At 37.0% G+C, this 106531-nt stretch overlaps 1 protein-coding gene and 1 long non-coding RNA gene across 6 annotated transcripts; one reads left to right on the forward strand and one right to left on the reverse strand.

Moving 5' to 3' along the window:
* Positions 1 to 1835: 1835 nt before the first annotated feature.
* On the reverse strand, positions 1836 to 55933 carry CASD1 (CAS1 domain containing 1). Of its 5 annotated transcripts, XM_027540148.1 has the most exons (19): positions 55269 to 55932; positions 47458 to 47554; positions 46808 to 46928; positions 35714 to 35758; positions 34441 to 34503; positions 29653 to 29697; positions 29081 to 29204; positions 27691 to 27905; positions 25494 to 25916; positions 24348 to 24437; positions 19116 to 19235; positions 17582 to 17738; positions 16085 to 16164; positions 14177 to 14257; positions 13505 to 13606; positions 12425 to 12565; positions 11638 to 11715; positions 9464 to 9556; positions 1836 to 3325 (listed from the first exon to the last, which is right to left on the reverse strand). In XM_027540148.1, the coding sequence occupies exons 1-19, from the start codon at positions 55828 to 55830 to the stop codon at positions 3059 to 3061; spliced, it is 2904 nt and encodes a 967-aa protein (XP_027395949.1). In that variant the 5' UTR covers positions 55831 to 55932; the 3' UTR covers positions 1836 to 3058. The 5 variants fall into 5 exon arrangements, with proteins under 5 accessions (XP_027395949.1, XP_027395951.1, XP_027395950.1 ...); XM_027540150.1 differs by lacking the exon at positions 9464 to 9556 and having other exon boundaries at positions 55269 to 55933; XM_027540149.1 differs by lacking the exon at positions 14177 to 14257 and having other exon boundaries at positions 55269 to 55929.
* A 42-nt stretch (positions 55934 to 55975) lies between these two features.
* On the forward strand, positions 55976 to 64102 carry LOC113891725. Its single transcript, XR_003510867.1, has 3 exons — positions 55976 to 56421; positions 59005 to 59083; positions 63954 to 64102. It is a non-coding gene; the product is annotated as an uncharacterized LOC113891725 (long non-coding RNA).
* The last annotated feature ends 42429 nt before the right edge of the window (positions 64103 to 106531 follow it).

The raw sequence follows: 106531 nt of genomic DNA on the forward strand, positions 1-106531 counted from the left end.
AGTCTGATAGGCATCACATTGAATCTGCAGATTGCATTTGGTAGTATAATCATTTTCACAATATTGATTCTTACTACCCAGGAACATGGGTTATCTCTCCATCTGTTTATGTTGTCTTTGATTTCTTTCATTCATGTCTTATAATTTTCTGTGTACAGTTTTTTCTCCTTAGGTAAGTTTATCCCTAGATATTTCTTTTTGTTGCAATGGTGAATGGGATTGATTCCTTAATTTCTCTGATTTTTCATTGTTAGTATATAGAAATGCAAGTGATTTCTGTGTATTGATTTTGTATCCTGAAACTTTTCTAAATTCACTGATTAGCTCTAGTAATTTTCTGATACTGTCTTTCAGGCTTTCTATGTACAGAATCATGTCATCTGTAAACAGTGAGAGCTGTACTTCTTTTCCAATCTGGATTCCTCTTTTCTTCCCTGACTGCTTTAACTAGGACTTTCAGAACGATGTTGAATAATAGTGGGGAAGGTGGACACCCTTGTCTTGTTCCTGATCTTAGGGAAAATGCTTTCAGTTTTTCACCATTGAGAATAATGTTTGCTGTAGGCTTATCACATATGGTCTTTACTATGTTGAGGTAGGGTCCTTCTATGCCCATGTTTTGAAGAGCTTTAATCATAAATGGGTGCTGAATTTTGTCAAAGGCTTTTTCTGCATATATTGAGATTATCACATGGTTTTTATCTTTCAATTTGTTAATATGGTGTATCACAAGGCTCTGAATTTACAAATGGGAAGGTTTGACAAAGGCAACAGGGGAAGACTTGGGTAGACTGAGTAAGACAAGTGCCTTCTGAGGCCAGAGGACAGATTTTTCAATGTGATGTAATTTATAGAAACTCTGAGTTTCAGAGAACCTGTGATTTTCTTTAAATTTTAGCATATCTAAATATTCTGTTAAACATCTTTCTCTGAAGAATGGTATGAATGAGTAATGCAGATAATCATTATGTGAGTCAATGCAGAAAAAAATATTAAAACATACCATACATAGATGCTAACATTGTGGCAACTTAGAGCACAACAACCTCTTATCTGTAAAGACTCATTAAAAAAATCAAATACAAATAGAATATTTTAATTACAAATGTAATATTATTTTAATTTTTATCTGTCACTGTGTTATTTTATATCTACATTAAATGAAAACTTGTGAAGAAGAAATACGGCTCACCAGTTAAGTTTTAGGCTTGAGTTCAAATAGGGAAGAAAACTTATATTCACTTGGGTATCACTATTAGAAGATATAAATGCTTCTAAAAAACAAATACTGGTCATCTTTTTTTTTCAGTTGTTTCATCAGGAAGAATCTTTCTCAGGTGATAAAACTTACAAGCTAAATTAAAATGCACTCTACTCATTGGCAAGCCACACTAGCAAGAATAATGTGATCAGAGTACTTGGAAGTTTTTGATTTATAACTATACTATTCTCTACTTATAAGCCTAAGCAGAGCAATGAATCATTACAATTGTCTATCTGGGAAATGTCAAAAGACTAAGTAAGGGCAGAAGAAGAGAGAAAAAGAAAGAGCACACATCTGTTTGAAAGGCACTCCTCAATTAATGGAAATATATCACTAGCACATAAATCCAGTGCTAAAGAAATACTCCAATTTTTTAAATCTTCAAGTAACATTACTAATAAAACAATGTTTTAACTCATGAGCAGAAAGGACAGATTATCCTCTAAAGCACTGATAACTAAATTATTCTTTAACTATTACTGTGACTTACCCATATATGCTGAGGTTAAAAAAGTAAATTTAAACTGAGGAAATGAATTAGACATTTGAACCAATCATTAATGGATCCAGCTTTTAAAAAAAACCACATAGTTTAATTGATACTTTACAATACAAAAATAAGCATCCACAGAATGTTTATTTACTGTTTAAATTATTCCATATTTTCATATACCATGAACAAAAAATATTTTACCCCATACACAGTAACAGCAAACAAGTGCAATTTTTAAAACATTAAAATCTGTAATCAAATCTGTACAACAGATAAATAAATTTATACCTCTACCAGTTAAGCCTATAACAGAACCAAAAACAAACACTGCCCAAGGTGACCAGTTTACTTAAAATTCTACTTATACATCTCAAACATACCTTGAATCTTTACTACACTGCACACATTTAGATTGATAAATATATATATTTTTTTAAAATAGGAGGGAGTAATAGGAAATACCAAAATGGTTATAAAGAGCTTCCAAACATTGGAAATAATATACAAAAACTAATTAGATCGGGGAAAGCGTATGTGATGAATCCACAGGGTAACTGGTATTACACTGGTGTAGCTCAAGGAAAGGAAACAGGTAAATGTTTGGACTGGAAAGAAAATTTGGCCTTTTTATAAAAAGCTACAATAGCATCAATGACAAAACCCTGTCATGGAGCATAGAACAACTCTGGGACAAAGTATACAAAGATTTTAGGCTTATATACCTGAAAACCACCGTTAGGAAGAAAAATCATATCAGGGAACATAATATCAGAACATGAACAATAAAAGACATACCGTTTGTCATTCCACATCATTGCACATATAAGGAAACAACACTGCAATCTTTCTTGAGTAAGAAAGTTTTTGATGAAGTAGGAAGTTCCATGATGAATACAGGTGCATACAATTTTTATTACCATAAATTTAGTAAATATCAAAACACTCAGTGGTGTTACTAAGCTAATTAAATTATCTGTATTTTTTACTGGAAAGGTAATTATTTCCCTGCCTTCATATGTTAACTTAAAATCACTTATAAATGGAAATGTAGATCCAGTAGAAAAGACTTTTCACATGCAATCCTATATGATGCACTCTGCTTCAATTTTTTTCAGTAATTCACATTGTATATGTACATTTCCAAAATATACAACCACACATGTTCAACAGATGTCACTGAGCTATCTTCTTGCCACACACATTTTTATTTACATATACATTTACAATACATCTCCAGATAGATGCTGTTCTCCTTTAGGTAGGTTCAAAGTTAACCTGAAGAGTTTTAAGTTTTTAGAATCCTAATGTCTTGATTTATCTTGAATGGATGATAAGATGAGGAGTCCACAAAAAAATGCAGCTATACATGCCAATCTTTTCAACAGAGATGAGTTATCTTTAGGAATAATAATCTGTGCAAGATCATTAGTGATCTGAGAAATTTCATGTGCCACACAAACAAATATGAAAGTGCTGACAATAATGTTGAGCATAGGATTTCCAGGTATGAGGACCAAGATACCCCTTGTGTCTGCTGCCAGCCATATGTGATACTGGCAAATAAACAGCTGGAAGGAAAAATATTTCAAGTTAGGTATTTTCAGAAAGTCCATAAATGTATTATAGGTTTTCCTAATTAAAACATATGATAGCATAATTGTTTCACTACTGGCCTTGAAAAGTCTATTGTCAAAATGCCTACACCACAAAGTGAACTACAGATTCAATGCAATACCTGTCAAGTTACCAATGCCATTTTTTTTGCAGATCTAGAACAACAACAACAAAAAATCTGAAAAATTATATGGAAACACAAAAAACCCCAAACAGACACAGTAATCTTAAGAAAAATGGAACTGGGGAATCAGGCTCCCTGATTCCAGACTATACTACAAAGATACAATAATCAAAACAGCATGACACTGGCACAAAAATAAAATGGCAGTGGCACAAAAATAAAATGGCAGTGGCACAAAAACAGAAGTATGCATCCGTGGGACAAGACAGAAAGCCCAGAGGTAAACCCACACCCACCGTCACCTAACCTATGACAGAGGAGGCAAGAACTCATGATGGGGAGAAGAAAGCCTCTTCAGTAAGTGGTGCTAGGAGATCTGGACAGCTCCATGTAAAAGGATGAAATTAGAACACAAAAATGAACTCAAAATGGATTAAAGGCCTCAATGTAAGACCAGACACTGTAAAGTTCTTGTAGGAAAACACCACAAAAACACTTTGACATAAACCACAGCAAGATCTTTTTCAATCCACCTCCTATAGTAATGAAAATAGAAACAAAAATAAACAAATATGACCTAATTAAACTTAAAAGCTGTTGCACAGCAAAGGAAACCATAAACAAAATGAAAAGACAACCTACAGAACTGGAGAAAATATTTGCAAATGAAGCAACTGACGAGGGATTAATCTCCAAAATATACAAACAGCTCATGCAGCTCAGTATCAAAAAGCAACCCAATCAAAACATAGGCAGAAGATCTAAACAGACATTTCTCCAAAAAAGATATACAGCTGGCTAAAAAACACATGAAAAGATGTTCAACATCACTAATTATTAGAGAAATGCAAATCAAAACTACCATGAGGTATCACCTCATAACAGTCAGAATGGCCATCATCAAAAAAATCTATAAACAGTAAGTGCTGGAGAGAGTATGGAGAAAAGTGAGCTCCCCTACACTTGGTGGAAATGTGAACTGGGTACAGCCACTATGGAGGAAGCATGAAGGTTTCTTAAAAACTAAAATCAGAGCTGCCATATGATCCAGCAATCCCACTCCTGAGCATACATTCAGAGAAAACCACAATTTGAAAAGAGACATGCACGCCAATATTCAGCAGTATTTACAATAGCCAGGACATGGAAGCAACCGAAACGTCCAACAGAGGAATGGATACAGAAGATGTGGTACATATTTATAATGGAACATTACTCAGCCATATAAAAGAATGAAATAACACCATTTGCTGCAACATGGACGGACACAAGATGGATTGATACTGAGTGAAGGAAAAGGTCAAAGAACTTCATTATGTATAATGAACGTATATATAAAACGGAAACAGAGTTACAGATGTAGAAAACAAACTTGTGGTTACCAGCGGGTAAAGAGGGTGTAGGGATAAACTGGAAGACTGCGACTGACATATATACGCTACTCTATATAAAACAGAAAACAAATAACTACTATACCATGGAACTCTACTCAGCACTCTATCTGACCTATGTGGGAAAAGAATCTGCTCTAGAAGAGTGTATACCTGATTCATTTTGCTGTATACCTGAAACGAACACAACATGCTGTATACCTGAAACGAACACAACTGTATTCCAATACAATTAAAAAAAAATCCCACAAACAACTCAGTCAAAAATGGCAGAAGTTCTAATAGATGTTTCTCCAAAGAGGACATACAGAGGGCCAAAATGTACATGAGAAGATGTTGAACATCACTAATTACCAGAAAAATGCAAATCAAAACTACTCTAAGGCAGACCTGGGGAAAAGACTGGTGCTGAACGCATGGAGACAGCCTGAAGAGCTGGAGTGTGGTGTGGCTGCAACGGTTGGCGTCTGCAGAAGCGTGGGCTTGCCATAGACACGAAGGGCCATTGTTGAGTGGTGTGTGAAGGGTGGGCCTCCACAGCAGCCTCTTGCTCCATGTGCAGGCCCATGCCTTGCCTCCTCCGCCTCCAGGAGAGTGCGCCCCAGCTGCCACTGCTTCAGGAGACTCTGGTGTCAACCACCACCTCGGCAGGCCCCAGGAGCAGATGCCAGTGGGTTGCCCATATGCAGAAGCGGGGCTGAAACCACAGCTGAGCCCCAGGGGCCAAGCAACTTAGGAAGCAGGACTGAATTCTCTCCCCATGGCTGTGTGAGCCATGGAACACCTCCACTGGCAGCTTTGTAATTCAGCACCTGTGGGACATACAAATAGACAACAGGTGCTTCTGCCGCTGGGAGGGCTCTGACCTCAGCAGCTGTGGGCTCTGTGGGTACACGCGCATGAGGGCTGGGCTAGGCCAGGGTATGAGATGTCTCCACAGCTCCCCCTGGATTCAGAGGCGTGAGTACTGCGGTCCTGGGACCTGACTGGACCCAGATCCTGCACTGGTGGCCTTGTGAAGACAACACCCCAGGGACACCAGGGCCATGGCTGGCATTCCCATTACTGAGGCAGAGCCAAGGACAGTGCCAACAACAACGCATTCTGTGAACCCTGACAAGTGAAAGGTGACACGACAGAGCACACTCACTGGTGAACAGCTCCTGCAAGGAAAACTCAGTGGCTCCTCTCCCAGCGGGAGAGCTCCAATCCCACCTGCCTCACACTGTAGCTCTGAAATGCAGCTCAGAAAAGCATCTGGGCGCCTCTACACCAACAACTAGGGAGCAGACCCTGCCCCTGATAGGGCAGTGACAACTACAGAGCCAGGAGGAGGCCCAGGTCAATATCCAGTGCAGGCTCTGGCCATCACGAGTCACACCTCCTATCAGAAGGATAACGACCAGTATAACTGAGCAAAGAGGTGGCAGGCTCCATACTAAAAAGAGCACTTGCACCAAAAAATACTAAACCCACGCAGACTACACAGGGACGCACCTACAGAAAAATAGACCTCTAAGACCATAGAGGATGACTGTTCCTCCTAAACTTAGACAGCAAGAGAAATATGCAAAATGAAGAAGCAGAGGAACCACTCCCAATTAAAAGTATGAAAAGAATTCCCCTGAAAGAACAAGCAATAAAAGAGCCCTCTTCAGTCTAACAGAAACTGAGTTTAAAAAGGAGACAGTGAAAATACTGAAGGAATGAAGAGAGGTTATGGACAGAAATGCAAATTATTGTAAAAAGCGACTAGAAACTATGAGGAGGAGCCAAGAAAAATTAGAAAACTCATTTGCATAACTGCTGCAATGAAGAGCAGAATGGATAATGCAGAAGAAAGAATAAGTGATCTAGAAGATAGAATAATGGAAATCACCCAATTAGAATAGTGGAGAGAAAGCCAAATGAAAAAAAAAAATGAAAGCAATGTAACAGACTTATAGGATAAGATAAAGCATGCTGATCCACAAGTAGGGATCCCAGAAGGAGCAGAGAGAGAAAAGGGGATTGAAAATGTATTTGAAGAAATTATTGCTGAAAATTGCCCAAACCTAAAGAAGGAAGCAGAGATATCTCAGGTACAGGAAGTACACAGGGTCCCAAACAAGATGAACCCAAACAGACCTGTTTCAAGACATAATTAAAATGGCAAAAGTTAAAGAGAAGATTCTAAAGGCTTGTAACAGAAAAGCAGAGAGTTAATGACAAGGGAACCCCTATAAGGTTATCGGGTAATTTCTCTACAGAAATGCTGCAGGTTAGAAGGGAGTGGCAAGGTATATTAAAAGTCTTGTAAGGCAAAATCCTGTAATGTAGGATACTTTACCCAGCAAGATTATAATTTAGAATAAAAGGAGAGAGAAATAATTTCTCAGATAAGCAAAAACTAAAAAAATACAGCAACATTAAACCTATCCTAAAGGAAATATTGAAAGGTCGTCTCTAAATAGAAAAGAGGAATCTATAGGGAAGAAAAATATCACAATTGAAAAGTACATCTCTTAAATAAGCCAGTAGAAAGATTAAAAAAAATTTAAAAATTCTGTGAAAGCAATGATGACCACAATGGACAGCAACAGGCTGAACATGAAAATGTAAATAAGGACATCATAAAATGTGGGGGAGGAGAGTAAGAAAATATAGACTTTTTTTTTAGCAAGTGTGTGAGCCTATATGACTACCAGTCTAAACCAAATAGATATAGAAAGAAGTTAACATACTTGAAAACAGAGCAATAGCAAATCAAAACACAACAGATCATGAAAACCAAGAAGAGAACATAAGTATAATACAAAAGAAAACCATCAAACCACAAAAGGAAAAACAAAGAGAGACAAGAAATATAAAACCAACAAGAAGACAAGGTTTAAAATGGCAATAAATAACATATCTATCAATAATTACTTTAAATGTTAGTGGACTAAATGCTCCAATCAAAAGACACACAGTGGCAGACTGGATTAAAAAAACAAAAGCCTAAAATATGCTGCCTTCAGAAGACCCACTTTAGGGCAAAGGACACTTAAAGATTAAAAGGGAGGGGATGTAAAAAGATATTTCATGCAAACAGAAATGACTAGAGTCACAATACTCATATGAGAGAAGACAGACTTTAAAACAAAGGATATACAGAAAGATAAAGGAGGATACTGTATAATGATAAAAGGACCACTGCAAAGAGATGCTAACAAACATGAAGGGAGAAACTGACAGGAATACAATAATTAGAAGCCTTTAACACCCCAGGCACATCAATGGACAGATCTTTGAGAGAGAAAATCAATAAGGCAACAGAAATGCTAAATGATACAACAGAATAGTCCGACTTAAATGATACCTTCAGGACATTACACTCAAAAAAAACAAAACAAAACAGAATACACATTCAAGTGTCCATATGATTCAATAATTCCACTTTGGCATATAGCTGGAGAAAATGATAATTCAAAAATATCTAGTCTTCTTTGCAGTACTATTTACAATCACCAAGACACAGAAGCAACCTAAATGTCCATGGGCGGGTGAAAGGATAAAGATGGGGGGGGTGTGTGTGTGTATATGGAACATCAGGCATAAAAAAGAATGAAATAATGCCATTTGCAGCAACATAGACAGACCTAGAAAATACTAAGTGAAGTAAGCCAGACAAAGACAAGTATCATATGATACCACTTATATGTAGAATCTTACAAACAAAACAAAACGAATGAACTTAATTCCAAGAACTTAATTCACAGATATAGAAAACAAACTTATGGTTAGTTACCAATGGGAAAATGGGGAGGTGATAAATTAGCAGGTTGGGATTAACACACTATTATATGTAAAATAGATAGCCAACAAGAACCTAATAAATAGCACTGGAACTATACTCAATATCTTGTAATAACTTATAAGGGAAGAGAATCTGAAAAAGAATGTGTAATTGAATCACACAGAAGTCTTTCCCATTTTAAAGACAACTTAATACATATTATAACTCTAAAATGTATCTTTTATGATTAAATGAATTCTACTATTTTAAAATGTTCTATTTCAATTATAAAACTCAGAATACACTGAATGTATTTCATACCTACTTTAAACTGATTTTGAGGATAAATTCATATTAGTTACTGCACACAAAATAATGAGTTTAAAAATTTTCCCCAAACTTTCAGTAAGAGTGAATTTTATTATGATAAGCATCAATAAACTAAATTCCAACAATATAATATTTAATTATGAATGAACAACAAATCAAAATCCTCTCAGCTTGATTTCATTTATGTCTATTTACAAATTTCATTTGCATCTATTTCATTTTTTTTCTCTTCCTATTTCTGCATCTTGGCTGTACTTGAAAGTTTAAGACAAAATAAATATGTGAAAGTCATCTGTATCTAGCCATTTAAATAAGACTTTAAAAGCATTCTACAATACTGCTGTTGAAGTTCAAAGTTTCTTGCCTATAATTTCATAAACATAGCTTTGGTTTAAAAAAAAATCAGTTACACACCTATATATACATTTATATACACAGCTCCATAAAACCCTGGGTAGTGTAAGACAGATCAAAATATTAATGCACCAACCTCTAATGAAATTTTTCCAAACCAAGCAAAAAATGAACTGTAAACTGAACGAGCATACCCAGGGATATTCCTTATTAGGATGAAGGCTAAAATCTAAAGAAAAAACACACAGGAAATATTAATAATCTGCTTATTAAAAGAACTTTGCTTTCTTTCAAGTGATAATTTTATTCTTCATGTTACTGAACTTAATACATACTGTTTTTTTTTTCCTCAATAGATGAAGTATCTGCAAGTTATCTTTGATCTAGAGTCTACTCAAACTGGATTTCTGAGCAGGTGGTCTATATAGTGCAAACAAGGGCAGGTTTTATATGGCTGGACGGTTTTATTTTTTATGTATATGTTTTTATTTTATTTTATATTTTATAGAAAAAATATAAACTCATCTTGAGGACCTTTGTGTAGAAAAAAATGCTATATTTATGTATCAAAATTAATAAAATTCCATGACATGATTTTGCTTCTTCTAAAAAGTATTCACTCTGTTGGGAGCTACCCACCCCCATCTTTTCGCTCTCTTCAAGGCTCCTTCTACTGACAGCAATGTAAATGTGGGAAAAAGTAACTAAGGAAAGATGAATATGTGGCATATAGTGGCCAGGAGTAAAAGTGATGTGGCTCAGCAGGGTTTATGTTAGCCTTATTCTATGTCCAGTCACTTTCTCCCTTAGCTACTCTTACATTGTTCTGTATTGGTGTCATGTTAGTGGAACAGCCCCCTTCCTTTCATGTTGCTATAGAAATGACATCAGATACAAAATACAAAGTGTTACTTGTAACCGTGACTTCTGCAGAAGTCCTGAAAATGCTATATTAATATAGTACAATTTTTAAAATGTCACTGTCAACTGTGTTTGGAGAGTTGCTCATATGCTTAGTTCTACTGACTGTACAGAGGTTTAAGATGGATGAAATAGTTTCTTCATTGAAGAGAACTTAAAACCTAAAAGAAGATCCTCCAGAAACCCTCCCTGTTCCTTTCTGTTGAACCACACAGTTTTTAGGCTTTGGCTTAGACATAACTTTGTCCAAGAACCCTGCTCTGATATCAAGATGGATTAGGAAGAAACCCCAAATGTTCTAAAGTACCCTGTAGTTAACCATCACCACACTAATCACAACGCCCTATGATTACCTGCAACCACAGGTATCTCTGTAAAATGCAAATGTGATTTGGGCTGCTGAGCAGCCTCTGCCCACCTCCCAGTCACTACACATACTTCTTTAGACTCTGGCTCTCTGAGTTCCAGCCCCAATGGCTTTCTTCAAGTTCCCTGAATGGGAATATACTCTTTTCTACCCACATGGCCTAAGTTCTCACTGCCTGCCTTCATTCCTCCAATCTTAGCTTAATTTTTCCACCCCTCTTTGGCTGTACCTTATGGCATTCAGAACTTCCCAGACCGGGGATCAAACTTGCACCCCCTGCAGTGGAATCACAGAGTCTTAACTGCTGGACCACCAGGGAAGCTCCTCTCAGCTTAATTTTATCAGGGAAACCGTCTCTGAACCCTATCCACCTTCACTCCAACTCCAACTAGGTCATATACCTTTATTGTATTCCCTTGTAGCATCATGAACTTCTGTTCATGATTACTTGGTGATTATACGATTACTATCTGTAACCGAAGAATACAGGCTCTGTGAGGGTAGGGACCACATCTGCTTTGGTCATCACTACATCCCTCAGCATAATATCTAGCACATAGAAAGAAGTATCAAAGACTTGTTAAATGAATTAAAAAAAAAAACTGTTTAATGAATAAATGTTCAACCATATTTCTGTTGGACTGTAAGTTCTGAGGGCAGGAACTACATGCACTTCTGACCTGTAGCATGGTTCTTAACACACGGAAGGCCATTAATAAGTAAGGCCAAAAACAAGTAAATGAAGAAATCTGAATAAATAAATGATGAAAAAGCAAACAGGAGAAATGAATTAACATTTTCTAAGTGCTTATCAAGTGCTAAACACCGATCATTTTTATACATTTAATAATAACCTTTAATAATCACCCTTTAAAAGAGATTTTAGTATCTCTATTACAGTAGAGGAAGGTAGGGCTTAGAAAGATATACTACATTTAATAGATTCCGATTTAAAAGTTGTCTCTAAAGACTCCTGTTCTAATCAAAAACTTAGAAAACTTTCTCTAAATAAAGATAATTACCTGCACCACAGAGACGGATGGGTGGAGTTCATTGCACTGTGCTTTGTTTTTACAACTGCTAGCCCAGATGGAATAGGTCTAAAACAAAACATTTATGGGTCACTTCACAAACATAGCTATGCCTTAAAAAGGCAGCACTCAATTTTAAGAAGTTTCTTTATAACATACTTCATAATTTTTTTTAAAGATTTCTTTTTTTTTTTGGATGTGGACCATTTTAAAAGCCTTTATTGAATTTGTTACAATATTGCTTTTGTTTCATGTTTTGACTTTTTTGGCCAGGAGCCATGTGGTATCTTAGCTGCCTGACCAAGGATCAAACCCACACCTCCTGCATTGGAAGGCAAAGTTCTAACCACTGGACTGCCAGGGAAGTCCGACATGATACTTCATTATGCTATTAAAGTTCAGTAAAAACTGTACACAGGTTTGCTCCTCTCTCATTTTGGCAAGCTCAAATATAACAAAGTAGAGAGAAAGGAGCATAAGTCTGTTTTTCCAGAAATAGTGATCATAATGCAGTGATGGCTCTTTCTGTTAAATATCTTATATTTTTTCCCAAACTTACTACAACTTTTAAAATTCCTATATCATTGAGATCTCAAGTTATTCTTCATATTTAACACATATATGTTTATATTCTCTTTAGAATTTATGTTCAATTTAAAATGAGAAAAAGATATTTCAAAAGTAAAAGATTTTATTCATTAAAAATAAATGATTAAATTCTTAATTTTCTGCACCATTTGGGATTTTGGAAATTTAGAAGATTACATGTGAAACTTACCAAGAAAGAAACTACTGAAATAAATAATAGAAAATTTGAAATTTTGCTTGAAAAAAGAGGTTCACCCTTTCCTTCAGAAAGTATTTGGCGCTTCTGTAAAGCCAGATAAATGAAAGCAAACAACATTCCATGAAAGACTACCTGAAAAATAAGGGGGGAAAACCTGTTTTAAATAGCTACTTTTCAATAAATAGCAAATATACTTGGTAAAGGAGCACAATATGTATAGAAGTATATAGGTTAAAAGCTTAAAGATCCAAAGTTTCTGTGAAGAACCTAAAATCAAGAAATGAGGTCAAGTCAATGATCATTGGAAACAATCTGCAATGGACAAGCAAACATCTCTTGCAATGACAAGATAAGCTGGTTTACTTCAAGTAGTCTCAGCAGCAAGTAAAGAAATAAAGACATTTTATATATCTAGATAAAACCATAATTTGAAAAGATACATGCACCCCAATGTTCACTGAAGCACTATTTACAACAGCCAGGACGTGGAAGCAACCTAAATATCCATCAGTGGGTGAATGGACAAAGATGTGGTACATATATACAATGGAACATTACTCAGCCATAAAAAAGAATGAAAAAATGCCACTTGCAGTAATAGTAATTCTTGCCTGGGAAATCCCATGGACAGAGGAGCCTGGTGGGCTACAGTCCATGGGATCTCAAAAGAGTCAGACATGACTTAGAGACTAAACAACCACAAGCCCTGGGCACATGTTGCCAAACTGCTATGATACTCCTGACTTTAAACCCTTCCCAACATTTAAGAATTTTCATTTAAAAACTGACACATTGTAAATCAAGTATATTTCAGTTAAAAAATAATAATCTTTAAAAGACCAGATTAATCAAAACAATAACAATAAATGTTAAGATAAACTGTTTAGAAATAAAAAGTATTTTGCCCACTGCAAAAAAGAAAAGAAAACCAAGGGGTGGGCTGGACTGCTTTGATTTACCAAATCAACATGTTTCCTTATTCCAAAACCAAATAAAAACAAATTACATTTTTCCAAATAAGTTTTAAAAGTATAATTTGAAATGGCAAAAGAGCAGAAGGTAAATACATACATAACGGTCTAACCTCCATCTGAACCACCATTCATATACATTTCCTTTCAGTTCAAAACACTTGGACAATGGCCAAAGAGAAAAGATCTTCTCAAATGCACCCTGAGAAGAGGAATTCAGAAAATTAAGATGGTATAAGTCAATACTGGCTTTTGCAATTCTATTATAAACTGTAATTTTCTAAAGTTAAGATTATATTAAGGTCATTTGTAATTTTAAAATTCTATTTATTTCATATCAAAATGTCATTTCATTTGAAAAGAAACTTATTTTACTAATGGGTAGTAAAGATAACAAAACATTTTTGTTAACTTACTTTCATAGCACATGAGACTGCAAAATCAAAAAAAAAAAAAACAGAACAAAACAAACCCCAAGTTGGTAATTGGAAAGTTATTCCATTTAATCTAGTGTACAAAAGAGCTACTATTTAATGATCAAAACACAAAACTACAAATTACTTCAGCCAATATGGTATCAATAACCTAAAGGATGATGGTTAAAGTTATAGTTTTTCTTTATGTAATGTCCTTAATAATCAATCTATAATGAACCATATAAATTAAAAGAATCCTCTGAATTAGTCACCTTACGCAATCAAGTATACCCAAATGCCATTATTAGACTTTGAAACAAAGCTTACAACTTTACTCTGGTCATTAGTGAATGTACCTTCTTATTGATCTGACAGTCTGGAAAATCTGGGAATGAAGGGGCAGAAGTCTTGGGTACATTTCTGAACATTAATGAAGTCTTTCAAAAAAGAGAACAAAACACTCAATTTCCAGACTAAAGAATGACAACAAACTCTATTATGGAAACTCCATTATTACACATGATGCCATGGCATTAAAAAAAAATGTGTAACTTCAGTTTTTTAAAAGGCTAATAAAAAATCAAAGTAAAACATGAAAATAGTATTATGTTTTAGGTAATACCAAATCTTTAGGTCAGAAGAACTTTATTATTTTAATAAAATGCAATATTCTCCATTTAGTCACAGAATTTAAAATGCTAGTCACTTATAAAAATAGGTTCTATCAAGGTCTATGCCTCAGGATGATTATTACCAAGACCTGCAATATGAAGTGTATACATATTATATCACATTTCTCTATTACACCAACATGTATTAGAGATACAGGATTCCACAGATCATGTATCAAGTTTATTTCTCATCAAAATTTATTTTTTATGTAATCAATAAGCAAGTATTTAATGAGCACCCATTTGCACAAGGCACTGGGCTGTACTGGGCTATTTCTGGTTTTTTTTTTCTTAGCCAGTAGTCAATACTGATTCAAAGTTAAATCTTAATTCTTTTTATGAACTCCTGGTCTGTCTTCGTCTCCCTCCCTCAGATGAACCAGGGAGTCTTGGGAATTTTAATGACTAATTGTCAAGTGGCACTGGCACCCCACTCCAGTACTCTTGCCTGGAAAATCCCATGGACGGAGGAGCCTGGTGGGCTGCAGTCCATGGGGTCGCTAAAGAGTCGGACACGACTGCGCGACTTCACTTTCACTCTTCACTTTCATGCACTGGAGAAGGAAATGGCAACCCACTCCAGTGTTCTTGCCTGGAGAATCCCAGGGACGGCGGAGCCTGGTGGGCTGCTGTCTATGGGGTCGCACAGAGTTGAACACAACTGAAGCGACTTAGCAGTGGCAGCAGCAGTGTGACACTCAACTGGCTATTTCTTTAACATTTGCCTATTGTTTCCTTATTACTTTACATATTTCCTGCAAAAAACCTTAGAAGTCAGGAAGATATAAGATACTTTATTTCTAAGAATGAAAATAAACAGGAAAGCCTATAGAAAAAAAAAAAAAAAAGAAAAGCCCTCTATAGGAGTTTACAGACACACACACACACACACAATGCTCATATGGCATTTTCATCTGGTAGAGTCGGATACAAGACAGTGTTGGAGATGGCAGTAAACTACAGAATATGTCACAACTAAATGCATTTAAATTAAAATATTGTTATAAATATCATGCTGCCCAAATAATAAGTCTGTTTGATGGACTGACCAGCAGGTAGCAGTTTGCCACCTTGAGAAAATAGTTAAGAAAATCTCAACCATCAAAATAGGGGGATAAAAGGTTAGAGATACATACTACATATAAACAAGTCCCTCTGCCCCTAAGTTGGCTTTATTAACAGCCAAATTTTTGCTCTATGAATTTATGGGAAAAGTCAAGTAACACTTTGATGCCATGAATAATGCACAAACCAAGTTGCAAATTCTGTCAAGAGAATTTTGATCTTCACTTAGAGTAGTGTCTTATAAGAGGCGTTCAATAAAAGTTTGATTGATCAAAGTCAAGTAAAATGGATTCTGAACAATTGCCAGAGGAACAGCTTTAAATTGCTCTTACAACAAAAACAGAGGTAACAAAAGTAGATAGGTCTCAAAAGAACTCCACTGAGTAGTCAACTACAGAATGACACTTTTATTATAGTCATTAAAAAATGAAGCTTCAAAAAAAGCTCTGATTCTTCTCTCATACTTTAACAGATTTTAACTTTAGAATAAAATACAACAAAATGTAAACCAAAAAGGACAATACAAACCTGAGAATATGCCAAAAAACATATACATAACAGCAAGAAGGCTAGTTTCAACAGTAAGCCAAAATGCCACAAACAATTTCCTAAGAGAGAAAATATTTAATTTACTAAGAAATGTAAACTTACATTAGAAAACATGTTAAATACTCTCTATTTAACATATTAATACCCTGCATAGTTCTTTATAATAATTTAAGGCTGCCTACAGGATACACAAAATATATCTAAGTAGAATAAATTACAAGTGGGACACAAAGGAAGAAAAGGTGGAGCATCCTTACTAGGAATGAGGCTACAACATTAATCTGATACCCCATATACTTGATATTTAGCCACTCTAAATGCATTTGAAAATACATCCCAGATTAAATTATACTATTCATTATTGAAAGTTACAACAAAACTTGGAACAGGTTCAATGTAATTCTAACAAACACTCATGTTTAATAACTTAGGTAATACTGCTGAAGCATTACAGTTTTAAGGAGGGAGCTTAAGAACTTCCCAGTGGACTAGTTTAATCATAAGATGTATTTCAACATATGCATATTTTAAAGTTATGTGTTCACAGTTTATACATATTGATTATCATTTTATAAATATGCAGGGTTTGTGTTGAGGAATTGAACCACAGACTCTCCAAGACACAAATGGACTTTACTGAAGGCTGGAGCTTAACTCTTTCCTGAAAAATTGTTTTGTATTATAATAGAAGTCAACAGAAAATATTTTTTTGATATATAATATTTGATTGAAAGACCTAAAAGACATTATTAAAGATTAAAAAAAAATTCTTTTTCCAAAAAAAAAAAAACAAAAAAAAACAAGCTTTAATTTTAATGACATGATCTTGATGGAGAAAAGCATTAGGATCAATGACTGTGACCTTACTTTGAACATTCATCAGACCTAGCTGTGTAAAATTTGAAGATGACACCTTGTGGGCACTTACGTTTCCTTAAACATAAAACAGGTTGATAGTAACTGCTTAAAGGGTTGTTTAGAAGATAAGCTATACTAGTGCTTTTTAAGCTTGTTTGACACAAAAAGCCTTTTTGCAAATGAATGTCCACTCAAAATCTACACACGCACACACACGCGCGCGCACACACACACACACACAGACACAGGGTCAAGTAAACCAGAGCTGCCGAGACTGAAGCAGGATGTGTGGCCCTCTGGCACGCTCCATGCTGGCTCCACACAACAGAGTTTGAAAACGGCTGCACTAGCCGATACGTAAAATGGCTTTGAAAGTTTAACTTTAAAAAGAGAAAACATAATATAAATGCAAACTATTGTTCCTCACTGTTAATACTACTTGAACCATGTAACTAACATTCTAGAAACATAATTTAAGAACAAATTTTCAAAATATCAATGCTACATATAAATTTAAACTGTCAATACATCTCAATAAAAATAATAGCCTTTAGCAACTAAAAAGAAACTTGCACTGGAAGAATATATTTATTAACATTAGTAAGAAAATATATTTACCGTTTGCTTTTTTTTGGGTTATTTGTGGCCATAGTGCTAAAGTAACATATATGACCATGAACCATACAGTGACCAAGGGGACAAAGTAATAGAATTGATAAGGCCGATCCATTACTATGCATAACACCACTACCAGGAAATTGAGACGAAATAAGACCTATTAAAAAGGAGAAGAAAACGGTTTTCACTTTGAAAAGTAGACAGATTCTCTCTGACAGAGTATAAACGTTTAAGACTAAAATAATAACTGTACAAGTACCATTTACTAATCCCTAAAAAATCATATTTGTTCTAAAATCATTGTAAAGAGTTGAACATAAAATATTTATGCATCATTTTATTAACTGGATCCCAGAAAAACACCAACCTCTGGCTACAAGTGTCATCTTGTTAAATGCAGGAAAAGAATCATAAACTTCCTTCCTAGAGCTACAGTTTATAAACAAAAGATTAGATTATCTCAATGAAAGAATGTCCATTTGATCTCCGTTTGATGTTGATTCATCCCATGTGGTATTAAGTTGAAAGTTTTAATAGATACAAAATAATATTACTCAAATTAAAAAGGGTCTTTGAAAAACAAAAGTATCTTTGGGACTTCTGTAACAGTCATTTCAGATGGTGTGATGTCAAAGAACACAGAATTTGAGCAGATTAATATTAGAGCTTTATCACTTACTATGTGACTAAGTGAAAGTCGCTCAGTCATGTCTGACTCTTTGAGACACCAGGGACTGTACAGTGCATGGAGTTCTCCAGGCTAGAGTACTGGATTGGGTAGTCATTCCCTTCTCCAGGGGATCTTTTGAATCAGGGATCGAACCTAGGGATCCCACATTGCAGGCAGATTCTTTACCAGCTGAACCACAAGAGAGGCCAAGAATACTGGAGTAGGTCGCCTATCCCTTCTCCAGCGGATCTTCCTGACCCAGGAGCTGAACCAGGGTCTCCTGCATTGCAGGAGGATTCTTTACCAACTGAGCCATCAGGGAAGCTTAGGCAAATTATTTAACCTCTCTGAGCCTCAGTGTCCTTGTCTGTAAACATAAAGATCATAACTCAGGGTTGTAATGAAGGGTAAATAGAATAATGTTTACAAACTGCCTAGCACAATGTAGAAACTTAATAAATCTTAATCCTCTTCTTAGAGACAGAAAACATAGCATATTATAACAATCCCAGGTAACTGCACATTTCTACAAAACTAAACAGGGAGGCCTGGCATGCTGCGATTCATGGGGTCACAAAGAGCCAAACACGACTGAGCGACGGAACTGAACTGAAAGTGATTCAGCAGTGTTTTCCCTTGTGTGCATCTATTATACATTCATCTAAATTCTGTTTTTCCATCCCTCAGTAATAAATTACTTATTTTGAATTATTAACCATAGAACATGGAAATAATACAACTTTAAAGTGCCATTTCACAAATTCAAATTACTTCAAATTATTCATGGCCATATTTATATTTTCTCAACAGTCAGGCACAAAAGCACGTTGAAATGAAAGAAAAAGAAAAACAATGCATTCCTACCTGACATACTCTATGGATTCCAAAGTCTCCTTTGACCCAAAAGTATGAGAAATGCCCATACCCTGTCTGAAATAGATACGCGGCAACCAGAACCCGAATGTGCATGTACACAGGCAAAAACTGTGGACAAAAATAAACAGGTCAAATACCTAACTAATCAGAACCAGTACATTTAACCAAGACAATGGAGCATTATCATCATTCGGTGTTAGCTCAATGAATAGATTTATTCTCAAAAATTAGGCATTATAGCAGGGGTTAAAATTAAAAAAGTAGACTCTGGAATCTGATGGACCTAGATTCAAATTCTGGCTCTAACACTTAGTTATGTGACTTTAGAGTTTTCTAAACTGCAAAATGGAAGTATCTTCTCCTTTCTCAAAGGGTTTTGTGAGAAATGAATGATTTGATAAATGTGAAGCACTTTATACACTTCATTCAACTTGAATTAAATCTATGATATCCATAATTATTAATCATCATATATGCTGAACATGAGGTCACTCTGGAGTTCACATTTTCTCAATAAGAAGATTAAAAAAATGAACAAAATCCTACATTTTTGGCCCCCTTAAACATACAGAATTTAGACTTGTAAATAAAATTGTCACAATTACTTATTACTTAGCAAAAATTACACATTTAAAAAATATGCAAGCATAATTCAGAAATATTATTTCCCTCCTAATCTTTTATAAAACAATTTTATTTTTCCCTCCTTCTTCGATGTTTCATCTTTACCATGATTTTTCAAAGCATCACATCTTCACTTCTGTCTAAGCTGAAATACATTTCTCATCTATATCTTATGGGAGTCACTGGAAACATTATTTCCTTTACAAGTCCTAATTCTCTTAACCTTAAACCACTGTCATTGCACCTCTCCACCACGTATTAGTCCCTTGGTTGTCTATTCACTATTTCACAACACAGGTAGTGTGCTGCCTTTTAAAATGATCTTTAAAAGACTTGTTCAGTGACATCCAACATTTGTAATAAAAGGCTATCTTTTATGAATAATTACTAAATCTATGTAAACATTTTTTTTTTTTGCTTCTATTTGATTGACTCATCTGATCATCTCTAATTATCCAGCATTAACACTGGTTATGGCCACTTTAGCTAAGTGTTTCTTCCCCAAGTGATACTTTGCAGGATAAAATAACTGAGCAGATGCCTTAAACAGATTTAATAAGGCCTTGAACATATGCATCTTTTGTATGTATCCTTGAACATTTCTTCTATCTTTTCTGAGGGATAACTTTTTTCTGGAAGGAAACCCCCGATTATAATAAATTATAAGTTCTTCAATATAGCCTCCACTTTAGCCAAACTGTTAGATTCTCTGTCTCCTAAACTGGCCCTTCTTGTGTTTTCCTGCTGCCTCTCCTTTGTTTACCTGCTCATTCTACCCTGGAATGTTCTCCTAATCACATGTCATTTATACATATCCTATTCTTCTCGAGAGCCCTGGTGACATTTTCCAGTCTTTTACTCTCAGATGAAAGTCATTTCTTCTTCCTTTGACGTCTTTTAGTACAAACATCTACATATCAGATTTTTTATTTATTGCTCTTCATCATTAGTTCTTTCTAAATGTCTTACCATTAGATGGGAAATTTTCAGTGCAGGTATAACATATTAGAATCAAGGGGATGAAGGTGGGAACACAGGATTGAAAGAGACTTGAAACTGTTCTAATCCAAACCTGTATCTTTACTTTATTCTTGATTGCACTTTAAAATATTTCCTTCAAGTATTTGAGCACCTTTTAATAGTGGAAAACATACAAATTCTCAAGGCAATCCATTCCATTTTCAGATGGTCATTAATTGCTATAAAGTTCCTTGTCATGAAAAACTGAAATCAAACTATGTAAAAGCTACCAATTTAAGCTCCCTAGGGCAGTGTTCTGCAATGAAATAAAATGCGAGCTGTGTGGCAAATCTTTCATGTGGCTGCCAGACATTTAAACAGTTAAAAGAAATAAGTGAAATTAATTTTAATGAACAAATTTTATTTAACTCAATATACCCAAAATATTATACCATCCCAACATATATGAGACATTTCATATTTTTTCATACTAGGTTTGTGAACTTTGTATACATTTATCAAAATGAATCATACTTAATCTTATACATATTTCACATTTCAGAACATCTCAATTCTGACTGCACTTCAAGTGCTCAGTGGCCACCAAAATGGACAGCTTAGCTCTAGACCCATATGCATGCCCTTTATCACTTTTACATCTGAGTGTTCTGTAAGCATTTATAAACAGAGGTCAAACAGGCTAATCATTCCCAAGTACGTAAACCATTCTCCATGAAACATGCTTTTGAGCCCCTTCAAGAATGGGTCTGGGCCTACAATGTTGAGACTTAAGTCATATTTAAACAGGAAATGCAACCATTTAAATGGAATTAAACACTATCACAATTTGCCAAGTTTCTACCAATGCTGCATTATTGCAAATGTTGTAAGAAACTTTTGACTTTTTAAAGATAAAGCCAACAGAAGAGTTGCAAGAACAGTGCAACACACGCCTGTTTACTGTGCTGAACTACTTAAAAAGTGTGTTGCTGCCACATGACACCATCTCTAGAAATTTCAGCAACTACCAGTATCACCGAACAGTTTCTTACATGACTGTAATACCATTATAACACCCAATAAATTTAATATGAATATAACAGCATCCACTGTACAATCCATATACAAATTTCTTTGATTGTCCCAGTGATATCCTTTATTATTAATTTTTTTTTAAAATTTAGGAACCTTAAGAATCATACACTGCATTTATTTTTTATTCCTCTTTAGCCTCCTTTAATCTGAACTGTTTTCCTTTTTTGTCTTTCAGGAGTCAAATAGTACAACAAAATGTTAGTATTAAAAATGTATTTAGTATCCAACTTCATCAGAATTAATAACGAGGCTGACTTCTGGTTCTGTTCTTTTTCTAGCCTCACAAATTTTCCCTTAAGACCTTCAGGGAAGTTATTTACAAACTCTCAAAGAAGAAAAAGCCACAGTGGAACACAAAGTCATCTACTGTATATACCTAACTTGCTGTACACTCTATATCTGATATAAGCTATGTTTTAAAGGAATTTTTACACCAACAATTGCAATCTGCCAGTCCACCTAGATTATTTTAATAATTCTCTGTAATTTTTTACATAGTTTCTATTTTACTATAAAAACACGGCACAACTAATGCTTGACATATTTTACTCAAAATATAAAACATTAATAAGGTAATTAAGATAATCATGACAATTAAAAAGTTTTTAATGAGGGTAATTCCATAAATATCCAAGAATCAAGTCCCAAATATGTTATAACCCATGCTGATAATGCTTTGCCAAATGTAGATACAGGTAATTTTTAACCACAAAATTCTATATAAAAGAACAGGGATATGTGAATCATCACAAATGATCTTTATATCTTTCCAGAATATAGACATTATAAAATTGTAATTTAGAATGAGTTGGGATGTAGTTTAAGACGTATTAGAATGTTAACTTGGCAAATGATTATAATAGAATGCCAAGCTGCTTTCATCCCTTTACGATCCAAATGCTTTCTGCAATCACTGAATTTGTTTTTTTTTTTAACAGTACTATTACTCTTTAATATGTCAGCAATTAATTATGTCTTTAAGTGGCATTTTCTTAAAACAAAACCCTTTCCACATCCTCTCAAATCTTTCCCCATCCCCACCCCAAATTAATCTAATCTTTCTTCACGTGTCAGAGCTATTTCCATGACTCAATATTCATCTTTACTTACTTTCTAGAGAACTTGCTAAATTTATCCTACAAATTCTGAATCGGGCTTATAAACTAACCCTTACTATCTTCATGTCTTCTTGCTTTGGATCTCTTTTACGGTCTTGGCTCTTCCACAATTGCTTGAACTTACTAGGTCCCCTCCAGCTGCAGTGCCACAGGAATTTCACTGCTGTCACAAATATACATATTATAGCTGTGCAACTTCAGTTTTAAAAGTTATACTTCTCCCTCTGCCTTTTACCCTTTTAACAAGTCATTCATAAAATTACCAGCAATTTTTGAAAATAAACAGACTTAATGAAGAATAACATTAGTACTAATTGTTAAGAGATATCTGATGAACCCCAGTATTATTTAACTGTTGCTATGGAAATTTCAAAACACTCCTTTCTGGCAAATCTCCCCTGTTATCTCAATATGATATTGATTCTATGTTAAATTACTGTTTATAGATATGTGCTTTATATAAGCAAATAAAATAAAAACCAGTTCATGTTCAATAGTTCCCAAATTATGAAACAATCTGTTAAATTTTTAAAACATATTTTTTAGAAATAAAATAAAATTTTATTTCTTTAAAAACAAATTTTATAGAAATCAATTTGTACCTTCACTTAAAAAGTGTGAAAAGCGGTTATTAGATACCTAGGTTCACTCTTAAAATCTTGTTTTAACTGTAGCTCTAATGTTACAATTCTGAATACATTTTTTTCTACCCCTACCAAATCTGGTGTCCCCAGTTAATGAGAACCCTAAGTCTAAAAGACTTAAAAAGACACCTACTTGAGGGAAAAATGATTTTGGCCAGGTACAGAGGGCACCAGGTGAGCTAAGGAAGAGTCCTCCATCTCATGGAAGTGGTAATACTTAGGAGGTATGGAACATAATACATGGTCAACAACAGAAGACCATCAGTATCTGAGGATTCTGAATACTGAGGCAAGAGAGTTCTACATTTTTAAACTTTAGAAGTATAAAAATGGTTGGTCAAACTTGCTAAAATACAATGAAGGGTAGAATATAAAATATAATCATCTAATCTGATTTCTTTTAATAGTAACTTGCCTATTCTAAGTCCTTTGCAACTAAGTATCATCTAGAAAGTCTCTTAATAACTTAAATTAGTTTTCTAACAGTATGACATGAAACAATACCCTTGGATGATTGTTCCTACTACATCAAAATTAATGTCAGGTAAATACAAACAAATTATTGCCTTATCTTTTAAAAAATAATTATTTTGCTTTTAAGTGTATACATTCTCAGATCAGGTGGTAGAAGAGAAATGGGAAGACAGAAAGATTGGGTGGGAAATAAGATGGGTCTCTAAATGGTAGAGAATATTAAACACAAAGAGTTGGTGTCCTAAAGGAAACATTAAGGTGACATTATTTTCTATATTTTCTGAACTTAAATTTTAAATACTTACTGTACTTGCTCCAGAGATATGATAAATCAAAATCACAAGTTGCATCCAGCCTTTCCATTCATCTGTTTGTTCTCTATTTAATACTTTAGTCTGTGCAAAATAATTAATATTTGTTTTAAAAATCATCAAAAAGCTATTATTTAGACAGAATATATTAAATATGTTAAAATTTTTCTTATAGGATATAAATTAATCCTTCTTTCAAAAGAACCTTGGGGGGAAAACAGTTAAAGACTGTCATTTAGTTTCTTGATAAAAGAGATAATAAACTATTTAAGTATAATATGAATTAAAAAATGAACATAAAAGAGATTTTAAATATTTAAGTTGAATCATATGGTTTAATATTATTTTTTAAACTGTGACAGATGTATTTATAAATCTAAAAAGTGGTATTTTATAATTTTCTTTAATAAAATCTTAAATTTCAGTTAGAAAATATTAAAATTTCAGTTAGAAAAAAATCTCATAGTTCTCTTACACTGTACTGTGAAGAAAAAAGCTCCATTATCATACTTTATTTTCTCTAGAATATTCCCACTGGGGATGAAGAACTGATTAATCATCCTCATATGAAAGTTATTTCTTACAAAAGAATTTATTAATTCAAATAAATCATGACTTATAAAGGAGTTACATTTATATTCTGAGCAATTACAGCAAAGCTAAAATAGGCATTCAGAACACTTTTAACAGTGCCCACATTATTATGTAAGTTCTAATATGTGTGTGCATGCCTGAGCGTATAAATATATAAATAGAAAAAGTGCTTATTAGTGTAATTATATACTTTTAACTTCTAAAAGATAATGGTATCTCATGTTTGTGGACCATCAGAAAGTGGGGAGCATCTCTACTTTCTCCATCCTCAGGCAGCCAAAATAACACCAAGTCACGATATCTTTTTCACAGTCATTATTTTCCAACTTTTCAACAATCTTTATGAAACTGAGCTTTCTCCAAACTGTTTCACAAAAGCAACAGTTAAGAGTCCACCAAGTGACATACAACTGCAATATTCCTTCATCCTCTTCTATATATGTAAATGTTTGTATATGATGGCATGATAAATGGTATTAATTCTTTAATCCAGACTTTATAATGAGATGACAAGGATAACATGAACTAAAAAGAAATGATTCTTACCTCCTTGGTATTTTCATTGTAAAATACTCCCAAAACCAAGATGTAGATAATAGGAATAAAGAAAGTTGAATGTGTATAAAATTTGTTTTCCTTCATAAATAGATTTGCCCGGTCACACATATAGAAATAAGCCATAATCAGGCCAAGTTTGCAGAAAGACTGTAAAAATATTTCTAATGGAGACACAGGGGGATTGATAATATTTTTCTTTTCTTCTCCACTTTCCAAGTCAGTACAAGGCTTATTCTTCCGATGAGCATTACGATGAATTATATAAAAAATTAAATATCCAACAATAGATAAAGTGAAAAAGCAAGCAGCTAGCTTCTGTATGAGAGTAAGAGGAGGCCGAGGTTGACAACAGGAACCATCTACAGGCTTCAAAATCTTATTGCAATACACGTTCATAAGAATCATTGCACTCTGTGAACAAATCAAGTGATTTCGTTATTATCTTGTCAGTAATGTATTTCCCATTAGATTTTCTCCTGTGAATACAACTGACTTTTTAGCACTGAAACCAAAATGCTTTTGTACTTTTTACTATCATTTCCCAAACAATCATGTAAATAATGATAGTCCTTCAATCTGTAAGTAACTAGTTCAGGGTTTTTCAAACTTCTTGGGTTATGATCCATAGTGAAAAGTTCATTTTATAATGTGACTCAGAATATATATACATACATATAAGAAACAATACCCATCCTTACTACTTGGAATGCATCTGAGTTTTTTCCATTCTATTCTTTAAAAAAAGAAAAAAATACGGATTTCATGACTGTTAATGTGCCGTGACTTTTGGTTACAAAAACACTGACAGATGTCAAGGACCAAAGTATTGTAATTAACAGATATTCAATACAGAAGATACCAAGATACTTAAAGATACACTTCCAGTCTTTACATATGAAAAAAGAATGTAGAGTAATTGCCACCAAAAATGATTAACTCTTAGCTAACAATATTTATGTCTTTCATTTGGTTTACAAGTTTATGGACCACTTGGGACTCAATACTTTTAGTGTTTCTAACTTCAAGTGGAATCTTCAACATAGTTTTATCATAATAAAATATTCTAGGCAAGCTATCAGGAGCCTTTCTAGATGAAGGTTCAGTCAAATTTAGTTTTATTAAAATTTCATGGTTCTAAAAACCTTTAGAACTGTAAAGCATTCAAAGTATTCAGCCATTTAGAAAATCTCATTCTCTCAGCTTTAAGACTTTAGAAGATTCTGAGCCTGGAACTCTTGCAGACACTAGTCTACAAAGTTCATTCCAAGGTTCATAACCAGTTCTAGGGAGTCCACAAAGCCCTTGAAAAAATATGGAGAAGTGTTGTGTGTGTGTGTGTGCAAATATGCATTTTTCTACAGGAGAGGAATGGAACAATTACTTTTTATCAGATACAAGGGTTATGTGATACTCAAAAAGATTCAGGACCACTACTTTATCTGTTGCACTGTGTGTGAAAATTTATAATTATCCAGTTCTCTCTTGTATTTAAACTAAAATCCCTTTCCACCCATCAATCTGGAGTTGTTCAGTATCTACTCTGTACCATGACTAATGCTTAGGGTATCAGAATTAGAAGGAAAAAAAAAAAAGTGTTCTCCATATTAAAATATTCCCTTCGTGGAAGCTTAATTTTATTTTAAGGTTTAAGGCAAAGAGAACATGGAGCAGTAGTTTTCAAACATGAATGTAATGAGGACTTAAAAGCTTTTTAAGAGTATCTAGCACTGACTAAATGAAGTTGCATTTCCTTCCTTCCATAACCTTCTTCCTTAGAGTATATGAAAACTCTTACATATTCAGCTAGGTGATGAAAGTCAACTTATTTCTAGATCTATGTCTAGACAGAAAAACTGAAAATAACTGACTGCAATTCAGTTCAGTTCGGTTCAGTCGCTCAGTAGTGTCCGACTCTTTGCGACCCCATGAACTGCAGCACACCAGGCCTCCCTGTCCATCACCAACTCCCAGAGTTCACCCAAACCCACGTCCATCGAGTCAGTGATGCCATCCAGCCATCTCATCCTCTGTCGTCCCCTTTTCATCCTGCCCCTAATCCCTCCCAGCATCAGAGTCTTTTCCAATGAGTCAGCTCTTCACATGAGGTGGCCAAAGTACTGGAACAGTGATATATAGCTATCAGTTAGATATTACGGTCCCTACTGACAGATACAAGAATTCTTACAGTTTCTCTGCTTGATTCAGGAAGATGTAAGCCATCCAAAGATTCCATGATAGTTTCTTGAGCAATCAATTTGGAAACACTGAACACCTTAACATGTGATTTAGAATTTCTGGTGCTGCTATTCAAAATACTGACTGCAGCTTCATTGTAGGCATCTATCTTCTCATTAGTGATCATTTTCCTATTTTCACTTAATAGATCTTCATAAACAGGATCTGCACATGAAACATATTTTTTAAAATACACTTAGAAGTCCCTACTGGTAGAAATTATAATCATGCAAGTAAGTTAACTGCATTTCATATTTTGTTGTTAAAGCTGAGAATTCCAAGCACCTAATAATTCATTTTTTTAAAAATAGTTGACCAAGATTTTGTAATAGATTTCCTAGCTTATAGTCAAATTTTGAATCTATACCTCTCTTCAAATTAAAAGAATTTTATACCTCGTCTCTCTTAAGTACACAACTTTTAGGAAACATTTTTATGTTCTAGCACGTCTTAAGAGTTTGAAAATTTTGGATGCTGGATTATATCAGGTAACGGGAATTCAAAACTGGATTATGGAAGATCACCTAATTAAGAATAGCAATCAATCTTTTCTTTTTCCTCCTGTTGCTGCTTAATTTTTGCAAACTTTATTCCCACAATTAGGAGGTAATATTACTAATGATCAAAGCTTTTTACCACTTAGCATAATCATTTAAATGTAACTTTTTCTCACTTTAGAAAGAGAAAGGTTAATGAGTCTGTAAATGAAATAGTGATTTTGGAAGAGATTATTACTATCCTTGTTATTTCTCTCAGTTTGACATTAAACTTGGAAATAATTATAATAGTTTCTGACAAACAACTTAAATTGCTAAAATACCCAAGGCATTTCATATTGTGCAGGGCATTAAATAATGGACATTCAATAAACTGAAGTGAGTTGATCTAATGTTAACTTTTTCTTAAAGAATTTCATTGCCAAGTATAAACTAGATGGTTTGAATTTAAATATATTCTGTCAATTCCAAAGAATGTTTACTTCCAATGAGTCTAATATTATGAACCAGATAACTTTTTCTATATTTCCCAATCACAATAAAAACTTGTTAAGAAATAAAATCAAAGGCAAGCATCTAATTTGCCCTTAGGACTTACTCTCTTTGTTATGTTCTATTCTAACTGCTGAGACTCTTGGAGCATTTATTTATTATTAATTTTTGACTTATTCTATTTATTAGTCTGTCTGTTCCTTAAGTTCAAAACAGGAAACCAAATAGCTCAAGTTTACTCTAATTTTGCAAACATTTATTCTCATAAAGTAGTAATTTTGCTTCTTGAAATAGATAATAGAAACCCAAGCCTCAAAACACATAAAAATGACATTTTTTCATTACTTTTACCTTGTAAGACCCAATAAACATCACTAGTCTTTGCCAGTTTTTCTAAAAGTGGTGCTATGGAGGTAATATTCATTTTATATTGGGAAAGCGCTTCATTGCTGCCATTGTGAATCTTGATAGACCACTGAGAGGAAGTAAAAATTAAGCATTAATTCAGTATTTATCACAGGAAAATGAAAGTATAGCATTTCCTCTATTGTAAAAAAGGTTCTCATTTTAAGAGAATTCCCATTTTTATTTAATATTAGAATAAAATATGGTCAATTATTTCATGAAATACATGAAGGCAGTTACAAAGAGCTGATAAAAAATTAGACTTTCAATGTATAACATTCAAGAAAAAATAATGTAATTTTAGATATAAAAATAATATTGACATTTACCATCAAATTTCCTAAGTTCATTCAGAACTTTTTAATTAAAATTATCAGTCTAATTAATTGTAAGAGAAATAAGAATTAAAATATAAGTATAATCAAGAATTCTATTTAGCATAAGTTAATTCTTTCTTAGCATGTTCTTAAGTATATGAAACAAAAATCATTTATGTAAGAATACAGATAATAACTTACTGTGGCAGCTCCTGCTACAATCACATGGGGCTTTGCAACAGAATCCTGAAGAAAGAAAAATCTTTATAATAATGTTATAGTTAGTTCAGGAGATTAATACAAGTAATATTACTTAACTTTTTCCCCTTAAGTTCTTCTTCCATTTTAATTTTCTAGGGTTCCTATTCAGATTCTTGTTACAACAAGATGGATCTCCTTTGCTTAAAACCTTACATGGTTGTATGACTACACAGGATGGCATGAAGTTTGTATGGCTAATTCTTTGGTGTTCTTTAAGATAAAACTCAACATTCAGAAAACTTAAGATCATGGCATCTGGTCCCATCACTTTATGGCAAATAGATGGGGAAACAGTGAGAGATTTTATTTTTGGGGGCTCCAAAATCAGTGCAGATGGTGACTGCAGCCGTGAAATTAAAAGACACATACTCCTTGAAAGAAAAGTTATGACCAATCTAGACACCATATTAAAAAGCAGAGACATTACTTTGCCAATAAAGGTCTGTCTAGTCAAAGCTTTGGCTTTTCCAGTAGTCATGTATGGATGTGAGAGTTGGACTATAAAGAAAGCTGGGCACTGAAGAATTGATGCTTTTGAACTGTGGTGTTGGAGAAGACTCTTGAGAGTCCCTTGGACTGCAAGGAGATCCAACCAGTCCATCTTAAAGGAATTCAGTCATGAATATTCATTGGAAAGACTTATGCTGAAGCTGAAACTCCAATACTTTGGCCACTTAATGCGAAGAACTGACCCACTGGAAAAAGACCCTGATGCTGGGAAAGGTTGAAGGTGGGAAGAGAAGGGGACAACAGAGGATGAGATGATTGGATGGCATCACCAACTCAATGGACATGAGTCTGAGTAGGCTCTGGGAGTTGGTGATGGACAGAGAGGCCTGGCGTGCGGCAGTCCGTGGTATTGCAAAGAGTCGGACATGACTGTGTGACTGAACTGAAGATGAAACCCAAACCATAAAAAACACTACCAAAATCTAATATGGCCTAATATTATTCTGAATTCTGAGTAAATCGTGTAAAGCTCTAGTATATTATGTCAGCCAATTAAAAAGTATCTTTGGAAGCCTACAGTGGACACAGTTACAGTGTTAAATAAAAGTAGGGCTCTAAGGAGACAAGATCTTTTGGGTCTGGTATGTATTAACCATAGACCATAATGTGGGAAAAAAACAAGGAGAAAATTTGGTAGAAATCCTCACCTAATGCAAATTATATTACTTATAATACTACCAATTATATAGAGGCTTCCCAGTTGGTTCAGTGGTAAAGAATCCATCTGCCAAAGGAGATCCCTGGATTAGGAAGATCCTCTGAAGGAGGAAATGACAATACAGTCCAGCATTCTTGCTAAGAAAATCCCATGGACAGAGAAGCCTGGCGGGCTATGGTCCTAGGGTTGCAAAGACAAAACTGAGCGCACACACACCAATTGCATACTACTTGGTAATTTACTAACTATTTCTCTTAAATTAGCTCATTTTAATATAGATTCTTGCCACTTGTGAGATAGGCAGGGAGATTACATATGTATACATACACATATGTATATATTGTTTTTTAAAAAAGGCTATAGACTCAGGTTTATAGGTATTGCTGAGGCCTGGCAGAGATAGAACCAGAAATTAAGTCTCTGACTACTGAGTTCAATGCACTTTTCACAACACAGAAGACCTGATATTACGATCATGTGTACAAGAAACGATTAAAATTAAGAAATCAGAAAACGTCCAAGCCATATTCAAAAAGAGAAGTGACAGTTACTGTCTCATTATGAAGGTAAAACATGCTAAGTGTAGAGAAGTATGAAAGCAGAGAAATGTAATAACAAAATTAGTCTATTTCCAGGCTAGCATGCCCCATTTTATATTGCTATTTTACTGAAACTTTTTCCTGATCTGTAGGTGGCTCCCTTCCTCACTCTTCACAGCAGCTATCCCAAATCATACTAAATATTTTTCTTACACAGGTCCCACCTGCCCTCCTCCTCACTTTTGGCATAAAGCCTAATCCTCAAACTTAGAGAAAAATAGAACTCATGTGGTCTGTGTGCTCTTGCCTTCCTTGCTCCATTCTCACAACTTTATCCATACACCCAGTCTATCATCTTCTGATAGATGAAGAGTAAACCAAATATGTCCCTATTCTACTTAATGGCTAACCTGTTACTCTTGAGTCTGTATCTCTTCCCTTTTTAGATCTGGAGCTATGTCTGTAAGTTATCTTCTCAAACTCTGGAATTATCCCTTTCATCCTCTTCTCTTCATCCTTCTCTCAATCCACAAAATGTCAAATCATCTTTATCCTCAAAAAATGTTCCTTCAATTCTGTCTCACCCTCAAATGTTTCTCATTCACTCTTGACCAACGGATTACTCAGAAGGGCATTCGGCTTTCACTGTGCTAATTTTAATTTCTGTCTCATTTATGCCTCAATTTATCATGCTTTGATTTTGAGTTAATAATCCATTAAAACCTCCCTCAGAGCCCATTAATGAATTCTGAATTGCAGGTCCTGTAGTTTCAGTCTGTCCTATCTAGTTCCTAAAGTGACACTATCCACTTTTAAAACTCCTTCCTTCCCTGTGTGTTATATTACCGTTATTCTTCTGCTTTTGTTGCCTTACCTCTTTTACTGCCTTCTCTCAGAATCTTTTCTGTTTCATTCCTACATTCTCTTCTTTAATCTACACTTGCTGTCTATTGAATTATTTCCATTCAAGTCACTTCAAATATCACCTCACTTCATACCAAGACTCCCCAAACTGGTCTAAGTAACTCAGACCTAATGCTTACCATTCATCTGTAGAAATAAATCTAAATTGCTGGTTTCCCTAATTACCCATATCTGCCAGTCATCTAGAAGCTCTCTGAGGAGAGGAACTCTGTTATGTTAATCAAAGTATCAGCAGTGTTTAGCCTGAGGCCTAAAATATGACATGATTTATAAATATCTGTTGGATAACAGTGGAGTTATTTAAATTCAACTTTGCTTATATGCCTATAGGTATCTGTAAGGTTATTTCAGTCATATCTTTCTAATCCAGTGTTCTTCTCATCTCCTCTGTAAAGCTTTCTTAGATCTTCACCTATACTCTAAACAACTCTCATCCTAGGTGCCTCTGACATGGTGCTTTCACAGTTCTCTGTGGCCAAGTCTACTGTTACCCTTCGTATTATCATGTCATCATTCATAAGAAAGTCTAGTCTACCTTCTAGATTGCTTACTCCTTGAGGGCTGAGACTGGGGCTAATTTCCAGCCACATTCCTAATACCGAGAACAAAGCTAGTTATAGTACAGACATAATAAAAATATGTATTCTCAGGATTCAGCAGCTTACTATGGAAACCGTAAAAAAAAATACATGAATATATGCATACAAACATACTCCTTGAATAATTAAAACAAGTCAACTAATCAATCTCAGGTAATTACATGACCATTTATTCAATAAGAAGAATATTTCCTCTCCCCCAAGAATCAAAAGGAGTTTTACAATAGAACCTAAAGCTCCAAAATCAAGTTTTAGTAAATTATAAGAACAGAAGATCTGAATATGCAATATATCTTCAGCTTAGTCATAACAAAGGTTTTTGTGATCTTGCCTGAATTCTAAATTACATCACACTAATGTTGCTTAACTGTGAATTTCTACAACTTTGATGGATATACTTTCAGGTTCAGCATAAATATAAATCACATGTTTAAATCATCTGAAATACACACATAACATTATTCTTATTTCTGGACATTTAAAAACATATTAATAAAAACAAAACAAAACTATATGAGATCCAAATTTTCCAGAAAGTTGAATTCTAAAAGTTGTCTGTATGTTTGTTTTTTGAAAACTTTAATATTTTCTCAAAGAAACAAAGTTAAAAATGTTGACTAGGTTCTCACTGGATCCTATAAAATTCTATTTAATGTGTTACAGTTGCTGTATTAAAATACTTATTGTGAAAAGAAGCAAAGAAAAATACCATTGCAACCCAAGTAATTAAGCAAAACAAGGCCAACAAAGTCGAGTATTGTTTTATCCATCCCTAATGCAAATACCTCTGGGAAAGGATACAGGTTTAATTAAAGGACTGACAAGGAGATGTATGGAGACTTTGTGGGAATTCTAAAGTGGACTTGTGAGAAGTTAGGGGTTTTCTGAGGTTAACAGCACTCTTGTCTTCTATCTAATTTATCTCCAAACATTATGAGCCAAAACACACTAGGCTTGACTTTTAGGTCACAAGTGTAATAATAAAAGGGTATAAGGATATTAAAAATAAATTTTTTTTCAGAAGTATCAGGACATAAGTTTGAAGAACAAAGTAGAAAAATGCTCAAGAAAATGTGTATTGTGATAGAAAGATTATCTGAGTTTGAATTAACTGAGCTATGGCAACCTACTCCAGTATTTTTTCCCTGGAAAATTCCACAGATAGCGGAACTGAGCAGGCTACGGTCCATAGGGTTGCAAAGACTTGACCATGACTGAGCATGCAAACATGCATAACAGTAACAGAAAGCTTTAAATCAAGAAAGCTTTAAATCAGTAAAGTGTGGTATAAGCCTAATCACCACAGGGTTAGAATGGTAATGCCCAGAGACACTGGATCAAAACTCTGCTTTCTCTGTAGAGTGACAATCAATCCAGCATGGTCAAAATTAAGAAGGCTGGTATAAAGTAGAGGCGAGTAGGATAGGCGAGTGTAGGAGAATGGACTTCCAAAATCTGACTGCTCAAAACCAGCAAGGCCATATTTTCAAATACAGACCTCAGTCCACACTTTGATACACTGTTTCATAGAACCATTAACCTCTGGATGCCACAGAAAATCCTAAGAGAGAAATGTAAGAAAAGAAGTCAAAGAAAATACTATGTCCACCATTCAAAACAAACTTGAACACATCTCTTACAGAGTAGTTAAAAGTAAAACACTACCTCATCTACAATATCTTCATCTCTCATCCCAATTTGGCAAGTCTCACAATAGTTCTCTGTATGTCCACTTTTGCTATTTTCTAGAATATTTCCGCATATTTTCAACAGAGTAATGTTTTAAAATTTAAAATCTGATCTTGCCACATCCCCGCTTAAGTATTTAAGAATTTTCAATCAATTGCCCTGAGGATAAGTTTCAAAGTCCTTAAAATTCCAAGAAGTTGCAGTCTGGCCTCTGCCCAGATAGTCTGCCTTTTTTCTGCTACTTTCCCGCTTGTTCTAAGTATACTTTTGGTTCTCCTTCGGATCTTGGAATGCTCTACATGTTCCTTTTTCTCCAGGGCTTTGTTCCTGTTCCTTCCACCTATAATGCTCATAAGCTCTCTCCCTCAGTCTACCTAGCTCCTACTTACCCTTGAGGCCTCCGGTAAAGCATCACTTCCTCAAGGAGGAAAATGCTTTTTAATGCTACTTTTAATTCCCCGTTCTACACATTTATAATGTCCTACTTTTTCCTTTTTGTCATCCTTAGCTTCCCTGGTGGCTCAGACAGTAAAGAATCTGCCGGCAATGCAGGAGACCCGGGTTCGATCCCTGGGTTGGGAAGATCCCCTGGAGAAGGGAATGGCAACCCACTCCAGCATTCTTTCCTTGAGAATTCCATGGACAGAGGAGCCTGGTGAGCTGAACAGTCCATGGGGTCACAAAGAGTCAGACACAACTGAGCGACTAACACTTTAACACTTAATCCCATGATTAAATGCACACAGAAAACCATAATGACTTGCAAGCTCCATTAGATAGATCTAGGACACTGCTGTCTTGATCTCCATCTGTATTCTCAGGACCTAGAAGGCACTGGGAATTCAGAAAATTCATATAATGTTCTCTTATGAAGAGTAATCCTGAATACACACTGGTTTCAAATTGACATACTTTTTCCTGGATAAAAATCTAAGAGACCAAATTTTCTATTACACAAAACAGTGTATGTATTACATGATCTTACTCTACCTGTCTTCTCTCAATACACTACATGTACATGTAAATTAACCAACGAACAGTTTCAACATCATAACACTGAGCTTACTATTATATGAACTTACCACTTTAACTGATGCAATCTTGTCTTCAAAAGGAATGTTTTCATGCTACCATAATGAGGGAGAGATGACAGAAAAATATTAATGTATAGATTAATTTTATGTAAATAATTCCTCCTTCAGCCGCTTTTGTTGATTCATTTATACACCATATCCCAATTATCTACCTTCAACCCCAAGGGGAAAAGACCTGCATAGACTACCCCAAAATAAGTGATACTATTAAAAAAAAAAACTTTTTATTTGTGATTTTCAACATCTTAGAGGTGGGTTAAAGATGATAAAACTCCCACTATGAATAAGCAGATAGGAGAACATGCCTACATAAATTATCTTTTTGTCAAGCTTCCCATGGTTCCAATTTAGTCCTAGTATTACCATCTATGGCAGAGACCAGTTGCTGCCCTGTGTCTCCCAGATCCCTTCCAGTTAGACAGGACCACATGACTAGTTCTGGCCAATATACCATGACTAGATGTAATGCGGGTCACTCCCAGGCTGAAGTTCCCAGGGCGATTCTGCTCATCTGGTTTAACCTGATACAGAGACTGAGGAGGTTGAATGTCCCAAATGGAACAACTAGAAAACAGTAAAAATTCCAACAGCAAAGATCCCTGAATGACTGTAGGGAACAAAGCCCTTTGTCCCAGGTGGTTAGGACAAGAAGTGCTAAGTAGTAAGACTGTGATATGGGTTTATTGCTGTAGCAACAGCTGGTCCGTCCTCACCACTATACTAATGAAGGCCCTGCCTAAACATGAATGGACACACAGGACTCTAGGTTATTAAAGATTTCACTCTGAAGATGGTACATAGTCTAGTTGTAGAAAAAAACTAAAATCCAAAGACTATAACTTCTTGTAACTGTTTCATAAAAAGAAAAAAAATCATTTCATAATTAAATATTCAGGATGGAACAGGGGTGGTTAATAAGCTAATTGTCTTCCTAAAATCAAGGTTAAAACATTTTCATTAACTAAACAGATAGTATTTCTATTAAGAAATAAAGTTTGTTTCTATCAACAGGCTAAATTTTAAAATTCTTGTTAGTCCTGTTTAAGCATCTTTTCCCAAAAGGGCTTAAAAAAAAAAAATCGAGTTGACTTACAGTGTTATTAGTTTCAGGTGTATGGCAAAGTGAGTCAGTTATACATATACATTCATCCACTCTTTTTTTAGTTAATATTTTGTATATATAGTAGTATGTATATGCTAATCCCCCCCCACTCCAGTACTCCTGCCTGGAAAATCCCAGGGACGGGGAGCCTGGTGGGCTGCCGTTTATGGGGTCGCACAGAGTTGGACACGACTGAAGTGACTTAGCATATGCTAATCCCAATATTCCAATTTATCCCTTCTCCCTCTTATTCCCTGGTAACCATAAGTTTGTTTTCTACATCTGTGACTCTACTTCTGTTTTTTAAATAAGTTCATTTGTATTCTTTTTTCCCAAAAGGACTCTTGAGACCATTAATTCAATAGTACTTGTGGTGATTGAGTCCCTAAGTCATGGACAGCAGCCCACCAGGCTCCTCTGTCCGTGGGATTTTTCCAGGCAAGAATACTGGACTGGGCTGCCATTTCCTTTTCCAGTACTTCAAGGTATGTTATATGAAAAGAGTTTCCTTGGTCAAATAAGTCTGGGACATAGGGTCAGAGAAAATCACACAGGTGTTCTCTTCCTATCCCTTTAAAAAATTCTCCCTCCAAGATACAGTGTGTCATGAAATATTTCTCCTTTTTGCATGGCACAGTTAATTCAGTCAACTCAATCTCTTCATTTTAATATAACATCTGCTGTATACAAAATAACATATCACATATATGTAAGTCACAAGTCATAGTAAAAATAAATAAGCACTCATGAATCCATGGCACAAATCAGTGTTACCAACACACGACATGAGCTATGTTGGCTTCTAAATTCCTTCTCTAAATTCCTTTCTTCACCCAAAAAGAACAATCATCTTAAATTTTATTTTCGTTTCTATTTTACTATACAGCTTGTCACACATATATGCATCTGTAAATGACACGCTGTTCAATGTTGTTGGCTTTCACGCCATTTTAACTTTGAAAAATCTCAGACTCACAGCAAAATCGACATCCTTTACCAATTGTTAGTATTTTCTACACTAATTCCATGTGTCTCTATGCACCACATATACATAGTTTTTCTTCTTTGCTGAGCCATGTAAAAGTAAACTGCAGACATAATAACATTTCACCCTTAAATATTTCAACACGTATCTTTGAAGAATATGGACATTCTCTTGCATATCTGTAATACTATAGTCCCAAAGAATCTGACATTGATAAAATATTATCAAATCTAATAATACAGTGCATGTTCAACTGTCCCTAATAAAGTCTTTGCTACAGTTCTTATATTTTAACCTAGAATTCAATAAAAGCCAGGTATTATGTATGTGACTGAAGACAAGATGGTGGAGGAAACAGACCTTGAGCCCATCTCCTCTCACAAGAACACCAAAATCACAACTAATTGCTAAACAACCATGGATAATAAGATTGGAACCTTTCAAAAAAGATATTCTATACCCAAAGACAAAAAGAAGGCCAACAAAATGGTAGGAGAGTCACACTTGTGATATAATCAAATTACATATCCTGACCCACAAACTGGAGAATAATTTTATCACAGAAGTTCTCACACAGGAGAGAGTGTTCCGAGCCCCATACCAGGCTCCCCAGTGTAGAGGTCTGGTATTGAGAGGAGGAGCCTCCAGAGCATTTGGCTTTCCCAGCAAAGGGGATGATTATAGGAGATCCATAGGACTGGGGGACAGACTCCACACATCGAGGGGTGCACACAAGGTCCTATGAGAACAGTGACCCAGAGCAAAAGCAAGGACTTCAAAGGGGACTGGGCTGGACCTACCTGCTGGTCTTGGAGGGTGTCCTGTGGAGGCATGGGGCAGCTATGAGTCTCTCTAGTGTCCTAAAAGCTGGCAGTGGTAATATTGGGGAGTGTTCCTCTACTTGAACTCTTGTTAGAGGCAGACATCTTACATGGGTAATTAGCAGCAAGACCATGCCCTGCCCAACAGTCTGTAGGCTCCAAAGTTGGAGCGCCTCAGGCCAAACAATCCACAGGGCAGGAACACAGCCCCACTCATTAGCAGTCCCAGTTCAGTTCAGTTGCTCAGTCGTGTCCGACTCTTTGCAACCCCATGGACTGCAACATGCCAGGCTTCCCTGTCCATCACCAACTCCCAGAGCTTACTCAAACTCATGTCCATCAAGTTGGTGATGCCATCCAACCATCTCCTCCTCTGTCGTCCCCTTCTCCCACCTTCAGTCTTTCCCAGCATCAGGGTCTTTTCCAATGAGTCAGTTCTTCACATAAGGTGGCCAAAGTATTGGCCACTCATTAGCAGACGGGCTGCCTAAAGACTTTCTGAGCCCATGGTCACCTATAGACATGGCCCTTGACACAGCCCTGCCCACCAGAGAACCAAGAGCCAGCTCCATTCACCAGTGGGCAAGCAACAGCCTCTCCTACCAGGAAGCCTTCACAAGCCTCTAGAACAGGCTCACCCACCAGGGGGCAGACACTGGCCTCTCACCAGAAAGCCTGTACAAGACTCTAGACCAGATTCACCCACCAGAGGGCAGACACCAGAAGCAAGAAAACAACCATACAGCACCCTACGGAACTGAATCTGCAAACTCAGGTCAGAACCGACCCTGGGACCAGCTGGTCACCGGACCTTGGGTAAAAGAGGGAAACGCACTGCTTGGACACCTAGGGCATCCCCTATTGGAGGAAACTTCTCCAAAACTTCCACATACATAAAAATACAAATGGAAATTTAGACAAAATGTGGTGGCAGAGGAATATGTTCCAGAGGAAGGAAAAAGAAAGACACCCAAAATGACAACTAACGGCATGAAGACAGGCAATCTATCCGAGGAAAGAATTAAGAGTAATGGATGCACAGAGCAGGAAGGTACAAGAAGTTTATACAAGAGTCAGAAAATACCAAGAACAACCAAAGAGATGAAGAATACAACAACTGAGCTGAAAATACACGAGAAAAACTCAACAGCAAAATAAATGAGGCAGATGAATGGGTAAGTAAGCTTGAAGACAGTGCTGGAAACTACTGCTATAGAAGAGAATAAGAAAACAGAATGAAAAGAAAAAAGGACAATTTAAGAGACTTCTGGGGCTCTGTCAAATACACCAACACTAACATAATAAGGGTCCCAGAAGGAGGAGACAAGGGGCCTAAAAATATTTGAAGAGACAATAGCTGAAAACGTGCCTAACATGGGAAAAGAAACAGTCAACAAAGTCCAGGGAGCACAAAGTCCCATATAGGATTAACCAACCCAAGGAGGTACAGGCCCAGAAAGACAGTAATAAAACCGATAAAAATTAAAGACCAAAGCGAAAACATTAAAAGCAATGAAGGAAAAGCAACAAATAACCAACAAGGGAATCCCTATAAGACTATCAGCTGATTTTTCAGGAGAAATTGTACTGGCCAGAATTGAGTGGCATGATATATTTAAAGTGATGAAAGGGAAGAAACTACAATGAAAAAATACCCTACCCAGCAAAGGCCTTGTTCAGATTGGTTTGAGAAATCAAAACTTTACAGATAAGCAAAAACCAAAAGAATTCAGCACCACCAAATCAAATGCTAAACAAACTGCTCTACATGAAAAAGAGAAGCCAACAATTAGAAACACTAAAATTACAAAATGGGAAAGCTCACTGGATAAAGCAAACATATAGTAAAGGAAACTACCCTCACACAAATATAATACATAAACCAGTAACTGTGAGAGGTGGAAAGTACAAATTCAGGATATTTGAAATGCATTTGAAATTAAGAGATCAGCAACTTAATCGTATATATATATATGTGTGTGTGCGTGTGTGTGTGTGTACAGAGAGAGACTGCTATATCAAAACCTCATGATAACCACGAGCCAAAAAACTATAAAAAACCCAAGTACAGCACTAAACATAGTCATTAAATCAGAAGAGAACAAAAGAAGGAAGAAGAAAATGACCCTACAAAACCAAATCCAAAAAACGGCAGCTTCAGCTGCATGCAACAAATTCTGGTACAGTCTTTTTTCATTTTTCTTCTGTTACAAATATTTTCTAATTTTCCTTGTTACAGCTTCTTAGATACACCCATCATTTAAAAGGGGTCACTTAATTTCCAAATACATGGGCTTTTTAAAAGTATCTTTGATATTAATTTCTTATTTTGATATTAATTTCTCATTTAAATCCTTTCTTCTCTGCAATCACCCTCTGTGTTTTTTGTCTTGACTTTATTGAGGCTTTCAATGACTAAGCCAAAGATCTCTCTTGGTGAATGTCACAATGCACTTGAAAATATGTGGGTTATTTTCAAATATTTTTTTTGATATTGATTTCTAACATAATTTCACAGTGGTAAGAGAACAGTCTGTATGATCTCAATACCTTTAGACCATGAAATTTTTTTCATCACAGTTCTTAGTATTTGTATTTTTCTTTCTGACTTACTTCACTTAATATAATAAACTCTAGTTACATCCATGTTGCTTCAAATGGCATTATTTTGTTCCTTTCTCTAGCTAAGTACTATGCCATTGTATCTATATGCCACATCTTTATGCAGTGCATTCCTCTGTCGATGGACACTTAGGTTGTTTCCATGTTTTGGTTATTGTGAACAGTGCGGCTTGACAGATGCATGTATCTTTTTGAATTACATTTTTGTCTGATAGAACATGCCCTCACACCTTGCACAAAAATAAACTCAAAATGGCTTAAAGACTTAAACATAATGATACCATAAAACTCCTAGAAAAGAACATAGGCAAAATGTTCTCTGATACAAATCTTATCAATATTTCCTTAGCTCAGTCTCCCAAGGAAATGGAAATAAAAACAAAAATATATAAATGGGACCTAATCAAACTTGGGGCTTCCCAGGTAGCTCAGCTGGTAATGAATCCACCTGCAATGCAAGAGACCCTGGTTCAATTCCTGGGTCGGGAACTTCCTCTGGAGAAAGGTTAGTTACCCACTCCAGTATTCTTGGGCTTTTGCTGGTGACTCAGCTGGTAAAGAATCCACCTGCAATGCAGGAGCCCTGGGTTTGATCCCTGGGTTGGGAAGAGCCCCTGGAGGAGGGCATGGCAACCCATTTCAGTATTCTTGCCTGGAGAATCCCAATGGACAGTGAAACCTAATGAGATATAGTCCATGGGGTTGCAAAGAGTTGGACAGGACTGAGCCACTAAGCACAGCACAGCACAATCAAACTTAGAAGCTTTTGCACAGTAAAGGAAACCATAAAAACATGAAAAGACAGTGCTACAGAATGGGAGGAAATGATGCTACAGACAAGGGCTTAAGCTCCAAAATACACACATAACTCATACAACTCAGCAACAACAACAAAACACCAAATAATCCAATCAAAAAATGGGCAGAAGACCTTAACAGACATCTCTCCAAAGAAGACAAACAGATGGCCAGTAGGCACATGAAAAGATGCTCAGTGTCATTAATTATCAGAGACATGCAAATCAAAACTACAATGAGGTCCCAGCCTACAGATAGTCATCATTAAAAAGTCTACAAATAACAAATGCTGGAGAGGATGTGGAGAAAAGGGAACCCGCCTACATTGTTTATGGGAATGTAAGTTGGTACAGCCACTATGGAGAACAGTATGGAGGTTCCTCAGAAAACTAAATTGTCTTTTAATAAAATTTTGTGAGCTTTCTGCATACAGATGTAGGCTTATTTACTAGGTTTATTCCTATGTACTGTGTTTTTTAAATTATTATTATTATTGCACAGAGTATATTTTAAATAACATTTTTGAACTCTCTATTCCTGACAAGTAGATATGCAATTAATTTTTAACAGCTTTATTGAGTCAGTGCAATTTTCATATATTTATCTTATAATTAGCTATATTGTTAAAAATTTTATTGTATCTAGTAAATCTTCTATAGGTTCTTTGGGATTTTCTATGTAGACAACTGTATTATAAAATATCAAGTTATTTCTTTACAATCCTTACATTTTCAAAGTACCACCTTTCTTTGGCTGAGAGAGAAAGAGTTAGTTGCTCAGTCATATCTGACTCTTTGCTATCCCATGGACTGTAGCCCACCAGGCTCCTCTATCTATGGGATTCTCCAGGCAAGAATACTGGCATGGGTTGCCATTTCCTCTTCCAGGGGATCTTCCCAACCCAGGGATTGAACCTGGGTCTCCCTAAGGATCTCTAATACAATACTAAGTAGAAGCAGCAATAATGAACATCCTGAGTTTAATGGAAATATGTCTACCATCTTATCACTGGAACATTTATTGTAGGCTTTTAGAATTTTTATCAGAATAAGAATATAAAGGAACTTACTTAAAAGAGAGAGATGATACCAATTCCCTGATACTGTTAGGACTTGTTTAATGGACCAAAATGTGATCAAAATAAGGATTCCATGTGTGCTTTGAAAGATATTCTCTGATATCTTGGCGTATTAAGTACTGAGTTATAAGTTTATAAAATCAGCATACTAACAGCCCATATTTACTTATTTGCTTAAACTATCATTAATTACATGAGCAGTGAGTAATTCTCCCACTATGGTAGACAGTCAGTCTGAAATCAGTCTGAAAAATCTGTGTTTAGCTGACAAGTTTAGACAACTTATATTTATTTTGATAATAAATGTTTCCATCTTAATTTTTGATTTCTAGCTCCCTCACACTTTTATATAAACATAAAATTAAACAGATTTTTAACACGTAATATGTTTATATATGTATGTATGTATTCACATGTGTGTATCAGAGTACACACATACATGTGTGCTTATGTATGTATGTTTATATATTATATTTGATATTAGATGAATTTGGTTTCATTTATTTTTTTCTTCTTCTGGTTTGGAACTACCCACCCTAATTCTATCCTTCCAGTCCTTGCCCTTGGAATAAAGGGCATCTTAAGTTCTAAGTTAAGATGACAACTTAAAGTGTAAAGAGGACATCAGAACACTTTAATTGTGGTCATCTCTCTCCGGAGAAGGCAATGGCACCCCACTCCAGTTCTCTTGCCTGGAAAATCCCATGGACGGAGGAGCCTGGTGGGCTGCAGTCCACGGGGTCGCTAGGAGTTGGACACGACTGAGCAACTTCACTTTCACTTTTCACTTTCATGCACTGGAGAAGGAAATGGCGACCCACTCCAATGTTCTTGCCTGGAGAATCCCAGGGACGGGGGAGCCTGGTGGGCCGCCGTCTATGGGGTTGGACATGACTGAAGCGACTTAGCAGCAGCTCTCTGACTTATATGCTATGTCAGTTCTTTAGTACTGTGTTTTCGTAAAGTGTAAAAAGACGTTATTTGACATAGTTTGTTTAGATTCATACACATGTTTCCTATTTTCTTTAACCATTAATTCAGATCATTTTTTTTCTGAATCATTTCCCTCCTTCTCGAAGTTTATTCTTTGGAAAACTCTTTAGTATAAGTTTATATGGCAGTAAGCCCTCGTAGTTGTTGTTTATTTAAAAATGTCCTATAATTCAAGAATAGAGGAATTTGTATGTTAGGGATACAATTCTAGGTTAAAGCCTACTTTCTATCAGAACATTAAAGCTATTAGTCTACTGTCCTCTGGCTATCAATATTACTGTTGAGAAATATGCTGGCTCAGAGCTTTGTTTGCTACATACAGGGCATTGTAGCTACAGGCATCCATCTTAAGGGCAACCCAAATCTCTATTGCATACCGACTGTTATTGTTCCCATTACTGGACTGGCCTCACAGTTTGTTCCTTTTTTGTGGGGGATGTGTCCCCTATTTCAAAGTCTAGAAATACATCAACAAGTATTTTTTAATCTAGGATCTAGTTGGTTTGAGGTGGAAGGGGCCCCCAGAGTATCTAGCTTGCCCTCTGGCTGGAAGTAACACAAACAGCTTTCTTCATTGCAAGACTTCTCCAGTTTTTAATATCCTAGCCTAAACTAAAACTATCTAAGAGGAGGATATGATATCCACCTCTGCCCAAACTTATTTGACCAGAGCTTCTTACAGAACTAGTCTTCCACAAAATATAATTTGAAAAAAATAAATCCTGCTCTAAAGCTTCTTTTTAAAAATTTTTCCTCAGTACAGAAAAGAAATTAAAAAAAATTATCTTCAACACTCCTATTCTACTTAAAGAATCCCATTACCAAGGCTAAAATAAAATTAATCAACTTTCACAACATGCCAGGCTATGTTGTGAAATATGTAAGAAATATATTTAAAAAATAATGATAATCCATAATCTCTGTCCTCAAGGTGTTCAGAGAGAAGAGAATAAGTAAAATACAACTTAGCAAATGCTCCACCAGTAGTTTAAACTAGTTTCACAATAACTGTCTCTTTAAAACTATAAAAAACTTTCTTTGCAAAATGTATATAAAATAAAATGCATCTTGTTTGACTATTGTGGGATAACTAGGAACCTCTAGAAAATAAAAATTGGAAACCTAGTGCCCAGGAACACCATACCATATTGTAGCTACTTCTGGCCATGGACTAAAACCATTATAGATTTTTTTCAACTAACTGTTGCCAAATGCATTATTCCAATTTTCAAATCCTCTAGTCTAAGCCTAGAAATAGTAAAACTATTTTTTTTTAAATTCAGACATCTATTTTTTAAATGTTTACTGAGGTTTTTTTACTTTAAGCTGTAAGAATCTCAAGTCATTAAATAGTTTTAAATCTTCTGTATAGTTTTGTATTTATAAATACAAATGCAAAATACATTTATAGATATCAAATAAAATGAAAAGTTGACTTTGTTATCTTCTATTATTCAGCTTTAAAATCTATACTGGCTTTTCCTAGTAGACAAAATTGCTACTGGACTCTTCTTAGAAGAGTTCCTAAGGACTCAGTATCCATTACCATCATCATGATGAGACTAGTTAGTTAGCTGTGAAGTCCCCAATTTTTCAGTTTCCTACCACTGGACAAGGTGATGTGTACAGGCAGATTTTTATCATAAATTAACGAGCTACTTACCCCTACAATTCTGAACTTTCTTGTACTTTACTTTTTTCTTATTATTCCCCACTCTCAACCATATGCAATTAAAGACAGAAATGAGAACTTCAGATCACTTAAAAATGTATTAAACAAATAGATATGATGAAATAGTTCACAAAAATTAACTAATGAACAAATTAACATTTAGAAAGATGTTCACCCTTGTTAGTTTTTTTTTAAAGATACATTTTTAAAATTAGAAATTAAAAAGAGCAGAAATTTGTCACACTGTCATTTTAATTATATAGCATGAATGTCCAGTGCCAGAAAGGTTACAGAAAATTAGGTTCCAATGTACATTGCTAATTACAGTATAGATTGAAAGAATTCAATAATATAATCAATAATTTTTAAAGTACTATATTCTTTAACCTAATATTTGCACTGTAAAGATTCTATCCTAAGGAAATAATTTAAAAAGCAAAGTTTTCACACAAAAATGTAATAAAAATGTCCTTATTAAAAATTAGAAAACTACAAAAAGTTAAGAAAAGGGACGATTATATAAGATCACATTATATCCACTCACTAGTATGTTGCCATTATGAAGATACTTACATTGATTTATAATAATATGGTAAATTATGATAAGTGGTGGCAAAGAAGATATCAAATTGTACATGCTAATCTATTACAATTTTGTCTTTTAAAAAAGAGACTGAAAAGAAATATAGCAAAATATTAAAAGGAGGATAAGGGATATTTCTTCTTTATTCTTTCTAAAAAAATTTTTTTTTAAGTTTTTCCATGGAAAGAATTTTAATATTTCTGAAAACAAAAAGTTTAAGTCAATAAAAGGTTTGCCAATACTTTACCCACCACTTCTTTTTCTTATGGCTCCGTAATGGCAAATTATCCCCTGTTATCTTCCCCAAAACCAAACTAAAAATTTTATAGTTTCTTTTGTTCATGTGAAAGGGCACACTCCTCCTGTAACTATTCAGTTGCCTAACTTCTAAAACAACACCCTAATGAAACGAATAGACAGGATTTTACCTTATTTCCTTCTTCTTTGAATTGAGGATTAATTATTTTCACAAAAGAATAAAATAACTGACGAATTCTGGAATCTCCAATAAATGCAATATGTTTATCTACGAGGCAGTTCTTTGCTTCACTGAAATCAACAAGGAAACATCAATTAGAATACAGAAAATTAGCCCAGGCATCTTCAAAGCACATGATTTGTGAAGAAGTAGTAAGGATTATTATATAGTTATGTTGTCATTTTAGAAACAGGTGGCCAGGTTTGTTTAACCTACCAGTTTGTGTATGATTGATTAATTCGATTAAGTGTTTCATATGTACTCGAACCACAGTAAGTGCTTAATACCCACTCTCTCAGAAAAACTGCACGAGGTAGCTATCCAAGTCCCAAAGCAAAAGTCCTTCATTCACAGGCTATTGCCCTTGGCCCCTGGTTGTCTCTCACCTGAGATAAGGCAGATTGGTCCAAAGCTCTCCCTAATGCTTTAGAGAATACTCCCTTGGACTCACCCCCACTCCTGCCCTGTCAGCACTTCTCTACCGTCACACGGAGAAGTACCATCTGCCACTTTCTTTGCTCTATTAACACTTCTCTACCAGATACTAAGACCCATCTTAGACAAGAAGAAAAAATAAATAAATAGATGAAGAAACTTTACCTGATTTTGTACTTATGCATCATACAGCTGTGAGGCTGCCAAACTTTCTCTCCAAGAAATCTGCCACTTGAGAGAAGGTATTCACATGAGTCATTGCCTGTAATAATTAAACACAATAATGTTGCTAACAATAGTTATATTTTTATACGTTGGTTGTCTATCCCATTTTACCTTTGGAGATGAGAGACTACAGAGTTTTCCACACTTCACTGTACCTTCTAGGTACATACGACTCATCCATGAGAAGCACAGCAACTATTAATATATTAATATTGAAGACAATGAGAGACACTAGGACAGATAATTCACCTAGAGTATTCTTCATCCCCAGTGCTACGTTAATGCTTTGGCAGTTCCTTCTACTGCAAGTTTCCCCTCCAGGGACATCTTGCCTCAAAATAGCCTTTATATCTGTTTATAACCAACCTAGATAGCATGTTCAAAAGCAGAGACATTACTTTGCCAACAAAGGTTCATCTAGTCAAGGTTATGGTTTTTCCTGTGGTCATGTATGGATGTGAGAGTTGGACTGTGAAGAAGGCTGAGCGCCGAAGAACTGATGCTTTTGAACTGTGGTGTTGGAGAAGACTCTTGAGAGTCCCTTGGACTGCAAGGAGATCCAACCAGTCCATTCTGAAGGAGATCAGCCCTGGGATTTCTTTGGAAGGAATGATGCTAAAGCTGAAACTCCAGTACTTTGGCCACCTCATGCCAAGAGTTGACTCATTGGAAAAGACTGTGATGCTGGGAGGGATTGGGGGCAGGAGGAGAAGGGGACGACAGAGGATGAGATGGCTGGATGGCATCACTGACTCGATGGACGTGAGTCTGAGTGAACTCCGGGAGTTGGTGATGGACAGGGAGGCCTGGCGTGCTGCAATTCATGGGGTCGCAAAGAGTCGGACACGACTGAGCGACTGATCTCTGATCTGATAACTTCTACTTCTAGTTGGAAAACAAAAGTTTAAGGGATAAAAGAGAAGACTTTGGAAATGACTTTATATTCAACTATTACAGTACTTCGTGCATTAGTACATCAGAAACCTGGTACATGTTGAAGTATTTTATAAATCTACGCCCTAATTTTCACAACTTCTCTGGAAGGAAGAGGGCTATATCCCTACTCCGTAAATGTGCAAACAGAGAAAGACTTATTAAAAACTTCTTAAAATGCATAATAAAATGTCATACTTCTACAATCTCACAAAGACTTGAAACACTGTTAGTCAAAAGATGGCTGAAGATACACATGATCAATTACCAGTAATAAATGCTATTATTAATATCCATCCTCTACTTCTCTCGATTGTCTCTTGCCTCCACCATCAGGATGACAGCAAACTCCTCCCACTGTGGTTGGGAGAAGTTTCAAACAGAAAATCCCATATAAGCAACCCCCCCACTCCTGTGTAGACTGGGACAGATGGTTACCCTACTTCTTTTGGCCATTTTACTGTACATTAGCTTAATGCACATGACCAATGTATGTGGTTAAAAGGGGGGTTGGAGGCATTAGAAAAGCTCAAATATGTCAAAAGGACGAGGGAGAAATGAGATGTGTACATTAACTGTAGGGTTACAGTTAATGTGCTTCTAAATTTGATCTCCAATTCTTTAACAGTCAATAGCAATCTCTATTTGTTTTACAAATAGTTAAGGTCAGGATGGAGAATCTGGTAAAAAAGAATACTACAGAACCAAATGGTGGAGATAGGAAAGAGCCAAAGATACTTTAAGTAGAACACATCTCTTTTTTCCATCCAGTCATCCATTTATCTGGACAACACACAGATAAAAGGTGATACAAACACAAGGCAACTAAGCATAAACAATGAAAATGTTGATACCACAGTATCATAAATTCTAAAACAGAATATCGAGCAAAGTGAAAATAGTACACTGTTCTGTTGGTGAAAACTGGATAAGGAAAGGTATTATATTTTTGTAATTACAGATGTAGCCTAAGCAGTTTTTTCTGTATTTTAAAGATTTTTTAATAACATCTCTCTAAGGAAACTATAAATAATCAGTTCTTAATTCTTTTCAATTATCAAAAACTAATGCTAGTTCTAAAAAACAAAATTAAGTTACATAAACAATCACAGAGGAGTAAAGAAAGGACTATAGAAACACACAATTATTTCCTAAAATCAGCACTGCTGCTGCATTTTTTAATAATGGCCATATAGTAAAATCCTATTAAAAATCCAGTAAATGTTTAAAATTAGGATGAAAATTCCATATTTACAGCACTTCTACCTCTTCAAATACATCCATTAAACCAAGCACCAAGTTAGTAACACATTTATTTTATTAAAAAGTTATATAAGAAGTTTTAAACAACTGGCATCCTGTAAAGTTTTCCTTTCTTCATCCCTTCTTGTTGTTGCTGTTACTTGACTTCCGTTTCTTAGTAGAAGCTGGGTCAATCTCAGTGTGCGAGATGATGCTGTTTGCCTAACCATCTCTACAGGTGATTTTGTGGAGATGGAAGTGCCACACCAGCGTCTTAAAAGAACCAATTTTCTCCACCAGAAAATGTGTGTTAAAACGCCAAATTCTTCTTTCCCTCTTCAATATTACTACTCAGACATTATTTTTCAGTAGTTCAGCTGGTAGAAAACAAAAGCTCTAATCTCAAGACCCCACATTAGAAAAACCTCATACCAACACAGATTTTAAAGTTGTCACTAGCCAAAAGACATTATGAACACTGCATTTTAAAAACTAGCTGGTTCAAAAAAAAAAAAAAAAACTAGCTGGTCTTTCTGGGAAAAATATTCAACTACCATATTAAGGTAGTTGAATAAATGCTAGTTAATGGTGACTCTTCATAATATATTATATGATGCAAATTAAAATTTTTTTAAAAAATTGTATCTGAAACAGTCTCTGTATCTTATCGTTAAAGTGAAAATTGCTCAGTCGTGTCCGACTCTTCGGGACCCCATGGACTGAGGTCTGCCAGGCTCCTCTGTCCATGGACTTTTCCAGGCCAGAATATTGGAGTGGGTAGCCATTCCCTTCTCTAGGGGATCTTCCTGACTCAGGGATCAAACCCAGGTCTCCCGAATTGCAGGTGGATTCTTTACCGTCTGAGCCACCATGGAAGCCAGTTAAGGTCTACTCAAAACACAGAAACTACACCAGCTATTTTAGTAGAGAGAATGTAGTATGAAGAACTGTTAGGAAAGTAAAAGAATGGCTAAGTAGATAACTGAAAAGGTTAGGAGGACACAGACTTTTACATATTTGTCAGCAAAATAATAAAAATAGTAGCGCTAGTAAATACTATAATACCTAATTAGAAATAAATTAGTCCTAAAAAAAAAAAAACTCTACAAAATTCTATACTCTAAAACTAGTTCTTTTCCTGGGAAGGAAACAGTTTTAAAATCAAATCACTAAATGTAAATCTAAATGTTCAATTAATGTGACACATTTATATTATGTATGCGGTGGGCTGCCGTCTATGGGGTTGCACAGAGTCGGACACGACTGAAGCGACTTAGCAGCAGCAGCAGCTACATGTTAACATACGCTGGCACATTATTTTCCTTTCAAAATTTACCCAGAAGAACCCCAAACAAAAGAAAACAAAATAATGCAGTCATTATTTTCAATTGCTTCATATAATTTTGACAGCTACCTTAATACAACCAGTGAGATGAAAGTTACCAAGTGCTCAGATAAATCAAGTTAGGAACAGAATTTAAAAAAAGAAAAAAAAAAAAAAAAAAAAAGCAACTAATGGGATAGAATTATCTACTTCAGCTATCTCTAATACAAAGATTATCTAGATGAATGGCTGTTTTCCCTTCATTCTGTTATCTTAAGCATAAGCATTCTGGTTTGTCAATCTAAAGTCTCAGGTTTTTATGCATGATTTTTTTATAACAGAAAGATACTAAGAGCAGACAAAGTAAGTAAACAAGTTAAAAAAAACCCTGAAAAACAAACCAACTAAAGAAAACACCTGACCTGCTAAATAAACTGAGGCTTATATTTTTCATTGAATAGAATACCTCTGGCACACTGCACCTTTAGACTGAATCATCTTGACAAAGCTGTGTTTCTTACTATCAACCATGAAAATACCAGACCATAAAGTTTACAATGTGATCTGCAGAATATTTTATTTTCCCCCAAGCTTAGCAAGTTATACTTGTCTGTGTTGAAAAATCACCATTTACAATTTTCTTTAGATAAGCTAGGAGTGCCTCTTTACAAGCGGTGTCATGTAGATCAGGATTTTTCTAGCAGCCAAAGAAGGGAAAGCCTGAGAGACCTAACACTGCTTCTTGTTTTAATTTCTGAAGCTTTGAACTCATATTCCAAACCATGCAGTATTATTTCATATTTGCATTAAATATGCCTATGACAGAAAGGAATTAGAATTCAACAAAACTAAGACATTTGAAGCAAGTTAACTTTATCAATTAGAAAATCTAAATTTAACCAGATTGGAACTATTCTTAAGGCTACTGATACTGGCTTCTTATCCTAGAAATGGTGTCTTTAGTCTGTAATCATAATATTAATATCTTGTGATTTCATAATGGTAAAATTTACAAAAAATGTAACTAAAAGAATAACTACATTTTAAAACGTCATTTTTATGTGAAATAATAATGAAAAAAAACACAAAACACTACTTTCTAAAGTTAAGATCAGAACATGCTCTTAGAACATGAAATTCAATTAAAACCAAAAGAAGCAAATGCAGGGAGGCAAAGAGAAGGAAATAAGGACTTCAAAAATCTGTTTATCCAATAATTGTTACAGAGTTCCTACTATGTGTTAAGCTCTGATGATTTAAGGATGAATAAAATACCACCCTTGGAAGCTCAAAGTTTGTGTGGGAAAGTCAGATACAAATTATTATAATACAAGATGGTAAGTCTATACTATTTACTGTAGAAACACTGAATTCCTAATTTCTACTTCTACGCTGGTGACATCTGAACCAGGATTTGAAGGAACAAGTAAACAGGTCAGATTTTGAAGTTTTAGACATGTAACTTCTAGAAAATCACCATTTATTGGAAAATGAATAAGACAATTCTTGGCTGGCACTGTGAGGTTGAATTAGTATTTCTAAATGATAACCCATGTTCTGACGGAAAACACTTTCTCACTCCTTTTATACTTTACTACTGTCTAAGAGGCTCCAGAAAGGCAGAATATAACATAATAGTATGAGACAGGACTAACTGGGTTTTAAATCCTAGCTCAGTCAGATAAATTGTGTGTCTTTAGGCAACTTAACCTCTCATGCCTCATCTTTAAAATGTAAATAATAGTGCAATTCTCTGAATCTAAGACCACTGATTATAAAATACACCATTATTTTATATAACAGTAGGAAAAATGTTATCAATTAAACTTTGACATGCAATCAAAGTTTTAAAAACTCATCTTGATTACAGATATTAAAAATGGTGGAAGCAGGAAGTGGGAAGTTTGAAATCTAGTAATTGTATCTACCCATAGGCTGGTTGTAAAGACAAAATGAGTTAAGATTTAAAACCCTTAGTAGAACAGCACCTGGCATATGATAGGTGCTCAATGATAGCATGTAGTTTTGCCAAGCTTTGCTTTCTGTAGTGTGCAATTTTTTACTTTCTTTAGTTTGTAAAACAAGAGATACTGAATCTGTGTATTTCAACTGCATTCCCTCTCCTGGCCTGAGGCAAACCCACACTCACGCACTGGAGATTTTCATACACAGCCTAAACCTCTATATGTAACATAAAGTCCTTTTGTATTCTAAAGATTTATGATGCTGTGATTCAAGTGTTTGATTATCCTTGTGTGAAAAGCATTGCATCTGACTGTTTCACACTGCTAAAGCATGAGGCTGGCTAAAAAAAGTTCCTGGTAAGATCATATCACCTGCCCCCCACCACACACCCCGTCTCAAGTTCCTGACATTCCACGTGGGCATGTACACACACCAGGTGTACTGCTTCACACTCAAGACACGGAAGCACCTACAGAAGCTGCTGATGAGCTTCTGGAGGAGGCTTTATAAACAATCCCAGATTGCTACACTGACTCACAAGGTTCCATCTGACATTCTATTTTCCCTGCGGAGGACAGATCTTGAAAGGATGAAATTTATCATGTAAATATAGCAATTAGGATCCATGATTATCAAAAGACAAAAGCACAATTAAAAAAGGGAGGTGGGGGGGACTAGATGTTTAACTTATAGGAGGACCATAGAACACAGTTATAAAAGTTATCTCCACTATCACACACATAAAATTGAGTTAGATTACTATCATCTTATAACAAAATAGCATAAAATGTCAGTGGTCAGAAAATCTTCTTTAAAATGACAATAAATGAATGCATCAAATCGTTGGCTTTATTTTGTATATGAAAGTGTTGGACTTCTCTTACAGCAAATGAACCAAAGTCTTGCCAGGTCACGTGAATGGGATCTATGGGAACCTGGAGGAGAAAGGCCAAGAGGGTATAAGCGATTTACCTTTTTCAATCGATTTCGTGTATTTATATAAAGGGCTATTCATCCAGTACAGCACTAGAGTATAAGATTTTTAACTCTCAAGCATTGGAGAAAACAAAGGGGCACAACTGATCAAAACATCCTTTACTTTTAAAGATTTCCTAAAATGAGAAGCGAGTTCAGATTCCAGTGCCCCCTTTACTGGATATTTTGCCAAAGTATGTGTGACGCTAAAAGGTAAACACCTTAAATGTGCACCTATTACACATTACCTCTTGACCAGTTATGTCACAATCACCAAGAGCTGTCCCGATAATGGCTTCAAAACTACAAGAACCACAAACAAGAGATCCTATCTTTGTTAATTTCCCTCAGCCTGTCAGACTCTATCCTAGTGACATTCTTACAGAGAAAATCAAGGGGAAAAAAAAATCAATCAAGAAGGACAAGTAAATATCCCTTGATTACTGAAAAATAACACGTTCTGAAATAATGAGGTCATATTTCCTTGCTCTTTGCACCAATTTCAAAACCCACAGCAAAGGCCTCCTCTCAGACTGCTTCCAACTTGTTTTCATTGCCCACCTCAACTCCTGTCAACCCATAAGTTCTTTTCTAATATTGGCAGCAGCTTCACTTTGTAAAAAGTGTGCAACCAGACCCCTTTAAACGTTTCTGAATCACAAAGCCTGGGTGACACCTCCTCCATTTGGCCAAGAGCATCTTCTGCCAGCTGTCAACTCGGCCGCAAGAGAAAATGGGGCGGCCCCTGCCGCTGTCCAACAGCTTGGCCCCGCTGTTCCAGGGGCAGAAACGGGATAAAACAAAGGCTAAAAAGCCGGGCACCTAAGGCGCAGAATTGGGCGACCCCACTTGGAGACGAGGTGCCCCTGTGCCGGGCGGCCTTGGCCTTCAGGCGCCCTGGGCTGGCCCGCCGAGGGCCGCCTGCTCGCCTCCTGCACGCGAGCCCCGGGCCTGCCCCGTCTCCCCCGGGCCAGCCCGCGGAGAAGCCGGGACCCCCGCTACCCGCTGGGCCCGGCCGGGCGGGCGCCCCCGACTCCAGCAGTGGCGGCTCGGGGTGGGGGGGCGGTGCCCAGGACCACGGGCCCTCGACCCTTGGCCGCCTGAACTGGGGTCCACTCGGTCAGTCGGGGGCGCCTGGCCCGCCGCCCGGGCCACCTGGGGGCACGTGGGGGTACCGCCTGCCCCGCCCGCTGGGCGCGCCGGCGGGCGGCCGCGTGAGCGTGGGCGTGTGTCGGGCAAGGGGGGCGGCCTCCAGCCTCCGCGTCGCCTCCTCCCGCCCCGGCCGGCCCGGGCAGGGGGAGGGCCCGCTCACCTCGGTAGCGGCGGGAGGCGAGGTGGCACACCGCGAGCAGCAGTACGGCCACCAGCGCCAATACCTTGGCGCTCCTCACGCTGAAGTAGTGGTTGATCTCCCGCTTGCCCAGGTTGTAGGCCAGAGCCGCCATCTTGGTTCCTCCATGACAACAGTGCGCGGCGGAGCGGGGAAGGGGCGCCGCACAGGGGCAGCACTGGGGCTGCCGCCGCCGCAGCCAGGCGAGGAGCCGCCGCCAGCCCTCGCGGCCGCCACCCGCGGCTCCCGCCGGGGAGGCTGACCCCGCGGCGCCCCCGGCGTCCACCTGCCCTTCCTCGGCCGCGGCCGCCTCGGCGGCCTCCCCCCAGCCCCGCCGCCGCTGTTCCGCCGTGCCTTTCCCCCAGGCGCCCTGGACGCCTGTCTCCTCCCCTTCCTCCTCCTTCCCTTTAGCCTCCTGTCTTAAGAGAGGCTGCGCTTGCAAGGGGGGTCCGGTTGCCCAGTCCTCCAGGGTCACGGACCCCAGACTGTCCTCAGGGGTGACCGGGTCACCTGCGGCAGGCGGCGGCGGTGGCGGCAGAGACATGGGGATATGAGGAGAGGGGACCAGGCTTCCAACCTTGGCCCGAACGCGACTCCTGGGCTTTTAATTAGCTTACTGGCTGCAACCTGAGCCCAGGTTGGGGCAATAGAAGTACAGTTCCGGAAGAAAAGCACACACCGTTCCCCTCCTTCCTTCCGCAACACACCCTTTAACGAGCTTTCTACTCCCTAAACCTGCCTAGCAGGGTGCGAAGGCCACCCTAAAGTCACCGGGGCTTATCGTCAGGCTCTCTGGTCAGTCTGGATGCCCCCCTGATGCAAGCCAGGTGAAGACACTGCGGACAGCCTTAGCACCAACCCACCTGTATGATGACCAGTCTTAACTCTTAACTCACTGCTCGGAAGCCCATTTCTCTTGAAAACTTGGGGGCGGGGTGGGGAAGCCCTGGGTTTACCCAGTTCCAGTGAGCGAAAGTATATCAAAAGTACAGAGTGCTTCCTTGCTCAGTCGCTTCAGTCAAGTCCGACTCGTTGAGACCCCATGAACTTACAGCCCACCAGCTTCCTCTGTCCATGGGATTCACCAGGCAAGAACACTGGAATTCGCTCCCTTCTGGAATGAACAGAGTAGAAGGTACAAAACGAGCCTCGCTTGATGTAGGTGTTAGTGAGAAAAGAACTCCACTTTTTTTGTGTTTACTCGAGCGTTGGCTAGGTGGTTGGGCCAGACGTCAAAATGTGTTCTCGGGACCATCATTCATGCTCCTGAAGTTGGTTAATGTGGTTATCAAAAAAGGGAGCACTCTTTTGCCTTTGTTAAACCCTCCTTAGTCCTCCATTTTATTTATTCCGTTAGTTTTCTGGGTTCCCCTGTGCTGCCTTCCATGTGGGAATGGTTATTTACATTTGCTTCCTTTTCTGCTGGAGTGAGTTCCTGATTAGTTAGGGTGTTTTCAGGCTTTCTTTGCAACTTTCCCGTTTAGCCATTCCTGAACTTGTACTTATAGGTCCCTCTTAAAGTGATAGAATGTTCGATATGATGGGACTGTAGAGATCTTGTCATCCCAATTCTTTTCATCCAAGGAGTCTTTTTATTATATTTTTATCTATGGACCCCATATCTTGAAAGATTTTTGACACTTAAATGAAATCACATACATCACTGTCATGGATGTAATGCTAATAAGCAGCAAAGCTAAATAAGTGTACAAACACTAGGCACTGTTCCCTGGAAATGGTTGCTTAATTTTGGCTGTCGTTCTTCTGATCCAAGGTTGATCACATGCTGGGAGAATTAAATCAGATATTGCAAAAAAAAAACACAAAAAAACAAACAAAAAAAACAGATAAATAACTCTGCTAACAGTATACAGTCTACCAAATCACATCTTGGAAATTTCTATGATGTCATCAACAGCAAATTAGAATTTCTGATCAACACGTGATAACCAGAGTTAGCCTGCAGGGTTGATTTAATGCCTGCCAAAAGTAAAGAAACTTGACATTTTATTTAATTGCAATTTCCAGAAGGCTTTCTGAAATGTTGTGAATAGCTTGTGCCCCCCCTTCCTTCCCTCCAGTTCAGTTAAGCCACTCAGTTGTGTCCAACTCTTTGTGACCCCATGGACTGCAGCACGCCAGGCCTCCCTGTCCATCACCAACTCCCGGAGCTTACTCAAACTCCTGTCCATCGAGTCAGTGATGCCATCCAACCATCTCATCCTCTGTCATCCCCTTCTCCCACATTCAATCTTTCCCAGCATCAGGGTCTTTTCTAATGAGTCAGTTCTTCGCATCAGGTGGCCTAAGTATTGGAGTTTCAGCTTTAACATCAGTCCTTCCAATGAATATTAAGGAATGATTTCCTTTAGGATGGACTGGTTGGATCTCCTTGCAGTCCAAGGGACTCTCAAGAGTCTTCTCCACACCCCAGTTCAAAAGCATCTATTCTTTGGCGCTCAGCTTTCTTTATAGTAGGCTTCCCTGGTGGTTCAGAGGTTAAAGTGTCTGCCTGCAATGCAGGAGACCTGGGTTTGATCCCTGGGTCAGGAAGATGCCCTGGAGAAGGAAATGGCATGAAGAGCCTGGTGGGCTGCAGTCCACGGGGTTGCAAAGAGTCGGACATGACTGAGCGACTTCACTTTCACTTTCTTTACAGTCCAGCTCTCACATCCATACATGACTCTGAAAAACCATAGCTTTGACTAGACGGGACTTTGTCGGCAAAGTAACGTCTCTGCTTTTTAATACGCTGTGTAGGTTGCTCATAACTTTCCTTTCAAGGAGCAAGCGTCTTTTAATTTCATGGCTGCAATCACCATCTGCAGTGATTTTGGAGTCCCCCAAAAATAAAGTCTCTCACAAAGTTTCCATTGTTTCCCCATCTATTTGCTATGAAGTGATGGGACCAGATGCCATGATCTTAGTTTTCTGAATGTTGAGCTTTAAGCCAACTTTTCCACTCTCACTTTCATCAAGAGGCTCTTTAGTTCTTTACTTTCTGCCATAAGTGTGGGGTCATTTGAATAGCTTTCCCTCCAGTTTAAAGCTAATCCTTCTCTGCTCTGAATCTCTTCCTGTCCCCCTTTCTTGGGAGTGTTGATGACCCCATCAGTTATCCCTATGTCAGTCATTCTCTTTCTGTGTCTTCTTTAAACTCTTCATCTCTCCTGGACATTTCCCTTCTGCTAATAACTTTATTTTGTTAGTGAAGCCCATCCGTGGACTGTGTTTCTTTGTGTTTAACTCTCCATCTAGTTCCTTCTCTGACAAGCTCTAGGAAGAATAGTGTTGACTTTTCAGTCTTCACTTGCTCTACTCCCATTCTCTCTTCTAAATAACTCAAATATGTTGCCTCCTCTCCATTCCCTTGTTGTTGCCTTGCTTAAGGCATGATATCTTGCTGGAACTTTTTATCCTTTAAACTTTTCTCCCTCATGTCTGGCTCAAAAATTCAATCTTACAGCTTCCTGCCATTCCTCTAACCAGACTGAAATTTCTTAAATATAAAATGCTAAAAACTAGTTAGTGGCTCCACGTTTATTTGCCAGAATGTTAACTAATGCTCAGCAGATTATCTCAATGCTAATATTATATATATAAAAAAAAGAAACGATCTAATAGGAGACAAAATGAAAAATACTGACCACACTTTACTCCTGCCCTTCTATTTTTTTTTTTTTTTCCTTTTTAACCAAATATCTATTTCCTATTGTAGCACAGGAGGTCATGAGGATAAAGAAGAGAGGAAACAGGTTCGAAAAGGACCAGCACCATAGGAGAAGCACAGTTCTGAGGTGAGAATATTTTGATATAAACTGTTCCTGCTCTACTGTGTCCATTTTGTTGGGATTTTAAAATTTGGGTATAATTGACATTTGGCATTGTATTAGTTTCTAGCATACAATGTGATTTGATATTTGTATATAGTGCAAAATCATAACTGGTTAACATTTGTCACCATGCATACATACATAAAGAATCTGCCTGCAATATAAGAGACGTGGAGATGTGAGTTCTATACCTGGGTTGGGAAGGTTCTCTGGAGAAGGAAATGGCAACCCACTTCAGTATTCTTGCCCAGAAAATCCCAGCAGAAGAGCCTGGCAGGCTGCAGTTCATGGGGTCGCAGAAGAGTTGGACGTGACTGAGTAACTAAACAACAACAACATACGGACATGGTTACAGGATTTTTTTCTTATGATTAGAACTTTTAAGATCTACTCTTTTAGCAACTTGCAAATATGCAATACGGTGTAATTAACTATACTTCCATTCTGACTTGAGAAATTCTTTCTCTTCTTTTCCCAATTTTTTTTCTCTTCTTTCTTCTTTGTCCTTGATTGTATCAGTAAAATTTCATTTGAGAATCTTGGTATCATAAGTTTCCCTTCTTTAATTTTACCTATAAACTGCTCCCTCTTCGCTGTTTACCCAGCGTGTAATCTCAATTACTTCCTATTTAAAGCATCTTCCTTAATTCACCACACAATCTCTTCTCCCTTAACTGTCAAACTTCTGGCCTGATCTTTTCTCAACTGTTTATTCGTTCTTTAAATACTTGAAAACTGACTTCTACTCCTATTACTTTACCTACACTACTTTCTTTAGCTCTCATATTATCCAGCCATACCAAAGTACAAGCCAAAAAACATTATGTATCTGTTGCTTTTTTCTTACTATTAATATCATTCACTTAGCTTGAATACTTTTTCTCCTGTACCTCATATGCTACTTATTTAAAACCTTTCTTCTTCCCCCCTTCCCACCCCCCCACGCCCGCCTTCAGCCTTAGTAAGGTATAATTGACAAATAAAATTGTTTAGAGGGTACAAAGTAATGATTTGATATAACCATCCTTTGTGAAATGATTAGCACAATCAGAAGAACTTTCTCCTGTAAAGACCTGCAACACTGTGCCTCTTGGCCAAGGCTCCTTGTGGGAATATGGCTCTTTCCCCGCACGGGGTTTGTCATGGTACTTTTGTTTCTGGGTATGCTTCAGTGTGCATGCAGCAACAGACAGCACCCAATCAGAGTAGGTATTATGTCTCCTTTCCTTGTGCATGTTGTGTTTATTGGGAAACCACCAGTTCTTTTGGGCTATATCCCACTGTGCCTTGTAATCTGCTCAGTTAATGTGTCTATCTCCCTCTTCTTCATTCCTTTCCCCTCCAGATTTTGTGCAGTGGGGCACAGGGAATTAGTACGTTTTGTTTTATTTGTAGGGAAAACTTGTGAAAGACTTAGAAATAGACCCAGATATTAGGGTTGTCTTCAATGGGAAATTGGGCATTGTCCAGCTTATCTGCTTCTGTCCGGTTTCTGAGTCTTTTATTGTCTTTGAATTATTTTGCATTGCTGTAAGTTATATAATACTTATAGTAATGCAAATGATTCTTGTCCATAGAAATGCAAATTGTATCTCATTGGGATTCAGTTGATTATTGCTGTGTGGATATTGAGCAGTTTTGAAGTTTTACATTTGTTAAGCAAATTTATTTCACCATTCCTAATGCCCAGATATATGAGATTCTTTGAATTCTCTTTTGAACCAATTGTAATGTCTTTCTGGTTCATTCATTAATTAGTGAATTAAATTAAAGCTTTGACACATGTTAATTTTATGTTATGAAAGTCATGCTATATTCTCTTCTAAAAATTATCTTTTAATACATGAATATGCCTTGAACTTAATAAATATTAATATTTCTTAAGTTCAGATCAAAGATCATTTTAATGAAGAACATTGGAAAAAATTGAGACACCTTTCTTAGAATTTTTAAGACTATAGGATACAGATGTATTTTCCAAAGTGAATTTGGCTTGTTTGAACAAATGAACAATTTCCTATGCAAGACTGAGAAACTTGCTTTTATCACAATGAATTTCAATATTGGCCTTTTGATTTTTTGACTGAGTGTACCCCAAACAAAACAAAAGCCAAATATCTGATTTGTGTGTATTTAAATGTCAAAAAAACTAATACAAAATAGTAAGAAATTATGAAGTATTACACCATTATTTTATTACATGCTTTTAGTTTTTTTTTTTTTAATCTGGAAGATCTCACCTTAAAAATTATACAGATCTCAGTAATCATTTGGAAATTGTATAAAGTAAAAGTTTATACACAATACTGTAGTCTTCACTATCATGTATAAGAAACATATCCTGATGGGGAAACAGCTCGAAGTCAACTTTAAAGTCTCAGGTCCTTTCTGTCTAAATTCTCTGTTTATCCCCATTATATTCTGGTTCTCAGACTGTTTCAGAGGCTCTTTGAACTTTTCTTCTGCTACCAGTTGCGGTGTTTTCCACAGTTATCTGCACTATTGAGAAAGCTCTTCATTCCCTGCCTTGATAGAATCATTCACTTCGCTGTTTGCACAAAGGTGAAAGCAGAAGAGATAGGGGGGAAATGTGGACAGATCAGAGAGGTTTTAGCAGTAAAACCTGACAGAACATGCCATGGATTGCCTGTGGGAAGATAAGGGAGGAAGAGAATCAGGGGTGATTTCTGTTTCTGCTTGAGCAACTGGTGGCTTCAGGGATCACTTACCTACGTGGGAAAGATTGTCAGAACAGTTCTCCAGTTTCTTCTTACTTACATCAAAGCCCAGACAATCCAATACATATTAAATTTTCACATGTGAAATTCTGCCCTACGCCTCTGCCATCTTCAGTATCCTTTCTCCAGGACAGAAACATGTATCATCCACTTTATTCCCAAATTACACAGGTTTTTCTTAGGTGAAATCAATGTTTCCTATCAACAGTTAACAAATAAAGGGAGACAAGGATGATAGTATAACAATAATTTTGCCCTGAGTCTTACTCAGTGGCTGAGACAAATTCTCCTTTCTGTAGAGTAGTTGTATTAAATTAGCTGGAAATTCACAGTTCGCTGCTTTGAAAAAATCCCTTAGGGAAGGCAAATATGAGTATCTCCCCTTTGTTTCTAAGGAGCAGGATGTTAACCATTGATCAGATCAGAGTCCGGCAACTTAAAGAGAAGAAAAAAATTCTAAATGACCTGCCTGGTTTCACACAGCCTTCTGGCCCAAGTGGTACTGACATTTTCATTAAACAGGTTAAGGAAAACAGTAGAGGTTAATTGACTTAGTGGTGTCTCAGCTGAAACAGACAAAACTGCCCAAGGCCTCAGGTAAGTCTAATGTTGTTAGCAGTGTTCTGGCCTTCCACTTTACACACTCTCACCTTTGAGTGTCCATAAACAAATTAGGATCGCTTCATGTATAATGCTGTGGAGCTCACAGAGTTGTGTGAAAATGTATTAGGTAATGTCTGTAAAGCACTTTAAATGATTTATTCTTTAGCCAGTTTTTCCTAAGGGATACTTTGTCTCACAGGCTTCTAATTGCCATCTAGCTAGATGATAAAGAGCAGTCTTCAACTAAATACTTAGTGGGTTGCAGGAGATGACTCATAGGTCTTTTACTCTGTGCACACAGAATATAAACTTACATTTCCCATCATGAAATTCTGCTTTTCTAACTAGCATATTTTTTGAGGTGACATTTAGATATCATTTTTGGTTTGCAGAAGTGGCAGGTATAACCTTGTGGTTGTTAGTGGAAAGTTTTTACTATGGGAGTAGAATAATGTAGAAAAAAAAAAAGGAAAGAAAGCGTAGGCTTTGAAAGAACATTCGGGGTTTGACACCTGGATCCACCACTTACTAGCTAAACACTGTGGCAAATTGTTTTACCTGTTGAACTTCAACTTTCTTCCTTGTAAAAAGAGGATAATAAGACCTATCACTCAAGGTTGTTTTTATGACTAAACGAGTAATGTATAGTTTTTGACACTTAGGTGATGCTTAATAAAAGATTCGTTCTTCCTTCAAAGTTCCCTGTCACTGGTAAATTTGCCAGAAGTTTTCTTAAATTTGTTCTCTACTGGCTAGCATATGTGTCATGGAGACTGAGTGTTTAATTAATGGAAAATAGCCCAGTCAAACATAGATACAGTCCTTTAGATAATTAAATAATCTTTGGTTTAGTCTGTTAAATAATACTCCAGTATAATAATGAGAGGTCCTATCACCCACCTTTTGCCTTGTTTAGAAATTTTTAATAATTTCTGCTTAACAGTCTGTTCTTTTGATCATAAATAACCTTTAGAGATCTATTTTTGATCGCACACACGAAAGGCTGGATTCATTATGCTTTGGAGTGGTTGTTTACATAATTCAGCCAAAGGTATTAACTGTCCGTGTATGCCTACTTGAGTGTTCAGTGCTGAGCAACCGTAGAGCCAAAGAATTACATTCTGCTGAGTTTTTTCATTAAGAAATGTAAGATTCAAATAATTTAAAAGGATCCATTATTTTCTTCTATCCTAAGATTAGGAAACCAAGCCCAAGAAAACCTATCCACCCAAGCCCAAGAAAACCTATTTCACTCATGGCTTATAGATTCTGGTGAACTCTTTTCTACTTTATGTTCCAAGTATGCTGAGGTTCCTGGCCAGCAGTAAGTCTGTTGCTTCTGACTTCTGGGGCTTTAACCATAAAATAGGTACCAGCCTAGTTTTTTTAGGTGGGGTTGTAGGCATTGCATACACATATAAAATACAACACTTGCTTGTTAATGATGAGATTTCCATATCTGATTGTAATTTATTTTCAAATATGACTCCCAGGTATGACTTTGTATGATGATGTCAAAATCTTCAGTGTTGGGGTGCAAGACATAATCTTTTAATAAGAATTTGATACCTGGTGAAAGGAAGAGGAACCAGAGATCAAATTGCCAACATCCACTGGATCATTGAAAAAGCAAGAGAGTTCCAGAAAAACATCTATTTCTGCTTTATTGACTATGCCAAAGCCTTTGACTGTGTGGATCACAATAAACTGTGGAAAATTCTTCAAGAAATGGGAATACCAGACCACCTGACTGCCTCTTGAGAAATCTGTATGCAGGTCAAGAAGCAACAGTTAGAACTGGACATGGAACAACAGACTGGTTTCAAATAGGAAAAGGAGTACGTCAAGGCTGTATATTGTCACCCTAATGGTTTAACTTATATGCAGAGTACATCATGAGAAATGCTGGAAGAAGCACAAGCTGGAATCAAGATTGCTGGTAGAAATATCAATAACCTCAGCTATGCAGATGACATCACCATTATGGCAGAAAGTGAAGAAGAACTAAAGAGCCTCTTGATGAAAGTGAAAGAGGAGAATGAAAAAGTTGGCTTAAAGCTCGACATTCAGAAAACTAAGATCATGGCATCTGGTCCCATCACTTCATGGGAAATCGATAGGGAAACAGTGGAAACAGTGTCAGACTTTATTTTTTTAGGCTCCAAAATTACTGCAGATGGTGATTGCAGCTGTGAAATTAAAAGATGCTTACTCCTTGGAAGAAAAGTTATGACCAACCTAGATAGCATATTAAAAAGCAGAGACATTATTTTGCCAACAAAGATCCATCTAGTTAAGGCTATGGTTTTTCCGGTAATCATGTATGGATGTAAGAGCTGGACTATAAAGAAAGCTGAGTGCTGAAGAATTGATGCTTTTGAACTGTGGTGTTGGAGAAGACTCTTGAGAGTCCCTTGGACTGCAAGGAGATCCATCCAGTCCATTCTAAAGGAAATCAGTCCTGAATATTCATTGGAAGGACTGATGCTGAAGCTGAAACTCCAATACTTTGGCCATCTGATGTGAAGAGCTGACTCATTGGAAAAGACCCTGATGCTGGTAAAGATTGAAGGTGGCAAAAGAAGGGGATGACAGAGGATGAGATGGTTCGATGGCATCACTGACTCAGTTGACATGAGTTTGAGTAAACTCTGGGAGTTGGTGATGGACAGGGAGGCCTGGTGTGCTGCACTCCATGGGGTTGCAAAGAGTCGGACAGGACTGAGCGACTGAACTGAACTGAAAGGAAGACAGCTGCTTTTTGACCTATGCAAGTAACTTTGGAGACTCAGTAAAGATATTTGGTTCTAAATTCTGAAGGAGGCACTGAAAGCTAGCAGCCATTTTTTTAAATGTTTCATTTGATGTTGAAAGTTACATTTGATGTTGAGAGTTAGAGAGCTAGACATAAATTGTTAATGCCAAGTAAAGTACTTCTTCACAAAAGCATCAGAAAATAGACAGTTAACAAATAAATGCTGACAGTATTCCAAACCAAATAACTCTAGTTAAACTTCCTGTATCAATTCATTTAGCTTTATGTACATATTTCTTGTTCTGCTGTATCTTGGGTCATCAGTCTGCTTTCATGAAGTCATCTCACTCTGAAAAAAGAAAAGAGTCTTGAAAATCTCAACTCATTCCCAAATATATCTGACAGTTGTGCAAGCAATGTCATCTTTGTGCTCGAAAGTTGTTACTCATGAGCCTATTCATTGAACTATCATCAATTAAGAGTACAAAGTGTATTCTTTCCCATGAGATTCTGAGATTGTCCTTTGTTGAATATTAAAATTTTAACCTGTGAGCCTTTTGACAAGCATCAGAAGATAATAGGAGTCATCTGTCAATGAGACTAAATGATTATGGTTAATATATCGTGGTAACTAACAATGTCAAAGCTGAAGACAGTAAAATTCTTTACTAAATGTAGTACGTAATTTTTTGTAAGAATTTGATCAGTGTTTTTCCTGGGAGTAAGAACATATTATAGACAATGACAGCACTGATAAATCTCCAGGACCTTCCAATTCATTTTATAATGCATACAGTCTCCGAAACATATATGTGAATAATATTTTGTCTATATAAAAATTTACCCTTTAACCTGACCACTCTTTCGATTGGTTCTTACAGTATAGTTGAGCTAATCTAGAAATACAGAACATGTCAAGAAAACAATTTGGGGGCATCACCTCTTTTTATAAAGCAAAAGAATAAATCGTCATGAATTTCCAGGGATCTTATGGAGAATTTCAAAGAAGTTTTATTTGTAATGAAAATCCTGAAAATTTTATTTTTCTGAATATAAGATATTGTGGGAAAGCAAAATCAAGAGAGTTATCAGAGGACATTAGATAATTTATTAAGACAGGATCAGATGTGCCTGAGAAACAGTAAGTTGGCTGACTGTTAAGCAAACTGACAATACAATACAATATTCTAAATAAGAAAGCAACACAATTGAAAGGAATCCTAGCTTTTTCAGAAGTGAGGAATATTATGTTTTTGTTGCCTAATAATAAAGTCCTTGACAAAGTCTTCAGAAAACTCTTCTGTTAGGATGTGGGATTTCCAAAATGCAGACATATCACACAGAATGTAAAAGAGTAGCTACTTACTACCCCTTGTAAAGAGAAGACTAAAGAGTTTGAGATAAACTTGAACTTTTAATATATAGAAAATAAAATTCTATATTTACATTAGAATTCTATTATTAGAATTCTATTATTTACAATAATATTATGTTTAGCAGTAAAGGATTCATGAAGTCCCTGCCCTACTTTTTAAATTTTCTTATAAATAAATCTATCAAGACTCAGTGAACTTTGTCAAAATTTGAATCCATTTCATAATTTCTAATTTGAGACAAATACAGTTTTTTCCTGCCAATGTATGTACTTTTCTATATTCAAAAATTTTCTTACACAATCCTTTTTTGTATTAAGGAAAAACCAGAGTTTCAAAGACAAGACTAGTCTCCTTTTCTTGAAAACAAAAACACATATCACTATCTTACATTCAGTTGTAATTTTCTGCTACTATTGCTTTAGCAGTCTTTGACTACCTATGTGGTTCATGACTCTCAGTCAAATTAACTGACTTCTGTTTCACAGAGAAAACTGGAAAGGAGTGTCAAAGAATCTCATACACATCAAATTAACAAAACTCATAAATACACACATAAAACCCTCTACAATCCCCTACATCCATTTTCACCTTTATGAATTAGAAAAATAAATATAATCACTATCATGGCCAACACACTTAGCCACTATAAGAAACAAAAACATATATATATATATATATATATATATATACACACACACACGTATATATACGTGTATATATATATATATGTTGGGTGACCACATTTCAGTTTAATATTTCACTCACTTAGACATTTTCTATGCGTCCAAGGTTATTCATTAAAGAACTTGATTTAAGAATGTGTTGTGTGCTCCAGTCGTGTCCGACTCTGTGACTCCGTGGACCATAGCCCACCAGGCTCGTCTGTCCATGGGACTCTCCAGGCAAGAATACTGGAATGGGTTGCCATTTCCTTCTCCATGATATAAGAATAGTCCAGGTTCTACTTTTAGAGCTAACCAATGAATTTGGTAAAGTTGCAGGATTCAAAGTTAATACATAGAAATCTTTTTCATACAAAAGATCAGAAAGAAATTAAGGAAACAATCTCATTTACCATTGCAACAACAAAAAATGAAATGCCTAGGAATAAATCTACCTAGGGAGACAAAAGACCTGTATGCAGAAAACTATAAGATACTGATGAAAGAAACCAAAGATGACACAAACAGATGGAAAGACATATCATATTCTTGGACTGGAAGATCCAATATTGTGAAAAAACTGACTGTGCTACCCCCCAAAATACACAGATTCAGTGCAATCCCTGTCAAATTACCAATGGCACTTTTCACAGAATTAAGACAAAAAAATCTTATAATTTTCATGGAAATGCAAAATTCTCTGGGTAACCAAAGCAATCTTGAGACAGAAAAACAGAGTGGGAGGAATCAGGCTCCGTGACTTCAGACTATACTACAAAGCTACAGTTATCAAGATAGTATGATACTGGCACAAAAACAGAAATATAGATCGATGGAGCAAGATAACAAGAGAAAGCCCAGAGATAAACCCATGCACCTATGGCCACCTAATCTATGCCAAAGAATGCAAGAATATACAATGGAGAAAAGACAGTCTCTTCACTAAGTGGTGCTAGGAAAACTAGATAGCTACATCTAGATTCTAAAAGAATGCAATCAGAACATTCTCCTAACACCATACACAAGAATAAACTCAAAGCAGAACAAAGGAAACTACAAACAAGATGAAAGACAAGAATGGGAGAAAACATTTGCAAGTGAAGCAACTAACAAGGGGTTAATCTCCAAAATATACAAACAGCTCAATATAAAAAAATAAAAATAAAAAAATGGGTGGAAGAACTAAATAGACTTTTCTCCAAAAAAGACATACAGATGGCCAACAAAACACATGAAAAAATGTTCAGCATTACTAATTATTAGAAAATTGCAAATCGAAACTACACTGAAGTATCACCTCACCCTGGTCAGAATGCCCATCATCAAAAAAATATACAAACAATAAATGTTGGAGAGGTGTGGAGAAAAGGGAACCCTTTTATACTGTCCATGGAAATATAAATTGATCCAACCACTATGGAGAACAGTATGAAGATTCATTAAAATACAAAAAATAGAACAATCATATGACCCAGCAATCCCATTCCTGGGCATAAACTCAGAGAAAAACCATAATTCAGAAAGGTACTTGTATCCCAGTGTTCATTGCAGCACTATTTACAATAGCCAGGATGTGAAAGGAACGCCCATGTCCATCAACACAGGAATAAATAAGATGTGGTACGGTAGAATATACAGTGGAATATTACTAAACCATAAAAAGGAATGAAATTGTGCAACTTGCAGAGATGTGTCTAGACCTAGAGACAGTCATACAGAGTGAAGTAAGTCAGAGAGAGAAAAGCAAATCACTTACATGTGGAATCTAGAAAAATGATATTTTTGCAAAGCAGGAACAGAGACACAGGATATAGAAAATAAATGTATGGATATTAAGGAGGGAAGTAGGGGTAAGATAAACTGGGAGATTGGGATTGACATATATACACTTCTGTGTATAAAATGGTCTTCCCAGGTGGCTTAGTGGTAAAGAATCCACCTGCCAAAGCAGGAGACACAGGAGTTGCAGATTCGATCCCTGGGTCAGGAAGATCCCTGAAAGAGGAAATGGCAACCCACTCCAGTATTCTTGCCTGGAAAATTCCATAGGCAGAGAAGCCTGGCAAGCTGCAGTCCATGGGGTCGCAAAGAATCGGATGTGACTGAGCATGCAAATTTATAAAATAGATAACTAGTGAGAACCTGTTGTATAGCACAAAGAATGCAGTGCTCTGTGGGGACCTAAGTGGGAAGGAAATCACAATGTAAGGTTTTAGGGTTAAATAAGGATCTTAAGTTGACTTGTAACTATTTAGAAAATCACTTATCAGAATTATAATTTAAGAATTTATATAGACCATTTGTATTTACATAGCTTAATGATTGGGACTGAGAACTGAGATCCTCTGTATCAGTTTTACCTAATATTTGTTCTAGGACATTCTTGTTCAGGAATATAAAAGCTGTAGCCAATTAACAGTTTGACCACTTGCTTCAGGAAATTCCTGAAAAGTGATTTATCTCTATAGTTTGTCCATCTGGCCAGACAGCTCTATCTCCTGTCAGGATAATAGACTGCTCACTTGGCCAAATAGGTAGCTTATAAAAAACATTGTTAAGACTCATGTCAAGAAGCTGACTTTCTTTGTCTCTCAATCCTAAACTATTATGTCAAGGACTGTCCTGCCTTCAACCATTTAAGCCCAGATCCCCAAGTCCTTCCCCAGTCTCCCCATTTGAGACGTCCTTAGAATCTCTCAAGGTAGTGTTTTCCCTTACTGCAGTGGGCGTAATAAAATTAACTTTGATTGATAAACAGAAACCGTGAGTTTAATAAACGTACATTGCTTTAAGCTGAGAAGTTTGTGCTAATATTGTTATGCAGCAATAAACTCATAAGACCACATTGATAAAACCAAGAGAGCATCATTGCTGTTTTCAACCCCAAAGTTATTAAACCAGCCTTGTTTATAAAAGATTAAACCTTATTACATGAACTTAAGTTTTTATATTGACCTGCTTCTGATTTTGAGCTTTCTGTAAGATTCATTTTAAAGCCAGTTTTACAAGTTTGATTTCTTTATTTCCTGAGAAATATGGGAATAATAAAGTTATGTAAGTGCTTATTTTTCTTTATGAGCCAATTCAGATCAGATCAGATCAGATCAGTCGCTCAGTCATGTCCGACTCTTTGCGACCCCATGAATCGCAGCACGCCAGGCCTCCCTGTCCATTACCAACTCCCAGAGTTCACTGAGACTCACATCCATCGAGTCAGTGATGCCATCCAGCCATCTCATCCTCTGTCATCCCCTTCTCCTCTTGCCCCCAATCCCTCCCAGCATTAGAGTCTTTTCCAGTGAGTCAACTCTTTGCATGAGGTGGCCAAAGTACTGGAGTTTCAGCTTTAGCATCATTCCTTCCAAAGAAATCCCAGGGCTGGTCTCCTTCAGAATAGACTGGTTGGATCTCCTTGCAGTCCAAGGGACTCTCAAGAGTCTTCTCCAACACTACAGTTCAAAAGCGTCAATTCTTCGGTGCTCAGCCTTCTTCACAGTCCAACTCTCACATCCATACATGACCACAGGAAAAAACCATAGCCTTGACTAGATGAACCTTTGTTGGCAAAGTAATGTCTCTGCTTTTGAATATGCTATCTAGGTTGGTCATAACTTTCATTCCAAGGAGTAAGTGTCTTTTAATTTCATGGCTGCAGTCACCATCTGTAGTGATTTTGGAGCCCATCTATTTCCCATGAAGTGATGGGACCGGATGCCATGATCTTCGTTTTCTGGATGTTGAGCTTTAAGCCAACTTTTTCATTCTCCTCTTTCACTTTCATCAAGAGGCTTTTTAGTTCCTCTTCACTTTCTGCCATAAGGGTGGTGTCATCTGCATATCTGAGGTTATTGATATTTCTCCTGGCAATCTTGATTCCAGCTTATGTTTCTTCCAGTCCAGCATTTCTCATGATGTACCCTGCATGTAAGTTAAATAAACAGGGTGACAATATACAGCCTTGACGAACTCCTTTTCCTATTTGGAACCAGTCTGTTGTTCCATGTCCAGTTCTAACTGTTGCTTCCTGACCTGCATACAAATTTCTCAAGAGGCAGATCAGGTGGTCTGGTATTCCCATCTCTTTCAGAATTTTCCACAGTTTATTGTGATCCACACAGTCAAAGGCCTTGGCATAGTCAATAAAGCAGAAATAGATGTTTTTCTGGAACTCTCTTGCTTTTTCCATGATCCAGTGGATGTTGGCAATTTGATCTCTGGTTCCTCTGCCTTTTCTAAAACCAGCTTGAACATCAGGAAGTTCACGGTTCACATATTGCTGAAGCCTGGCTTGGAGAATTTTGAGCATTACTAATTTTGAGCCAATTAGAACGGCACTATTTGTATTTGAGAGACTTTATAGTTTATATATTCTAGAGACAGGAAAACATCAAAAATGATGAGAGGCAAAGGTCTTTCTCAGTGACATACGCAGACTTGCTGAGAGATTGCAGCTTGAGTTCTACAGCTTCAATCATAGATTAACATTAAATGCAGAACCATAAATACTCATTAAAGCAGATCTCAAGGGATGTTCTACTTTCAGAGAGCATAAAATGTTTTCTTGACTGAGTACAGTTCACATATACTCCTCAACAAACAAATGCTGGCAAACCAGACTCTTTATCATCTCTTGCCTGTTTGTTCCCCATTATATTCTGAGCGTGATCACCTAATGATGAGATCATAAAAGCAGATTCCCAAATACCATTGTTACAATGAGGAAAAAATTGTTGACTGTGCATAAATGAACACAAGATGCCTTCTTGACTATGAAATCAAGACTGTCCCGGTGGTCCAGTGTATCAACTTGGCCCATGGGTGCAGCTGTAAAGTTAGACAAGACTTGACTAGATGAACAGACTTGGCCAAGAACCAGAAAAAAGAGACAAAAAGTGTCTATGGTTTACTCAGGAACAATGATTTCGGCTGTTTTGATATCAAAGAATTTACATGGGGAGTAGGATGGGCAGAGGGGCCATGTTAACTGATAACCCCGAACCTTGTCAAAAAGTACAAGTGTATCTTTGCTGAATGTGTTAAACTATGCTTCTTTTTTTAAAAGGTAAAATTACAGCTTTCACACAGATCTAAAAATGAGTTGATGTTAAAGATTTAATTAGGGCTTCCCTGGTAGCTCAGCTGGTAAAGAATCCGCCGGCTTCAGAATCAGACTTCCTCACCTAACTGTTCCCCATTATATTCTGAGCGAGATCACCTAATGATGAGATCATAAAAGCAGATTCCCAAATACTGTTGTTACAATGAGGAAAAAATTGTTGACTGTGCATAAATCTACACAAGATGCCTTCTTGACTATGAAATAAAGACTGTCCCAGTGGTCCAGTGTATCCATGGGTGCAGCTGTGGAGTTAGACAAGACATGAACAGATGAATAGACTTGGCCAAGAACCAGAACAAAGAAACAAAGAGTTTCTATGGTTTACTCAGAAACAATGATTTAGGCTATTTTGATATCAAACAATTTACATGGGGAGTAGGATGGGCAGAGGGGCCATGTTAACTGATAAACTTGAGTGTTAAAAAGTGTTAAACTTTGCTGAATGAGTTAAACTATACTTCTTTTTTAAAAGGTAAAACTACAGCTTTCACACAGATATAAGAATAAGTAGATGTCAAAATTTTAACTCATTAATGGGAAACTGTTGAGGTATTATAAGTTCAAGGTAGGATTTAAGAAAAAGATATTTGCAAATCAGGAATAGTGAAATAAATATGCAAATCAAAGTAATATTGGCCTCAAGGGGGCAGGTGGGAAGGGAGGAAAGTTAGTTGACTCTCCACCAGGTAGAACTTGCACAATTATGGACAATAATTATTGTGCATTGTTACCAGTTATCTACAACTTACAGAGCTGTAAGATAACTTAAGAATAATGAAAGGCTAGAATCAGAAACCTGGAAAGATGTGGTCTAAATAGTATATACTCTTTTACACTGAAGTATAATTTTTTCCCTACTGTGAGCTTGATTGGCTTAATAATGGGAAAAGGAGGCAAGGCAGACTTGAAATCTGCTTTGGGAGTAGAAACTATGCAACTGGTAGTTGCTCAGATGTAGTAGTGAGTGGGAAGGAGACGTCAAAGATCACTCATTACATGTGTGGTGCTTGCCACAGTGCTCAGTGGTTGATTCACAGGGACTAGGATAGTAACCTGTAGGGTGTGGGGTCAATGAAAGGAAAATCGAGGGAACTGTTTTAAGAAGGGGTCATTTTAGAAACTCACGTTTTGTGATCGTAAAGAGGTCTTTTGGTAGTGATGAGGAGCATTGCATTATCCGTAGACCCACCCTTTTTAAGGCCACATGACATAATCACACAGCCTAAGTGAAAATGGTGTGCTTACTCTGCCTGGAAGCTCCTGGGTAAATCCTTTAGCTTCCTTTTCTGGAATTGACTCAGAGTATATCGCCCTTTTTGGTGCACTTGGTCAGGAATCACTTGTGGACCTACAAAAATTTAAGTGGGAATTTAGGAAATTCCTAAAGGGAATCACAGGAGTCAATGCTCATTACTTTTCTTTTTCCCCAGTGTGAATTTGATAAGAGAATATTCTAAGGGAGAAAAAAAGTAGGGGGAACTGAAGATATATTACCCTTTCTTCTAAAAGTTTGAGAGAAAAGGCAATTATATGACCAGGAACCATTATCATATTTAAAATATGAAGAACTCTAGGTTCCTTGTTTATAATAAACCATATTACTGTTTGCTTAGCTTAAGGTCCTTTGAAACTCAGTTTTAAAACCAACGTCTGCTCTAAACTTGCTGTTCTGGTTTCCCAACATTCCGCAATTTCACCTTAAATTAATATATATTTTCTGTTTATCCAGTATATGAATATGAGGTACCGTATATCTTTGTTCCTTAAGGAAGGAAGGACGAAAGGAAAGGAACAAGGACAGTAGTGGAGAAAGAGAAAAATAGGAAAAATGTGTGTGTTGGGGGGGTGCGACACTGATTCTAGTTGCAGTTTGATCACTCACTTGCTACAACAGAGTTAGTCTGGTCGCTACTATAGATCCAGGATCTCCGTGTTTTGAGCACTTTGCAGCACCAAACCACAACTTTCCTTAAGCTTCATTGTTGTTTCTTTCATACCATAGTTGGTCAGTATTATTCAGTGCCTCATATGTGCCAAGTCATGTACAGAAGGCTAGTAAATTAAGGCATCTTTGCCCTGTTTAGAGATTTGCTCTTATGGGAGGTACTGAAAAATAAACACGCATAAGTAAAAGAAAGTTTAATATAGGATGCCAAGTAAAGGAGACCTTTCTTGTTACTCCTGTACTCATGCTTTAGAAGCCAAGTGAAAGTGACTCAGTTGTGTCTGACTGTTTGTGACCCCATGGACTATACAGTCCATGGAATTCTCCATGTCAGAATGCTGGAATGGTTAATCTTTCCCTTCTCCAGGGGATCTTCCCAACCCAGGGATGGAACCCAGGTCTCCCACATTGCAGGCAGATTCTTTACCAGCTGAGCCACAAGGGAAGCCCAAGAATTCTGGACTGGGTAGATTATCCTTTCTCCAGTGAATCTTCCCAACCCAGGAATCGAACCAGGGTCTCCTGCATTGCAGAGGGATTCTTTACCAATTGAGCTATCAGGAAGACAAATCTGAGGTTAAAAAATGTATTGAGTGCTTCAGATTCTAAAGACAACAGCAGAGAACTGGGGACAGATGTCCCATCGGGGCTTGGTCTGCTCCCCTTTCAGTCTCTCTTAGAGGGGATTAAAGAGGAAAGGAGAGAGAAAGAGAGAAGCAGCTGTCTAAAGTGAGAGTGATTGGCAATTTCTTCTCTTCTACTTGGTGGAGTTGAGGAGATATCTGCTAAAAGTCAAGTGAGTGTTCGTTAACTCCAAGAGCCAGGTAAGAGGAGCTGCACAAAAGCTGCCTGTAGAGGTTGGGGGCATCTGCAGGAAAGTGAGACTGCATCTTGTTTTGTATTGGATCATCGACTTATGCATGTTGTTGACCAGCCTCTGTGTCATTTTAACATAGAAGGGAAAAAATTGGAAACAAATGACGGAACAGAGAGAGGAAGCAGGCTGTCCTTGAACCTTTGCATGGCAAGGATATGAGAGGTCTGCAGTTCAAGAAGACACACTAAACTGTACATGGACTCAGGCTGACCTTCTGGTGCCTCACCTGATGAGTAGGTTTTGACACCAGGAGCTTTGTGATATACCACTAGAACAGCTGCTGTGGGAAGGTTGGAAGACGTGAGCTGGAGGGGGACTAAGTGAAGGATCTCTGTGGGTTTTCTGAACCCACAGAGTTGGAAACTGTTTGTAAAGAGAGCATGAAGGCTAGTGGTTCTTACCCAGAGACACCTCAGTGACCAAGAGAGAACCATTGACAAGCAGCCTGTTCCCCAAGATCTTGGCCATCTTTCCTGGTTTTCTTCCCCTTTCACTCCCAATTCCAGAAGCCCTAATATTGGTGGAAATGGAGAGGAACTGTGAAGGAACATCCTGAGAAGGAGAATGAGACTTAAAAATGAACTAGACTGAGTTGTAATAACTAGAAGCAACCCAGCATCTTTGAGAGCTGCTTGAGTTATTGTTAAGAGGCAGGAAAGGAAAATTGAACAACGCAAGGTTGAAGCCAATGATTGGAAAAAAAAATAAAACTTCTTTCATGCTTATTCCTCTGTAGAGTTCAGACTGTAAATAAACCACTTACAAAGAAGGGGGACAGTTATATTTGGTGTTTATGCTGTGGAGAAAATAGAGTAATGAGTAGAAAGTAACTATGAAGATGAGTTTGGGTAGGAGGCCACTTTAGCTATGATGATCTAGGAAGCCTCTTTGGGTTGAGAATTTCCATGATGAGAAAGAGCCGTTTATTCCAAACTCAGGGGCAAAAGTGTAAAATGACCCAAGGTAAGATTAAAAAAAAAATCAATATGGCTAGAGTTTAGATAGTTAGGCACTGATAGAAAATACTTCTGGTAAAACGGGCAGAAAGCCAAGTAACAGAAGGCCTTGTAGGCCACGGTAAAATATTTTGATAGCAATTTTGCTTTCCTCAAAAAATTTTCAAACATTTTCTTGGACTTAGCTTCTTTGTATTATAGAAGACTCTGAATTTGTTAACATAGTTATATTTGATGGGTCACACATACCATATAGTTCTAAATACTTCTGCTCTCAGAAGTAAGAAAATATAAATATATCTTACATTTGTTCTCTTATGACCATAATGCTGCTCCTTTATATTGTTATAAAAATTTCTGCTATTCGATCTTTCATCTCATTCAACTCTTTCTTGTTGAATTCTTGGCTATCATAGGGGTGTACATACTTAAGTAGTTATAACTGGTAACTAGCTTCCCTTGTAGTTCAGATGGTAAAGAGTCTACCTGCAATGTAGGAGACCCAGTTTGATCCCTGGATTGGGAAGATCCTCTGGAGAAGGCAATGGAAACCCACTCCAGTACTCTTGCCTGGAGAATCCAATGGACGGAGGAGCCTGGCAGTCTACAGTCCATGGGGTCACATAGAGTGGGACACGTCTGAGCGACTCCACTTTCTTTCTTTTCTAGAGGACTGAAATGATGGGTCCAGGCTTTGTAAATAATTCATATTAATCATACCCAAAGAAAAAAAAGAACAAACTATTAATTTGGTAGCAAATGGAAAATGTGTGGAAAATAATGAAATCATGGCAGCTTAAAAGTTCTCCTCTTTGATGGGTATGATTTAACTCCCAGAAGAGTAAACCTTTTCCTCTTGGACTTAGCTATAAACTCCAGAGATGGAGTCTCTCCCAAGAGCAGTGCCTGTTGTCTCTCGTTAGAGCCAGTTCTTCCATAACCACATTAAAGAATGCACAGACTGTACAGAGGCTGTGCTCATCCTTCTAGCAGGGATGTTCTGGGCTTCTTCTCTAATATGAACTGAATGTATGGCAAAAACCACCACAATATTGTAAAGTAAGTAGCCTCCAATTAAAAAAAAAACAAACGCAAAACAACTTCTTTCTGCTACACTTATGCAAATAGTCACTCTGAATCCAACATGATACTTTTTAGGTAATCCTGGAACATTAACTATCACAGCTGTCTCATGGAAGAAACAGAGAAAAATTTCTGTCAGTATGGAAATAACTGTAAAACTCATGATAAACGAAGACTTGTGAATAGTATATCAGTTATTGCAGTCATCATTATAGCAGTATATTTCCTTGAGTTCTTATGGGAAATTACTTTCTTTGGCACATTCTTGGGAATTATTTCCTATGTTCCATTAGCTCTGCGGGATGACACCCTAAACCGACAGATTCAGTTCTGTTGTTTTGTTAGCTTGCTCCATAACTGCTCTTAGGGCTCCTTGTTTGAATGCATATTGCATTCTCTTTGAATATCACCTGAGAATATGATTCATGGTTTAGCCTTAATGTTTTCCAAAAAGCACCTGATGAATATGAAAGAAGCTGGTTCTGGTGGAAAAAGTAATAAACAGCAGAGCTGGTGATCCTTGTTCTAGTTTGTGATCCCACTGTTAAATATATGACCTGTGGCAAGTTACTTTATACAGCATTTGTTTCTTTTACCTGTAGCTTATTTTTTTAAATCCCCTTCAGTTTAGGTTTTCTATTACCCTAAGATTCTTCAGCATTTAGTAAATATTAACTCTGTAACTAAAAATCCTGTTGGGGAGACAAAATTGAAGTACAGAAATTATGGAAAATATATAATCAATTACTCACATATAGTATGTTAATGAGGGATATTGATTGCACACAACAGGAGTCCACTGATTAAGCAAAAACTGAGGTTGTTGCAAAAGCTGTCAGGGACTCTCACAATCAGTTGGAGGCTAGGTCAGGGACCAGGCTTGGGGAAAGGGAGAATTCCAGGGAACTCTGTAGAGCAGAGAAGTGGGAAGTGTAGTCTTGTCAGGATTCTGCTGTTAGGTTGTCACCCCAAATATACCTATCAACCATTTGTTTTATTCTTCCATTACTTGTTCATAATATAGGATGAAAGCATTCAGTGGGCTGATGTTAGGTCGTGAGCCCACCCTCAGGGTGTATTTAGAGATAGGAGCCTGACAGATGGCACAGTTATTCTCTAACTGTGATAAATACACAAAGAAGAGAACTTATTTGCTAAAAGGATATTAGAGTGCTATTAAGAAGTAGGATGTGCTTAGTTGTATCTGACTCTTTGCCACCCCATAGCCTGTAGCCCATCAGGCTCCTCTGTCCATGGGGATTCTCCAGGCAAGAATACTGCAGTGGGTTGTCATGCCCTCCTCAAAGGGATCTTCCAAACCCAGGGATCAAACCCAGATCTTCCACATTGCAGGTGGCTTCTTTTAATGTCTGAGCCACCAGGGAAGCTTAAGAATACTGGAGTGGGTAGCCTTTCCCTTCTCCAGGGGATCTTTCCAACCAAGAAATCGAACCAGGGTCTCTTGCATTGCAGGCAGATTCTTTACCAGCTGAGCTACCAGGGAAGCCCAAGAAGTAGGATGGCTAATGACAAATGTCCACTGTGTATTAAATTGCTGAGGCTAGAGAAGCTAGTTCAGTTTATACTGGAGTTATTGAGAGACTTTATAGAAAAGGTTGGATAAATAGATGTTGAGATGAAGTCCATGAAGGGAGATTTAAAATGCTTCACCGAAGAATCAAACACAAAGAAAAACATACAGAAGCCATAAAAATTCAGTCTGTGGGATTTTCAGTATTGTATCTAGTCCACTGCTGCTGCTGCTGCTAAGTCGCTTCAGTCGTGTCCGACTCTGTGGGACCCCATAGACGGCAGCCCACCAGGCTCCGCCGTCCCTGGGATTCTCCAGGCAAGAACACTGGAGTGGGTTGCCATTTCCTTCTCCAATGCATGAAAGTGAAAAGTGAAAGTGAAGTCGCTCAGTTGTGTCTGACTCTTAGCGACCTCATGGACTGCAGCCTACCAGGCTCCTCCACCCATGGGATTTTCCAGGCAAGAGTACTGGAGTGGGTTGCCATCGCCTTCTCCATCTAGTCTACTACATTGCATCTTTTAGTTCTCAGAAGGGCTTTATGGTCCCTTGTGGGAAAAGGAACAGTGTAACTCTTGACACAATCTATTCTCTAAACCTAGTAACAATGTATCTTCTCATCAGAGATAACTTGTTTTCCAAAGCTCTGCTAAGAATGCAGTTACATTTCCCTGGGCACTGAGGAATTTATGGTTCCTCAGTTTCCCCATCCATTCAGAAGACATATCATCCCCTATGTTATAAAAATAATAAGCACAAAATATATGTAAAAAGAGCTAATGCTGGTGCATTTAGTTGCTAACTCTTGTCCGACTGTTCATGACCCCATGGACTGTAGCATGCCAGTTACTCTGTCCGTGGGATTTCCCAGGCAAGAATACTGGAGTGGGTTGTCATTTCCTCCTCCAGAGAATCTTCCTGACTAAGGGATTGAAACTGTATCTTCTGCTTGGCAGGCAGATTCTTTATCACTGAGCCACCTGGGAAGCCCTAAAAGAGCTAATACAAGAGAGAAGAAATCATACACATTTATTGTGGTTATCATTTATTATTGTGTAACATTTTTTTCTTCTCCCTTTTAACCAAGATTTTGCTGATTAATTGGAATAGGGTGGTTTACATGGTAATATTGCTCACGTTTCTAGTGACAGAAGCATACATACTCTTCCCACAAGATTCTATGGCTGTGCATGGCAGCCATAGATTCCTTTGATTAACCAGTCTCAAAGGCTATTGATGACCAGTGGGCCTACATCTCAGACTTCTGTAGCTAAGACTGTTTGTGTTTAAATTTTTAACTCTCCTTTGATGGTTAGATCTTATTTCATTTTTCATAAATAAAAGTTAAACCTTTTGTGACAGCAACTCGAGAACAAGCAATGACCCTGATTGTCTCTGTCTCAACACAATTTCAAATAGACACCTAAAACATACTTCACATATAACATTTTCATGACTGAACTTGGGGATTCCTCTGTGCTGAGCACACATATTAGGAACTCAGTAAATATTGGTTGATTTAATTCAGTATACACCTGGAAACTGATAAAGAAGTGCTTCTTCGTGTTGGCCGTCATGAAATTACATTATGGTTGTTTGTGGTAGTCCTGTGAAGCAGAGCTTTCACTTTCCCCTAGAAATAGTTGGAAAAGCAAACAACTGTCTAGATAACAGGGGTAAACATGAATAAAATACATTTACAGTATCCTACCTTGATGACAGATTTGCAAATCTGTCTGCTTAAATGTTCAAGAAACAGAAAAATTGCACAGGAAATAAAAACCTGTGTATTTTCCTATCAAAACTGGTGAAGGTAAGCATGTATGGTAAATTGGAAAAAGCGTGTAAAAGTCTGGGATTTTGTTTCTTTTTTTGGAATGTTATCTTTTATGTATTAGCTTGCTGTTCTTGGTGGCAAAATAGGGGCAAAGATTATTGACTATCCCTTTTTTAATTTCGTTTTTCTTGCTGAAAGTGACAGTTGGCAACTGACACAAGTGGGATGAGGAAACCACGAAGGTGCATTTTCCCCCAGCTAGATGTGAAGAATGTGTTCTGTTTGTAATGCATGTCTGCCCATCAGGCCCACTAGGATGCCAGTAGTTGTGGGCTGCCCTGGGATTTCTTTGGAAGGAATGGTGCTAAAGCTGAAACTCCAGTACTTTGGCCACCTCATGAGAAGAGTTGACCCATTGGAAAAGACTCTGATGCTGGAAGGGATTGAGGGCAGGAGGAGAAGGGGACGACAGAGGATGAGATGGCTAGATGGCATCACTGACTCGCTGGACGTGAGTCTGAGTGAACTCCGGGAGTTGGTGATGGACAGGGAGGCCTGGCGTGCTGCGATTCATGGGGTCGCAAAGAGTCAGACACGACTGAGCGACTGAACTGAACTGAACTGAAGGTTAACTCGGATGCACAGGAGGCATAGCAACGTGAAGACAGGTCCAGGCTGTGAGAGGTGTGTTGTCAGGGCCAAGCCAGCAGCTGGCTCTGCAGACACCTCACAGAACCCTGTGAGGGGGCTTTATTTTGGTGAATTTATCACAGTAAGTGATCTGACTCTGACTTGTCTAGGCTTGAAGCCCTGAAGCTTTAGTCATTTCATGAAATGGATGCATTTCTTTGTGATGGTTTCATGTAAACCATGTTCACAAGGTTGAGATCCAAAATGTAGTGCCAATGTACTAATTTTTAATGGGAAGTGGCGTTGTCATACTAGTTAGAAAGCTATAGTCTCTGATCTTTCTTTAGATAATTGAACATGAGATGTAAGATTATAACCTGAAGCTTATTTGATGAATATGAAATCAGTACAAAGGGAATTGGTTAAATAAACCATTCCTTAACTGTTAATGCATTCAGAACACAGTCAACTTAACTGGCCTGAGAGCTTTTCTTCTCTCTTTTATATCTCTTCTTGTTAGTCATTGTGTTCTAAGCTTGCTTAGCCATTTAAGGTTCATAGTCCCTCATTTCGCAGTCTCAGGGAAAACTGTAATCCTTCATGTACTGACTTCAAGAGAATTTTACTTTTAACTTTCACTGGTTATCATTTGAGCTTCCCTGGTGCCTCAGACAGTAAAGACTCCACCTGCAACGTGGGAGACCTGGGTTTGATTGCTGGAATGGGAAGATCCCCTGGAGGAGGGAAAGGCTAAAATGTAGTGTTAGTCGCTCAGTCATGTCTGACTCTTTGTGACCCCATGGACCATAGCCTGCCAGAGAATCCTCTGTCCACGGGATTCTCCAGGCTAAAATACTGGAGTGGGTAGTTATTCCCTTCTCCAGGGGATCTTCCCAAACCAGGGATTGAACCTGGGTCTCCCACATTGCAGGCAGATTCTCGACTGTCTGAGGAACCAGGGAATATCATTTATAAACTAAAATATAAATTAAGATTACAAGTACAGTTTTTAAAACTTATATATAGGTAGCACATAGAAGTCACAAGTATTCTCTGAATACCTGCAAGTTAAGCAAATTAAGTAATACTGAACTTCTGAAAAAACGAGTGGACTATTCTCCACTATTAAAGAAAACTAGGAAGTGATTCATCTAATCTCAGTTTTTGTTAAGTGGGATTTCCTGAGGGTGTTCAAGGTAAAACGGTTGGTTGCAGAGGAGTCTGTGTTTGAGGGGAGGCAAGCATGGTCCAGTTTGAAGGAGAATCCTTTGCTCAGGTAAAGGGGAGAGGAGTGAGCTTATATTTCTGAGAAGAGAAGCAAGAAAGAGGGAACCTGTTTGTTGGGAGGGAAGGTTTTCCAAATGCAGTGGGAAGGATACATGCTTTGAAGTCATACAAACTTGTGCTTGAATCCCATCTTATCACTTACCAATAGGGTAATGGTCGACATTTGCACAGCTTCTCTGCTTGAGTCTTATCAGTATAATGAGGGAAGAAGACATCTAGGTTACAGCATTTATTATAACATCAAAGGAAGTCACATGGACTAAGTGCCTAAACCGCTGTGGTGTTCAAATGCTGCTTTCCTTCTCTTCCTAACCCATGACGTTTAATTGTAACCAGATTAGAAAAGAGGACTTCCAGGGTAAGACCTTTTTATTCTAGTTGATTGAAAGTTTCTCTTCTCTTAATGTGATCACCCTGGTAAAAAAAAAAACTAGAGAAGAGCTCTTTCACGCCTTGTCTGCAGACATCCCTGCCGGCAGTCTCTTTCCCTGATTCGCTTAGTGTACTTACCCTTGCTGTGATCACTGATAAGAGAGGAGATTGGTTCAATTTGGCGATGAGGAGGATATTTCACTGTCCTACAGTGGCAGTAATGCCCCTTCTGCCCTTGGGGAGAGAGATTATAAGGGTTACTGAGTTGGTTGAAAATTTCATCTATGTGGTTTTGTCCTTTTCCACTTGTATCCATTTAATATAAAGCTTTTTCTTTTTTAAAATTCCTTCTTTTTTAAAATACTCAATGGCATTCAAGGCTGGGGTCTGGAAGTAGTTCATTTCATACATTGTTATATTCTCATTTGTTTTTCAGATCTTTCAAAATTGGTCTGGTTATCTTAGCTTTTCTTTCTTTCTTTCTTTTTTTTTTTTAAGAATTAAGTAACTTGTGGAGCCTTTGGTTCTTAGACTTCTTTATCTTCTGAATGTTCTCTGAATGCCATAAATACAATATTATAGTGAATCAACATTTTTTTCACCATAGAGAATCAAATCTAATCTCACTAAAGTCGTTTTTCAAATGTAAGAGCCAATGCTGCGGGCCGAGGGCATGAAATGAGAGTAGGAAAACAAGGGTATAAAATAAGGCAGATTGTTTTCTAACAGGGATATAGACATATAATTAAAATGATTTTCAAGTTGCAGGCACAGCCTAGATTTGACTGTATCCAGGAGGGCAAGGGACACAATGAATGCCTTGTTTCTTTGGCTAATAGTGAAAACATCTCATTAAAAAAGTACGTTTTCAACAGTAATGTCCTAAACTGCAAAGCCAATCACCCAAACAGAAGATATCTGGGCAAAATGTGGTTACTAGATACCTGTAAAGAAATCTAATTTGGAAAAAAAAAAGCTAATTTCTTGATTTTCTGCAGTTACTAAAGAGACCTCAAAGAATATACATTTGTAGTTGAATTTAAGTTGTAGAAACTCTGGGAAAGTTTTTCAAGTTGTTTTTATATAATACGCTGAGTGAATCAGAGGCGAGAAATGTTCTAAATCAATAACCAGCATTCGAATGTGACTTTTATATAATTTCTCAAGAGGAGATCTGGAGGCCCAGTGCATTGTAACTTCCAGTCAAGCCCAGACACTTGTCACCTTGTTCTCTCAAGAGAAGGGCTTGAACACATGGGGATGACAAAAGGCTACCCACTTGGGAGTTTATTGATTTTCACATGTTATTTTCCCTTCTGCTTGCCTCTCCCACTAATTTCTCACTCCCTGCTATTTCTTTCACTGCCAGCATGGCAGAGAAAAAAAATGTGGTTATTGGCACATATTGGTGGGTATTGTACCTATTGGAACTTTGAACAAGTTCCTATTTCTGTTCACAGTGCGGGAGTGCACACAGAGCGCAGAAGTGCTTCTATGGTCCTAATGGTCTCTTGGTCAGAAAATGACTGGTATCCAGCTGAATTTTGAAATTGTTATTTAGAATGACCTTTAAACGCATTTGCTTTACAGATAATTAGAATTTAAATTAGATTTCAGAAAGCCAGCAAAACGAGGTGGTTAAAGCATAAGCCCTGGAACAGAATCTTGATTCTACATCTTATTAAGTATGTAACATTGGGTAAATGACTTACCCTCTTTGTGTCTTCCTTTCTTGATTTGTATAATGAGGATAATCCTGGTGTCTACCCGATAGGCTTGCTGTGGGTCAAATATATGGATATGTAGAGTATTTAGAGTATGCTTGGATCATGATACATACAATCTAAGTGTTTACTCTCACAGGACCACAATCCCTTATTTGCAAACTTAAAAAAAACCAACGCCTATTGCAGTGAACTCATTAAGTGGTAAGATCCGACTGGAAATGACCTGTGGCAATTTACAGGTGCACTTTCCCCTCCTTTGTGTAAATACAGTTGTCCCTTGGTGTCTGCAGGTACTAGTTTCAGGCCCTGCTGTGAATACCAAAATTCTTGGATGCTTAAGTCTCTAATATAAAATGGGGTGCTGCTGCTGCTGCTAAGTCGCTTCAGTCGTGTCTGACTCTGTGCGACCCCATAGACGGCAGCCCACCAGGCTCCCCCGTCCCTGGGATTCTCCAGGCAAGAACACTGGAGTGGGTTGCCATTTCCTTCTCCAATGCATGAAAGTGAAAAGTGAAAGTGAAGTTGCTCAGTCGTGTACGACTCTTCAACTCTTCGCGACCCCATGGACTACAGCCTACCAGGCTCCTCCGTCCATGGGATTTTCCAGGCAAGAGTACTGGAGTGGGTGCCATTGCCTTCTCCGTAAAATGGGGTAGTACTTGCATATAACCTATACATATCCTCCCATATACTTAAAAGCATCACTAGATTACTTACAGTACCTAATCTAATGTAAATACTTTGCATATAGTTACCAGCCTGTGGCAAATTCAAGTTTTTATTTTTATAACTTTCTAGGTTTTTTTAAAAAGGATATTGTTAGTCTGTGGTTGATTGGATCCCAGATGCAGAACCCATGGATACAGAGGGCTTATATATTAATGACTGAAGAATTATTAATATGTTTGATTAAAAGCACCTGACAGCCTCCATTAAAGTTGTTACATAAGATAGCCATGATTTTCTTAAACCTGAGACATTCTGAATTCCAGAAAATATCAAGTCCCAAAGGTTTTGCAGGGGGATAGTAGATCTGTGTAGCTATTATTTCAAGTGGTAGAGTAGTAGATGCAATCTTGTTTTTGATTTGTTGGGCACAAAACAAATGATTTGAAAATGTGGAAACTTTCTTTTTTAAAAAATGTATTTGTTGAAGTGTGGTTGATTTACAGTGTTATATTAATACCTGCTGTACAGCAAAGTGATCAGTTGTGCACGTATGTACATTCTTGTTCATATTCTTTAACATTGTGGTTTATCTCAGGATATGAATATATTGATAGTTCCCTGTGCTGTGCACTGGGCCCTTGCTGTCTGTCATTCTATACGGAAGCTTGCACCTGCTAATCCCAGACTCCCAGCCCATCCCTCCCCTATGTCCCTTCCCCTTGGCAACCGTAAGTCTGTTCTTTATGTCTGTGAGTCTGTTTCTTTTTCGTAGATAAGTTCATTTGTGTCACATTTTAGACTGAATGTGGACGTTTTCGTAACTCAGTAGAGTTACGTGACACATGAGATATCAATAGTGATACATGAGATTGGGGAATGGGTATTCTGGTTCATCAAATATTCTAATTAGTGTAGAGTTGCTATATATATACATATAATATCCATGGATAGTATAAATTAAAAAAATATTTATTTGCTTATTTGACTGCATCCGGTATTAGTTGTAGCATCTGGACTCCAGAGCGTGGGCTTCAATACTTGTGGCATACGGGCTCTCTAGCTTTGGGCACATGAGCTTTGTTGCTCCATGATATATGGAATCTTAGTTCCTGGACTAAGGATTGAACCCATGTCTCCTGCGTTGCCAGATGAATTTTTAACCACTGGACCACCAGGAAAGTCCCTGGATTATAAATATTTAAAGTTTGTATTGGGTGTTCAGTAAGTGCAGCCTGTGTTTATTGAGTACTTTCTTGTGCCAAATACTGTATTAAGCAATTTACATTGATTTTTATTTACTCTTCTCAACAGCTCTATAAAGCAAGTTTGATCACCATCTCACTTTAGACAAAAATTAAGAGGTCACACAGGTGGTTAGTAAAACTCTAACCTAAGTTTGGGCACTCTAGAACCTGTGCCCTTATCTATGAATTGATTATTCTTTGGTGATTTAAAATTTGTCACCCATGATATTCTTGTGTTCCAAAGACATCATTAGGAACACTAATAATAGCATTTATCATGCCTTTACTACATCCAGTTGTGCTAAAAGTAGAATCATGACTCAGCTGTGAATGAGTGCCAGTTTAAAGTGTTGATTCAAAACATCTCAACAAACATTGTTTCATTATATTTATTTAGTCATTAGATTCATTACTCTGTGATTTATGATTCAGGATGAAAGACGAATAAAATAGGTCATCTTTTTAAGAGATTATAATTCCAGGGTAAGTGGTTCCCCACAGGTTAATAGATATACTTAACTTTTTATTTCAATTTAGAGTTAATAATGAGCTAGTTCACATAAAATGTAAAAATCTTACAGCTGTATAGGTCTATTATTCCCCAACAAATCTTTATGTAATAATTTTCATATGTATTACCTCTATTACCTCACAAGAAAATCTCATAATTTTTGACCTAAACACCTAGGTATATTCTAACACATATAATTTTAGAGAAATTAAGTGAGGAAATAATATTTTATATTAGCTCAGATATTTAATTTATACCCAAGTATTTTTATTCCTTTTTGAAGATCTGAATTTTTCATTTCCCTTCAGCCTGAAGAATTTTATTTAGCATTTCGGCATATCTGTTAGGTGACAAATGTTCTTAGTTTTCTTTCATTTGAAAACATTATTTCACCTTAGTTTTTGAAAGATGTGTTTGCTGCATATGGAATTCTGGACTGACAATTTCTTCTTTCAACACCCGGAAGATACTTTTATGAAATTCTGGCCTCTGTAGTTCAGATTGAAAAGTCTGTAATCATTGGGATTATTTTCTCCCGTGTAACTGTGTCATTTTTTTTCTGACTGCTTGCAAGATTTTTCTTTTTCTTTGATTTTCAGCAGTTAGATTATGATGTTTCTACATACAGCTTTTTAAATATTTATCATGTTCAGGGTTCACCAACCTTTTATTTTTAGGCATTTCACCAAATTTGGAAAAATTTTGGTTATTCTTTCAAATACTTTTTGGCCATACTTCTTCTCATCCTGGGCTTCCAATACATATGTGTTAGATCTTTTGACATTGAGGCTCTATTAATTTTCTTCTAAATTTTTTGGGTTATTTTTCAGATTGGATAATTTCTATTGTATCATCAAGCTGTTTTCTCTGTCATCTCTATTATTCAAGCCTATCCAAGGATATTTTTTAATTTGAGATTTCATTTTCAGTTTTAGAATTTATTAGTTTCTTTTGCATAATTTCTATATCTTCAATGAGATTCCCTAACTTTTCATTCATTCAGTTCAGTTCAGTTCAGTTGCTCAGTCATGTCCGACTCTTTGCTACCCCTTGAATCACAGCATGCCAGGCCTCCCTGTCTATCACCAACTCCCAGAGTTCACTCATGTCCATCCAGTTGATGGACATGTCCATCTAGTTGATGATGCCATCCAGCCATCTCATCCTCTGTCATCTCCTTCTCCTCCTGACCCCAATACCTCCCAGCATTAGGGTCTTTTCCAATGAGTCAACTCTTCACATGAGGTGGCCTAAGTATTGGAATTTCAGCTTCAGCATCAGTCCTTCCAATGAATACCCAGGACTAATCTCCTTTAGGATGGACTGGTTGGATCTCCTTGCAGTCCAAGGGACTCTCAAGAGTCTTCTCCAACACCACAGTTCAAAAGCATCAGTTCTTTGGTGCTCAGCTTTCTTCACAGTCCAACTCTCACATCCATACATGACCACAGGAAAAACCATAGCCTTGACCAGACGGAGCTTTGTTGGCAAAGTAATATCTCTGCTTTTGAATATGCTATCTAGGTTGGTCATAACTTTCCCTCCAAGGAGTAAGCGTCTTTTAATTTAATGGCTGCAGTCACCATCTGCAGTGATTTTGGAGCCCAAAAAAATAAAATCTGACACTGTTTCCATTGTTTCCCCATCTATTTCCCACGAAGTGATGGGACTAGATGCCATGATCTTAGTTTTCTGAATGCTGAGCTTTAAGCCAACTTTTTCACTCTCCTCTTTCACTTTCATCAAGAGGCTTTTTAGTCCTCTTCACTTTATGCCATAAGGGTGGTGTCATCTACATATCTGAGGTTATTGATATTTCTCCTGGCAGTCTTGATTCCAGCTTGTGCTTCTTCCAGCCCAGCGTTTCTCATGATGTACTCTGCATATAAGTTAAACCATCAGGGTGACAATATACAGCCTTGACGTACTCCTTTTCCTATTTGAAACCAGTCTGTTTTTCCATGTCCAGTTCTAACTGTTGCTTCCTGACCTGCATATCATTTCAGATCAGATCAGTAGCTCAGTCGTGTCCGACTCTTTGCGACCCCATGAATCGCGGCACGCCAGGCCTCCCTGTCTGTTACCAACTCCCAGAGTTCACTCAGACTCACGTCCATTGAGTCAGTGATGCCATCCAGCCATCTCATCCTCTGTCGTCCCCTTCTCCTCCTGCCCCCAATCCCTCCCAGCATCAGAGTCTTTTCCAATGAGTCAACTCTTCTCATGAGGTGGCCAAAGTACTGGAGTTTCAGCTTTAGCATCATTCCTTCCAAAGAAATCCCAGGGCTGATCTCCCTCAGAATGGACTGGTTGGATCTCCTTGCAGTCCAAGGGACTCTCAAGAGTCTTCTCCAACACCACAGTTCAAAAGCATCAATTCTTCGGCGCTCAGCCTTCTTCACAGTCCAACTCTCACATCCATACATGACCACAGGAAAAACCATAACCTTGACTAGACAAACCTTTGTTGGCAAAGTAATGTCTCTGCTTTTGAATATGCTATCTAGGTTGGTCATAACTTTCCCTCCAAGGAGTAAGCGTCTTTTAATTTCATGGCTGCAGTCACCATCTGCAGTGATTTTGGAGCCCAAAAAAATAAAGTCTGACACTGCTTCCACTGTTTCCCCATCTATTTGCCATGAAGTGATGGGACCGGATGCCATGATCTTCGTTTTCTGAATGCTGAGCTTTTTTCACTCTCCACTTTCACTTTCATCAAGAGGCTTTTTAGTTCCTCTTCACTTTCTTCCATAAGGCTGGTATCATCTGCATATCTGAAGTTATTGATATTTCTCCCGGCCATCTTGATTCCAGCTTGTGTTTCTTCCAGTCCAGCGTTTCTCATGATGTACTCTGTATATAAGTTAAATAAACTTATCATTTACCATACTAATTTTCTTTGCCTCAATGAGTATAGTTACAATAGCTGTTCTAAAAATCCTTGCCTGTGTTAAAATTAAGTACAAAATGGAACCCAGACTTGATAATTTCCTGAGCAGACAAGACCAATTAAATCCTGTAAGTGTAACTTGATTTAGACTATTTTGCAAAGCAAGTGAAATTTAACTTGATTAGCTTCTTGTAAATGCTTCTGACAATTATAAAAGAAACGTTAAGTTGTCTTCCTAAAACTGATATCAGATAATCCTTTTAACAAATTTCCTGTGTTATGGAAACCCCCATTGTAATAATTATCAATCATTTTTACATTATAAGCTGCCCTATAATGTCATACCCTGAGCTTCATATTAGTTTTAAATTTGAAAACTCCCAGTTCACAAACTATTCTTAAATGCACAATAAACTCTGACTAAATACTATTTTTTGGTTTGGTGGTTTTAATTTTGTTATTTCTAGATTTTTGACATCTACTAATTTCAATGTTTGGATCATCCGGGGTTGATGTTTACATTGTCTCTTCTCTTTTGTTTATACTTTTTGGCTATTTTGAATAAGCTTCGCTGAACATTCTTATATTAATACAATTCTTTGTGTGGGCATACATTTTTTATTACATGTATCAAAGATACATGGGATAGAATTTCTTGGACATATGATAGGTTTCCACATCCAAAAATTTGCCAGACCACTTTTATCTTTCACTCTCCAGCAGCATAAAAGTGTTTTAGTGTCTCCACATCTTCAATCATACTTGATGTTGATAAGTCTTTCCAATTTCAATCATTCTAGCAGATGTAGTAGTATCTCATTGTAGCTTAATTTGCCTTTCTCCTGTGACTAGTAATGTTGACCATCTTTTGTTGTGCCATCAAATCTTTTGCTCATTTAAAAAACTGAGTTGTATGTCTCTTATTCTAGAGTTTTAATTGTTCTTTATATGTTTTAGATATTAGTCCTTTATCAGATATATGTTTTGTAAATATTTTCTCCTAGTCTGTGCTTTGTCTTTTTATTTCCATAAACAGTGTTCTTTGAAGAATAAAGTTTAAAAGATACTAATAAAATTCAATTTATAGTTTTTTCTTATTGATTGTGCTTTGGTATCATATCTAAACATTCTTTACCTAATCCAGGTCACAAAGATCTTCTCCTACATCTTCTCGTAAAATATTATAGTTTTATATCTTGTATTTAGGATTGTGATCCATTTTGAGTTAATTTTTGTATGTGATATAAGATATCTAAGTTTATTTTTAACATGTGGATATTTTTTCTGTTTTTTGAAAACATTATTCTTTCCCATCAAAGTATCTTGGTGTCTTTGTCAAAAATCTGTTGGCCATAGGGTCTGTTTAGAAATTTGTTACTTAGTTTTTAAAGATTTGTGGATTTTAAAAGTACCTTTGTATTATTAACACATATTTTGCATGACTTGAAAAAAAATCAGTTGGCTGTAATATAAGTTCATTTCTGGACTGTCTGTTCTGTATGTCTATCCTTATTCCAAGATCACATTGTCCAGACTATTGTAGCTTTATAGTATATTTTGAAATCAGGTAGTATAAACTCTCTAACTTTTTTCTCATTGCTTGAAAAATTTCTAGCTGCTATAGATTATTTGCAATTCTATATAAATTTTAGAATCACTTGTTAATTTTTAAAATAAAACTACTGGGATTTTATCATTATTTTGTTGATTCTGTAATTCAGACTTTGAATGTTAGCTCAAACTTGAATTTGTAACTCAATTTACTGTTAAATTTTAATGTTACTGTGATTGTGATTGTTTTCTTCATTTTGTTTTTGGATTGTTTTGCTAATATAGAGAAATACTATTAACTTTTTATATTAATCTTATATCTTATGACCTTGGAAAACTTCTCTATTAGTTCTATTAATTTCTAAAGCATATTCCTTGGGGTTTTCTACATAGAATATTTTAATGTCTGCAAGTAAAGACTTCTTACTTTTCAACTTGTATGCTTATAGTTTCTTTTTCTTGCCTTGCTATATCCTTTTGATATCTTTGTCTGCTCTGATCGTTACTAAAATTTTATTAATATCTTCAGCCAGAATTGTGTATTAACTATCCTTTTAACTGTCAGTAATTGCTTTACATATTTTGACATTTCATTACTAGGTACATACAAATATAGATTATTATAAAATACTTTTGAATTGACTGTTTTTAAAATCATACTCTCACATCTCTCTTTATTTCTAGTTATTGATTTTTGCATTAAAGTTTTCTTTATCTTATCTATCTATAGTTTCAACATCTCCCTTTTGGTTAGTGTTTGCATATAATCTCTTTTTCCATACATTTCTTTCAACTTTTGTTTCCTTACATTTAAGGTAAGGTCTTAAATAAAATACCTTAATTTAAGGTTCTGTAAGCAGTATACAGATTTTTAAAAATCTATTTGAATAATTTTGTCCTTCAATTGGAGGATATGATCCATTTATATTTGATATAATTACTATTATTTATGTTTAAATGTACTATATTAGGCTTGATTTCATTTTATTTCTTGTCTGTTTTTTCCTTTTTACTAAATTATTTTGAATTAATAAGTGTATTATTCTTTTCTATTTTTTCTTGATAATAATACATCTGAAAATATTCCAGATGATAAGATATTACAGTTAATAAAGAGATTACAACATGCATTCTTGAATTATTACTATCTTCATTAAATTAGAATCCAGCTTAAATTAGTGCTTTTACTGCTTTCTGGACAATGCAAGGATCTCATAAACATTCTTACCAGAGTAACTGTCATTTTTTGTGCTGCTGTTGTTATATGTCTTAGTTTCCATATGTTTAAAATCCCATAAGTCACTTTAAAAAATAAACTAATATTAATTTAGATTTACTTACATTCTAAACTTTTGATCCTTTTCCTTAATTCCTATATCACAAGATTTACAGCTTCATCATTTTCCTAACGGAAAAACCCTTGCTAGTATGTCTTTTAGCGTATACTTGCATTGAATTCTCTCAGTCTTGGTTTTGAATTTTAGTTTACAACAGCTGGATTCATATTAATAATTTACAGAGCATAGAATGCATCCTTTTAAAGATTTCCAATTCATTATTTTTTGTTATATTTGTAGTGCTCTAAATATTCTGTCTTTATTTGTCACATTACTTTGCCAACAAAGGTCCCTCTAGGCAAGGCTATGGTTTTTCCAGCAGTCGTGTATGATGTGAGAGTTGGACTATAAAGAAAGCTGAGCACCAAAGAATTGATGCTTTTGAACTGTGGTGTTGGAGAAGACTCTTGAGAGTCCCTTGGACTGCAAGGAGATCCAGCCAGTCCATCCTAAAGGAAATCAGTCCTGAATTTTCATTGGAAGGACTGATGTTGAAGCTGAACCTCCAATACTTTGGCCACCTGATGCGAAGAACTGACTCATTTGAAAAGACCCTGATGCTGGGAAAGATTGAAGGCAGGAGGAGAAGGGGACCACAGAGGATGAGATGGTTGGATTTCATCACTGACTCAATGGACATGAGTTTGAGTAAACTCTGGGAGTTGGTGATGGACAGGGAGGCCTCACGTGCTGCAGTCCATGGGGTTGCAAAGAGTCGAACATGACTGAGCAACTGAACTGAACTGAAATATAATGCCTAATTTATATTTATACAGTCGTAAATGCTGTCTAATTTCATCATCCCTGAAGAAACTTTGTACTCGTTATCAATTCATATTCCATTTTCTCCCTGCCCTTGGCAACTGATAATCTCCTTTTTGTCTCTATAAATTTGCATATTTTGGACATTTCATAAAAAGAGAATCACAAAACTATCACCTTTGTCTGGCTTCTCTCACTTAGCAAAATATTTTCAAGCTTTATCTATATGAGCATATATATGTACTTCATTCTTTCTTATAGTTCTTTTTATATTCTGTTTGTATCTCTTATCAAATACATAATTTGCTGATATTTTTCCCATTATTTAAGGGTGTTTTTTTTTCATTTTCTTGGTGATGTCCTTTGACGTGCAGATGTTTTAATTTATTGAAATCCAATTTGTGCATTTTTTAATTTCTGTCACTTGTGCTTTTGGCGGCATATCTAAGAAACCATTGCTAAAGCTAGAGTCCTGGAGATGTTTTATGACTTCAGCTTTACATTTATGGATATAACCTATTTTGAGTTCATTTTGTATGTGGTTCAGCTTTATTCTGTTGCATGTGCATTTGAGGCTGTCCCGGGGCCACTTTTAAAAAGACTGTTCTTTTCCCTTTGAACTGTCCCTGTTGAATATTCTTTCTGCCTTTTCTCATGTATGTTTCCTAGTTATTCTCTTTCGGTTTTCTAATCTTTGCCTTTTCTGCTATTAAACATATGTTTTGGATTCTTGATTTCAATTATTATCAGTTTTCATTCATACAATTTATACTTGATTCTTTTTAGTAGATCCCTGTTTTCTTATAAAATTTCCACCCTTCTCTCTGTTATAAAGAATACATTAAGTATTGTTATTTTAAAATCTAATGATAACTCCAACAGCTGAATCATCTTTAGTTCTATATCTGTTCTCTAATTTTTCCTATTTTTTTTCTATGTGTTCCAATTTCTTATTTTCTCTAGTAATATTTGATGAAGTATTGATATTCTGAATGAAAAATCATAGAGATCATAGGTGATGGTGTCTTTCCCCAAGACAGTTTACTTTCATTTGACAGGAAGAGAGACCATGGCAGATCACCTTGATCTAGTGGAAAATGGATTCTCTACTCTGATGGCATTGGTCTTATTCTAAATTGCCTTCATTCTTAGGACAAAGTCCTTCCTTCTAAGGGATAGTTTTTCTGTGGTCTCAGTCATGAGGGTGTTTCCTGTGTCACCTCTACTTTCTGAGCCCTGAATGATAACCTACATGTCCTCAGCACTACCATACTGCCAGGATCTTTGCTTCGCTGTCATACTACTATTTTTGGCTAGGTTTCTGTGAGTCTTGCTCTGTGCATATGTGGTTTCAAAGATGGAAAACCCTTTGCAGGGAAATTGCATGCAGAATTTCAGGTACACTTTTTATGTGTTTTCTCATTTTCTTCAAGTCTACCCTATTGTTTAGCCTCTAAGCCATGTCTAACTCTTCTGCAACACCATGGAATTTAGGCCACCAGGCTCATCTGTCCATGGGATCTTCCAGGCAAGAATATGGAAGTGGGCTGCCATTTCCTTCTCCAGTCTACCCTATTGGATGCCCTCAACTCTGAATCCTGTCTCTTCAGCCCAGTGAGAATGTTGCAGCCAGGTTTGTCTTTGTGTTTAGCCTCTGTTTCTCTCTGCGGCAGATCTGCGGGTGTCTTGAGGAAGATCACAGAGCAGAGAGGCTCATCTCCGCGTGCTTGCCTTCTCTCCAGGACGGCTGCTTCTCACGTTCTCCCTGCTGTCAGCATTCGCTAATGTGTCAAGCTATTGTTTCATGCATTTTATAATTAGTTTTGACAAGATAATTACTCTGATATTTAACTTTGCTGTATTAACTGGAAGCAGAGTCTTCCCAGCTTTCTTTTAAGAAATATACAAGGAGAATTCCTACTTTTTACTATAGTATAGTTCTGTTGTGTCAGCAAGTAATACTTTTTAGAAAATAAGATACTTTCTTGGTGTTATAATTTGTGGGTTTTATCTGTGATTGGAAGACTTGGCTTTAAATTGTAAGGAGAGTGCCCTAAAATTATGTGTCAGTGCTAGAACATTTACACAGAGATATGATGACTCAAAATTTATAAAAGCAGGCTGGGTTTCTTTGGGCTATATATGAGACCTCAAGATACGTGATATATAATATGTTAAAGAAAACCTGTTGTACCAATATTTTGATCCATACTTAATGTGTCAGTTATCCTTAGCATTTAATTCACTGTATTTTTGTTGTTTTAGACTGTAAAACATATTTCAAAAATAAACAATTTGAGTGGCCCAAGTCTCTTTAAAATGTCTCTAAAAAACTTTGAGCAACTTGCTAAATATTCTCTCAGTAATCCTTTTTTGATTTGATTTGATTTGATCTGATAGAATGCCTGATGAACTATGGATGGAGGTTCATGACATTGTACAGGAGAGAGGGATCAATACCATCCCCAAGAAAAAGAAATGCAAACAGCAAAATGGCTGTCTGAGGAGGCCTTACAGATAGCTGTGAAAAGAAGAGAAGCTAGAGGCAAAGGAGAAAAAGAAAGATATACCCATTTGAATGCAGAGTTCCAAAGAACAGCAAGGTGAGATAAGAAAGCCTTCCTCAGTGACCAGTGCAAAGAAATAGAGGAAAACAACAGAATGGGAAAGACTAGAGATCTCTTCAAGAAAATTAGAGATACCAAGGGAACATTTCATGCAAAGATGGGCTCAATAAAGGACAGAAATGGTATGGACCTAACAGAAGCAAAAGATATTAAGAAGAGGTGGCAAGAATACATAGAAGAACTATACAAAAAAGATCTTCATGACCCAGATAATCACGATGGTGTGATCACTCACCTAGAGCCAGACATCCTGGAATGTGAGGTCAAGTGAGCCTTAGGAAGCATCACTATAAACAAAGCTAGTGGAGGTGATGGAATTCCAGTTGAGCTAGTTCAAATCTTAAAAGATGATGCTGTGAAAGTGCTGCACTCAGTATGCCAGGAAATGTGGAAAACGCAGCAGTAGTCACAGGACTGGAAAAGGTCAATTTTCATTCCAATCCCCAAAAAAACGCAGTGCCAAAGATGCTCAAACTATTGCACAATTGCACTCATCTCACACACTAGTAAAGTAATGCTCAAAATTCTCCAAGCCAGGCTTCATCAGTACATGAAGTGTGAACTTGCAGATGTTCAAGCTGGTTTTAGAAAAGGCAGAGGAACCAGAGATCAACTTGCCAACATCTGCTGGATCATCAAAAAAGCAAGAGAGTTCCAGAAAAACATCTATTTCTGCTTTATTGATTATGCCAAAGCCTTTGACTGTGTGGATCACAATAAACTGTGGAAAATTCTGAAAGAGATGGGAATACCAGACCACCTGACCTGCCTCTTGAGAAACCTATATGCAGGTCAGGAAGCAACAGTTAGAACTGGACATGGAACAACAGACTGTTTCCAAATCGGGAAAGGAGTATCAAGGCTGTATATTGTCACCCTGCTTATTTAGCTTATACGCAGAGTACATCATGAGAAACGCTGGGCTGGAAGAAGCACAAGCTGGAATCAAGATAGCCGGGAGAAATATCAATAACCTCAGCTATGCAGATGACACCGCCCTTATGGCAGAAAATGAAGAAGAACTAAAGAGCCTCTTGATAAAAGTGAAAGAGGAGAGTAAAAAAGTTGGCTTAAAGCTCAACATCCAGAAAACTAAGATCATGGCATCTGGTCCCATCACTTCGTGGCAAATAGATGGGGAAACAATGGAAACAGTGACAGACTTTATTTTTGGGGGCTCCAAAATCACTGCAGATAGTGACTGCAGCCATGAAATTAAAAGACGCTTACTCCTTGGAAGAAAAGTTATGACCAACCTAGATAGCATATTAAAAAGCAGAGACATTACTTTTCCAACAAAGGTCCATCTAGTCAAGACTATGGTTTTTCCAGTAGTCATGTATGGATGTGAGAGTTGGACTCTAAAGAAAGCTGGGCACCAAAGAATTGATGCTTTTGAACTGTGGTGTTGGAGAAGACTCTTGAGAGTCTCTTGGACTGCAAGGTGATCCAACCAGTTCATCCTAAAAGAAATCAGTCCTAAATATTCACTGGAAGGACTGATGCTGAAGCTGAAACTCCAGTACTTGAACACCTGATGCAAAGAACTGACTCGTTGGAAAAGAACCTGATGCTGGGAAAAATTGAAGGTGGGAGAAGAAGGGGACGACAGAGGATGAGATGGTTGGATGGCCTCACTGAATCAACTCACTGAATCAATGGACATGAGTTTGAGTAAACTGGAAGTTGGTGATGGACAGGGAGGCCTGGCCTGCTACAGTCCATGGGGTCGCAAAGAGTTAGACACAACTGAGCGACTGAACTTAACTGAACTGAAGCCTTTTTTGAAAATTAACAAATTCCTTCTATTTATCTTAGTTCTACCCAGAAATATTATAGTACATATAAACATATTTATTGATATTGCTGTTGATGACTATCAAGATGTTTCTTCTACTGAATATTGTTTTTAAAGTAACAATTGACAAAATATTTTTCTCTTTATCCTTGCCTAAGTGTCTGCAAACTCTAAGTATATCTACTAAGTGTCAGAACAAGAACTAATTATTTCTGCCTACTCACTATCATTGATACTTTGACAACTATCAAAAGTCTTGACATTTCATTATAATCCACATAAGTGATAAGCATTTCCTTTAAAACAGAACCTTCAGCTTTACTTGGAGAATTATGGAAATAGCTGTGAGATTTAAAAAATTGTTTTCAATAATATTTGTAATGGGGAAATTTATGACTGCAAGACAAACAAAGGAGTGACTCTATATTTTCAATGCAATTTTAGAGCCTTTGGAGATTATCTGAACCTATAGGGATATGCAACTTTGTCTCTAACTAAGCTGTTTTACAACTTTGTACAAAGTTGTATAAAATGGACGCGTGCTAAGTCACTTTAGTTGTGTCCGACTCTTTGTGACCCCGTGGACTGTAGCCCGCCAGGCTCCTCTGTCCATGGGATTCTCCAGGCGAGAATATTGGAGTGGGTTGCCATGTCCTCCTGCAGGGGATCTTCCTGACCCAGGGATTGAACCCGCATCTCTTAAGTCTCCTGCACTGGCAGGCGAGTTCTGTACCAGTAGCACCATAATGCAAAGAATTCTTGTCTGTAGACATGTAAAAATATTTTTCTGGTAGAAGGAAAACATTTTCCTCCTGTGGGAAAGCCAGTTTTGCAAATTCATCTCAGTATTACAGATTTAGCAGTATGTCTTCTTTGCGATCCCCCTTTTGAACCCATTGAAATGGGTCCCTCATTTAATTAATGAGTTAAGTAACATCTTTGACATGTGTTAATTTTACATTTGTATGAATGACATTTGATCTTCTTTTGAAAATTATCATCTAACCTAATGCTCCCTTGGGCTTGTCATTTATGGAAACTCTTAATGGAAAGTGAATTCATGTGTGGATGGAATTTAGGTAGATTTGAATGAGTATAATAATGGTCAATGAAAGTATGAAAGACAAGAGCTTGTTTCTTCCCCCAGGCTTGAGATAAAGACCCACTCAGCACAGGAAATATGTCCTTAAGATGACAAAGATTTCTCAGGTTTTGTTGTTGCTTTAGTTTGTGTACCTTAGTAGTACCTATAGAGAAATCTTTTCGCATTAAATCTGTTACACACACTGCAATTATTTTTAATATGATTTTTGTTGTACTCTTTATTTCAAAGCCTGGTTTGTTTCTTTATTTCAAAGATTGGTTTAGTAACTAAACTGCCCACACTTCTGATAACAATTACCAATAAAGAGGAACATGTATTATTATATATTTACAAATCATTCAGAATTTGAAGAGTCTCTTAAGCCACTTACAAAATAAAATCTTTCTCAGTTCTGTACCCCTTCATTGGCACCAGAAATGCAAGGAGTAATTTCCCCATCATCAATACTACCCTAGTTGTCCAGGATTTCATCTCTCCTATCGTTGGTTTTCCCAGGGGGTTCAGTGGTAAAGAATCTGCCTGCCAGTGCAGGAGATGCAAGAGATGTATATTCGATTGTTGGGTCAGGAAGATCCCTGGAGGAGGAAATGGCAAGCCACTCCCGTATTCTCGCCTGGGAAATTCCATGGACAGAGGTGTCTGGCAGGCTACAGTCCATGGGGTCACAAAAAGTTGGACGCTACTGAGCAACTAAGCACACATGCATGCATCTTGAATTTAAGAGGGTCTGTGTAGTCAAGGCTATGGATTTTCCAGTGGTCATGTATGGATGTGAGAGTTGGACTGTGAAGAAGGCTGAGCGCCGAAGAATTGATGCTTTTGAACTGTGGTGTTGGAGAAGACTCTTGAGAATCCCTTGGACTGCAAGGAGATCCAACCAGTCCATTCTGAGGGAGACCAGCCCTGGGATTTCTTTGGAAGGAATGATGCTAAAGCTGAAACTCCAGTACTTTGGCCACCTCATGCGAAGAGTTGACTCATCGGAAAACACTCTGATGCTGGGAGGGGTTGGGGGCAGGAGGAGAAGGGGACGACAGAGGATGAGATGGCTGGATGCCATCACCGACTCGATGGATATGAGTCTGGGTGAACTCTGGGAGTTGGTGATGGACAGGGAGGCCTGGCGTGCTGCGATGCATGGGGTCACAAAGAGTCGGACACGACTGAGCGACTGAACTGAACTGACTGAACTGAAACATTATAATTAGGAGGAAGATTTTGGGTTATTCAAACAATAAAATCCTATAGTCCAGAAGACATCATCAAGGCTCAAAATCAGTAGATGAACCACTGGGTTCTAAAGTCCTTTCTTGTTGCTAAGGAGAGCATCACCTGGAGTTGTGTGACATTCTCACTCAAGTGAAGGCTCCAGCTTATTCAGCTTGCATTCACCATCTGGGCACTTGATTGGTGCTCTTGGCAGTGGTTCTTAATTAGATCTACCTACTGGTTTCTTCCCAGGTTGCAAGCTCTCTTCTTGGGCTCCAAATTTCCCAGGGCTCCTTTTTGTTACCCCCTCTCGTTTCCTCACCTCTTTCCAACTTCCTTTTTGTCAGGAATAATGGGTGGAGAGGGGCAGATCTGTTCCTCTCTATTTGGACTTTCCTTACAGGCAGTTTTTCTTTCCTAGTTTAGTTCTTTTGTTTTTTCCTCACAGTAAACTTTGATGGCTCATTACCTTTAGAGGTTGAATCATTAACAAGCAAAATATTAGTTCTCTTTCTTAATATTCAAACCCTGCCTCTAGGCAAGCAAAAATATTTGCATTCCATTATTCTCTGCATGAAAGGGAAAAAATTAAAAAGTTTAAGTTTGTATATTATAATAGTCATAAAATTGGAGTCTTGCCACAGAAAAGTATTTGATTAGGATGCTTTTAGGAGGTAGAAAAATTGATATTGGAGCTGGTAAGCTCCCTTCATTGTGCTTTCTCTTAGGTTCAGAATATAGAAGAAATACTGTACCAGTCTACAATCCCTTTAGAAACCACTTGAGTTTAATATCTGTTTGGAGTTGAAAAATTCTTAGATTTTTAGAATGGTAACATAATTCATATAAATTTATTATGTAACTTCTTCCAGAGGGGCCTGGGACAGCACTGGTTACTCAGAAATTTTTTTTTTTGCCATCAATGAATGGCAAAAAGTGAATATTCACACTCCATAGGATTAAGTCTTTAAATGGTCTCTTGTCACTTCAGAATATCTTTTCCTACTAAAAATTTCAGATCAGATTATGTTTTGATGCCAGATAAATTAAAAACTTACCTCAGACTTTTCAGAGCTTTCTGGATTTTGCAATTTTGAATAGAAAATGTAGGCTTATATTTCTTCAATTTTAAGATGTTACCAATTTCAAATGATAGTTTTGAAAGCCCCAAAATAATTTACCATTATTCCATGTGTTTTTACTGTTTTTTCACTATCTTTTAGTTATATACATCTGATTTTATTATATTTGGGGCAGTGAACATGGTGTGCAAAGTATTTTTTTTTTGGTTTTGTGTTTGTATTTGTTGAAACTTCCCTTGTGGGTAGCGTGTGGTTATTTATCATAAATTTCTTACTTATATTAAAAAAGTGTTTATTCTCTGAGTGTGTGTATGTATTCATGTATATACTGGTATCTCTCTATATATATACATATGTTTGTGTATGTATAGAAATATCTAAGTAGACACACATGTACATATTTATATATATTAGCAAATGTTGTTATATCATTCAGACGTTGTCCACCACACTTATTTTGAATCTGCTTGATCTATTCTGCTATCTGAAATAGGTATCTTAAAAGTTCCTGCTATTTCTGTAAGCCTGTTAGTTTATCTTTCCAGTTCTGAGTTTTTTCTTTTCATTCTGATACATTTTATGTTGTTTGATGACTATGTATTTTATGGCTTTTATGTGAATGAAGCCATTTCTTAATGACTTTTGCCTTCAATTCTTTTATTAATCAGACACTATCAGGTTTCTTTTGATTATAACTAGCCTGGCATGTTGTTGTTGTTAAATATAGCTTGAATAGTTTAAATCTGTTTTGGATAATTTAATCCATTCATATTTATTATGATTACTGATATGTTTAGAATTATTTCTGCTCTCTTGTATGAATTTTCAAATTATTATAATTCTTGTTTCTCTCCCCACCCATTTCCTCTTATTTTACATATATTTCTCTCCATTAGGGCTTGGTAAACTACAGCCTGCAGGCAAATCCAGTGCAGTATGAGTCAAGTTCAGTCATTAATTTGTATATGGGGGATGTCTGTGGCTCCTTTTGTGTGACAGCAACAGGGTTGAGTCGTTGTGATGGACACCCTGTGGCTTGCAAGATCAAGAATATATGCTCTTCAGTACGTTACTGATAAAAACTGCAGAACTCTGCCTTAAGTAATTGTTGGGTAGATCTTTGCTCTTTAATGACATTAAAAGATGTGCTGCCTTATTTCCAAGTTCTAGGTAATATTTTTGCCTAAATTAACAATTTTTTTCATTTTTGATTACTTACAAATAAGCAGTTTATAAATCTTTGACGTGTGATCTTTCTGAATTTCTATGAAAGTCATGTTTTTAACTTCTTTTTGATGTTGACCCTGATCATATTGGTTTCTTCTACTTCATTATGAAGGCTTCATTTTCCTTTTTGTAATTGATAGCCATTTTGGAGGGAGATATTGGATTATATCAATATCCATTCTTCATCAAACCCAGAAACCTTATCATCTATTGACTACTTCCACCTGAATCAACTACCATATGGCTGTTGCCGGATGGTAATTTTCTATTTCTGTTTTTTCCCACTTTTGTCTACTTGTTAATAGGAATTCTACTAAGAAAGTAGTAGAATTATCACCCCTTTTATGTATGTGTATATGTATGTATCAACTCAGGGATTTCTGTTTTATTCACTGAGTTTTAATCAATTCCTATTTGGATTTCCCAGGTGGTGCTAGTGGTAAAGAATCTGCCTGCCAATGCAGGAGACACAAGAGACACAGGTTTGATCCCTGGGTCAGGAAGATCCCCCGGAGAAGGGAATGGCTACACACTCCAGTATTCTTGCCTGGGAAATCTCAGGGACAGAGGAGCCTGGCAGGCTACAGTCCATGGGGTTGCAAAGAGTCAGACACGACTGAGTGACGAACATTACCACTACTACTAGCATTATTTTAATGCTCAAATTGTTTAATTTGGCCAGTATGAACCTCTTCAAAGCTGGCTCTTATGTCCTTTTACAATGCCCAATTATTCTTCTGATCTGTAACCAGATATATTACCCATTATGTAACCGGCCCACACCCTGCCCAGTTATTCTTCAAGTACTTTCTTATATTCTGGCACACCAAGATATTCCAGGACCATCTATCTTATACTTTTCTTGCCTCCATCCTGGAATCAGTTATTTCCCCAAGGATTTTAGGTTCCTTTAGAGGAAGATGGAATTTTGAAACTAATATCTGGGCACTCACTTATGTTCATTGTTAGTTACTAAAGTGTCATTGCTTCTAGATGGTCTCCAAAGAAGGTACAAAATATATATGTGCGTATGGACATATGTATACACATATTATGACACATACATATCTATGTCTATTCATATATCTATCCATAGAAAGGTATAAAGTATGTTCAAACGTGAGTTTGCATTGATATCTCCAATTCCAATTTAACAGCTCAAGCTTCTTTCTAGCCGTCCTCCTTTTCTTATTTGTAACTCACTTCTCCAACACTGAAAAATCTGGCTCACAGTATCACTAGTCATCTTATAGTGTCGTTTATTTATTTATTTAGGCCCTGCCACATGGCTTGTGGGATCTTAGTTCCTTGCCCGGGGATTGAACCCAGGCCCATAGCAGTAAAAGCACAAGTCCTAACCACTGGCCCACCAGGGAATTCCCCTAATGTCTTTAATATAGTTACTTCTTTTCTCAGTCTTTCTGCACGTAACTGATCTCCGGACCACAGGAGCCGTGTGTTTGGCCTTTGCTCCGTCATCAGCCCTTGCTCACCCCCTTCCCACCCTCCCCACCTCGTGTCTGCCCGGCCTTGGTCCCTACTGCCACCCACTTGAATCGGTTGCTTGCTGCGTGGCCCAACGCCTCGTCAGCTCCAGACTCACTGCTGTCTCCTGTGCTTTCAGAAAGTGGAAGAAGCCTATTACGTAGAGGAAGAAAAGGAGAAACAAAGGGTTTTTCTTTTTACCTTCATGATTTTTTTTTTTTCTGAATTATTTTTTTCTGGTAGCAGTGATGAACTCTTTGGACAAAAGAATCCTGTCACTTAGTTCTTAGAAATTCTTTGTCTCTATTTCTCCAACCATAGCTCTTCCTTTTTGTCTTTCTTTTCCTCTTAGGAAGATTCATTGTCAGACATTAGAACTTCTGAATCTGTTTTCTGTGTCTTTTAAAATTTTCTCCAGAGTTTACATCTCATTACCTCTGTATTATGTCCTGGAGGAATTGGTAAAATTCCAGTTTACCAACTTACTTGGAAGTAGATCCAGTATATTAGTGTGTTTATTAAGTTGTATATGGCTTCTCTAGGGGCTCATTGGTAAAGTATCCGCCTACCAATGCAACAGAGACAGGTTCAATCCCTGGGTCAGGAAGATCCCCTGGAGAAGGAAATGTCAACCCACTCCAGGATCCTTGCCTGGGAAATCCCATGGACAGAGGAGCCCGGTGGGCTACAGTCCATGGGGCCGCAAAAGTGTCAGACATGAGTTAGCGACTAAACAACAATGGAATTTACTAATGAGTACATTTTTCATTGACAGACCTTTAACTGATTCTTTTATTACTATTATTTTTGCTTCATAATCACTTTTTCTTGTTTTTATGTATTTTATTGAATTTCCTGTTTTGTCTCTCCTATAGTATTAAACATTCTTTGAAGACCTTTCCATTAATTCGTCTCCTTAAGTCAAAGTTCTTTGTTGTGAGTTGAATGACTGATCTTGATGACAGTCTTTCATGGTGTTGCCATGGGATTAGTAAATCTTATTTGGATATTTATCTCCAGTGACAGAATTCTTCTGCATGTGTGCCAAGTACTGACAGTTGCCTGCGTGTCCAAAATGACTTCCAGTGGTGATGATGTAGTTCTCCTAATACCACATAACATGGCTACAGCAAGGGCGGTATTTTCTTTCAGGATGTCTGTCTTGACTTCTTAGCTCAGCAGCTGTGGCGTGCACCAGATATAAAAGTCCCAAAGATTTCCTGCCTATAATACTTCCAGTTGTGATGGCTTCCCACACAATGGATGCCTCTTATAATTATTCTTGTGATTTTGGCTCACTATGACTGCCGGTCTTTCTTTTAACAATACTCCACAAGTTCATCAGTTCAGTTCAGTTCAGTCACTCAGTCGGGTCTGACTCTTTGCGACCCCATGGACTGCAGCACACCAGGCTTCCCTGTCCATCACCAACTCTTGGAGCTTGGTCAAACTCATGTCCATCGAGTCGGTGATTCCATCCAACCATCCTCTGTCGTCCCCTTTTCCTCCTGCCTTCAGTCTTTCCTGGCATCAGGCTCTTTTCTAATGAGTTAGCTCTTTGCATCAGGTGGCCAAGGGGCTTCAGCTTCAGGTGGCCAGGGAGCTTCAGCTTCAACATTAGTTCTTCCAATGAAAATTCAGGACTCATTTCCTTTAGGATGGACTGGTTTTATCTCCTTGTTGTCCATGGGACTCTCAAGAGTCTTCTCCAACACCACAGTTCAACAGCATCAATTCTTCAGCACTCAACTTTCTTTATGGTCCAACTCTCACATCCATACATGACTACTGGAAAAACCATAGCTTTGATTAGGTGGACCTTTGTCAGTAATGTCTCTGCTTTTTAATATGCTGTCTATATTTGTCATAGATTTTCTTCCAAGGAGCAAGTGTCTTTTAATTTCATGGCTGCAGTCACCATTTGCAGTGATTTTGAAGCCCAATAAAATAAAGTCTGTCACTGTTTCCATTGTTTCCACAAGTTCATGCCCACCAAGAATTCCTTTCCTTGTTAAGAATTAATTTCTTATAAAATAAAGTAAATTAAAAAAATAAATAATTTGAATAAAAAAAAGAATTAATTTCTTTCTTTTCTCTCCCTTTCCTTCCTTCCTTCCTGTCTTCATTCCTTCTCCCCTCCCTCCCTCTTTTCTGCCCTTCTTCCTCCTCCTCCTTCTCCTCTCTCTTCCTTCCTTTTTCTTTATTCTCTGGTGTTGTGTGTTAGTCTGCATCTTAGAACCAAAATCTATAAATGAAATTTAGTACCTTTTTGTTAATGAATTTACATAAACAATGGCATTTTGTGTCTTATCCTTCATAAAGATAGAGTTATAATGCTTCTTTGTATTTGGAGTTTAAAAGACTTTTCTGAGTCATTCTCAATGGGCACTCAAATGTAGCACCATGTGAAAAACACACTTCCTAGCATAGTGACTTCTTTAGTATGTTTAGACTTGAAACAGTGACACTATAATGTG

The sequence above is a fragment of the Bos indicus x Bos taurus genome, chromosome 4, assembly GCF_003369695.1.
Source record: "Bos indicus x Bos taurus breed Angus x Brahman F1 hybrid chromosome 4, Bos_hybrid_MaternalHap_v2.0, whole genome shotgun sequence".
NCBI classification, from domain to species: Eukaryota; Metazoa; Chordata; class Mammalia; order Artiodactyla; family Bovidae; genus Bos; species Bos indicus x Bos taurus.

Coding starts and splice junctions, on each gene's coding strand:
- CASD1 (XM_027540148.1), bottom strand. CDS start 55,830: ATGTCTCTGCCGCCACCGCCGCCGCCTGCCGCAGGTGACCCGGTCACC. Junction 47,555..55,268: donor CGCCTCCCGCCGCTACCGAG/GTGAGCGGGCCC, acceptor TAATTATTACAG/GCAATGACTCATGTGAATAC. Junction 27,906..29,080: donor TGTTTATTGGGTCTTACAAG/GTAAAAGTAATG, acceptor TTTCATGTGCAG/ATCCTGTTTATGAAGATCTA.